Raw genomic sequence first — 144,179 nt, forward strand, 5'->3', positions numbered from 1 at the left:
CACATGAAAATCACGTAAATTTTTTTCATGTGAAATTGACATGAATTTTAAAAAAAGAGTTATTCAAATAACAACTTGATTTAAAAATTTAATTAAAATCATTAAATATATCATTTTTGTTGTTGTACATTTCACATGAAATTCATGTGAAAAAAAGGTTAAGCGGTATACAACCAGGTTCAATCCATCGTTTTCTACATTTGACAATGCCTGTACCAAGTCCGGAATATAACAGTAACTGTTGTTGTCCATTCGTTTGATTTGTTTTATCATTTGATTTTGCCATTTGATTATGGAATTTCCAATTTTAATTATCCTCAGAGTTCAGTATTTTTGTGATTTTTCATGTTTCTATAAAAAAGACTCTCATGTAGAAATAACCGACTCCGTATATACATGTATTGTATCAGGTCACCATGACACCGTGTAAGGAAATTATTCTTACCAACCAACTTAAAAAAAGCGGAAACACAGTTAATATTAGACTCTTATTTGGGGAAGGTAAAAACATGCCAAGTTGGTTAATATAAATTGTGTATATCTGTTTCTATGGGCTTTACAAGGTAACTGAATCAGCTTGATCAATGATTGTATGCGTATTATGTATTGTATGTGTTCTTACTTAGATTATGTAATGGAGCCTCGAGATATGAGAATGCGAATTAGGAATATGTCAAAGAGACAACAACCCGAAAAAAAAGCAGACCACAGCCGAAGGCTACCAATGGGTCTTCAAATATGCGAGAAAATGCCGCACCCGGAGGTGGTACTCAGCTGGACCCTAAAAAATTGTGTACTAGTTCAGTGAAAATGAACGTCAGACTAAACTTCAAAGCATATAAATGAACCAAAATTTTTATAAAAACATACAACACAAACAAAGACTAGATGCTTATAACTTGGGAAGGCGTAAAAATGCAGCGGTGTTTTATATCATGTTTTGTGATATACCAGCCTCCCCCTTACCTGTAGCAAATATTGACTAATGAAATGTATAGTAATACGTACAGTAAAACACAGTTTAAAAGTCAGAGTCTGATGGCAGTTTTAACGAAAGTTATAATTGGCCAACTTATTATTACTTAAACGTTCAAAACCACTTTAAATTCAATATTTTGTCCAAGACATATATTATACAATTATTTTTTTCAAATATGTCTATATCTAAATTTTGTTGATTTCATTTGTCTGTTTTATTTTCAAAACAACTACTTACCTTTACTACTGCGTGTGTGTTTCAACCATATGTTCAGAGCCAACTATGCATGGTCACAAACACTCACTTAAAACTAGCTGATCATTCAGTAGTGTAAATGTCAGGTAACAGATGTATCCCATTTAGTAGTTTAAAACATAATTATTCGTCACGTTTCCAATTTTCTCTCAATAATTATTAACCTTTGTAATGTTTGACCTTACGTTTATATTTAATAAAAGGTGACTGACATTTATATATACTTCCTTACAATTTTACGAAATAATACTGTTGTACATGTGTTAGTCGTCTACTACAGTTGCATAAAAATATCTGCAGTTTCATTACATATAACTTTGAGTCTGGCGTACTACATTATCATCCTGGTACCTTTGATAACTTTTTGAACGAATGAAGTCGATGTTACGACGCCAAGTTAAGCAAACAAAAGTTTTAATAATTGCTACGGTACATTATCCTTTAGGGTGAAAGCAAAGAAAGGATTGCTAGAAGTCTTAATTGTGTATTCATGGAAAATTTTTGTATACATGGGAACATGCCTTATTCGCAACTATTCGTGTGTGAATATTTCTGTTAAGTACAAGGACCTTAGTTATAACGCAATTCGGAGATAATATATCAGCTAAATAGCACCTTCACTTCAACTGTCCATTCACATAATATAACAAAATTAATAGCCAGTTGTCTAAATCGTCATAACCAGCAAAACGTGTGAGGGTCTAGATTTAAAACAAACTGTTATTTAAATCCATTATAAATGCTTGTCCCTGTTACAAGTCCAATAACTCTTGTGTTTTATTTTATGTTTTCAAAGTTTACGTTTAAGTTTAAGTTACGGCGAAATTAGTTTGTTGATAAATATTTGGTGTCATCTGTTTAATATTTTTACAAATTTTAGATACCATACTATGTAAAGTTTTTAATTTTGTACACACACCTGTTTATTGTTTCAAAGTGTATGCCCGACACGAGCTGTTTTTTTTATAGTTATGTATGTCGTTGGGTTGGTGTGTTATTGGCGAATATCCTCAAACCTTTTCTTCTTAAAACTACAGTCAGTTGATTTTTTTATATATTATTCGTCTTTTGTTTTATTTCGGAAACGAGGTAAATATGGAGCTATGTGACAACCAGTCATGTTACATAATAGTATATCTGTAACACGTGATTTCGTTATAACCACTAAGGTTATGATAAGATCTTTAAATAACAAGTTATCTGAAAGATTAAGCATTCATTATATTGCAGGTCTTTTGAAAGATGCCAGGATAAACTATGAAAGATAATAAAATGATAATTAACTAAACTTAGCATACACTGTTATCGACAACAAAAATTGCAAATCTGAGAACTTATATTCATGATGTTAATGTTGCATGGAACATTTGTAGACTGGCTGTCAACTTCACGCACAGATCTCGGTATGAACAATTTATTATTGATTAATTTGTTAAAAGGACGTCACGTCAATTTCAAAGTCAAAGGTCAAAAGTAAATTGTGATATCATACTATACCAACATAACTTAATGATACACTCAATTTTACAGTTTATGACAGTTTATCACCTACTGTTGTGTAGATCCATACACAAGTTTCCATTTTCTGTTTATTAAATAAATGAATCTTTGATAACTATAGAGTTCCAAAAATAAAATTTTGAATAATTACTTAATTATACAAAACTGGATTTTAACCGACTTCCAAACGGCACAAGCTTCTTATACGAGGAGTACATAAAATACATCAATGCGTAAATTCAAATTCGTAAAATTCGAATATACATCAAAATTTTCCTCATTTTTAAAGTTGGACTCGCATGCGACGTTTCAGTTAATTTTCTTTTTATCGGAACACGTCATGATCATCTGTTTGGTATGTTCAAATAGATATCGTTATGTTGAAAGCTGTGCGTAATGACGAAATATAGAAATACAAATTACTTTGTCTCTAAGAAAAGACTATTTTCTTTAATTTTACAGAATAGGTGCAATATAGGGACTCTGATATGTATCAATGATCACTCTATTAAACGTTTAGAGTTGGGATTATATTTCGAAGTTCGGTATTTTTATGATTTTACTTTTTTCTTATAAAGGACACCATGGGTTCAGTACAAAAAATAAAATATTAAGGTTATTTATATCAAAAATAGTTGACAGAACATGTAAACGCACCTTTGTTGCGATGTCATCGACAATACAAATCTACTTCACATACAGTGGAGATCACTTCCAACCTCTCATTAAATCTGTCAGGAGAACTGTTCTAGAACAGTACGTAGAACTGTCAGCCTGACACCTTTTAGTCAGTTCTAGGTTAGAACTGTTCTAGATAGAACTGATTTGGTCAGTTTTACCTAGAACTGATTTGGACAGTTCTACCTAGAACTGATCCTGACAGTTCTACCCTAGAACTGATCCTGACAGTTCTAGCTAGAACTGACCAGATATTTAGTCAGTTCTACTTCTAGAACAGTTCTACGGTTAGAATTGATTTCTAATTCTACGGCTAGAATTGATTTTTATAAATTCTACGGCCAGAATTGATTTATAAATTCTACGGCTAAAATTGATTTATAAATTCTACGGCTAAAATGGATTTATAAATTCTACGGCTAAAATTGATTTTTATAAATTTTACGGCCATAATTGATTTGTAAATTTTACGGCCAGAATTGATTTATAAATTCTACGGCTAAAATTGATTTATAAATTCTGCGGCTTAAATTGATTAATAAATTCTACGGCTAGAGTTGATTTATCAGTTTTTAGAACACTTTGCCTTAATATAAAGGGTTGGGTAAAAAAGCGATTTAAATTATATAGAGTTTGCTATTTTGCCGGATTTAATTTAGATTTATAATCGGCAAGACTTAGGCAGCAACCATTTGATTTTCTGGGGTGAGGGGGGCTATGTTTTTTTTTTGGAGAAAATGTTTGTTTCCAGTTTTTGGTGAAAAAAATAATTTGTTTTGGACCCTGAGAAAAAACAATTGTTTGCTTCATCCTCAGCTGCCACTATATGTAATGCTAAAATTGAAAGAAAAAAAATTGTTTTCGGTTTGTCGCTCAAAAAATAGATTGTTCTTCGCCGAAGTCGAAAAAAAAAGTTTGTACAGAAAAAAACCCATAGCCCCCCCCCCCCCTCCCCCAGAAAATCAAATGGTTGCTGCCTTAGAGAACATGTTTTACCTGTTAACCTCGCCATATTCTGCATGTATGTGCCTGTTCCAAGTCAGGAGCATGTAATTCAGTGATTTTCTTTTGTTGATGTGTTACATACATTTTTGTTTTTCTCTAAAATTCTTGTACATAAATTAGGCCGTTAGTATTAGGGTGGGGCATAATTATTTGAATTGTTTTACATTTGTTATTCCGGGAGTCAGGATGGCTCATTATCATATAACAAAATTATCGGACCTCAATAACCAATATAATATCTGTTTACGAGTAGTTTTCATACCTCGGACGACCTGTTTAACAAAAAAAAGGGACTGTAGTATATAAATAACTGCAATATTGGAAATCAATGACCACACATTTTTTTTTCGCATTAATTGAGGGTGTCAGCATTTCCTATTTTTATTCTAAATATCGCATCAGAAACAAATATGAGTTGTTTTCATACCTCAGACTGACTCATGTTACAAAATTATTTGTCTGTATCAATCAAAACTGACCATATTTGACAGCATCAACCAAAACTGACCATATTTGACCACATCAACTCTTATAGTCGCATAGTCAATATTTTTATGTAAGGATGGAGTGTATTATCATTATAATACAAATGATCTATATTATAGGGTTATTGCATGAATATTGGGGAATATTGTTCCGAGTAGAATTTTTTATTGCGCGTGCTCATATTTTTATATCAGGATGAATTGTTCAATATAAACATAATGAAGGAAAGCAACATTGGAAAACAAAATTATGCTCACATCAGTTTAAAGTGCCAGCATGTCCTCTTTTTAATCAAAATTTTGAATCGTAAACTAATTTCAGTAGTTTTGATATCTCAGACTGACTCATTGATATAACAAAATTATTTGTCCGCATCAACCAAACCATGAAAACTGACCATATTTGACCGCATCAACCAAAACTGACCATATGTGACAGCATCATCCAAAACTGACCATATTAACACTTTATAATGTAAATCTTAATATATATATAGCCGCATAGTAAATCACTTATACATGTAGTAACATATCACGATGGATTGTATAATTCAAATGACAGCAATATTGTAACACATTGGCTAAAAAAAAATTTCACATCAATTTAGAGTACCAGCAATTTTCTGCAAGTCCTCTTTTTATTCAAAATATTGAATTGTAAATAAATTTCAGTAGTTTCGATATACATGTATCAGACTGAGTCGTTTTAACAAAATTATTTGAATGTAAATCCAATGCAAACAAGGTAAATTACGATTCTAATATGACGTGCTTCTTTAGCTTTGTAAAGAAACCATACTTTATTATCCAATAAAATTAGTTTACACATGCGTATATTGACTACGTCAGAAAAATGAATTTTATCAAATTGGTATACGCATTTAATGTATTTCATTAACTTGGGACACTTTCAAACACTAACATATGATACACATTTTGTTACTAATACTTTTACATTGACAACAATGTGTTACAATTCGAAATTGACATATTTGACCTAGATACCGCAACGTTTATGTTGGCTGTTCTAACTTCAAACCCCCTCCCTCTGAAAAACACGTTTCATCTATCCTGTTAAAAGGCATGTATATAATAGTTTCATTGAAACATATGATCTGACGATAACATAGAAAATAAAGTATAGGTTAATTATAACTGTTGTACTGAAATGACAAAATTGTTTCATATTTATGATAAAATGTATTGACCCTAGCAGGGAATCGAACCCCATTCTCCTATCAAACAAAATAGGCGTAATTTCCAATATACCACCAAGGTTTCCAATCCATTTTACAAATGCAACAAGATTGTCACTCAGTATTAATTTTAATCATCATGTATTACAATGTATGTCTCTGGATGCACAAAGGCGTGCCCTTTCATCAACTTTACAGGGTGTAGCTACCGCAAGTATAGTCCAAATAATTATGACGTCTGGCAAGGCTATTTTTTTCTGGGACGCCGTTGTAGGAAGGCGTCCCAGAAAAAAAAATTAAAATAGCCTTGCCACTTGCCAGACGTCGTAATTAATTGGACTACCGCTGTCACGGAATAGAAGTTCCTTCATAATATAAGTTCCAAAAGGAAAATATATTCTGGAATACTATTTCCACAGGAATAAATATTACAGAATATGTTCCTAACGGAATAAATGATATAGAATATTTGTTCAAACAGGAATAGATATTATGACAATGTTTATAACAAAGTTTCCATTGGAACTTCTGTCAGGTGGAACAAATATACGTTGACACCGTAAGTATAAATGAATCTCTGTCAAAGGGCCCCTCCTGCCAAGTCTCGAATGTCAGCACAACTTTATCAAGAAATCCTCTATCAGATATGAACATATTTACCAAAGCTACACTAACCGGCGGAACATTTACAATTAATTTAGTAAATAAAGAACCTACCCAATTCTCCTTGTGCGTCCACCGTCATTGACAACTGACTTGAAAATGTGCGTGTCAAAAATTGACCTCAAAGAAAAAGACGTTGAATAACTTTTCTGTTATATTGTGACACAAATATTGTTTAACATGTTAAAGTTAATAAATTTGTGAATTTCTGTTTCAATTTTAAATTTTAGAAATACAACTTTGCGAAATTAAACTGGTTCAAACTAGTTGGATAAAAATCGACAGGGAGGGTGATGGAAGAGCCTACACAAATACTGTACACCTTACACAGCGAACATAGAAATTACCGTAATTGTCCTAATCAGAATCGAAATAATTGATGCCAGCTGTACTTTATTTTAGTTTTAACATGGGTAGGCATTATATTCGTGTTATTTTAGCCCTCGCTATCGCTCTGGCAAAAATAATCACGAATATAATACCTACCCATGTTAAAACTACAATAAAGTATAGCTGGCATCAATTATTTCTTAATTAAAATTCCATGAATTAAATGCAGAGATATATTTATGACATGTATGAAGAGACTGTTAAAAACGGGGAACAAAGAAACGTAAACAATGATGTTTCCTATGCAATCTTATAAAAATATTTCTCCGATGAGTTGGATAACCTCCTATTCACTTCGATATTTGTACATGTAACGTATGATCAGAAAGAAATATAGAAAATCTGTTATTATATAGCAAAGTAATTGGAAGTGATTTATTTCTTCTAAATTCTAAAGTGACGTCAGTTTATAACTGTTCTACAGTCCTGACTGATTTAGTCAGTTCTGCTGACAGTTCTACGGTAAGAACTGATTTGGACAGTTCTACCTAGAACTGATTTAGACAGTGCTACCCTAGAACTGATCCTGACAGTTCTACCTAGAACTGATTTAGTCAGATCTACCTAGAACTGATTCTGACAGTTCTACTTAGAACAGTTCTAGGTAGAACTGTTCTAGGACAGGTTAGAACAGTTCTATGACAGTTTTCCTTACAGTTCTAATATGAGAGGTTAGAAGTTATCTCCACTGTATATACGTGTATACCGTCTTTTGTGTAAACTCACATTCTATAATATGCAGTTCTTTTATTTCAGAACAAATCGCGTATAATGTATCCTCTGTTCACGACTAAAATGCAATGCAACTTTTTGTTTTTTGAGTTTCTAAAGAAACGACACTATTGTAGTAAACTGATAACAAATGAAATGTATTTGTTTAAATTTTGTTTAGCTTCTTTCAATTCATTCTCAAGACGTTCTTTTTCTCCTTCTAAATTCCTTCTTTCTAAATTCTTAACCTCAGTCTCCCATTCGTTTGTCAGTTTCAAATAGTAAAGTTCATTTGTTTCTATTATTTTGCTGTCTAATATTCCTTTCTTTTCTTTTCGTTTTGTTTTATTTATTTCTTCGTTTTGGTTTTCGTCTTCTTCTTCGGCAATTCGCATCAACCTTATTTGTAAATTACTTTCTGCTACCAACAGCATTTCGTTCGTAAAGAAATTTCCATCATTTTCCAATAGCAGTTCATTAATCAAAAGATTTAACTCAGCGCATTGTTTTTCTTTCAACGCATTGGCTGATTTGTTATCAAAGGCAATATAGCGATTATTTTATTTCTGTTGTAATGATTTGAGCTCAGGAGTTGAATCAACTATGAACTGATGAAGGGTGACATTATCTTCATCAGGTTCATCTTTTCTTGTAAAAAGAATAATCATATATCTAAATACGCCCTCTCTAAAATGATCGACAAAATATTGAACAGTATCTTGTTCTTCCTTTGTAAATCTTCCTATCCTAGTAACAAGTACAACAGCATGTGGCCCGGGTAAAATCGTTTCTGTACATTTTACTAATTCATTTGATATATTTCTATTAGTAAATCGAGTATCAAAGAGTCCTGGAGTATGTACTACTGTTATCATTCTTCCAAATCTTGTCGCTTGTGATACCTGGCATTTGTCAGTGACAGACTCACCAGAAACAGCAGAATGGAAGACATTTGTATTTAGAATATTATTTCCGGTTGCACTTTTACCGGACCCAGTTTTACCTATAAGCAAAATTCGTCTTTCAGCATTTTCTTCCATATTTGCAAGGGGAGAATTTTTCTCAGTCCACTTTAAATTAATCTGAAATTATGATATTATGTAACAAGCTTGAAAATTGTATTTACTGCATTAAATGTATATCCATGAATATAGTATATCACTGGAATTTTACTTGCCAATGACCACTAGTGGATCGGGACTGATTACCTTTTCGGGGCACTTGATTTCGTCTTGTTGGTGGATTTTTTTTGTGTTTCATCTATCAGTCAGTGTGCTGGGGGGACGTCTGTTTCTTGGTATAATTTGTACTGCTTTAATTTTTTCCCATATTCAACCTTTCAAACATCTGTCTTTTAAAGACGTTTCAATTTTCTAATGTGCCATATTCTGCCTTGGGTGTGTCATATGAAGAAAATAAAGGCATTAGAAGACATCATATCATTATCTTAAAGTTACGACCATCCGAAGATGGGAGACAACTCTAGGGATACATTTTTCTTTTCCGATTTTCGTGCATTAAAAATATGTTTCAGTAAAACCGCTTGTCTCAAACATACTAATTGTCAGTGCGTTGATATTGAAACAAAATTTGATACATAAAAACATTCCAATTTTCGTAAAATGATCATTCAATAATTCGAGCATGATGGTCGTAACTAAAAAAACAAAAATGTTCAGGATGGTCGTAACTTAAAATTGTGATGGTCGTAACTCTTTATTAAATAGGACCTAATAAGACAAGTCAATAGTTTTAAACGTGTCTTTTGTTATATGAATATATTATATGATATATTTGTGAAGTTGATTTCACTAAATGATAAAAACTAAAAGAGGTGAAGAGAGGGATACCTGTAAAGTGCGAAAGGAAAGAAAATTGGAACGAATCGAAAAAAAAAACCATTACAAAATGAAAAGACCAGTCACTGTTACTTAAAATATAATGTATGAAATCAACCAAGAGGCAACTAATTATAAGCTGTTAAGTTTAATAACAATATAAATTTCTCAAAAGTGGAGAATTCATATTGACACACAGCTCTGGTTATGATCATTCTTAGTTACGAATTAAGAAAAGGCGATTTTAACAAATTTGACATCACATGAAATAACAGTATCCTGATTTATTTTCTTTATATTTTGCATGTATTGAAAAGATGAAAAGATAAACTTTTTAAAAACTAGTATGTACCTACTAGGTGGAATTTAAAAGAAAATCTACAATTTAAAATTGATACTTTAAGTCGAAAGAGCCTAAGTAAGGAGTCAAAATAATGTTATGGGGATCGTTATCGAGACAAGACCATATCCGCGAATTTGCAGGTCCGTAATCGAATTAAACAACATACATCTTATTCTTAGCCTGGATTTTGAGAAGTCGTATTGTCATTTGGTATATAGTCAAGCTGATTATAAGGTGCAAATTCGAAGTTCAGGTATAATTATTACCCGTGGTTTTAGAAAATTCTGAATACGCCTATTGGTACCATGCTATCTGTTATACATCTTTGTGTTTCTTATGGAAAATGCCATGAACCCTGGACCACACGGTTTTTATTCCCAATTCATAAAGGGAATGATGCGTCCGATCTTAATAACTATCGAGGAATTACAATTATTGATTCATTGTGGAAGCCTTTTTAATAAGATACTTGATACACGTCTTTGTAAATCCTTAGATAAATATCATAATATTGATGAGAGCCAAATTTGGTTTACAAAAATAAAAAAATAAAAAAAAACAAAAAAAAACACGACCATCTGACCATATGTTCATTCTAGAAACTATTATAAATAAGTATTGTAATTAAAAAGAAGGTTGAATGTTTGCCTGCTTTGTTGATTTCCATAAGGCTTTTGGTACTGTCATTCTCCTAGGGATAAAACTTAAGCTATTGAATATAGTTAGAGAGTATGGTAAGAGATCTCTTTAGATCTAAAGTTGGAGTAAAACAGGGAGACAATTTGGGTCCAAATTTGTTTAAAATTTTTATAAATGAACTTCCTGATTGTGTTAAAAGTTCCCCTGATCCAGCTGTTGTTTATTCACGACCAGCCTATTCTTTACTATACATATGCTGATGATCTTGCCATTTTTTGAACTTCAGGCTTATCCAAAGATTCTTTCAGAAATGCTACTAAGCATTGAATTTTGTAAACATTTGGATTCTTATAAATTCTATATGTAACTTTTGGACTAGTTTAAATCTCGGTCTATTTCTTAAATGTATTCTTACATACTTTTGATTTTTTAACCCTGTATGCTAGCATTCCCAGGAAAATTTTAAAATTGTTTGTATGCACATTGAACGACAAATTTATGTGACGTAAAAAATTTTCTGACGTCAGAAACTCAAATCAATAAATGTGTTCGTAGATAGTAGATGTTTTTGTGTTCTGTTAAATTGTTCCTTTTAAAATTGTTAAACGATGATGACTGATGTACCCATATTTTGACTATTATATTTATTGTGTCTGTTTATTTAACGCATCAATGTAAAAATATCGGAAATTGATGAGACTGTCATTAAAGTGAGAGGGTTAGCGCTATAGAACCAGGTTTAATCCACCATTTTCTACATTTGAAAATGCCTGTACCAAGTCAGGAATATGACAGTTCTTGTCCATTCGTTTTTGATGCGTTTTGTTATTTGATTTTGCCATGTGATTAGGGACTTTCCCAATTGATCTTCCTCTAAGTTCAGTATTTTTGTGATTTTACTTTTTACTTGGTGTTACCAAAAGAGAAACACACTTTGCCAATCTTTCTTAACTCGGTAGATTCACTCTGTATTTTGTCATTGCAAAGTCTATGATCCGATACTGGCACAGGCTTGACAATTTGGGATCATCTTTCCACTACTAGAGGAGGCATATTTAGAGTCAAAATTGCTACACGAGTTAAAAAAAAATCCTTCACAGTATGGATCCTTAAACTTCTTTCTAAAGAATATGGGGGTCAGCAATTCACATTGTTTACTATATGCTGATGATAATGTTATTTTTTTTTTGAATTTCAGCAAAAGGACTTCAGCAAACAGTATTCATACATAGCTTGTAGCCAGGATAATATTTAAAAGATCAACTCAGCGTGCTGGTCTTTTAAATCTGAGTACATTCATACAATATAAACATATAACATACATATTATTTTCAACATACATATGTATGTGATAGTTGCCGCAGTACATTTAGTTCTACCTTGTAATATTATCTTAGCTACAAGGCTGGCTATAAACTACTGATATTTGATCTTACTCTTAAATTCAAAGCGTGTATCATTGTAAAATATATACCTGCATATATGTATGTAATATTTGCCGCAGTACATTTAGTTCTACCTTGTAATATTATCCTTGCTACAAGCCTGTCTACAAACTACTGATATTTGATCTTACTCTTAAATTCAACGCGTGTAGCATTGTAAAATATCTCAACCTTATTCATACTTTGTAGGTTAACACAATGTTCATTGCGACACCATATATGGATTAAGTTTTTATTCTAAACCAATACTTAGAACAATTATCAATGATATACCGCAAGATCGTCATGCAATCGATAAAAAATAAAGACAACACGATAAAAACACCAGGCATTTGTGGATTTTCATTAATCATGATTCACCAAAAGCCGAATATTTGAAAGCCAGGGGTTTATAAAAACTGCAATAGCTGATTAAAAATTAAAGAAGATTGTTCAAAATTGTACGTTCAATAATTTCATCTGCCGACATGATTGCAGGAAATAAAATGTCGTAAATATAAAAAAATCTGAAAGCAAATATTCAATAATTTTATGCCTTAACGTACAGTAAAAATATATTTATACTCAACCCTAACATACTATTTGGCTTAATGCGAGTTGATTAGTTTTCACTGTTTCTCCTAAATGATGGTCGTTTGGAACATATCAAAAATGTATGATTGATAATTCTTTAAATGAATTTCTGCATACCATTATCAGAGTAACAAATGAAATAATATTTTTTGTAGTAAACTTTATATAACAACTGAGTTTATTAACATGGTTATGCATGTGCACAGTACTTTTAAAATAGCTTGATAAAAGTTCGTCTAAATACATGAGTTACGGTCATCTTTCAAAGTTACGACCATCTTGTGTCGGTTACGACCATCATCCAAGATACTATAGTTGACATTACGACCATCATAAGTTAAAGTTACGACCATCATGCTCGAATTTTTGAATGACCATTTAACGAAACGTGGAAGGATTTTATGTATCAAATTTGGTTTCAATAAGAATGCACTCACGATATGTGTATATGAGACAAGCGGTTTGACTCAAATGAACCTTTTACTGCACGAAAATCGGAAAAGAAAAACTTATCCCTAGAGTTGTCTCCCATATTCAGATGGTCGTAACTTTTAGTTACGACCATCCGCTTACCACCAGTGAATGTAGTGATTGGTATGTCATCGTGACGTAATTCACTGCATATGTCACAGTATTGTTTTATTTGGCGTAAAATAAAAATTGCTAAATTTGTCTTTTCTATTCTCTAACTTTAGTTTGCATCTACCAAATATGAGGGAGGATAGGGGTGGTCTTATCCCTTCTTCCACCACTATTTTCCTTTCTCCCACCCACTATCTCATTTCACCCATCCCTCTTCTCCATTCTCATAACAGAAAACTGTATCTCCCTTTTAAATATAGATATGGAATATAAAGTAAAATAATCATTGATGAGAGATTTTAGCAAAAAAGTTACAGGTGAGCGATTCAGGCTCTTGAGAGCCTCTTGTTTATATACTGTATATAGTCAATTTGACAATTAATTTTCCAATTTTGGCTAGAGGGAAACAATTTTATCATGGACAGTAAAAACCGCTTTCAAAAAGATTATGCAATTCCCAACCCCCACCACTTTTCAATTTAAAAGAAAACACTCGAAAATTAATATCATATTCTTTTTACACTTCTTCTGTTTTAGATGAAGAATCCAAGGATGATTTATACAGAACAACAACAATAGATATAAATAATGTCAAGCAATGGAAAGCTCACCAACTGCGGACAAAAAAAAACAAGATGAAGCAAGACTGAAGCTCATGGAGTCACTGGAACCGCATCAACTATTACTAGTTATGGATTGGGCAATGAAGTTTTTGCCAATGCGTTACAGGGAAAAACAGTCTGATTTCTTCGGCCAGAAAGGTCTGAATTGGTCAGTGTAGCTATTTTCAAACCAGAAAATAATACATTGCATGTAATTAACATGATTAATGATTATTATAATGCAATATTTTGTTTTTTCAGACCAAAACAATATTTGAACTTGATCTTTTTAAAACTTGTCATGGTTAAACTTTATTCCAGAAGCATTTTTTTTTATAATTCAATATCTTTACTTCTTTAAGCATGACAAATATACATGCATGCAACTGAAAAACATTTAAGGACCATATTAATCTCTTCAAAAAATTATCATATAAAAAAAAATGATCTCTAAATTTTCATGTAAACTATATACCAAACACGGTATCAATTAGTTATAATACTGTTTGTCCTTTGCATCTATGCAATGTACTTACCACTATTGTTATCAATTTTGCAAGTTAAACTGAACTTGATCATTTGTATGATTTAAAAAGAATATGATATGACTGTTCCATGAATTCATAAAATAGATACAAAATGTAATAACACTAGACAAATAATCATATTTAGATATTAAAAATTTTCTTTTCTTTAAAGAAGAAATTAAACAATTTATGCAACAATTTGAAGTTTTATCTTATGATACATTATACAGATCATGCTTTTATAGATATTTATATTAATTTCAGCACAGGGCATATGCTCATCTTTTTGACGGGGTACGTCAAGATCTGTTTGCTGTGGCATCCATCATAGAAAATACATTGATGACCATTAAGAAGCAAATGCCGGATATAGAGGAGGTTTTTATGCGTAGCGATAATGCAAGTTGCTACCATTGTGGGTGTTTGTGGCTCAGTTTATATTGAATAAGTCAAAGAACAGGTAAATAGTGAAGTTTTTATATGTCCAAATAAAACAATAGATTTGTTGTTCTTCTGTGCAACCCAATCTGAAAAACCTGTAAAAGTTTGGAAATTTTGAGGAAAACACATGAACACTGGTTAAATAAACTAGTGCCAGAGATGCTGTCTGACGAGACACACTTAACTACCTCTTATTTTTTTATTTAAAAAAAACTAAGATTAGAAAACAGATCTGAAGTTTCTTCTTTAGGCATGGTATTGGTGAGGTTTTTAAATAATCATGTTAAATAAAGAATTAAATATTTTAGTACCTATAAAAACAAGTAACATAAAATATGAATTAAGGCATGCTTGCACTTATCAAAATGTCAAACTGCAAATCTTGCAAAGGTAAATATAAATAATAAGATGTGGTATGAGTGCCAATGACACAACTCTCCATCAAAGTCATAATGTGTTTTATTAAGTTTAATAATATTAGAGGTTAAAGGCTATCTGATATTGATTAATAAAATAAAAACAACAATAATGTTTATCAGATTTTTAATTTCAATCCTGAACAATTGACATTTTTTCTTTAGTATTTGTGATTTTATTCCAGGTTTGAAGATACTGAGGTACGACTATAGTGAGGCACAGTCTGGGAAAAGCTTCTTTGATGCGAAAATAGCCCATATGCGTTCCAAAATGAAAATGTTTGTCTTTTCAGGCAATAATATTTCATCAGCAGAAGAAATGCAGGCTGCAAAAGCCAATTATGAGTGGAGCTGGTGTCACTGGGTGTCAATGCGCAGTTGCTGATGTGGATACTTCCAAACAAGAGATGACAAGCCATAGATTTAAGGGTGTGAACAGTTTTTCAAACTTAGAGTTTCAAGATGGGGATATTCTTGTTTGAAATTCTTACAATATTGGAATTGGCAAAAAATTCGAAGGTCATCCGTGCTACGGCAAGAGCAAGTTGAAACAGAATTAAATGTTATAAAAAAATTTAGTGAACCAAGAGCCACTTATGGGGCAATAAAATCAAAAGACAATTCAACAACAGCCAATCATCAAGAGTCTGATATTTTTTAATGTCCTGAACCTGGCTTTGTGCCACTTTTTTATCATGTCATGACAATGAAACCCATTAAAGTAGTAGAAAACACCTCATAAATGGACTTTCCAAATATGACAAAGTAAGGAAGCGTTGGGTAGAAACTTGTAATGTCAACTTTCATAATACTATCAATTTTAGTAATACGTCAGACAGAGACACAGTAGGAACCTCATCAGAAGACATGGGATGGACCTTAAGAAAAGAACGAAAATTTGTAAGATTTTCTACTGAAGTTTAAGATTTTCTTTAGCAAGAATGTGAAGCAGGGCAATTAGTGGAAAGAAATCTAACCAAGTTACAACATTTATTTTGCTTTTGTAGAAATTAATTTTTTCATCCTTGGCGACAACAGATCGTACAATCGTACAATGTCTAAAAAATATCGAGTAGTCACATCAGCTACGGTGGGGCGAAAAATACCAGACAGAGTGTCAATCCATAGATCGAAAAAAAACTGACAACGCCTGGATAAAAAAATAAGACAAACAGACAAATGATAGAACACAACACTCAATATTGTGACTAAAGACTAAGAAACACGAACACTACCAAAAACTGGGGTATCAGGTGCTCCGGAAGGGTAAGCAGATCCTGCCCCACATGTGGCACCCGTCGTGTTGCTCATGTTATTACAAACCCTTAAATAGTATAATTCGGTAATTGTTCAATATTATTTTTGAATAAAAGGAGGACATGCTGACCTTCCTAATTGTTATGTACAGCTGGTTGCAGTGTTTTTGGTTTATTAATTAATAGATAAACTGAAAAATTAAATGCACCTTAATTTGTCCCTTACTTTCGGATATGAAAACTACAGATCTTGGTGATGCTCTAATAATAAATGATGTCACTTAAAGTTGATATGGACACAATTTGTTAGTCAGTGTGTGTGTTAAGCAATCCATCCTTGGTTAACACATATACTGATTAATGATACCCGCCTATAAGACATTGATAAACAAGTAGAAATATGGTCAATTTTGATTGATACAGTCAAATATTTTTGTTTTGCTAGACAGATTTGACCCTTTGATATTTTGAATAAAAAGAAAACATCTTGCAATAAGAATAAACATATTCCTACGACCAATTTTGCTTTTGTAATTGACTGTGATCTAAAAACTAGTCGAACCAGTTCTTAAACCTGTTGCAGCTAAATTTTGACCAAATCACTGATAGGCAAGTTGAATTACTGTCAAATGACTGTACATGATAGCTTTGCCCCAATCTGTGCTGTCAACATATTTTTAAAAGTTTAAATATAATTGTGAAAACACGTAAAACTATATGATAAAAGAACTTACATTGATTTAATGTTCCTCTTCACTTATGCAAGGATTCCTCTTAGTAAAACGATCTACTACTTGTCCTTTTATACAATGACATCAACATAGAAAAAATACTGCTGACTTCTTATTCGTCTTTATGTTTTTAATAATTATAGACAATACATCTGTGTAATCTGCTGGACTTGTTAATATCTTTAACTGAGAAATAAAATAAGATTAATGGTTCCTGATTAAGGTGACACAGTTGAATATTGTATATCAAAACGAAGTTGATGTAGAGTTAGATAAAAGTATGAATCACTTGAAGTTTAGTTGGTTGACCGTTATGGAATAACCGTTTCACAAATGATATCGGATATGTTCCTTACGTCGTAACTACAATCCCCTTCCCTTTCATGAATGTGACCTACCGAATTAGACTATTTACCGGATTTGTAATCACATAAGCAACACGACGGGTGCCACATGTGGAGCAGGATCTGCTTACTCTTCCGGAGCACCTGAGATCACCCCTAGTTTTTGGTGGGGTTCGTGTTGTTTATTCTTTAGTTTTATATGTTGTGTCATGTGTGCTATTGTTTTTCTGTTTGTCTTTTTCATTTTTAGCCATGGCGTTGTCAGTTTGTTTTAGATTTATGAGTTTAACTGTCCCTTTGGTATCTTTCGTCCCTCTTTTAGTTTATCAAACACAATATCTTTACTACAAGGATCGACATTATAGAACTGTTTAACTCCTTAGCGTACATAATATCTAAATGTGCTTATAACATATTATACTGTTGTTTTCGTTTGTCTATGTGTTGCACATGTATATTTCATTCGATTTTAATACATAAATGTTGCCGTTAGTTTTCTCGTTTCAATTGTTTTACATTGTAATTTCGGGGTCTTTTATAGCTGACTATGTGGTATGGGCATTGTTCATAGTTGAAAGCCGCATAGTGAACTATAGTTGTTAATAAGTGTGTCATCTTGGTTTCTTATGGAGAGTTGCCTCATTTGTAGTCATGCCACATCTTTTTTATATTAGTCATTTGCTAATATTCAAGTCATATATGTTAAATATAATAACACGCCTCATGTCGAAGCATGCACCCAAACTATCCACTTAAAAACATAATGCAAATTGACATGTTTTTTTATTTTATTAAAATCAATTTGAATGATATTTGTGACGTCATATAAATAACACAAGTACATATATTTTCAACATGATGAAATATTTCCTTTTTAGAAATAGTATACGTGATGAATAATGACGATGATGGTAAAAATAAGTCTTCATTTGAAAAAAAAAAGTATTGTAGTTCAAAAAAGGTCTTTTACAATTCATAACAAAGTTGAAAAGTGGTCACGAATACTTGTGTTTAAAGGGGCTCGCGGGGTTTAATCATGTTTTTCCCGTAACATAGGATTTCTCTATATTTTCTATAAATGAGCTTTATCTTATACTTAATAGAAAAATAAAATAAGAAAATGAGGTCACCGTTCATTTACGCTCACAATCTGCCTTCGAAAGAAGCATACATTTTTTAAATGTACTTTTTTTCTGTTGAACTAATAGGAAAAATAAAGGTAATATCGAAATTAAAAAAAAAGTGAATCACAGAAATCGCTCAAATTTTACAATAGTTTAGTTTAAGTACAGCTTATTTGAAAATGAAAACAAAAAATATAGGTCTCTGATGAGTTAAAAAAGATATTCCAATTCTAAGGCAAAAAATGGCATTTATGCACCAAAGAGAGATAATTTGGAGCTTTTTCAATAATATATACATGTTAAAAGTCATCTACGGACAAAACGAATTGATACTTTTTAATGATGTTTTTACCACATGATAAAGTAAAAACTAATAAAGTTATATATGAAATGTGTGATGAACAAAAAAATGTGTATTTTTTCTGAAATTTGTATACCCTCGAGCCTCCTTAAGTGTCGAAATCATCATGAGATATGAATAAGTCATTAGTCATACGAACCGTTAAAGAGAAAGAGTTTTTAATTAAAAAAAATTGTTGGGACTATAAAAAAAAACAGTTCAAATTTGACAGATTTTGAAAATGTTAGAAATCTTACATCTTTTCAATCTTGCTTGGTTCGGGTCTCTCATGATATATTGTTCCATGCTATAATGCGTCTTTATCAAAATCCCTTAATAACGAGTAATACAGGTATATTCGTTATTTAACAAAAGAAGTTGAGCAACACAAAAAGAAGAAAAATGGTTATTTAAGAAATAGACGTCCAACAGCTAAAACTGAATAAGAACACGTTAAGATAAAACTGAACTGACGAAATAATTCTAACAAATTCACAATGTAGCAAACGAATGTGCATACAAAAGGGTAAACAGAAAATGATCTCAGTCATATATTCATTGAAAGACTTATATACTACGATTCCCACATAAGTTATTAAATTGTAAGGTTGCAAGAATGTGATCTCATGTATCTGTATTTTTTTCTAATAATTATGCGTTTAAAAAAACCATATAATTATCACTCAAATGTTCTGAATGGCATCTGTCATGTTATTATACCTTGTTAGTAAGAGTAGCTTTTAATTGCTGATAAAAAAAAAATATTTGTTCAATAAATGTTTTATCTTTTAGTTTTTTGATACCAGGTGTCGTATTGAAATCATACAATATGAAACTTTTGTTTGCAAATATTTAAGGAAGTTCGCTACTCAGTTTCAAAATAAATAGCTTTTCATAACACTACTATATATTGATCGGGGATTAATTGAGGAAACAAAAAAGCAAAAAAATATATAGAGGTCAATGTGCTTGTTTTCGAGATATTAAAATGTTGGCGGGAAAATGTTCTCTCTTGATTTTTCTTAGCTTTATCATTGACAAGTTTAAGTTCTCATAAACTATTAAAAAATAAATTCAATTTGATAAGACTTTTACAAATGGCTTATAATTATAAATGCAAAAGATTTATAAAAAGAAAATTGGAGGTCAATGGGCAAACATTTTTAGGGATTCAAATGGATAAAACAAGAGGTTTCCGAAAATCTGACAACAATTCCAAAACATGACAAGCGAACATCCTTAATGTATAAAAACTCTCTCTTTTTTTACTAGGGAAAAATGCGAAATAAATCAGTTTATAAATGTACACACTAAATTGAAAATAAACAGACTTATACGAAAAGGACTTGTTCCCCCTACAGCACCGTTCGAAACATCTGTAGCAGATTATTTCTAATGTGAAGTTTATTAGGATAATTTGACATTTTGGTTTGCGCCTGAAGTATATATTAAGAAAAAAGATATATATTGTAACAATGATTTTTAAATAGTACATCTTAGTTTGTTATTATTTGTGCATGCTTATATATAAAAGGAATATATACGTCTGAGTCAGTGACAACCCTACAACAGATGTATCCATCGGATCGCCATCAATGATGGTGATACATGGCTGTGTACATAATGTATATACAACTCGTCTAAACATCAACCCAACAATGTTAGATCTGTAAATTTGCTTTCGCAAATTTTTGGTTCTTCCCTCGCCGGGATTCGAACCCATGCTACTGTGATAAAAGGGATATGTGATATGATTGCCAATGAGACAATTCTTCAACAAAATGACACTGAAATTGTTCATTTATATATATAAAAAAGGCGGTTGATACCAATGACCCAAAAGTGTTAAGAATGGTCGCATCCCTTGTTTTTGAAAATTTGGTAAGATGTTCAGTAACCTTGTTTTATCCATGCATAATCATTATAAATTTTGCCCGCTAACCCCGACTTTTCTTTTCATAGTTTTAAAACAAATAATTCAGGATCATTGTGGTTTACATAGGTTTGAATAAAAACAGTTGCACATGTTGAAGGTTTTGATAAATAAAGAGAAATACTAATTTTCAACAAAATTTACAATGGCTTTCAACCTCGGAACCTTCATTTGTGCTGCTGCGTTAGAGCCGTTATTAATTAATAAGGTATTAATTTTGTCTAAAGCTGGTTAAATTCAAACAGAGTAGCCAATATAGTTTGTTAAATAAAAAAAATGACAAAAACATAGCATTCTACTCTTCATAAGATAACTGAAAGTTTACATTTTAACAATTTTGTAAAACTGCTATATTTTGAGGCTAAAAAGGGGTTTTACCGGACATACTCCTTTACCAGAAGTAATTCATTTGATTTTCATTACCAAAATATCACAGAAAAATCAATATGTCGATACTTGGCATGAAAAAGATAATAATAATAATCTATTTTATTATTGTGTCACATATTGGATGACACACATATTATACAACAAATTAAAACATACACAAAACTATTAATACACAGCCATATCATTTGGCTTATGAGACACATTGTACAAAATATGTATACATGTTCTTAAAAAGCCATCGATACTTTGAAATACTATATTTTTTTAAACAAATAACTATGATTTAAGAGTATTTTCAACATGATGAATAAAACTTATTAAGTAAAAAATGTTCAAAAATGTTTTGTAAAAAATATTTACTTTACATGTTTATAGAACTTCACACATATATTAGATATCTACATTAAGATATTGCGGGAAAATAAATCAACTGATATGCATAATGTAAATACACAGAATGAATTAAAATAATTATTCACTGTTCAAAATGTAAGTAAACAATTTATGTCGCATGAAAGATGGTTGAAAATTATGTAAATAATTTACGTCGCATAAAAAAATTATGAATACTTTTACATAAAAAAGACTGAATCTCGGAGCATTTCATGATTTGTATAAATTTTAAATCGTCAATCAAATTGTCGAAACTATTAATATGTTGGGGACATTCTGAGTGAAGGTCAAATCTTAAGTCATTATCTAGACAACAGTTCAATAAAAAAAAATGTTTGTGGCATAGTACAAGGTCCCCTTTTTCTCAGACCGTTTATGACGTCTCTGCGCTAAATATATTGAATATTAAATCTGTACTGATTGATATTTTCTCTTAGATGCATTCTTTTTTATCATAAGTTGTTAGTAGCTTTGAACTAGCTGTCAGTAATTGGGAGTACATTTTAAGATCTATTTTTTGTGTCTTTTTGGTGTTTTTTGTTGTACAAGTACCCTTCCATGTCAACTTCGTGTTTGTGTCTGGTATTTTTCTATTTGTATCCACCTGATGAGTTCAGCATTATTAAACTGATTTTCATAGTTCGTTCTTATATTACACTGTTACAACACTGTCCCTGGTAAGGGGGAGGATTGGGATCCTGCTAACATGATAAATCTCACCAATGTCTGTCAAAAATCAGGATCCTGTAATGCCTGTGTGGTTGTTTTTTGTTGAGCTTCATATTGGTTTTTGTTCGATTTATTTTATATTAATTAGACTGTCAAATACCCGTTTGAATTGTGTTATATTTGTCATTCAAGAGTTTATGTATAGCTAACAAAGCGGTATGAACTCGCTCGTTGTTGAAGGCCGTACTGTGACATATAGTTCTATGACATTTAGTCTATTATGGAGATTTGTCTCATCACCAATCATATCACATTTAAATCTATTACTTAAAATTAGTTCCTATCACATTCTAGACTTTAAAACATTGAGAATGTTGTTATTGAAAATATGAACATAATATTTGGAAGTAGAAACAACGTGTATTTATCTTTCAATTATTTTGATATTAATTTTATGAATGTGTAAAAAGTAAAATCACTAAAATACTCAGGGAAAAATCAAATCGTGAAGTCCCTAATCACATGACAAACATCAAATGACAAAACACAAAAAAGACGAATGGACAACAACTGTCATATTTTGACTAGGTACAGGCATTTTCAAATGTAGAAAATGGTGGATTTAGTCTGGTTTTATAGTGATAAACCTCTCACTTTGTACGATAGTGTCGTCATATTCCGTTACATTTACAATGATATGTGAACTAAACAGATTTAATGAATAAAATACTCAAAATATGGGTACAACAGTCATCTTCGTGTTACAATTTTAAAGAAAAATTTATACGTCACATATTTTTGTCGTTCAATGTTTATACAAACAACTCTAAAATTTCACATGGGCAATGTTAGCATACAGGGTTAAACAATCAAAAGTATGTAAATTAGTTTCAGAAATAACCCGATATTTAAAATAGTCCAAAAGGTTAATGTTCTATGAATTCATGATATTTATTCATATGAGTACCGATACAACGAGATCTACGATATTTGTTCATGTTTGCAACAATTTATCAAAGACACAAACAAAAACAATATCAATTTTGAACAATATATACCTATCTTTAGAATATGTAATTGCAAGCTATAGATATACCCGTGACAAGTAAACAAATGAATTTAAAGACCAACTATCGAATATCGATTTACAACATTTACATTTAATTCTCAAAATTAAAAACATCAGAGAATCATGAATATCGAAACGTATAATTTCAAACTTCTATTGAAAAAGATATAAAAGAATATGTATATAAACATAAATGACCATAACAGTTCTGTTTTTGAACAATTTTCATTACAAAACAAAATTGTGTTATACATTTCCTTTGAAGTTTTTTTTTTTTTTTTTTGTAGAAAAATAAACAGTTATTATTAGCAATTATCAATATCATTTTGTTACGAATATTTCATTACAAGGGCAACATCATTGGCTTTTTTTTTCTTTTTCTTTTAGTCGGATTTTTAACAAACTGTTTTTAATATCAATCCATTAATATTATAAGTATCGATAAAAGAGTATTTGCGGTATATGTTCACAAAAACAGAAAAATATAGAGACTAAGCAACACGCACCCCCCCCCCCCCCAAAAAAACCAACTGTAATATTAAACCTACCTGTTTTCTCCACTTGTAACTTTGATTAACGATTAAAAAAAAATTATAGTTAATTGTAGTATAAAAACTAGGTCAGATTTAGTTTTTCCTGATAAACAGGTGTCATTAAATTGCCATGATAAATTTTTAACTTGATTGTAAAATTGTAAGGAATGTACCACCAAAAACAAAGAGAAATATACTGATGCATTTACAAGAAATACATGGTAGGAAAGTACCGAAGAAAACTTTCAGTTTTACAAATCCGAAGAGGGGGATTTTTTAAAGATTTTACATAAAGAGACAGTTGCAGAATCTAAGAAACTCACTGGTCTGGTACAGTAGGTAAATATCATTCATGAATTATTAAAGTTGATGTAGTTGTCAACGAAACCCCTCTGCAACGCGTTAGCGTAAAGTTGGTAAGTTCTAAACTTATTTCTGAATCAGGAAGCTATTTTCATCAATAAACAAAATTTTGATTTTCATTATTTTATTCTTCCAAACAGGTTAATTAACCTTACGTCTACATATTTATCACACCTAAAAAGGAATGTATTTGGAAGTATCAAAATAAATCATACCTGAAACAAGGAACTGTTAAGTAATTAGTAACTTTGAAGCATTCTTTTTAAGGCGTCATAAATAGCAAAACTATTGATGTGTCTCTAATCTCAATGCATACTTGTCAATTAAAACGGAATTATACCGTGCAAACCTCGACAAACCGGATCTTTTGATATAATTTTATTTTAGTATAATTCCGTTTCTGACCTAAATATAAAGTGCGTGTAACTCTGCAATCTATGTAATATTGCTATACAGAAAAAAAAAAAAAAAACACACAAGTTGGTTGTCATGGTTGTTATGATATTTAAAATGAATGCATACAAATGGGAGTCTGAAACAAAAAAAATAACCTTTGTTAACGTATTATCATCTTGAAGTTTGTAAATACGAGGGAACAGTCGTTGGTAACCTTGCCGTTAGTACGCACATAATTGATAAGTATATAACTTAGTGTGTATACTATTTGATATCTACCATGTAAATAGTATTGGCCTTTTATATTTGTTATGCTTAATGAATTGCCCTCTTTTCAAATTTCTACGAGTTCGGTATATTTGCAAATAATTTGTTTTGGACATGGCTAAATGTTAGTGATTACAAATAAATGTAGACATGTTTCTAATATGCCACAAATGTTCTGTTTTTTTTGGGTTTTTTTTTGTTTTGTTTTGTGTTTTATAATACAAGTTAGTCGTCATCAATTTTCTTTAGTTTTTTGTGTCTAGCTAATATACAGTTTGCATATAATTTTGAAACTTTATACTTTCAACTTATGACAGTCATTATTGTTCTTGAGTCTTTTCACATATTAACCTATTCAAGAAGGTGATGACATGTTCATGTAGATTTAAAGTAAAATTTAACAGTACATGAACTTCAAATTTAGGTTATTCAAAAGATCAATATTTCAAACATCAAATAGCATTGTAAAGCTCTACAGATTTTCCTAAAAGTTTATCCTTCAAAAGATGGTAAAAAACATAGGCCAATTGGACTTCAAATAAAAACAAACATCAATCAAAAGTATAGCTTTCTGATTGATGAACAAGTTCCAAGCCATTCGTTCAAAACTAACATTAGCTTCTAAAATAACTATTCTTTTTTAAGTCTTCTATTGCATGTATTAAAAAATTATTCTTTGAAATGTTCATTCTCGAAATGAAGATATCTTCTTACTAAAAAGGTGCAATTAAATCGAAATCTTCTCATCAAATATTCATCATTGTTTCGCAGATATATTCTTTTCATATGTTTCATTTAAATCTTTATGTCCATCATCTGTACACATGGTAGTGTGCTTTGAAGATGTCGTAGTCGTTCACATGCGTGCTGTCCTCTTCATTTCATTAAAAGAAACCAACCCATAATTTTAGCCTAAGTATTATCTTTTTATCTATTTGATGAATTCAATGGATCATCAATTAAGACAAAGCATTCTAACATTTCTTGACTGTCTTTATGACACAACGACTTTGATTAAACAAAACTAATGAGACTATTATCAATTCAAACCATTGAAGCAGGACATTTTAATAGTACACGTTAACTCACGTTATCATTAAGGATATGTTATTTTGTAAATAATTCAAACTTAAATGATTTTCATAGTTAATGAAAACGTTTTATTATTAAAAGGTTGTTTTTTTTCTTTAAAAGGGGACGTTTTTTAGTACTTATTATAGAAAATGTCACTTCATGCTTTTTTACGGGACAGGAGGGGGTTAAATATGAAGTGTTAACAAGAATGCTTATAACATAAAATTTACATTTCTTAAAGTAAGGTGTGCGTTTATAAAGTTTATAAATAAAATCACTTTGTTTGTGGCCAGGAGAGACGCTAAATATTTTCAATATACAAGTAAACGTACGCATACCTCTCTATTTTTAAATGGATTATCTTCTGATACACCATTTCATTCGTTTGATAGTTTGGTAGTAATGTGTAACTGTTTCTTCAGACGGCTAAGTAGATCATGCTCCATAAAGCGCACCCGTCGTGTTGCTTATGTTTAGAAGGCAGTACCGTATATAACACAATTACAAACAAAATAAACAAAAATATATAACAATCTGCGATACAAAAACTAACCAAATATGATATTTTTAAAAAGGTTGCTGCAGAAAAAGAACCAAATGTATTTTTCGCAAGAGCAGTTTCGACAATTTCACATTGTCACATATATCTGATTTGAATTAATAAAAATTAAAATATGACTTTGTTTTCAGTTGTTCCATTGGTCACTTTGTCAAACAAAACAAATACTACTTTGACAAGTTCTTAAAGACCTAATTTAAATCGTAAATAGAGCAATACCGCAAAATTGTCAAGTATATGCTTGACATCTCATATTAGTTCATGAGTTCAAAATTTTTTCTAAGGAATTAAAAATATAATGGGCGTCCAAGTGTGCAGTTTATTCCGAGTATTTTCCATTCCTTTTTTCTGTCAGTGCTTTAATTTTGATATTGTGTTGACAAAATATTGCTCTTCTAATTGACTAATATACCTTATGTATATATTTATGAATTAGCAGATATTATGTTTTAAACAAAAGCAAGGTATTTCTATGAATGTTCTAACAGCTTTTACTAATAATCCATCAAAATGCCACGGTTAATATCGGATTGGTATTATAAAATTATACAACGTCTATTATATGAGAACCGTAATGATTAACATTAATTTGAACAGATTAATTTAAGATAATGATATAACGTGTATTAACAGTATTTCCATAAGCGTAAATATGTCTTTTGATGATAAATTATATTGTTTTACAATTTGATTATACACACTATTCAATGAGGTTTGTAGGTTTACAGTGAAATAAAATTTGCATAAAGACATTGCAACAAAGACCTTTAAATAATCGAAAAGGTTTCCTAAAGCGTATGTCAAGAAATTGATATTTGCAATCTACAAAGGTATAAGGTAAATGAATAAGGTAAAAGATTGATTAATTTGTTATTGCAAAATGAAAAACAAATAAATACTTGTTCGATGGAATTCGCGTAGTGCTTCTGTTTTTAGAAAATAAAAACTGATAAATGTCTTTATGCAATAGAACTATAGTTTTAGTCATCTATTGCATTAATGATTTTAGGAACTACGGATGCTGCATCTTATAAAGAATAAAAACTACATTGCAGTTACCAGGCATAAGAACAATGAATAATACATAAACTTAATGAATGCTTGAATCAATCATAATCGATCTATAATTACGAGCAAGATACGTGATAATCTTGTTAGCGAATTCAAATCTTTTCTCGTATATTTTTATCTCTAATTTATTCAATGCAATACCTTATTTTCTATAGTACTATATGTATTTATTGCAAATTGTTTGAAAATTTTACGATTAAAACAATACATTTGAATAGCGGATTTATAATTTCTGGCCCATGAACATCTTCCAGCAATTCGTTTATAATACATCCTCGATTTAACGAAATGGCCAAGAATGCGAAAACGTTTGTGATCAACCATGCAGAAGAAAATGTGTAAAGCAAACAGTGACTTTTTCACATAACAAGGATTTTAATTTACTTTACACAATACAGATATAAAATCATATGTGTTACATTGGAATAACAGTGACTTTATTTCGGAAATTTTTACAGCAACGTGTTAAATCGACTTAATTGGTACACATTTACATTAAAGGGAAACTCCACAACACCGACGATAAACTTTTGTGTGGGATGCTTGAAAATTGTTTAGCATATGTTAATTAACTTGACATCTCATAGTGATGCATGGTTAACATCAACTTTTGAAACCTTGTCATTGACCGTAATTACAGAATACACCGAAGCAAACGGATATGTTTAGTAGTGTCAAATAAATCTATTGAAACGTCCCAGCATCATGCTCTGCCGTTTGATTCTTACAGACAAACAATTAATACGAATATATGTCTTATTCAATAGAAACCATAAAATATAAATCATGACAGTCTCTAGAGTTTATACCTTCCTTTGTTTAACCATCCATTTAGCGTTCGAAAGTGTGAATATGTTCGTACGTCAGGTAACACATTTAAAATTTAGCTCAGCGTGTCGTTTTTGTACAATACAGGGCTAGAATTTATATATCATGTATATGGCGTGTACATGTTATTGTCGTGTAGTTGTTTAACGAATCCATTTTTTGCTTTTTCCCGTATTTATTCGGATGTGTCTACATTTTGTGTTGCAAATGTCTGGTTATGTAATGTATTTCAGTTGTTTCCTGTAATTAATATTTCAGTTCTATCATGTACAGCTTTTGTTTAGTAATTTTATAAATTTACTGTTTGCAAAAGTATAAATTATTCTAAATAATAAGGATGTTCTGGTAACTTACAGAAAACCCTGGCCGTTTTTGGCACAACTTTTTTTTATCTTTAGGTCCTCGATGCTGTTCGACTTTGTGCTTGTTTCGGCTTTCAAACTTTTGTATCTTGGCATCACTAGTAGATCTTGTGTGGATAAAATGCACTTCTGGCGTATTAAAATTTTCAACTTGTTGCCTTTTGTTGGCTGTTGTTCGTGTGTTTCCTTGTCAATTGTATTCTCCAATTTATTTATATTGTAGTCCTGTGGTGTTGCGTTGTCATTTTAATGTTATGTTTCACATGGCTATTAAAGGGGAGGTTTGGCATGCCACAAAACCAGGTCCAACCCGCCATTTTTTCCTTAAAAAATGTCCTGTACCAAGTCAGAAATATGGCCATTGTTATATTATAGTTCGTTTCGGTGTGTGTTACATTTTAACGTTGCGTCGTTTGTTTTCTCTTATTTTTTAGTGTAAATTCACATTGCGATAAGACGTGTCACGGTACTTGTCTATCCCAAATTCATGTATTTGGTTTTGGTGTTATATTTGTTATTCTCGTGGGATTTTGTCTGATGCTTGGTCCGTTTCTGTATGCGTTACATTGTAGTGTTGTGTCGTTGTTCTCCTCTGATATTTAATGTGTTTCCCTCAGTTTTAGTTTGTTACCCCGATTTAGTTTTTTGTCCATGGATTTATGAGTTTGAACAGCGGTATACTACTGTTGCCTTTATTTATAGTTAACAAAAGTAGAAGTTGATACTTTTTTTTTTTTTATCATAGACACATTCACATACAATCTTAACAGAACATGGTCACAATGTGGTTTAATCCAATATTTCCACTATTAGAAAGTGCCTGTACCAAGTCCGGAATTTTACAGTTGTCTCCCATTTATGGGTTTAAACTTTTAATTTTGCGATTGGAAGATGGACCTCCCGATATTAAATGTCCAAGGAATTCGTCTTTTTTAGCTATATAAGTGATTATTTTCTGTTTGGCGGATGTAATTGATAAAGTCCTTTTGGCGTGGATCGGTATCTAAGCATCCACCAAATCAGTTGTTATTCTGTGGCACTTTTTTTATTTGTGCTTATGTGCAAATACATGGGTTTTCTAGTTACACAATCAGGTGCATTCCATAACTTTCAACATAAGAATATTACTTTCCAAAGTCAGAAATATGACGATGTTGCCATTCTTGTGATGAGTTTGAGCTTTAAATTATTAAATTTGACTTCCCGATTTAAATTTATCTTGGCGTTTGTTATTTTTCTATTTCTATAATATATACCATGATAATAGTAAAATGATATAAAAGTGACATTACAGCTTTTTATCTCTAAAAAGATTTTTTTTTAACATAATAGCATCACTGCAAGATTTCTGCCACTGTTCAAGTCATCAGTGCAACCGTATGACATACAGTAACTTAGTTCCTTATAAATGCAAATATACCTATATACTATATATAATATTTGGAAACGATTACATAGTGATGGCTATAATTATGCTGGTTACTATTCTCAATGAGGCGTCTTGTTGTGGATGTGGATACTGGAGGACAATGGGGTATAGCAAATCATTAATATCGTATTGCTAATATCAGTTTAGTTGTGTTTTTTCTTTCGTCCTTTTACGCACTGTTTGTCGAGTTTCAACAACATTAAGTTACTGCGCCACATTTCTGATTTGCCTCTCAAAAAATCTATTCATACAAATATTGATAGTGCATAAAAATAAGAAATGGTGGCATGAGTGCCATCGACACAAATCTTCATGGTTTCGTTTTTGACAAACTGTGTCCTTTATCAGAAAGTAAAACCACAAAACTACAAAACTTCCAAGAAAATTCAAATCGGACAGTAAATAATTAAATATCAGAATCAAAAGCTCAAACACATGGACCGAATGGTTAACTGTCATATTCCTTTCTCAGTACTTAGACAATATACGTATAGTGTCTTGAAATATGAAATGTATTTGTATAAGCCTTAGAAAGAAACGGGAGAATATAGTTATCAAAGGTACCATGATTATAATTTAGTACGCCAGACGCGCGGTTTTACCGAGCAATTCCGCCTGTTTTGTGCCGAATACAAATAAATTTGATATTTATAGACACTAAACGTATATAATCTTTCTACAGAAATCAATAGAAAAAATTAAAATGAAAAAAAATATGAAACAAGTATTGTTTAAAAAATAAAGCATTTTGAATTTCCCTCTTGGGGTACCATTTTGGGGTATTTCTTTATTAGCGTAGTCCAGGCGGTAAAACGTTCACATTTTAAGGTATTAGAAAGGGGAAAATACAATTTAATAAACATGGTATATAACTTACCAATTTGAAAACATACCTACTTTAAATCTATAAAAAATGACTATTGTTACTACACACTATCATGGTTGTGACGTGACGTTGTTGGTGAAATACAGTAGTTCCGGTAAGAAGAAGGGACTAATAGAGTAGTTGAGGTCATTGACGTATAAAGCGAACGTTTATACGTATAGCTTTATCTGTATAGTAAAATAGCTGATTGCAGTATAAAGGCATTTTCTTGTGTAGAAGATGGTGGATTAAACCTTAACGTATGGCCAGCTAAATCCTTACGTATGGCTAGCTTAAGGCATCTCGTACGGTTGTTTATATTTAGCAGACCTTTTCTGTTATGAATTTTGCGAATTCTTAAGTTGATGGAATGACCTTTAGTTGCTCAAATCTTTAAAATTCACATGCCTTTAAAATGTAAGTCATTTGCTACTCAGGAGAAACAGAAACATGTATACTGTGTATTACTTAAACACACATGACCTATTGCATTTGTATGGCATTTGTTCAATCGAAAGTATGTTTCACAGAAATCTGTTCAATTAGTTTAATTAGACTTTATGGACGTTTTTTCATATCAAATAGAGTAAACTATAAATTGAAAAAGTGTAAGCCAAATTTATCAAATCCAATCTCTGAACATGGTGTAATTTATTAGCAAATTAAAAAAAAAAACAAATGATTCTAATTTCGAATACAAAATTATTTCCAATTTACTTATTTTGTAAGTGGTATAACTTGAATTGTTATTCGAAGTTGGTAACATAACTTCATGGAGACAAACTTTAATCTTGATGCTTATGTATCAAATAAAATCAAACAGATGAGCATCGTAATCACAATTCGCAACTAACAACTGTTTTTTTGATTTACTATAACACAATGAAGTTGGATTGTCAAGACCATCGCTCGCCCCTAATACTATCTTATGTTGTTTTCCGTCAGGAGAGATACTAAGAACGTTCTGAGAGTTCATCCCCGCCACGTACACATTACCATCTTTATCGACAGCAATACCACGGGGATTTTTGAGAACGTCTCTATTTGTGAATGTCCATTTAAGTTTTCCTCGGAGGCTAAAACATTCAACGGCATTGGTTGTCGGATTTGAGTGAAATATTTTGTCATCAAATGTCGCCGTGTAACAGTCGTTCTGCATTTCAGCTCGGACTATGGTAGTTGTAGTGCTATCTGTTGGATCTATCATTAGTATGCCTTTGTTCTTACTGGAACAGACTAATTTATTTTTTTTAAGTGATATGCCAAAATTAGACGATTCTAGTAAAATTGTTTTCCTTATTTGTTCCTTCTCGAAATCTAGAATAGTAACGCACTTTTTTCTTGATGTACCAGATGAAACAGCTAATGTGTTGTCTGCCCTTATATAGACTATATCGTAAACGTTAGACGGCATTTTTATCTCATTTACTTTTGATCCGTCGATATTGAACACTTTAACCGTCGTGTCACAAAAGTAAGTAAACGCCAATTTACCATTCGGTAGTATGCAACACCCACAGATATTTGTTCCTTGCATATCTATCTGTCTTCTTTTCTGCAGCTTTATGTTATCAAGGGAGCTTGTTGTTACGTCTGGAACCAGTATCTGAGCTTGTTTTGTCTCATTTCTACTAAGCACAATATCGCATGGTTCAGTTTCATAATATATTTCCCCAAAGCTTTTGATATCGAAAGTGATATTCTGAATAGCAGTGTTGATTTTATAGTTTAAAGCACGATAATTTAAAGTCTCGCCTTGAATTAGTGAATGTAGACTATTGTCTTTGTTCATTACGTCTTTTTCTATTTGCTTGATTGAAAGAAAAAGCTGAAAGTCAGTTGCATATCGTTTGATGTTTGCAATGCTTTTCTGGTATTTGACTATTTCGTTTTCTTGCAGTTCCAATGATGACAAAAACTGACGAATTTTCATGTTTTCTTTTTTTTCAAAAGCGTCATAGTTTTTTATAAAATCGTCTTGTAGCTTGTCTAGATGTTTTATAATCATTGTTCGTGTCTCTTTAATTTCTTTTTTAAATTTCTTTCTTTTTTCGTTCAAATTCAACAGATTGTCTTCTTGTTGTTGACGGATTTTCTGTAAATTGTTTGTTACTTCATTCAATGTTTCCTCAATCTCGTAGTAGCCCTTAGAAGTTTTGACATTTTGAATAACATCATCAAAATTGTCGATATTATGGCATTCTCTGTGGTTTTCAACTATACATTTACTGCAGCAGGGACATTCATGCTTTCTGCAATAAAGTATAAATTTGTCTTTGTGTGTGCTACAAAATCGAGAGAACCTAAGTACTTCAATAGGTATGTTATTGTATTCAGTAACTGATATTGTTTTATGGTTTCTGGTTCCTTTGGATAAACGGTGGTGTTCGTGACATTCTTCACATAGTCCTTCATCACATTCTGTACACCAGACTATTAATGGTTTGTCGATGTTTCGTCGTTCACATACACCACAACATGCAGAAGATGATGCCATATTAAACAGCACTACGCACTACAATATAATAAATATATGATAAATAATCAATGGTTAAGAGTTTACCGGTGTCCTTTCATATCAAACAAAATTATCGATAATTCATCTGATGATATAAAGTCAAGTGGTACGTATGTAATCAAATATTATTTCTTTTATAATCCGTGTCGATCTACACCTTTTTGGATCATTCATTAAACAAACTAATCCACATGTGGTTGCTCATGATGTCAGTAGACGATTGGCCAAGTGAATAGTACATAACCTATATCAACACTCAGGCTAAACTGAAATGTGTTAACTGTTGTGAGAGAAATTGAAAACGTTATAAACATTTTTTTCTACACGTTAATTTTTGACCTTCATAAATTAATGTTCAATATGATAACAATTTTTAATAAATTACTTTAATTCATATCATTTTATTGTCAAGTTTGTCTGTTATTACTATGTGTTACCACTTGATATACAAACGTATTGATCCAAGTTTTACGCATCAAATCAAAATTGTAAGACGTAGAATTTTGGAGCATGGAACGCACTCGAACAGGATTTTGTTTATATAAACATGAACATTTTAAGGATGTTTGTTATCCTGGTATCTGTGATGAGTTAATTTAACGACCTCGTACAATATACAATGCGAGTAAAATGAACGATCATTTGAATAAACCTATTCTTAAAGGTTACCATTTTAACATGATGTATTTATCCAGAATTTTCATAATGAAATTTTAAGACAAACCTCTATGAGTATTAATCATTTACAGGGCTAATATATAAGTTAATCATCGTTCAACCAAGGGAATAGTATTGGTCTGTTTGAATAAGTATATTCAAATCATGGTTGCATTCTATTTATTTTTGTTTTAGATTTCACGATCATCAGTCATATCTTGTGCTGGACTCTGAACTGTTTAGTTAAACAGGCAGTAAAACCCTGTCATGAATATGAGTGTTAGATTATTGATGTTTAAAAACATGAAGAAGGAAAACGAAAATCTAGATACATGTTTGATTCTAGCTAAAGAAAAAAAATCATTTGAATATATTATTTGAACTTATTTGAATAGCTTTATGGTATTTTGAAACTTAGGTGTGATACATATAATTACTATGAACTTAAATTTGAAACACTGGTAAAGAAATTACACATATGTATAACACATAACTCGAGTTCAAAAGAAAAATAAAGTGTATTTCTAACGGTAAACAAACTAAAAATGTTTCGTACTTTATTTTGCATAAATTATTTTAGGACCATGTATTTATATTTATTTATAAACAGAAGATGTGGTATGATTTTCAATGATACAACAAAATGACAACTATATTTAAAAAAAAAGGTCACAGTTAGGCTTTCAACAATGAACAAAGTTCACACCGCATTTTTAGCTATAAACGGCCCCGAAATGACAAATATGTAACTATAAAAACGAGACAGCTAACGACCTATTTTATGAGAGAGAAAAATGAACGAAAAAGCTAGTTAAATTCTCCCTCGCCCTGCTCGTCCGAATTTAAAGTATTTCTACTCTAAATTCAATTAGGCTTTAAACAAAACAAACACATAAATAGAGTTAGTTGCTCGCAGTAACATTATTATCTTCTCTTGCGATACAAATTTTATTTCACTCTATAATACAAGTTTCTTCGATACAAACAACATAATATAAATACATGTAATAAACATAGCAGCCATTAATGTGACTAACTTCGTACTATACGACCTAACTGCGAGCACCTTCGATACTAATACATTTAAATGCCAAACTTTATATAGTACCCCACCCGTAGAAACCGCCAAAACTTTTCTCGTGCTTTGTACACGTAACATCAGACTTTATAAATAGTACATACTCCTGCAGAACTAGTTCTAAAACTAGTTACACTAATTCCCATCTATATATAATAACTACAAATACCTAAAGGGAAAACCCCAATTTCAAACGAAATGAAATATATTACTCTATGTACACAATAAGTATATTTACTGTATAATTTCTCTAATTCTGTATGTATATCTCCTTCCAGAATGAATACACAATGAGAAGTTGCTGTCATGGAGATATTGTCAATATAAATACATTTAAATATAATGATAATCGGTATGAATCTCTTCGGCTATTTAAAACACTGTAGCAGTTTAAATACGAGGTATTCATTTGAATTGATAATGAGACCCATGTGCCCGTATCGTGGCATTTAACAAATAAATAATTAAGATCATATTCGGTACTTTAAATTAACAACTAACCAATTTGTCAATCTAAACAGTCAAACTAGTACCCTTACTATACACAGTTATAACAAAGTTATAAGAATTTAAATACTTATTAAGATATTTTAGCACAATGTGTCATGTAAAATGGTATCAGGATTAGCATCTTTAAATCCAAAACGTATAGGAGTTTCCCTACACTATTCCAGTACGGTTATCGACTGAACATGCAGAAGGCTTGAAGGAAAGTTACACAAATGTATTTAATTCGTGATCTCATATTTTGTATCTGATATCTCAAATTACTTATCCGTTATCAAGGTTTTCTCCAAATCTTTACATCTAATTTCTATTCGGCGGTCTTTGTGTTCCAATCCGTTATTTCTGATAGCAATATTTCGGGATTTTCGATTTGTCTGCCGACCAAGGCCAGAGGCTCCTTATTTTAGTAAACGCAAAAAATGCGGCGGGGTCAATCATGTTTTGTGAGTTCTCAACACTACCCTATACATTTAGCCATGAATAAACAAACACATTTAATGTTTTCTTTGTTTTTCTTTAAATCCGAGATACTGAACTGGTGAAAAAAGCCGCCTGTTTCGAGACTTAAGTATTAAGCTTAAGTCCTTTTTAAAAACAATCATTTCATAAGATTTGGGAAACACCTCTCACTTGAATGAAGTAACATAAATTTCGATTAAATTTACAACGATATATTGATATGCCTGAGTCTATAGAAGTACATGTATGCAATAGAATCAAACCTGTAATAATATTTCTCTAATTCTTCGTCAATTTATCCCTTTCTGCACCCATTGTATAAAAAATTTAATCAACGTGTGGTTCGTTTGATCTCAGTACTTCATTGGTTAAAATCCGATTATGACGTCGAATTTTTTTGCTTTCCTCTGAATTCCCTATTGTGACGGCATGAATAAAGGCGACCATGCCTGATGACGTTACATAGAAAGAACACATCTTATTGCGGATCATTCGAAAAGAAGGAATAAGTTTGCCTGCGTAATGTTAGAAAATCATAAGAGAAAAAAAATTCCACCACCAAATATCGTATAATACGATATTAATCCACTCTCGACAGTTAAATTTTAAGTATTTAAAAAGCTCAGGCAAGCCTCGCTTTTTAAATTTGAAAATTTAACTGTCTCGAGTGGATAAATATCGTATTACACTTGATGCAGTGGTAGAATCTATATAAACATCACCATTAAGGACGCTCATAACGCCATGTGCATCAAAATAAATACAAGATCAAATACATCGTGTATTTAGAAGAAATCGTATCTAGAATGTTATCATTAGAATATGACACTGTCTCGTCTTCACTCCAAAGATAGATGGTTACAGAGCTATCTTATACTGCTTACATGAACGGCAGTTTAATGTCCAAATCAGATTAATAGTTGTCAAAACAATGATGCGAATGCTTCAAAAGATCAGTCTAAACAAACTGGAATTATTACCCGATATGTGAATGATTTCCTAGTATCTTATGTGTTGTAGCCCGAAAAATCAAAACCGTAATTAAGAGAAAGCTTTCCATTACTCATTTACAAATAAAATAGAGTGTAAAGCTATTTCATACAAGCTATCGCTGGTTCTTACATGTACATTGTTCATTGTATGTGAATAGATGCACAGAAAATACGGTATGTTATCAAACATTTTCTTGATAGACGGTCTTTTCATACAATAAAATGCCCACAACCTCCATTTCATAGCCTTTTTGCGTCAGACATAAACCTTAAAATACCATAGCACGCTTATTTAAAATTGTACATGAATCGACACATTTGTATATAAATCATTGTTGTTGTCAAAATCTTCAAGCTTGTATCGATACACGGTAGGTTAAAATTCAGAATGAATGTTCACCGTTTTACCTGACTGCTCATTGATTCTTTATGAATTATCTTCCTTTGTACTAAATTGTGACTATCCGGTGACAACAGCAAAAGAAGATGAGTGAGTGTTTATATTTTATATTCAAATTGGGAGTCAATGAAAAAGGAAGATATGAGCTACGTATTTATTGCATTCATAAATGGTATCGTTGTAGCACTGGTTGCGGCATACGTGTACGACATTGAAAGAAGAATGGGGAAATTTCCACAAAGCCTGACAAAACAGGCAACGAGATGTGGAATGTGCAAGTACAAACAGTAATGCGTTCATGTGTTTAATTTATTATTTATACTTACTTAATCGTTATGTGTTTGAATTTGGTATACAAAGACACATATCTGTTAGCTTTTTTGTAATTTGTTTTGTTTGGTTAATGTATCCAACAGGTCTTCGTATTAATTATCTTGCATCTCACTGACTCGAATAGTTAGCAACAGAGGTCGGTCATTTAAAGACGTATCAACCATATCATATACGTTGACGTATCCGCATCTGTAAATATACCAAAAATCAGTATGTGATCCCGAGCTTTAATTGTATGTACTTGAAATCATGCGAATGGGCAACTGAATAATTTCTAATACAGAAATTTACAAAACAATTAGGAAATATCGAGTTTTTGTGGAAAATGTAACCTGACTTTTAAAGATGTTCCGGATAGTTGGAACAGTTTACAGGCATGATAGGAGTGAATGATACGGTAAAACCATTTGTTTGTGTATGAACTTGTGCTCACGTAGAACCAAATTGTTATTTGACAAATAGAGTGATACTCAGTACTTTTCTATTACCTTTCTTGATAAAATCGCAAATGAACAATATTCAAAGTTCGTTACATGTATATAAGTAGTAAATTGATTTCAATTTTTTTGGATGTTTATTCATGTAAGATCTTGAAATATCTTTTTAACTAGATATAGGACATGTGGTGTGAGTGCCAATGAGACAACTCTCCATCAAAAAAACAATTTAAAAAAGGAAACCATTATAGGTCAATGTACGGCCTTCAACACGGAGCCTTGGCTCACACCGAACTAGATTATTAAAGGATTGTGTACGATACTCGTGCACCTGCACTACATTGGCTCCTTTTTAAGGGAATGTAAAAGTAGTTGATAGAACCCTTTATTGTTACCATACACCACTACCAAAGTGTATGTTTGATTGCTTCGAAGAGATTCCAATTAGTTTTTTTATTTAAATGAAGAATAGTCTTATTTATAAGCTCGGGATCACATATTATTTTTTATATATCTGCAGATGCGGATACGTCAACATATACGCGTACGATATGGTTGATACGTTTGTAAATGACCAACCTCTAACAGTAACCAGGGTATTATTTGATACGCCAGATGCACGTTTCGTTTACCTTAGACTCGATCCTAAGTGACGCTCGGATGAAAAAGGTTAGAAAGTCAAGCAAGTATAATAGCGGAGCGGCATAGGGGACACTTTTAGAAGTTTGAATTCCTTAGATACTTCATGGGAATTTAATACCACGTTGGAACGATGAAATCGTGTACTTTCTGAAAATGTTTGTCGCAACGCAGCATTTCTTTCTAAATTTAACAATGAATCAATCATCTAAAAATATTTTTTCCACAAAGAAGATTGGTTCCGACGAACGAAAAGGAGGTATAGTCTTGATTGTCAGATCTCAAAACAATGTCACATATTACTCAAATCTAAAAATTGCACTCTTACATTGCTGCTATTTTCATTAAAAAGGGTTTATCATCACTATTCATACATGCATCAAATGTAGACCATAAACTGACAATAACATTATATATTGATAGATGAGCGATGTGCATCTTCTACAGAAGGTATTTTCTGGAATTATCAGTTTGTTTACAAACAACATATGCATGAAGTTTTCAAAAATTCAGACATGGTCAGTTAACACTGATCATACGATGCATTTGATTCTACTTTTGTAACGTTTAACAACTTATAACAAATGACACACAACATTTTTTGTGGTAAGAATGAAATGCACTCTTAATATGTCAATCTGATAAATCATCTGAGTCAGTGCAAAAGAGTCCCTTCTGCTAGCAAACACATGCTCCTGGGATGCGTATTCTCTTTAAACGAACAATTAAGATAGTGAAGGATATCTGATGCTATGTGTTCCTTCAAGACAACTGGCTCCAGCTTGTCATTTTGCAAAGTTTTCCAATCAAAGGCACACTGTGAGCTATTAATTTTGTTAGCCAAATTTGGAGACACCAAAACTCTGCTTTGTCACAAAGCTCATAGTATGTTGTTAAAATACTGATTCACATGGGGGAAGCTTTATAAGACTTATATTTATAGTAAACTTATGTCTCAGCAAATTCAAATAGAGCGATTTCTTAAATTTATATTTCGAATTGTATAAATTGTATAGATAAAAATTAAAAAACATAACAGCAACTGTCAATATCATCCTGTTTTAAGGCTACAGATAAATGAAGCGGCTGGGTTTCGTACTACATGTACTAAGGATGTTGAATGTTGACATTTTACCAATGTAAACAAGACTTGAGGTGGAATCATGCTCAGTTAAGGCATAAACGAACGGCAGAATACCGGTGAAAACTGGATCTAGAGACAAAATAATGGCGTAAACTGGCATCTTACGGAGTCAGTTTTTACGAGATAGTGAAATTGCCTATTTACTTGAATACAACACAAATGAAACACACCTGAAAATCAAGCGAAATTTGCAATGATAGTCACTTTAACGGTTAATTTCATCATCAACGAATAATTAGCAATACTCAACATAACATGTATTAAACAAATGACAAGCCTTCGGAAATTCTAAAATGAACAAGAAATCAGTATGACAAATACTACAAATGACTTTCTTTTATTCGCGCATAACTAGAAACCACAACAATATCGGTTTACGTGTGACAAATATCCGGACCTTAAACCGTAATAAAAAGCAGATATGCAGCCAAATATTTATCTTCTTACGAAACACAACTATACTTCAAATGCAAATAATGCTAGTTCAGTTATGAGATATGTTTACCGCATTAGCAGTGGGGTATTCTTTGCAAGTTATGTATTGTCAGTTACGGCTGTCTTAACGTCATTTGCACCATATTTGATATTTACGACAACACTTTTTCTAAAGTTGAATAATGGATAGACTATTTAAGACATTCAAATTACAGGAATTATTCAGGTAATTTTAACTTGTTAGCAAAACGATTTTTTTCAACATTCGTCGCTTCACTATAAAGTTGAAGATCATTACAAACAGTTATAACGATATAACGATATATACTCTTTTTCGTTCTTGTATTTCATATAAATGCGTAGTGATTCTTTCGAAGAAACTTGATTTACATTTCATGATCTAGTGACGTTCATATATATTATTGTAGATTGAATTATGTCACTTAATAAAGACCTGATTATTACTAAACTGCAAATACCATGCTATCAAGAGCAATACCATTATTGGAGGGGGAGTGTTGCAGAAAAATAAAAACACAGCACATGCAGGAGCCGACTGGTTGAAAATTGATCAAAAGCATGATTTATTGGATGTGTTCATACCTGACTCTTCATTAATTATAACAATTTTAAGTTTTAATAAATGTCAGGTCTAGATCTATCTCTGCCCTGAAATTTTCAGAAAATCAGGCAACCCGTTTTTGGATAACTGCCTCTAAATTGGAAAGTTTAAAGACATTTCTCAGTATAAATATTATAACAGATACAAATAACTGTAAACAACCAACATGGTCAGCAAAGAAAATATTAAAAAGAATCAATATTACCAATATCGACAATTGCCCATTAAGGATTTATTGTTTGTTATAGTATTTCTTTTTTTATGTTTTGTTATCTTATCTTAACTTTACTGGGCCAAATAGCATCAAACTTAGCCATATTTTCTCAAAAGTGTATATTGATTGAAAAATGTATTCGATTACCAAAATAGCCGCCCTGTCAAAACATAGAACATCGGGGTATACTAATGGAGTCAAGGGGGAAATTGTAAAAACAAGTTTTCCAATATTCACAACTTGAAAACTTATTCTAATAATGATAAATAATTAGAAGTCTTCAGTAACTATTTTAAGACAACAAGGGGATGACCTGTTTTTGATTTAACTATTTGGCCAAATTAAACCAAACTTAGTCGCAATCATTGTTATGGACTATAATACCATTTAATATCTTGTTAACTTTATTTTAAATGATTTCAGAATCAACAGTAGATACAGGTGAGCGACACAGGCTTTTTATTCAGAGTACTAGTTTTGTTTTCATCTTCAGTGGTAAACAGTTGCATGTTCCTTTAATTTAGAATGCTTTGTTCAGACTTAAATGATTGGTAAACACAACACTTTCTATTTATGTTTTTTTAGGATTTACATCTAGAACAAAAACTACGATTTGGGAAGATATGAACTTTCAACTAAATTATCTTAATCCTACAGATATTCTGTTCAATGTAAAATACCCCTTTCATACATTGTTCCGCTGGTATATATAAACTATATTTGTTTGTGTCAAATATGTATAGACATTAGACAAAATCAACGTTGAGCTCCTTACTATTTGAAGATTGACACTGCCAATTTGTACATGAACTGATGCACACTTATGTTTAATTAATTGTTTACCTTAATTCCATGAAAAACTAGTGATCTTAACAGGACTCATTCTTTAATTTTAATTAATATGTTAAATTGCCATAAGTAAAATCCAATTGTTCAGATGATAACTATTGAAGGGTCTTTCCACTTTAATTGTCTAAATGTTTGAAACGAAGCTACTTCTGGTTTACATGAACATACAGTTATGGTTTGTGTATAATTATAGGTTTCAACATATTTAACATATCTATAAAGTCACAACACCCTTCATACGTTTAAAAGCCAGTATCAGGTTTGACATTGGTATAAAAATGTATATATGATCTTTCACTAAATAATTCAAAATTTGGTGAATATGTTGAACGCATTTATCCCATCAAACTATAGATAAAGGATACTACAGATACAGTGAAGTCGGCCTCATATCTTGACCCACATCTAGAAATTGACAATGATGGTCGGTTGAAAACAAAACTTTACGACAAAAGAGATGATTTCAGCTTTCCAATTATGAACTTACTATTTCTCAGTAGCAACGTTCCAGCAGGACCTGCATACGGGGTATATATCTCCCAATTGATACGACATTCCCGTGCTTGCATTTCTTATCATTATTTTCTTGATAGAGGGTAGCTGATCACAAGGAAGCTATTAAACCAAGAGTTCCAAATGGTGAAGCTGAAATCATCCCTTCGTAAATTTTATGGACGCCATCACGAGTTGGTTGACCGTTATGGAATAACCGTTTCAGAAATGATATCGGATATGTTCCTTACGTCGTAACTACAATCCCCTTCCCTTTCATGAATGTGACATACCGAATTAGACTATTTACCGGGTTTATTATCATATAAGCCACTCGACGGGTGCCACCTGTGGGGCAGGATCTGCTCACCCTTCTGGAGCACCTGAGATCACCCCTAGTTTTTGGTGGGGTACGTGTTGTTTATTCTTTAGTTTTCTATGTTGTGTTATAATGTGTACTATTGTTTGTCTGTTTGTCTTTTTCATTTTTAGCCAGGGCTTTGTCAGTTTATTTTCGATTTATGAGTTTGACTGTCCCTTTGGTATCTTTCGTCCCTCTTTTATATGAAAGAAGGAATTTTATCAAAACATATCGGCATTTCGGCTTCATTCTTCCGAATTGAGAACACGACAGATACAAATATCAAAATAGTCTCTTTGTTAATTACATTAACCAGATATGTTGCTGTATTGTACATATGGATGTTAACCAGTGTAAATATATTTGTGTAAGGCTTTTGCATATATATATATTGGTACTGGAGGTGTTAAGTTTACAAAGTCAAGTTGATTGTTTTTTTCATATTTTTGAATAACTGAGAACTAAATCAACCAAGAATGAAGGAATTCATTTGAAAACGCAACGCCCATTTCTACGCATGTTTTAATCTTGTTTCTTGATCGATAATCAGTCATACAGTTAACTGTGTTTTAATTAACACAATTAAGAACACAACACGCGGGGTGTTATCTACTTTTACACAGGTTTCGAAGCGAAGAAAACGCGACCAAGATAAAAAGTAAAATCACAAAAATACTGAACTTAGTGGAAAATCAACTCGGAAAGTCCATAATGACATGGCAAAATTAAAATACAAAACGATAAGTAAACATATCAATTGTTTTGTTTCAGAATTCGTTGAAATACTTGAAATAAACACAATATACAGATTGCACCATGAAACGATAATGTCGTATTTATATGTTTGATATTGGGGCAGGTAAAAATTAACAAACTTTAAATTTAAGATTTAACATTTGCGACTTCAAATTTCTATTACAGTATGCTCACGAGTGTTTTTGTGGAAACAACCTGAACTCTGACCAGAAGGACACACAGAACTGTAATAAGAGCAGACACAAATGACTAAACTTTTACTGCGTTGATTTCGTAACGTACATGTAAGTAATGATAATCATACATATCTCGATATAAAATCATTAACGTCATCTGTTCGGTAACGTAAATGTTAAAAGATGTCTAATGAAAAACAAACATACAGTATATAGGTACCCGACATTTATTTCAGGGACGTTAAATTCGGAAAAAAAATACTTTTCTATTATCAATAAGATCGTGTATAACAATATAGCTCGTAGAATGCGTGTTCGTGTACAAAAGGAAAAAAAACAAACGATGTCGTTGAATTAGAACAAATTTAATCGGCTTACAAAACGAAAATGAACTCTCTTTCATTCAAAAACCTATGGTTTGTATTTATAACTATATAGACTAGCACACGTACCCCATTTATTAAAACGAATACTTACTACTTATGATTTAAAATGCAAGGAAAAACGAACCATCAGTTTTTGTTATATGCATTTGTATCAGCAATAAAATTGTCTACATCTTAATTTATAGATTATTTAATGATTTCACAAATATTTAAAAGCCTTAAACCTTCATGTTTGGGGCTGCTTTTAAAAGCAATAGATAAAGGACAACTTTGAAGAAACAGAAATGGGTAAACTATCCGTTTCTGTTTGAAAGTAGTTACTTTTGAGAACAGTTTTGAAGATAGACAATTTGTAGTTTTACATGAAATAACAAACAATGATATCTGAAAAAAAGGTGCATTTCAAAATTGATTTCGCGTCAAAATCTATAAGCAAAAATAACGGCGAACCATTTCTGTCTATACCCTTTAAAAGAGAACAGCAACGGAAATGAATGATACACAAAGCTAAAGTTATATGGTCAATCAATATGATCGTTCTTGCTCTTATCAGCACATGCATATGACAGACAGACTGTTTTAATAATTATGGTAATGCTTGCTGCCAATTTTATTTTGTTTTGCTAAAAAAGACCTAAAAAATGTCAAATATGGACCTCAAATTTGAACAAGACTTTGCAAATTGGTAATTTGACTATCTAATAATGACCGTATATTACACTGAATGTTTAAATACATTTTCCAATTCATTATGGTTAGAAGAACTAAAGAAGATTCAACAAGTGTTTGCTTTAATCGATAAAACATGTTAAAAACAACTGTGTTCACAAAATTTGCTTTTAACTGTATATATTTTAAGTTATCTTTGTTTGATATGTACTATGATCACTTTCAAGTTTTCTTTCCGAAAATTTTGACAATGCATCATAGTTATTTAGGTTTGTGTTGTTTTTGTCGCACTGGTGACATTAACAAACCTATCATTTTTGAATCCGTTTAGCTTGTCTTAGAAGAATGAATTGTGTGTACGTTTGAAAGGTCTTATATTTTTTATATTCATGATATCCCATTTATGTACATACATTTATTATTTTACTACTTAACTCGGCGCAAACTGAATTTAGTGTCTGTTGGTTTCCGACGTCTAGTTCATCTATAGTGATACCTAAATATACCTGGCATCGTATATTCTGCAAGGACATTTAAAAAAATGTATAATACAATACGAATATCCTTTAAATGTAAATCTGTGAATTATTAAAGGATAATATAAAAATGTCATATATGGAAGTAGTAGTCCTTGTAAAAAGTGTGAATGTCTAAAATATAGTTTATTTGACTGAAAAAAAATTGCAAGATTCATAAACAGTAACTTTTTGATAAGATAAGGAAAAGAAATTCGGGGCACAATGAAACTGACTCCGCGCTTTTAGGTGTGAGTTTTGAGTCAATTAGTTTTCTATTTGGTAGGTGTTATAAAAAGGTCTTGGCAAAAACTTTAAAAATACAGAATTACACTCTGTAAGATGTTGGTGTAATATTTTATCTCAAATATACACAACTAGAAAAAAAGTGTGAATTATGTGTACCCTTTTTTTGCAGCTGTATCCCAACTCGTGCCACGATAACCTATTATGTCGGTTTAAGTCGGTCACCCGTGATCTCTAGCTATCAACCGAGCATACTAGCAACATATGACTGGGTTTCTGTAAATGTGAAAATGTTATATATTTTAAAGTTAAGTTTAAGACCGTCGTAAAATATATCACTGACATTGGATCTTCGCTGATCATTAATAAATGTGCTGTTTGGTAAACTGCAAGAGCCCCAACAATTACATAGGGCTACAATACTTTTTAATGACAGTAAAAGCGAAATTAGGATTGCGACGCACCATAACTTTCGTGAAATATGAAAGGCGAAAAAGTAATAACAAAAATAGCGAGCTCGTAGGTAAATTAAAAAAGGCAATAAAACATGACCAAATCATACAATTGACAAAATTGTAAAGGCATTATCATCGGCGGAGGAAAATGCTCTGGTAAAACTGGCTTATTCATAGCCTACACCAGGGCTGTGGTTTAAAAGTATATAAAAATGTAGGAATTAAACTGTTAGATTAATAAGATTAAGTTGAATCCTCAGATCTCTACAAAGGACAACCGATTGTCAAAACGACAACATTCCGATTCACCTTTAATTAATATATTCCAAAAGCTAGCCTAAATTCAGATTTAACAAATCATTGGACTATGTCGACCCGTCTAAAATACAAGAAAACGCCACAGTCTTATTGGCTAGTTTCCACTAGAGACAAACTGTCAAAAGCTCCAGCTGATAAGTTTTACCATAATCTGTATTGAGATGGATTATCGCCCCTGATACCAAGGTCTCTCGTGGTGAGAACTCTCATATAAATATTGAATTTTTATGCTAAAAAAAACAATAAAATGTCTAAAGACTGGGAAAATGAATGGGAAAGTGACATAGGCAGCAGACAATCAATGCAAACCAACCCATATTACGATGATAAACACTTAAAACCGAGTCGAAATGTATCTGACTCGACAGAAAACGTAAACAATATGGCGCCAACATATGCAAAAGTAACTGCTGGTAACCTTACAATCAATACAGATACAAACGGAACAAAAACAAATGATACAAACGGTGTCAAACCTATATTTATCAAAGAAACAGACGTTTTTGGAGCCTCAAACCCACCCAAAGAACTTTGGCTCACCCACTTAGAAATATTCAGAGGAATGTCAATGTCAATAAAAAGAGAACATATAAAAGGAATTCAGAGAATAGGAAGAATGTGGAGGTTATATTTAGACGCAGAAGAAGACAGGCTTAAACTCCTAAGTGAAGGAGTAGTCCTCAGAGGAAAGACCATCCCCCTCCTTCCACATAACCCAAACAACCCCAACTATAAAAGCAATTTAAAAAAAGTTAGAGTAAAGAATGTGCCATTATCTGCAGATGATGGACAGATACAAAGAGAATTAGAGAAGAGAAATATCAAAGTTATATCCATAAACAGAGACAGATTAAGAGTAGATAATCAAATGACAGATTGTGAAACAGGAGACAGAGTGGTTTTCTGTGAGAAATTTGAGGAACAACTGCCAAAAACTATGCAATTTGGAAAATATCTTGCTAGAGTCTCACACTTTGGTCAAATAGACATAAACACTCATTTCATCTGCAGTAAATGCCTCCAACATGGCCACTTTACAAGTGACTGTCCCAATGAATGGATGTGTAGAGGCTGCAACAAGTCAGGTCACAAATTAATAAACTGTCCAACATTTTTTGAAAATATGAGACAAAAAGAAACAAAAGACCAACAAGAGAAGGAAAATCAAATAACAGAACCTGACAACATAATGCAAGAAACAACACAAAAAGAACACATAGAAGATATCACACATCAACACAATCAAGAAGTGGACAAAACAGATGGATGTACAGATCTTTCAATTCAATTAAGTGCTAATTTGGAACAGAACATAACAGTTGCCACAGATGACAAACAAAATCCTACCCCAGAGAAGAAAAAAGAAAGAAAAAAGAAAAACATACCAGAAAAAAATGAAAGCCTTTCGCATAGTGCAGTCTCAAAAACCAACAATTCAGGTAAACAAACAAGTCAGAAACAATTGGACATAAACAGATTTACCACTCCAAATAGAAGACAAGAAAATCTAAAAGGAAGAACACCACCAACTCCACCAAGCCAAGACAAAGAAAACAAGGCTGCAAAGACTTAATCGAAAACTTTAATTATATCTTTTATCTTAATACAAAAAAAAATTAAAAAAAATGATGTCATTGTATATAATGTATATAATCTTTTCCATACTTAGTTTTCCTTTATTACAAAAGAGTGATAACACAAATGAAATCTATATGTCATACATTCAGTATCAACATAAAATCAAATGCTATCTGAAGTATTCAACAGTGATGATGATACTAGTACATTTGTATTTTATCAACAAACTTACTTGTAAGAAATGTATAAAATCAAATACATTTTCAAAAATGGGCTTTCCCATTTCTATTTTTAGTAACAATTCAAACTTTATTAACAACAGATATAATGCAACAAGATCGCATCAAAAAATATTAAAAGAAAAGATAACAACAGTAATACTTACATTTTCTGTTCTGACAAGTACCGACTGTCAAATCTTATCTAATAAACCTAAAAATAAATCAATAAAATTAAATAAAGTAATACATATTTACATAAATAAAATTTCATATTATTCGTACATGATGATACTGTTTGTAAATAGATGTTTTCAGATACACAAACACAAGTTACGTAATACAGCAAGGAAATCATGTAGTAAACGAATGACTTTGTGTTATAGAACTTGTTATATTACAATAACGCAATGTAAAGACTTACAGCTATATATACATTGGTTAATATGTAATTTGTTGTATACTATTTGTTACGAGAACACAACAGAGATACCAAAAGACTGTCTAACAACGTATAGGTATTCTCTGTTTTTATCATACATGTGTTACAGTTTGTATGTTACAATCATTGTACGCGCATGGTTTGCATGCTTGCGCTACTGTCATGTACTCGTATTTCTTTATTGTATACATTGTATAATATGTAAACACCTTATAACATGCATAAGATCAGAAAACATCTTAAAGCTTATATTTAAAGTTAGAACAAACATGCCAAACGATCACATACGGCTAGCGGAAACTTTAACTAAACTAAGCACTTTTGGGGAAAAGGCTAATATAATAAAAAATAAAAAATTGAAAGTCCCAGAAAAATATATTTATATAAACAACAACTGTTTATGTGTGAAGACAAAACAATGCCTATTTTTATCTTCACTTTTTAAAATTAAAAGTGCACTTAAAAAAGAAAGAATGCACAAACCACCTATGATTAGAATCAAAATAATAAACAACTTTGAAATTTTAATGAATGGTACTAAAAGTAACCCAACAGTTTTAAACAACTTTACCACCAGGCTGTCACGTGTTACACCTTTAGAAATTATCAACAAAGAAAGTAGTTACGAGTCAGTCAAGCGTACTTTAAATAAAATAAATAACAAATTTAAAATCAATCAATATGATAAAAGACATCCATATATGTACGCTAAATGTTAAAGGACTCAGAGATAAAGAGAAAAGGACAAGATTTTATCAATGGATAAAAAATCAAAAAAGTCTTATAACTTTTATACAAGAGAGTCACATTGATGAAAATCTTGAAAAAAAATTATATACTGAAACTAGCAACGTTATCTATTTTAGTCATGGTACAACCCAAAGTAGAGGGGTAGCCATTATAATTGATAATAAGTTAGAATGTAAAGTAATTAATGAAAACAAAGACAAAGACGGTAGAATACTAATGTTAAATATAGAAATAGAAAACATAATTTATTCGCTCATTAACATATATGCACCAAACATAGAAACGGAAAGAAACAAGTTCTTTAAAAATCTGTCTGATTTCATAAGTAATTATGCAATTGGAACAGTAATACTAGGCGGCGACATGAACGATGCATTGTCAAACTTAGATAGAAAACTTACTAATGGAAAACGAAAAAATATAAAACCAGTAAACAGTTTAAAATCTTTAATTAAAACACACAATCTAATCGATATATGGAGATATTTAAATCCGAAAAAAGTACAGTTTACCTGGAAAAGACAAAACTTCAGTCAAGCAAGTCGAATTGATTACTTTTTAATTAATAAAGATTTTGTGCTCAATACAAAATCAAGCGATATAAGACCCGCATTAATAAAAAGCACAGACCACCAAGGCGTATCTCTTAAATTACAAAGCGTAACGGCCGAAAGTAAAGGTCCAGGATACTGGAAATTAAATAATTCTATTTTAGAAGAAAATGAATATTGTAAAGAAATAGAAACAATAATTGCAAAATATAAAACTATCATGCAAGACACAACTACGGATGTGCATCTTCTTTGGGACGCGATTAAACTTGATATTAAATTATTTACAATAAATTATTGCAAAAGTAGAGCTTACAATAAAAATAACGAAATAAAGCAAATGGAAAAGAAATTAACACTCTTAACTGAAAAATACCAAAAAAATGAAAATAATGATATTTTGCAAAAAATAAATCAAATTGAAAATCAGCTAGAAACACATTATGAATATAAAGCTAAGGGCGCCCAATTAAGGTCTAAACAAGATTGGGTAGAAAAAGGCGAAAAAAATACAGCTTACTTTTTAGGCCTAGAAAAAAATAAACAAACAAAAAAAACAATAATAAAACTAAAAGACGACCAAGGAAATATTGTTACAGATCAAAGTGAAATACTTCAAATTGAAAAGAAATTTTACGAAAAACTATATTCAAAAGAAAACGAAAACATAGCCCAATCATGGGAATATATCAACAGTACTGAAGTAAAAAATAAATTATCAAAAAATGAAAGTCAGACGTGCGATGGATATGTTACAATAGATGAACTAACACTAGCAGTAAACAATTTAAAACCCAATAAAAGCCCAGGTAAAGATGGTATCTCAACAAATTTCTATAAAAAGTTTTGGCAATCATTAGGTCCAATCCTTGTTAACATCTTTAATACAAGTTACGACAGGCAAAAGCTACCATTTTCTCAAAGACAAAGTATTCTTAATCTTATATACAAAAAGAATGATCCACTAGATCTTTCAAATTATAGGCCAATCTCCTTATTAAACTCGGACTATAAAATACTATCTTACACATTAGCTCAAAGAATAAAAAATGTACTAAATTTAATAATAAATGCAGACCAAACAGGATATATAAAAAAACGATATATTGGCTTCAATCTCAGACAAATACAAGACATCATAGATTACGCCGACAAATTTAATGTTGAAGGTGCAATTTTGTTTCTAGACTTTTCAAAAGCATTTGATACTTTAAAATGGACCTTTATGTACCAAACTCTCGAACATTTCGGCTTTAATAGTTCATTTATTAACTGGATCAAGACGTTATATTCTGATATAAATAGCTCAGTGTTCAATAATGGATGGATTTCTGCACCAATTAGTCTAAAAAGGGGGGTGCGTCAAGGATGCCCCTGCTCTTCCATGATCTTCGTGATCGCAGTTGAAATTATGGCATGTAAATTAAGGAATGATTATAACATTAAAGGTTTTGAAATCAAACTTGACCATTCAAAACATAATTTAAAAATTTCCCAGTTAGCAGATGATACCACTCTTTTTCTTAAATCAAAAAATGAAATTATAGCAGCATTAAACGTTATTGAAATATTTGGCACATTTTCTGGTCTTAAATTAAATAAAAACAAAACGGAAGGAATTTGGATAGGAAAACTAAAAAATTGTAAAGATAAGGTAGATAATATAAAATTCACAGATAAACCCGTTAAAGTGTTGGGATTGTATTTCGGCAAAAATAAAGCAGAATGCGCAAAACTAAATTGGGAAAATAAGTTTGAAAAAGCAAAAAAACTCATGAAATCTTGGGAAAAAAGACATCTTACGATCATCGGTAAAATTCTTATTATCAAATCACTTATCATCCCACAATTTACATACTTAGCAAGTATGACAGTCATAAATAAAATGTATAGCGACAATCTAGAAAAAGAAATTTTTAATTTCATCTGGAACGGCAAACAAGATAAATTAAAAAGGTCAACTCTCATAGCAGATTACAATACGGGAGGACTTAATATGATAGATATCGACAGCTACTTCAACACACTTAAAATTAAATGGGTATCAAGACTAATGGAGTCAAAACATGAAAATTGGTCAATTATTCCGAGATTCTTTTTTGATAAATACGGGAAAAACTTCCTTATCTTCAAAATGAATTTAGAACTTAAAAATTTAAAACCACTTAAAATAACAACTGAACTACCAGAATTTTATCTGGATATTCTAAAATGTTGGATACGGAAAGGTGGAGGTCAAACTAAATCACCCACTAACTTTAGAGAAATACGCAAAGAAATTATATGGGGTAATAAAAACATAAAAATAAAAAATAAACCATTATTGATGCTCAATTGGATCGGAAGCAATATAATCTATATAAATGAAATTATTGACGAAAACGGTCAAATCAACGAAAAGACAATACTGCGTAAGTTAGAAATAAAACACAACTGGATAGCCGAACTATCAATATTAAAAAAAGCTATTCCAAAATGTTGGATAGATATCCTGAAAACAAATAAATCTGTTAAAACCCGCGTTAATATCAACGAAAAAATAATCAGAATGAGTGAAACAGAAATAAATTTAGCAGATCTAGATAACAAAACCGTATATCAATATTTTTTAAAAAACAAAATAACTCCAAACATTGGATTAATAAAATGGCAAAAATTATTAGGCGTAAAACCATTACAAATTAAACACTCCTTATCATTTACAAACAAAGAAATATATACAAACAAACTTAAAGTATATAAATGGAAATTATTTAGCTATATATTGCCGAACACAGAAAATCTTTTTAAATGGAAAATATATAATACGTCAGAGTGTACTTTATGCAAATGCACAGACAATTATCAACATTTTTTTATCGACTGTAAATTTTTAAAAGATTTGTGGAATAAAATAACAGAAAAAATGAATATCATAAACTTCTGTAAGAAAATAAACTTAATAGATATAGTCTTTGGATATAAAATAGGAGACCGACATTATAATGACATAAATCTTATTATAACGTTGATAGGTTTCTCAATTTACAAATCATTTTACACGTCGGAGCAAAGAACAAAATCCGCCGACATATACTATATCTTTAAAAAAGAATTTGAATTATATTTTGAAGTTAACAGATGTGTAAAAAAAAGTAAAAGTAATTTAATTCGCAAGTTTCAAAAAATTCTTTAAACTGTTAGATTATAAAATATAAAAATCGACACCTCAGCGGCCGTAAAGAAAAACCCTTAAATTACACCTATTCTAAAACTTAAATCAAAACACAATAAGGTACAGATTATGTACAAAGATAATAAATTCATATTTCTATAATAATAAACATAAAATATCTCACCTTTTGACAATAATCCAAAAGCGAAAAGATTAACACGTGAAGTATATTATCCCTCAATCACATCAAGTTACGATTATCTGATCACATTAAGACATCTGCACGATTTTTCTAAACGAGCAATATGTGTCAGGTAGATTGTATTTAATAATAAGGATGTTAAAGTAAGGGTCAAATACGGTACAAAATTACGTAATTATAAATGTGAATGATTTGCAATTATATATGCTTATATTGTATTTTTTTTTCTATTTGTAATTGACTAACAATCAGTCAGATTATATTATTAATCAAAAAATGTATGTTTCAAACACAAATTAAACTAACAAATACTAACAAAATTTATTATATACTACTAACGGTTAACGAGGCCGGGATAAGGTACCGGTATTTGATGTATCAACTAACAAATGTGAAAAACTATCAATAAAACATGAGAACTTTAAAAAAAAAAAAAAAAAAAAAAAAGTTTTACCATAATTACTCGCGTGAAACAAAAAAAAGAATAAAAATCACGAGTGATTTGACCGTTATAACCGAATCTGTACTAACCAAATGTGTTCAAATTTGTCAGATTTTTTATGTAGCGTTTTTCTTTAGATTTTTTATTGTCGTCTATGTGTTTAGTTTGTTATGGCGTTGTCAGTTTAAATTCTTCTGATGAGATTAGAATATCATTATTTTCATATGTCTCGAAGATCATTGATACATCCCATCACGTCAATAGCTTTACTCACCTGTGGATATATTCGATCACGTCAATAGCCTTACTCACCAGCTGTGGATATATCCGATCACGTCAAAAGCTTTACTCACCTGTGGATGTATCCGATCACGTCAATAGCCTTACTCACCTGTGGATATATCCGATCACGTCAATAGCTTTACTCACCTGTGAATATATCCCATCACGTCAATAGCTTTACTCACCTGTGGATATTTCCCATCACCTCAATAGCCTAACTCACCTGTGGATATATCCGATCACGTAAATAGCCTTTCTCACCTGTAGATATATCCCATCACGTCAATAGCCTTACTCACCTGTGGATATATCCCATCACGTCAAAAGCTTTACTCACCTGTGGATATATCCGATCAGGCCAATAGCCTTATTCACCTGTGGCTTTAGACTCTTGCTTTTTGTTGAATATGTCGATCTGCTTTATTTGGTATGCTTTTTCAAGGTCAACAATCCAATAAGGTGATTGATCGAGTTTTGTGTTCATATATGTATTCAAATCTCCATCCACAGCCTCTGAAGTAATTAACCCTTGTTCGTTTGAACTCTGTTGGCATGACTTTCCGAACGCAACTTCTCTTAAACGGATTTCTTTGAAATTTGAAAATAAAATAAAAAGAATAAAATAAGATAACAATATTTATCAAAATCTAAAGAAGTAACAAAATGTAAACAACTGCAGAAAGATACACCAGTTAGATAAAGCCTGTAAATACAGATACTTCTGGGTGAGGCCACATACAATAAAAAAAAGTATCATGAAAAAAGAAATAATTTAATTTTCTGTAAAGTTTAGTTTGAAGGCAACAATATGTAATTGAATTTCCTTACCATACTTTTATAATTGTTTTTACAGTAGGCAAATGAATAATAATTTGACAAACATTTTACTACCAGTAAATTTTAATCGAATATATAAGTTTCCTGGAAATGAGGTGCCACCAACAGGAAGTTTATTTAAAGCGGCCTTTTAAAACTGTTTATTATTATAGTTTTAACTATAAAATATAAATGAGGTGTATTGTTCTTTTTTTCAGGAGGAGAGGAAGAAGAGAGGACGGAATTGTATGGGAGGGAGTTAATCTTCAATAATTGAAATCGTACTTTAAAGCAAGACTTAAAATTCTTTTTTGAAATTTCCTGCTATTCAATGTATATTTGAAATATAACAGAAATGAAATATTCTAAGAAAATTGTTATAGAGCTATACATGTTTTGCAAAAATATGTGACAGTTGCCAAAATATTGTGATTAAGGTGGTATCCAACACTTTCACTAAAATTAATTTGGCTCGTTTAATTTTCATAAAATTTTGTCAAAATTAATCTAACAAAAATATGAAAATTTCAAAAATTTTGAACCAACCGTTTTATCAGAAACAATACACTGGTTATATAGCAGTTTGACAAACACCAATTTTGATCATTGAGAAGCTTAACATTCTTTTTAAAACACAACGTAATTTAAACGTTTAGCTAACTTTAAAGAGTTATCTCCCTGTAGTGTTAGGTACCACATTAATTAGTCTGAATAGTTAAAATTTTGAGGAAATCAAAGGAGTAAAAAAATCAAAAGTGACCTTATTAAGTAAAAAAAGACGTTCATTAGTTGTATCTTTCAGACGTCTTTTGTATAAAATTCAACTGTATGAAGGCAGATGAGATAAATAATTGATTATGTATTGGTCAACACTTTATTATATCATGATGTTGGTGGATTTGAACAACGGCCGAGTCTTTCGAAGAAGTGTTGTTCGAATCGCTCTAGATGTCATCTAAAGTTATCCTAGATTTTTCTTCAACTGTTGAACTAGTTATGACAAAACTTGACAGTCATGTTTGAAATAACCAGTTTTACAAAGGAAAAAGATCACCTTCAGATTATTCAACAAAAAAGTCTTCTGTCTGAGATGCTGCACATGCACATTTGAACTTGTATGTACTCTCATTTGTTAAAATATCAGGCTATTAAAGTGAAACATCTCAGCGGACTGAGTCTCAAAAACACAGCAATTTTGAGCGAAAATGTCCTTGAATAAGGACTCTAACCAAGAATAAAGGTAGACAGAGCAAATCGAACTAAGTTTTAAGGAGCTTTTTTCAGACTGTTTCACCTTATTTCTTATATTTTGCCCTAATTAAAACTTTTTCCTTAGTTATACTCTCATTAATATACAGTAATATGTAAATGAAATTATTTTTGAAGCATTGATAACAAATTATCACTAAAAGGTAGGCATGTAATGTCTTTCTCTGGAGTGTGGCATAAAATAAGCTGTATGTAAGGACCTATTTAAACCTTAATGGAGTCAGTAAATTTTCATAGGTTTAGTTCATTCAGGTTGAATGGTTCAATTAATCATTTATTATAATCACTTGTATAAATCTAAACACTAAGGAAAATTTTATTGTTTTGATTTTTAATACGATCTTTCAAATTCACGAAAAATCTCATTAAGCTGGCTTGGCAGAAAAAATCCAGTCCAAGTCGACTAAATTATTCATTTGAAGTCGAGCTTTGAAATTATTGGTTTAATTTTTAGTCTGTTGTTAATACACACAAGAGGGTCTGGATGACGATTACAAAATAGAGAATAATAACTAGCAAAAAAATAATGATAAGAGAAAAATGAGCGAATCAAAATGAAAAAATAATGATGGGGTGCCAAAAAGTAAAGAATGAATGTGGAAAATAAAAGAATGAGGTTAAATATTACTGGATACAGTAATTTAATGATTTACATAATCAAGAAATCATAAACTAACATATACATTTAATAAGAAAATAATTTTCTGTAAAATTTAACAGAAGAAAGGTAATTTTTAAAGTTAAGAAATATACCCCCCCCCCCTCCAAAAAAAAATCTAAAGAATTCATACATACATGAGGGACACTTTATCCACATTTGTTATTTTATATACTTACGTTCGCTGTTTTCAATCATCTGTACATATAAAGGGATGCAAGGGTAAGTCGGTGAATGCGGAATACCTTTGTATTCCGTAGTCACCGACTTACACTTTATTAGCTTACATCCATGATCTTTACATGGTCCAGCTAGTTCATAAAATCATCAGAACAAATACATATACAAATACACTTCCATTGTTGGTGTGTACAGAAGAAATTGATGTGCTAAAAATTCAGGAAAATTGGGAAACAAATTAAAATAGATAACATGATAAATGTAGGGCAAAGTCAACAGTCTGAGAATAGAAAATACTGGATAAAATAATAAAATAAAAGAGTAAAATTGCCTAAACTATTTTTAAATACAGAAATGAATGACCTAGACCCAGACCCTTTAACATTTATTTCTACTTCCTTTTCAAGAGACTTTCGATAGTATAGTGCTAATGATTACGACTGCTCATACAATGTCATATTTTTCTGAATGACGGCAACTATTATGAAATCTTCCAATTCTTCACATAGAGCATAACTTGTTTTAAAATTAAAGATATGCAAAAAGCAGAGAACATTGACATTTAACCTATAATTTAGGAGAAATTAAAAATGTCGATTATGTGATCATATGTTTAGGTGTTAAAAAATGACATGTGCTGAGCACCCAATAAGTGCAGGACCTATCGTTCTTTGTTTCGATTGTTTAATTTATTTTGAATAAAAGAGGAGCGAAAGATAACAGGGGGACGAACAAATATGACAACGCCATTTTTAAAAAAGAAAAAGACAAACAGTAGTACACAAGACGCACCATAAAAACCTTAAGATTATAAACTTAAGAACCCCACCAAAAACTGGTGCTCCGGAAGGGTAAATATGAATACATCAAATATCAATGTGATACCTTTGATGGAATATTTGAAAGCTCTGACGAAAGGAGTAAAATACTGTTATTTTGCTGTAACCAAAGTTTTTTCAAAAACGATCTATTAGTTGATATAAAAAATAAGATGCGGTATGATTGATAATGAGACAAACAAGACCCACAAAATAAAAACTATAGATCACCGTACGGCCTTCGACAATGAATAAAGTCCATACCGCATAGTCAGCTTTAAAAGGCCCCGAAATAACAATGTAAAACAATTCAAACAATAAAACTAACGGCCTTATTTTTGTAAAAATTGAAGAAACTTCATTCAGACATTTAACTCGTTTCGAAATGGGTAAAGTGTATATTTTTGTTTTATCGCTTTAACGTTGAACATATTTTTATTAATCTATGTATTTAATGTTATACATTTCCTAATATCTCGAGGAAATAGTTTTTTTTAAATTCGGTTTTTGCAAACTTTTAAATTTTTTGAGTTATTATCGTTAAATTAAAATTCCTTTAATATGTTTAACGCAGCAAATTTATAAAGTGTTATTCTTTTCTTTTCTTGTCACAATACACATTATGTGCTAATTTGAACTCGTCTAAAAATAGAGGTTAGTTGGATGAAAATATAAAAATATACTTAGATGATGACGCAAAAAAGATTCAAAAACAATAAAAAAAAAACGTAAGCCTAAAAATTGCAACGGAAGCACATCGAACTATCTCATTCCTTCTTTTAGGACAAAACAGTTTAAGGTATTGCAGTATTATTACCTATATTATAATATACATACCCCAGGGAATGTTGAGGCGGCTACAAAGCTATTTTCTGTGCTGTCAATGTGTTCACCATAATAATTTTAACATTCGACGTTACCAAAAAGTGACACCAATATTAGATTGTCTATAAGAAATATAAAATGACCATGAACACGGTGTATGAGTACCATTTATTGAAAAAACAAGAGTCTGGTAACAAAAATGTATTGACAAATTCCATGGTCTGTAAGTAAGATTTACATTTTGTAAATACCAAATATATGGTTTAAACTGACCAACTACAGAATTGTGTAGAAAATTGTGTTTTTAAATCTTTTACAGTTTTTTTGGGGAAAACAAAACAATATATTGTGTTTCTGAATTTTCAGTTACCACAAGTGCTCCCCCCCCCCACCTTCAAACCCTTTAATAAAAAAAATAATACACCAGCACATAAAGTCAAACTTGAGCTAAAAATACACAACATCCATTAGTAAATATAAACAAATAAATAATAATAATTTAACATGTAAAATAGTTGCTATCATGTCTTCGGTCATTCAGGGCAATTGTTCATGTTGTAAGATGATAGAAATAGATGAACATTTTTGTAAAGCTTTTCTGAGTATAAGTTGTCAAAGATAAATACAAACTTTGAAATCGGCATATCGGTATTTTGGAAATTAAGCAAGTCTCTGACAAATTTCAGCGACTGTATAGATATCCATCACGCTCATCTTAATCTTTATTAGAGCTTTACCGTCCTCTAGTGCCTTTTTCAAGACATCTTTCTTTCTATCAAGGGGGAGACTTTGCGAAGGGGACATTTCCAAATACACTCTCATTCTTGTCGAAAAAGTCACTTGGTGCATGCAAGAGCTTATTGATATAGATAACGATAACACTTTCTCAGCTTTGTCTAGAAATTCATAGATTTTCTCATTATTTCTAGTCGGGCCATACTTGACTTATATCGATAGACTCATATCCTCTCGAAAAAGAAAAAACCTCTTCATTTTGTAGTTCAGCATTTGCAAATTCAAAGGATAACATTGGACTCATAAGTATGGATTGGAATTGTTCGTTGTTGCTCAATAAGCTATATTTGGGATTTGCGTCCGACGATGAAATGAATATATGGCCAATATATGCATATGAACGAGCTCTATATATAGTAAAGCATCCGCTGTCTTTTGGTAAATTCACAATTACTGACCAGAGTAGTTGAACAGCTTTTTCAAACATGGATAATTTGTTGTAGGCGGCATCCTTAATGCCAGGCAGTCTGCTGCAAGCCATTACATAATAAAATTCCCAAATGTGATATTGTTCTTTGGGATACGAAGTATTAGCAAGAAACTGCATCCCCTTTGCGAACATTTCAACACTGGAATTCTTTTTTCTACGACGCTGTTTCTTGTTCTGCAGCTAAGACCTTGAAACAATAGTTGTCGTGCACCCATTGCGTTATTGGAGCCCTGGCAAAGCAACTCTTTGGTTCGTCCTACGGCAGCACTCTTTTCAACTTTGATAAGTTCTAAACATTCTGATAACTTTTGCTGTGCTTCAAGTCGGTATTCTGTATATTCTTCAAACAACTAAGCATACCCTTGTTCAAGTGTACACACTGCCTTTTCTTTGATGTCATTTGAATGACCTGCCTTTCAATATTTCATCTATCTTCTCTTCGGTTGTTATAGCCTTGTCTACTAAATTGCTATTTTTGTACAAAACAGCAAAGTCAGCTAATGTATTTAAGTGATTTGGGTTACGTCTCATTATCAGTTCAAGCTTTTCAATATTGTAAGGTAATTATCTTCGTTTACGTAATGGATTATCCAATACAATTTTAATCAAATCAATAACAACATGCACTATTGGGTGATCTTTCTCCTTCGCATTGTGTAAAACTATCTTACGATACACGCCTGGTTCGATGTACACATTAGTTTTAATTTCATTTGGAATAAACCGGGACATATTGCGTCGAATTTCAATTTATTTAAATACATGTCGTCGTCCTAATGAGAAACAGAATGAGTTTACATTTTTTGATTCTGTAATGAAAGAAGTGAAATGAAAATATATTGTAAAAACAAAAATAATGTACATGTATGAACATATGCGTCCCAACAGATTTGCATTAATAGATAACTGTTGACTCATTAGAAACTCAACTAGAAATATATAGAATTGATTAACTGAATACTTTTTCAGTTTGAAAGTTGAAGACAAACGCTTCAAATAAAAAAAAATTGACAAGTACTAGTGAAATGCTGGATTGAATATGCACCATCGATTAAATACTAGTATGGCTAAACATATACCAGTAATTGAATGATTTTTGTTTTCACATTTGTTTAACTTGATTGATGATTTTAAAATTTGCGATATTATTTGCGAATGTACATGTAAATCTTGATAAACTGGAGAAAAAAGTACACATAATTCGTTGCACATTAAGGACCATTAATAATAGCAAGTTGGTAATTGTCAACTGATTTATACAATAATATTCTTTTATTGACTAGTTATTATATTTCTATTATAAACCAGACAAAAACTACATAATAACTCCCTGTTGATTTATGTCATTTTTTTTCAATTATTGAAAAATACATATTGACATTCGATAATTAGTGTTACTTCGTAAATTCTGTCAAGCACGTATATATATTTTAAATGGGTATACAATGAACTTCAAATCAAGTTGGCATATACCCATATAGAGGACATTTAAATTAAAACGTACGTCTGTTCGTATATATTTTCAATAAACTGATGACCTTTAACATATATTATAAATGTTATACAAAAAACACTACGTTACTCCTTAAAATATTAACAAAACAATGTAATATATACTTGAATAAGTTTGAATTTACGACTTGATTCATTTTGTTCAAAGTTTTGGAAATAGATTTGAACTAGCACATATTCGTACATTGCGTACGGTCCCGAAATTTTAAGACAGGAAAAACAAAGTCAACTTTAATGAGGTTGTGTACACCGTTTGTAAAGGGAAGCTAGTATATTAAAGAGGTAGTACGATTCATATGGTACAAAAATGACACTACCTTGGGGGAAAACGACTTAAGTACAAACAATAAATTATAACAGACAGCATTGCTACAGGGACACAGAAACAACAACCCTACAATTAACACAGCGATAATATCAGCTTCATTGGAATGCTTAGATGATCATATACTGCATTGCTCTTGTAAATCCTAACTTTGCGATAAGAATTATTTGGTTGGTAACATTTTTAGAAAACTAAATAATTTTGTTATGAAAACTTGTCATCTCTGATTTGAAATAGACATTTTAACACTTTGAACCGAAGAGGGACTAAGACGGTTAAAATGCTGACAGGGGTAACTAAAACTTCAATACTTGGGATTCTCCGTTGAACGGCTCCCTTATGAGCAGTAACCCTATGACAATAAAGCTCAATATGAAATACAAGTTGCCGAATATCGTATCAACTGGGAGATAAAATATATCCCTTATGCATGTTCTGTTGAATTGTTGCTAAATTGAAATTTATGGAAGAATGAATCTTCGTACTTTATTTTGCTTTTTTAACTCACTGATGAGACTTTTGTAGACGAAACGCGTGTCTGCCGTAATTACACTATTTAATCCTGGTATTTATGATTAGTTTATCTATTTTATTGTAAAGTTTCATTCTTATCTATTGTCCTCTTCTAGGTGTAAACCATCAGGGAAGACATACTTAAATGAATCTTGTACGACATTTGAATTTTGAAGATAGGCGGACATTATATTTACTAGAATTTGATTTTTCGGTTAGAGCTAGCTAGGTTAACATCTACATAGCGGAACGTAAAGTTAACAACCGGGCTAGTGTTATTTATTCTTTCTTTATTATATATGAGCTCTTTTATGAACTCCGCCTCATATGAACAATTGAACAAGGTGAACAGAAAACACAATTATAGTATACAAATATATACATGTATATACATTTTTATTAAAAACTAGAATGAGATGAGTTACGATTTGAAATCAGAAAACAACCATAAGATTCGGAAAAAGAAGACGGGGCATGTTTTCAAATAAGACAACAATCATGCCGGGTCAAACGATATGGAGGTAAACAAATAACGGTCACTGTACGTACTGACTCCAAAAATGAGCAAATTATTGTGTCAAACTGCAGTAGGAAACATGCTGTGATTTCAGAATTAGATTATCTGTTAAAATAAAGAATGTTTTTAAAGAAAATCCACAACTCAGTGTTTTTCTTAATATTTACCTCTTGTACAGTTAAGATGATGAAATGCTTCTTGCATATTAATTTCAGTTATTAATTGTGCATGTTGTATTACGTATCGTTTTCAACAGTTAACAGGTTTGCTGTTTTTACCACGTTAACATTTAACATTAATTGGTATTACCTTATCTATTACCTTTAACATATTATAGTTATCTTACTATGATTGAACCCATATGTGACATGACAAACTCAATCAACATGATTTCGCCAGAGAAATTATTGTAGATAGCATCATGTACTTTTATTATATTCCATTGATGAAAACGTCCACCTTTTTTATTCAATCAACGATTAGATTGAACTCCCGCCTCTGTGCTCTACAAAGGCAACGCTGTAAAGCTTACGCACAGAAGAAATACAAGAGCAGGCTCACAATAGGTTTCAACAACCTAGTATGGGTTAATGTAAGATATACCTATATGATTTTTAGTTTCTTCATCAACATATTCCTAATGTGTGATTCATACATCAAATCTAGTTTTCTTTATCAGGAGCTAAGATAACTTAAGAGAGCTAAAATGATCAAAATCAGTTTGACAACATTTCCCGGCGAAAAAATGCTCAAAAAAAATAAATTGCTACTTCTTGCACCAGCATTGCAACGCGTTACATCAAATTAAGAAATTATTGTGTGCCTTTATTATTGCGATTTTTCAAGAATGGACGTTTAATGCAAGTTTAAAAATGCATACCGATCTATGTTTCAGATATCAGAATTTTAATTTTTGCGATACCCATTCAGTCGCATTATTTGCAGTGATAAAAAACCACGCCATTATATCTGAATTTACAGGACTTTTCAATTGAATGGTTCTTACGCTTTTTCTTAAAATAGTGTAAACGTTAATAATGTTAAATGTCTTTACTTTTTTCTCGACTTCATTTCCAATTGTTTACCTGGTGTTATATACCTATATAGAGTTATTTTCTTTCAGAACGACAGGTCATTCTTTTTCAGAATCAACCCGGACGATACCATGTTTCAATGATATATGCTCCAAGGCATAAAATAATGACCTGTGTGAGGTCATTATTTTCCTTGATAAACATGCAATCTATGATTTACTTCAAAACTTTATTCGTCTAATTAGTTTTTTGTTGCCGATTTGGAAATGTATTTTTTAAAGTTCAATCGATGATAGGTGTAAAAGATACCGTCATTGTTGTCCCGCATTTTAATTTTAGAAACAAATAACGTGAAGTTTTGTTAATTTATCGCTACAATAAACATATAAAGAAACATTATCATATATGTCAGATGAATTTTAGTGTAGACTTTCATAAAATAAATCCAGATTTAACATATTCGTGTGTAAGATTTTGAAAATCTTATTGAATCAAGCTGAAAAGGTTGATTGATTTTTGGTTGCTTGCTTAACGTCCAGTGGCAAATATTTTATGCATGTTCAGAACGATACACACTGAATAGGAAATCATACTGTGACCTACATGTATTTATATTCGTCTTCGTGTCAATGTTAACTTTTTAAAATTTATGTATACTTTTTACTCTATCAAATGCTCAACTAATAAGATAATCTTATATTCTATTGAATAACATTAACGTAACTCACGAAAGGGTCGGGTGCGGAGGGTATATGATTATATCCGGATTATCTTTTAATAAAATGTATTGCTATTCAAAAGACAATCTTTCTGAATTTTCCATTCGATTCAAGTAAAATTGTTAAAAAAATAACCACTTTTCCGCGATTGAAATAGCATAACAAATAGAAAAAAAACATACCCCCTCCCCCTTTTCCATAAGCTAAGTGGTACAATAAATTACTTGTATTTGTTATACACCGTTATCGGATGGTAACAATACATTTGTGTCTTACTTCATGCAGTTATAGTAATATTTTTATTGTGTATGGATAATAATTTTTAAAAGGTTTATATCTAAATTATTTAATGAGTTTTATTTCACATTCTAAATGAGCCGCAGGGCGTATTAAAACCTGAACGCATTAGAAAGGAGTATCCCACTTTAGTGTTGTCGGTAAAATAGGATACTAAATTTTACAAATCTTTATAAAATTAATATTTTGTTGACGGTATATAAGTCAGATAATGCATATTTTAAGGTTTTTTTTGTCGTAGAACACACCTCGGGGTGTGTTCTACGACAAGAAAAACCTTAAAATATGCATTATCTATTATTTAACCGTCCGCGCGCGTCTCTATCTAATTGGCCAATTAGATATTGTCATTGCACAAGATCATGTTTTTCTCTGACTGTTAATGCCTTTTTCGAATTCAATGGATGTTGGTTGTGAATTGATCGGTAATAGTCTTAGAAGCATATCTTTATAAATTGTTAGTGGCTTTGAACTAGCTGTAATAACTACGAGTACTTTCAGATCAGTGTTTTTTTTTTTTTGGGGGGGGGGGGGATATAGAAGTACCCGGCCACGTCTAATCAGTGTTTTTGTTGTATGCATTTTTATCTATCCATCTGATAAGTTCAGCCTTTTTCAACTGATTTGTATAGTTCGTTTTTATGTTATACTTTTACACCGATGTCCCAGGTAAGGAAAGGTTTGAAATCAAGCTAATATGTTAAACTCCGCGACATTCTTTATGCATGTGCTTGTCCTAAGTCAACAGACTTTGTCGTGTGTTACAAAACTGTTTTTCGTTCATTTGATGTAAATAAATTAGGCTGTTAGTTTTGTCCTTTCAATTATTTTACATTTGTCATTTCGGGACCTTTTATAGCTGGGCTCATTGTTGAAGGTCGTACGGTAACCTATAGTTGTTAATATCTGTTTCATTTGGTCTCTTGTGGAGAGTTTTCTCATTGGCAATCATTCCACATCTTCTTTTTAATGTTCTATCGTTTTATTTAGGACCACATATATATAAATGCAATATTTCTTTAAGCAAAAAAAAAAACAAAAAACGGTTGTTATTATCTAAATATCTTTTACCTCAATCTCGTCTTCAAAATGATTACTTTGAATACATACAAAGTACCAATTAATGACTGTCAATCATGGTACGACAAATGTCTATAATCTACCTTTTGGACATAAGCATAAGTAAGCAATGTAAAACATAGATGCAAATGATTCATTTGAAGCTAAGAAGATTTCCTGTAAGTTTTTTTGTATCATCTTATGCGTTGCAAGTATGAAGCCATTCCTTAGTAAACAGTCATAATGAAAGCAATTAATATTAATTTTTAGATCCCGTCAGGTAAATTGAATACACTCTCTCATTGCCTACACATGCAGATCACATTAAGAAATTTTAAAAAAACAAGAGTACGCATATGAATAATACCCATTAAATAACGAATGGTTTCTCCTCATGACAAAAACAAATCATTAACATTTGCACAGCAAACAAAAAGGTAAAAAAACACACTATTATTGCTCTTCTTCAAATCAAAATCACAGTTACGGCTTCAGAATTCATAATATTAAAAATGGAGCGAACATGTGATTTTGTTTTCAATCAATCAGTTTTCAAGTAAAGCCAACTTCAGATGTTGAGTTTCAAAAGGAATCCTCATTTCATCAGTGAAATCAAAGTACGATAAATGTGCATCATCTATCTCCGATGGCACATCACACTTTTCAAGTAAAATTATAAATAAAAAGTCCGATCTGTTCTGTAGCGTTTTCAGAATTATCTGTTTCAACAGACACCATTCTCTTGTCAGAAAGTCTTTGGAAAGAACTAGTATGCTTTTCCGACTTTTCTTTATACCGTTCATAGTCGTCTCCAATAACGTTGAACAGGAGTCATAATCAATGCCTGGAAAACCTAAAACGAATTACAAATATTTTAACAATAAGCTCACTTAATACATATATTCGTTTGTTTCTTTTCTTAACTATTTTAATCAATAAAGATATATTTGGATATATCTATTGACTAAAAATATTCTAGTCATGTATTTTTTCATTCACTATCACACTATTATGGTTTTCCTTACGGCTTATAATTCAGTGATATTCTGGCTAAGCACATTAAAAAAACTGGTTTTTTTTTTGGCAAAGTAGATGAACATGGTTAGAAATTCAAAGAATCACAAAAAACACATATAAGGCACATTGCTGAGAGACGACAATTGTGGTTTTAAACATATATTATATGTACTAATCAAACACTTTTTCGGGTGTCAATTTGCAAACAGGGATGATGTATGGCTACATACATACGGCATTTAATGTATACATATATCACGACTGCAACCGCAGGCAAAATGGACACTTTGTGTGTAATATTTTTGTTTGCTAGAAATGTATCCATGTTTCTAGACCAAAAATAAGATCTTTGTGAGGGTTAAAATAGAAACTTCTTTAAACCTATATATTGTAATTTGAATGGGTATTAAAGATACGCTCGATAATATAATATTGTATATCTACCTGTAAAGATCATGTCGCTATCGACCATTGGTGTGCTCAACTGATGTTGTAGAAAGCATTGAACCCAACCAGTATTGACTCCACTCGTGATAATACAGAAATCATAACTCCAGTTGTGCTGAACATCCACAGGTTCCGTCTTCATTTGAACACGTTGATACACAATTTCCGGTTTTACGTCATATTCTACGACTTGAGTGGTAGTTATTGTGTACTGACTACCCCCTACCTGGTCAGCTTTTAAGACGTTTTTCCTGATTAAACAACCTTTCAAAGTCTCTGCAATTTCAACTTGCTCTGCCGTGAGTGGAAAGGTTTGTAAGAAAATGAAAAAATTTAAAAGACTTCTTAGATAGTCCTCCACATGAACTTTTGGTACTAACGTACGAAGGAATTGTACGTCCTTCCGTTTTCTAGCTATATATGTTAACACCTGAATGAGCTCGACATACATATTTGATCCCTCTCCCAAACTCAAAATTGAAAACAATAATGGTTTGATATTTCCATTTCCTAACTTAAAATCTGATATCATGAATGCTCTCTTATGCCATTCTGATGCGGTCCTAAATTCGCCTAAACCAAAATAAATTGCCCCAAATGTGTATGCTGTGAAATAATTTTGACCCTTTGCTTTAAAGCACTGGTTAAGGTAATCAAGGGCTACATGTAAGTACTCAATGTTTGTAACCGCTTTTGGTCCATTCCGGTAAAAATTTGGAAACTTAGCTAGTCTTTGACAAATTTCAGCGAGTTTACATACGTCCCTTGCGTTCAAATTTAGCCCTACTGACGTTTTCCCGTCCGCTAACGCTTTCTTTAATAAATCTTCTCTCCTTTCAAGAGGAATACCTTCCAAAGAGGACATTTCCAGATAGACCTTCATTCTGGTCGAAAAGTCAAACCGGCGCAGGTAAGGGTTGTGTAATATGGAAGACGATAATTGCCTTTCAGACTTTTCAAGATATTCGATGTTTTTAGCCGGACCGAACTTGTACAATAACCAAAGACTCATTCCCTCACGACTAAGAACAACCTCATCATTAGAAAGTTCATTATATGCACATTGGAAAGAAGACAGCGGAGTACCAAGAAGGGCTTGAAACTGTTTGTCATTTTCATATGAGCTGTAACTTGGATAGGCATCGGAGGGTTTATGTGTGGAAATAAGAATATGGCCAATATACGCATATGAACGAGCTCTATAAATAGAGAAGCATTCGTTGTCTTTTGATAAGTTCTCAATTACTGACCAGAATAGATTTACAGCTTTCTCACTTATGGATGTTTTGTTGCTTGTGGCCACTTCAATGTCAGACATTCTACTGTAAGCCATTCCATAGTAAAATTTCCAAATGTAATATTTTTCTTTCGAATACGAAGTATTTGAGAGATATTGCAACCCTTTTTCGAGCAATTCCACACTAGAATTTTTATCATAGAAACTGTCATTTGTTTTACAGTTTAGTGCTTGAAACATCCGTCGTCGTGCATCGAGTATGCAATTTGAAGCCTCTCTCAGAACACCTTTCTTCTTTCCTACAGCAGTATTTTGTTCAACCTTGATTAGTTGTAAAGACTCTAATAACATTTGCTGTGCTTCAATTCCGCTTCCGGTGTAATCTTCAAATAAAGCAGCATAACCTTTTTCAAGGACACTTATTGCCTTTTCAATGATGTCATTTGGATCGCTGCTATTCAAGATTTCATTTATTCTCTCTTCTAAGATGGCAGCCTTTTCGGGTAAATTGCTGTTTCTTTTCAATACTGCAAGGTCAGCTAATGTATTTAAATGATTTGGGTTATGCTTTATCTTACGTTCAAGCTTTTCAATATTGGTTGCCTTGTTTCTACGTTTTTGTGATGGACTATCCACTACAATCACCATTAGCTCAACAACATCCTGAACTATAAGATGTTCTTTGTCTTTTGCATTGTTTAACGCTTTTTTCCGATTATCGATCCACGCTTGGTTTGATGTATGCATCATGTTTAATTTCATACTGAATAAGCCGGGGCATATTTCATTCAATTCTGGTTTCTTAGTCTCCATTCTGTTTCCGTTTCATCTAAAAGAAACAGAAGCATGTATAGATATTGCGTCTGCAATACAAAACATATTCATGTATTTTGAACATATGTATTAAATTAAAAAAAGAGTGAAAATAACCCTTAAATATGAACCAGTCCATGCGAAAAGGTACAAAAACGAAAATTTTACAAAATTCTTAAAAGTGTCCATAATTATTGGTAGCAGACTCTGTGGGCTATACGCCCCCCCCCCCCCCCCTCCCCACTTCCCTTTTTTAGTTTTATTACGATTTTTAATGCTTTTTTCATATATTTCATTCATTTTCAAAGGACATTTTAAATGTCTTGATTTGCCAATTAATCATGTTAACACCGGTAGCAGTGGGGATACGGTTATCGCTTCCGATGATATAAATTCAAACAAACAGGGCACGGTTTGAATCCCGTGCACGGACGGTTGATCTATATAATATAAAATAACTTAACTTAACTTAAATTTAAATTTCTAGAACACAAGATGACATATTTTTTTTGTATTTTCCTTCATGTTTAAATGTTGTCTGCCTTTCTTTAAAACTTTTGAACTGATGAAAATTATTGACTTTTTGCCTCTATAGTGACTTAAATTTTAAGTTTCTGGTCAATATAGCATTAGTCCGTGGAACAAATAATTTTACACTTGCTCAAATACCCAAAAATCAGATATCTCTGCGGATTTTTTTTCTGTTTTAACTAACAAATTCGTGAAATAATTGACAATTATATGAATGTTTACATTAATGTATATTTTTTTTCAAAAATATCATAACACACTTTAATAACGTGTCCGGTAAAGTTTATCAAAAATACTTTTTGTACCCTATCACATGGACTTGCTCATATGAATCTTATTCAAGAGGGTAAAATACATACGAAAAACACACGTAAAGAATGGCAATTGAGCATGTCAAGTCTTTCATTCGATGTCGTTGAATTATTTTAACTTCTCCGATGTACAAAGAACAAACAGCAAATGATAATCGATATTGAAAAAGGCAACATTAGTATACTGCTGTTCAAAAGTCATAAATCGATTGAGAGAAAACGAGTTACAAGCTAAAACCGAAGAAAACACATCAACTTTAAGAGAAAAACAACTGATTAACGGAACACAAAATTGCAACAGAAAAACAAACAACAATGAATCTTACATAGACACGAACTATAAAATAACAACTGCCATATTCCTGACTTGGTAAAGAACATTTTGACACAAAATGGAGGGTTCAACCTGGTTTTGTGGCTAGCCAAACCTCTGCACTTTATGGCAATGTTTAAACTCATAAAACAAACTTTTATATATAACCAAAGAAAGAAAGGGGGATTGCACAACTTATCACTGTGCATGATTATATGATGTGCCGTTGATCACATTTTTAGTTTATTTCTTTAGCTATTTTAAAAACATTCAACATTAACAATACGTAAAATAAATGATTTAAATAACTTACGCAATGTTTAAATCCTCAAACCAATATGAAGTGCTAGTCATACTTTATTCTTTATGTTCCCAATTATCAGACTAATGTATATCTAACCTCATATGTGACTCCACGTACTTTATATAATTTCCAAAAGGTAGTAGTAATTAAATTGACAATAGGAAGGCTGTGTTTTCAGTCCTTATCTATTTATGACTAGATTTTGTGTATTTAAATTAAGGAAAATGCGAATTACTTTTTTGTGATTTATAATACGACTTTGAATTATTCATGGCAACAAGGTTTGTCAATCGAACAATGAACTTAAAAATAACAAAAAAAGCACCAAAGAAACAACTGCTTGTAAATTTATCCTAATCGATGGTATAATAAGCCCAATAGAAAGAACACATGTGTTGATATGAATTATCATTGACATGGTCGTAATTAAAATTTGAATAGTTTGACATACACAAAACTTTCTTGCAAACGCAAAGATTACTAACGATGTATTTGGTTACATTTTCTTTCAGTATGTGCCACGCATCTTCAAATTAAACAAGCCTTAAAGCCAAGTTTGATCTTTTATGTTCTACATATCGAAAGACTTGTAATAAGGCAGGACTATGGTAGTTGTGTGACATATGTAAAAGAGAGGCACAAGATACAGAAGTGATATTAAAACTAAATACGAGAAACATGTCTGTAATTGTGTTTAATATAACACATTGTGTCAAGCCATTGCAACAGCTGTTGTAACTAAATATTAAGATTGAAAAATACAGCACACATTGCAAAGAGATAAACAGTGAAGCTATCGTTGCAATGCAAATGGCTTCAAGGGCAATCACAACAAACGTGTTTGTCAAAATGTTTGATGGTTATTGATACAAAGTACAGATAAAGACCACCAAAGCATGATATTTTAGTACAAACCGAACGCATTATTTCAAAATACAAAATAATAGACAAATGTGTTCATCCCGTCGTAAATTTTACGGACGCCATCACGAGTTGGTTGACCGTTATGGTATAACCGTATCACAAATGATATCGGATATGTTCCTTACGTCGTAACTACAATCCCCTTCCCTTTCCTGAATGTGACCTACCGAATTAGACTATTTACCGGATTTGTTATCACATAAGCAACACGACCGGTGCCGCATGTGGACCAGGATCTGCTTACCCTTCCGGAGCACCTGAGATCACCCCTAGTTTTTGGTGGGGTTCGTGTTGTTTATTCTTTAGTTTTCTATGTTGTGTCATGTGTACTATTATTTTTCTGTTTGTCTTTTTCATTTTTAGCCATGGCGTTTTCAGTTTGTTTTAGATTTATGAGTTTGACTGTCCCTTTGGTATCTTTCATCCCTCTTTTTCTAAATAACAATAAGTATATACGAATATTAGTATTATTTACAAACTTGTTAGGGTTTTGTTATGGTAAAAGACCATTACAAATAATCAACTGATTTGTTATAAAAATAAATGTCCAATATGATTTTTTCTCAAACTTCTATTCTATCATGAACCGTTGCTCATTTTTTTATTTAAATATCTTATATCTTTAGCTTTTACACATTCAACCTTAACAAAACGTAAAATAATTGATAAACAGAACTTATGTAACGTTTAATTTCACACATCAATATACAACACTCTACAAAGTTTGTCTTGTATGTTAACTTACCAATTAGCTGGCCAAAGTATATCTACACCTCTTATCTTATCAATAATTTATATACGTAATAGAGAGAAGTACTTTATCAACAGTAGAAAGACGGTGTTTTAGTCCTTATCTATTTATGACTTAACTTAGTATTTTCGGAAATTTATTTTTATTTTCATTTTATAAAATAACGTTGATTGATTTAAGGAAATAGTGTTTCTCAATATCTTCGTGTTTACATGTATTTTAAAATGACACCACTAACACGCAGATTAAGTCAAAAGGATGTCACTGCTTGTAGGGTTTTCCTACACGATGGTATCATCAGTACAGTAGTCAGAACGTATATTGACATGAAAAGTTAAGCCTTTTTCAACTGAGTTTTACAGTTCGTTCTTGTGTTGTAGTGTTACACCACTGTTCCAGGTAAGGGGAGGGTTGAAATCCCGCTTACATGTTTAACCCCATCACATTGTGTATGTATGTGCATATCCCAAGTCAGGAGCCTGTAATTCAGTGGTTGTCGTTTGCTTATGTGTTAACGTTACGTATTTGTTTTTCGTTTAATTTTTGTACATAAATTAGGCCGTATTTTTCTCGTTTGAATTGTTTTTCATTGTCATTCCGTGGGGTTTAATGGCTGACTATGCGGAATATGATTTGCTCATTGTTGTAAGCCGTACGGTGACCTATAGTTGTTAATTGCTTTGTTATTTTGGTCTCTTATGGTGAGTTGTCTTATTGACAATCACACCACATCTTCTTTTATATATATATCATGTATATATATGACATAGTAAAACTAAAATTGAAAATTGGTCGACACACACAAAACTTTCTTTGCCAGGAATAGATACCCTTTAAATGATTGTGCAAAAACTTCCGACATTTTCTGTCCACAATGCAGTAAAAATAAAATTGAGAAAGGAAATGGTGAATGTGTAAAAGCGACAACAACCCGACCACAGAGCAGACGACAGTCGAAGGCCACCAATGGGTCTTCAATGTAGCGAGAATTCCCGCACCCGTAGGTGTCCTTCAGCTGACCCCTAAAAAATGTTATACTAGTACAGTGATAATGGACGTCATACTAAACTCCGAATTATACACAAGAAACTAAAATTAAAATCATGCAAGACTAACAAAGGCCAGAGGCTCCTGACTTGGGACAGGCGCAAAATTGCGGCGGGGTTAAACATGTTTATGAGATCTCAACCCTCCCCCTATACCTCTAGCCAATGTAGAAAAGTAAACGCATAACAATACGCACATTTAAATTCAGTTCAAGAGAAGTCCGAGTCCGATGTCAAAAGATGTAACATAAGAAAATAAATAAAATGACAATAATACATAAATAACAACAGACTACTGGCAGTTAAGTGACATGCCAGCTACAGACCTCAATTAAACTGATTGAAAGAGTATGTCTTCATCATATGAATATCAGGCACAATCCCTCCCGTTAAGGGTTTGGTATCATGCTATCATAAAATTAATGAGAAGAACAACCTATGCATTACTAGTAAATTATTAAACCAGGGATATCGTAACCATAAATTACTTAAAACCTTTACTAAATTTTACCATAGATATAAAGATTTGGTTTTGAAGTTTAGTTGTATCTGTAGAAAACTTATTTCAAACGGGATAGCACATCCTCATTTTTACGGAAATGTTGTAAACCGTGCCCGGAAATTTAGAAATGATCCATGTTAACTTGTCGCTCCTTTAAATAAACTTATTCTAAAAGGTTACCTATTCAACACTGTAATAAGATCATTGAATATTATTTTTATTGGTATAAATACTGATTTTGTTATCAATAAATTAAAAGCTAACTAAATATTACTAGTATGTTATATACATATTCATGGATCTACAATCTGTCGATACCTGTAACTTGGCATTGCACAAGGTCATGTTTTTCTCTGGCTGTTTATGACGTCTTTTCACTAAACCCATTGGATGTTGGATGAGTACGGATTGATAGTTTAGTCTTAGATGCATGATTTTTTTATTAGTTGTTAGTGGCTTTGAACTAGCTGTCAGATAACTGTGAGTACTCTCAGATCTGTTCATGGTGTCTTTTTGTGTCGGGATGTATAAGTACCTGGCCACGTCCACTTGTATTCTTGTCCATCTGATGAGTTAAGCCTTTTTTCAACTGATTTTTATAGTTCATTCTTATGTTGTACTGTTATACCACTGTCCCAGGTTAGGGTGGTTGGGATCCCGCTTACATGTTTAACCCCGCCACATTATTTATGTATGTGCCAGTCCCAGGTCAGGAGCCTGTAATTCAGTGGTTGTCGTTTGTTTATATGTTACATATTTGTTTTTCGTTCTTTTTTTTACATAAATGAGGTCGTTAGTTTTCTCGTTTGAATTGTTTTACATTGTCTTATCGGGGCCTTTTATAGCTGACAATGCGGTATGGACTTTGCTTATCGTTGAAGGCCGTACGGTGACCTATAGTTGTTAATGTCTGTGTCATTTTGGTCTTTTGTGGATAGTTGTCTCATTGGCAATCATACCACATCTTCTTTTTATATAACCCGTGTCATGCCAACAACTGTTTTTTTTTTTTTAAATAAATGTGTTTAGTTCCGATGCAAAGACCCTATAAGTGAATCAATATTAAAGTCAAAATATGCAACAGTATCGTAACTATATCCCTTTTTAATAAGTCTGTTTAAAGGTTTTGTAAGCTTTTGAGGTGAATACTGACATTTTTGTGCTTTGTAAAGAATATTACCATAAAAAATTTGATGTGAAATACCTGAACGTATAAGATGGCCGCATGTTGAGTTATATTTACGAATTATTTCCTTATACCGGTGATAAAATTTAGTAAATGTTTTGACCAGTTTGTGATATCGAAAATGCATCTTTAAGCTGTATACGACTGTTGTGCATGTGAGCTTTCAAACCATATTTAATATTTAATTCTCTATATAAAGTAATTAGATATAGGTAGATGTGGTGTGAATGTCAATGAGACAACTCTCAATCCAAATAACAATTTATAAAAGTAAACCATTATATGTCAATGTATGGGCTTCAACACGGAGTCATTGATCACACTGAACAACAAGCTATAAAGGGCCCCAAAATTACTAGTTTAAAACTATTCAAACGGGAAAACAAACGGTCTAGTCTATATAAAAAACGAGAAACGAGAAACACGTATAAATTACATAAACAAACGACAACTATTGTACATCAGAATCCTGACTTAGGACAAGTGCAAACATAATGCCCATATCAAGTCAGGAATATGAGAGTTGTTTTCTTTTTTGGCTTACAATTTGAAAAGTACAATTAACAATGATGACACAGTAAATAAACGGAATTAAGGTAGAAAGGGTGTCTTCCTCCATCTTAAATTTGAAAATACCAGAAAACAAGGCCTAGATCTTTAATAGAATGTGAAAATTTTGAGAGTAGTAGTAAATTCCTGTGTAAGAACTTTCATTCCAATTTAGAAAATGACATGATTTATCATATTCATGGTTGTATATTATAAAAAACAGAAACTTTTTTTTTATTAAATTTTTTCCAACTTCACCACATAAGGTGAGGCAACTCAAATGCAAGGGCAGATAATTCAGATAAAGGTACTTTTACAATAGAATGTGTTAGGAATTTACCTATTTTATTATGTAGCAAGAAAACGAGTCCGGTGACCCATTTTTTTCCCTTTTCTACACTGAAAGTATACTGTAAAAGCTATCTTCTCATATGTTATCTCAAAATTCTATGTCGTAGTTTACGCTTTTATGCAGAAAATTAGGTTTTCCATGCATAATCTATACAAAATCTGTCAATTTTGAACACCATGTAGCTTGAAAACAATCCCCGTGACCCATTTTTTAATTATTATTTTCTAAAAAGCATGATATAAACTACATTTTTGCAAATTTTAAAAAATTCTATGGATTATAACTTAGACACCCCATCTACCTTAAATACCATAAGTTGAGTGTATTTGCAACTTATAAGCTAACCTTTGTTTTAAATTTGACAGAAACAAACAGTTCGCCTTGTCTGTACGTATGCTTTTGCCGTTTACGATTTTTGCATTTAATGAAAGAAACTAATGCCTCAACAGAATTATAAAACTTTTATTTCAACAAATACAGTGAAAGTGTATTTTCAATATTGATTGTCAACTTATAGCTAGCAACAGTTGTTGTTTTATTTTATTTTATACGGGGTTAACCTTAGTTTACAAAGTGATGGCCAAGAAAGTATGAAAAAAAAAGAACAAAATTAAGGAACATTAAAGGCAATGAGAAGCGAACATTCCTTTATAAAATGAATCACTGAAGCACATCAAACAAATAGAAATCAAATGCTATAATCCTTACTTGATACTGGCATTACCTTATGTAAAATACAGTGAAAAATGTCAACTGATTATATTCAATAAATGAATTTCTAATATGGTGTTTTTCTATGATAAACTGTTGATCACATTTTAATTTACCTTTTATTTTCAGCTTTTACACATTCGCATTAACCACATTAACATAAATGATAAACGGAACTTACGTAACGGTTATTTCCACAAATACATATGAAGAACTTTACAAAGGTAGTCTTATTTGTTATCACACCAAAGTATATACACCTCTTATCTGACTCACCCTAATTAATATACGTACAAGTGGGAAATACATAATCGACTGTAGAAAACCGGTGTTTTTAGTCCTTATCTATTTATGACTACACTTTGTATTTTCGGAAAATCTTAATTACTTTTCCTTAAATTTATCAAACGACGTTGATTGATTTCTGGAAATAGGGTCGTTAATATATTTCGGTTGAAATGTATTCTACAAATAAAACTATTACCACGCAGATTACATCATAAGGATACCACTGTTGTTTGAGTAGTCGTACCCAATGGTATTATCAGTCCAGTAGTTAGAACGTGTGTTGACATGATTGATCATTGACTTTGACTTTTGGACATCCAAACTACTGTCTTTCCAAGTAACAGATTACTTCCAAAGTATTTGACAAAATCGATGGGCATTTTTAGTCCTCGCTGCATCATTAAAATGTGTACGACTGTGATACATGTGAGCTATCGAACTAGGTTACAACTTACATAAACCTGACTTGATACGGACATTTCCTTATGTAGAAAATTAAATATTAAACATTTTTTTTATAGCTGACATGTATCAGCTTCGTAATTTATTTTTGTTCAACATCATTGAACATTAACAAGTTTGCATTTGCGAAATATAAGTAATTCTTTTTTTCATGGCACTTGCCTTTTTTTGTGCATGCAGACGAAAAGTATGAGGGCGTGTGATAAAGATGGTATATTAACTCAAATATATATTATATGTATTTTATAATTCTGATGCTTATCATTTAAATCGAGTTTAATTTAATTGTCATTAAAACGGTATTGGAAATACATTGTATATTCATTTCGAAACGGAAAGTAGAAATGACCATGATGAATTAAAACAAAACATAAAGAAAACAATAACCAACATGACCAATGTAACATAACACATAACATAACCAAATTAAACAACATAGACAGCACGTTTTTTTAATTCATAGACAAGAATTGAATCTGTCTTTACGCTTTGGATATGCTTTGTATGTTCTCCATCTTTCATTTGATAATCATATGATTATCCAAAACATATGAAAACGTAAAAACAACTTTAAAAGATTAAAAAATGGAACCATTGTGATCATGTTGATGCACGAAAAAATCATTTGTTTTAACGGTCTCAAAGTAAAACAGGATTATTTCAAATTACTATAGCATTAATGTAACTACGTTTGATCCACCATATCAACTGATGTCCTCTTGTTGATGCTTGTGAACGAACGTATTTAAAAATCTAAAGCTGATTAAAAGAATTTAAAGTTGATACAACCCAAAAGGACAAGATGTTTAGCCAACGTCGGTCAAAAAATTAATAAGTTGGCTCAGTATCTTGACATAAATGACAAGTCATATATCCTTTGACACTGGAGGAGAAAGGTATTGACTTGGGTAAAACATCGAAGTGATTGAAACAAGAAAGGACAAACATGATAGTCAAATTCGGGCAAATAATCACAACATTGGCTCATCTTGTTGTAAATGTATTCCTCGCACTTACAAAACAAAGACACGGGCTTGTTACAGAACACAGACGGTAGCAGTTTAGAAAAATGTTGTAGAAAACACATTTTATATTATGTAAAGTTCAATGTATTGAATTTGATTTCCATAAAACAACAACCTACTTTCATTTCTGTACGTGGTTATCATAAACTAGAGTTCGACTTAATTATATGTGTCAAGTGTTGCATAATGATAACATATTGATTGATGACGTTTATCTTATGAAAATAAAACTAGTACAAATGCATTGTCAAAGTTTGACATTTTCTGAATACAGTACTGATAATGAAACGCCTGAAATAAACAAATAGGTTATATCATGACTTTTCAAATAGAATACAAACCAAGGTTAACCCGATCATTCAAAAGAGATTGCGAAAGAACATTGGACATTCGCCAAATTCGTTGCATACATGTCATCGATTTTTTTCAGATATTCAAGTGATAATAGTTATCAAAAGTACCAGGATTATAATTTTATACGCCAGACGTGCGTTTCGTCTACATAAGACTCATCAGTGACGCTCAGATCAAAATAGTTAAATTACTTTATTTTTTAATCAATAGGTTACAATATTTGTTTTGAAGCAGGAAATAATACAGATTATGTTTTATAAGATGTATAAGAGCTTTTGACTGTGCGTATACTAATATCAGTATTTGTAGCTAGGAAATGAAAATTCAAACTCATAAGTCGAACCTAACTGACAACGCCTTTGCTAAAATATAAAAGAGACAAACAAACAAACAAACAACACCACATAAAAAACAAAAAATGAAACTAACGACTGAGCAATACAAACCATGGATTAAAAATATGTAATCTATGTTAACGCGCTACTATAATGTCCTTGTATTACATTGACTCATACAGTGATTTTCTAGATGCGACTTTAGAAAACCAAACGTCCCTAATGCACCAACATAATTGTATATAAAAGAAAAAACGGAGAAAAATATTGTAATAAACCAGTCCTAGTTCTTAACATAGTTGTATTAGATAAATACTAGTACAACATCAGGAAAAGAGTTCACATTGCGGTTTTTAGTCTTCTAATAGTCGTTTTAATCAATTATAAACGATACAATTAAATCATAATAATATATAAAAGACCATCTCTTATCGTCTATTGTTGCTATCCTTTTGTATGTTTATATTCATCTGCTACAAATGAAAATCACTACATCAAGCAAATATTGTGCTATAAATCCAAGTCCAACCCAAACTTCGTCGGAAAGTTCAATTCAAATTATAACATTATAATTAATCTAGCTTTTAGCTTCCTCTAAATTTCATAATGAAAATTCAATCTGACTATAAATGAAATGTACGGAAACAAATGTTATATAAAATATACTACAAAGAAGATATTCCGATACAATATATTGATTGTAGTATGATTGATTGGATGTGATTAATAATATGATTGAAAGATAATTGTATACATACTAAAATGTGTTGTATGTTCAACCTCTCATATGTAAATTCATGTCACTAGAATAGTTATAGACGTTATAAAATCCAAACAATTGTTTGTATAGCGTAGGATTTCATGAATGCAAACATTGAACATAATTGAAACTGTTTGTCATATTATCATTTATTAAACTGACAGCAACGCCAGTTTCAAGTTATGAATTTCCGTAGGGATGTTCTTCTCGTCGGTGAAATCAAAGTACAATAAATGTTCAGAATCTATTTCTGGCGGTACATCACAATTATCCAGTAAAATAACCAATAGAATGCCATGTCTTTTCTGTAACGTTTCTGTAATTATTGACTTCAGCACGCACCATTCTCTGGTCAACAAATCATTTGAAAGAACGAGTATGACATTTCGACTTTTATTGATACCGTTAATGGTCGTCTCCAATAACGTTGAACAGGAGTCATATGTGATAACTTCAGGACAAGCTTAAACGAGTAAAAATTATAAAATGTATCAAACATTATTAAGATAGTAAGATTTAATGGTTGGGCCTTCGTTTTTTTATATTTTGTCATTTTTTATTGACTACCTCCTCATTAATTTACTCGGATATCGGTACATTAGTTGAACTGCTTAACAAGATATAGTCTGACCAATGGTTTGACTCTATAAGAGAGGTATGAACATCGTCTCCCTGTTATTGTATGTCAATTCTAAGAATGTGTTTTCAAAAAACTGACAAAGTAAATCTGACGTCCCTATTCATAATTAGTTTTAGGTTGATCATACATATAAATCACAATGAACCATTTTAGAAAATCAAAAACAAATTACTTTATTTTAATTATAAAAGATTATATCCTTATAATTTTAAATTTCAAATGGTAATGTCTATAACCATATTACTTTAATATAGCTTAAACATACCTGTAAATGTCATATCATTATAAAGCATCTGAGTGCTCAACTGCTTCTTAAGAAAACATTCAATCCAACCAGAATTTTCATGACTCATGATGGCAAAATAGTCATATTCAAAGTTCAGATGATCACTCGCTGGCTCAATTACTGGGTGAGGGAAGCTTGAGGTTCTCCAATCATATTCTATGTTTCCTGTAGACGATGTGTATTGGTATTTTCTAAACTGACGGACTGAAATAAGGATTCTTTTTAATAAAACGTTCTTCAAATACTCGGCTATTTCAACCTGCTTTGTTGTTAGTGGAAATGTTTTTAAAAAGTCAAGAAATCTCAAAAGCTTTCCAAGATATTCATTCCAAAGATTGTTTGGTACTAAAGTATTAACAAATTCTAAATCAATCAGTTTGCTTGCAATACACGTTAATGCATTAATAAACTCTATATAAACAGATGCTGTCTCTTCTAATCTCAGAATACAAAGGCACAATTTTCTAACATTACCAATTGCACGTTTGTAATCTGAGAGTAGGAATGCTCTTTTATGCCATTCTAAAGCGGTTCGAAATTCGCCCATGTCATAGTGAATAGTTCCAATTGCGAATGCTTGGAAATACGTTTGACCCTTTGCGCAGATATATTGATTCAGATAATCTAGAGCAATATAAAGGTATTCTTTGTTTGTTACAGCTTTTGGTCCGTATAAGAAAAATTTCGGATATTTCGCAAGTCGTTGACAAATTTCAGCAACTTTACATACGTCATTTCCTTTCAAATTAACAAGTATTGCTGCTTTTCCGTCTTCCAATGCCTTCTGTAAAAAATTATATCTACTGACATTAGAAATATTTTTCAAGATTGACATTTCAAAGTAGACGTTCATTCGTACGGAAAAGTTGAGACGGTCCATACGAGGGTTCAGTGATAGTGATAAGGATAGTGCTGTGTCCGCCTCAGTAAGATATCTAAGTTTTTGATTTTCCGGTGTTTCAGGCCTAAACTTACACCTGAAGAGCAAGCTTTTTCCTTTACGATTAAGAACAATCTCATCGTGTGCATGTTCAGCATTTGCATAATCAAAAGCAGATAGCGGATCCTTCATTAGAACTTGGAATATTTCATCATTTGATAATGGACTATGCTTTAAATCTCCCTGGTGGACTTCCTTGCGGGTCACGAGTCTGTGACCAATGCAAGCATATGCACGTGCCCTATAGACGGCATAGCTTTTATTATCTTTAAGTAGATTTCCAAGAACCGACAGATACAATTCACATGCTTTAATATCGTTTGTACTTGAAATGAGCGTCACACTATTGCAAGCTCGTGCAAAATAATATTTCCATATGTAAACATGTTCTTTGAGATATGCAGTATTTTCAATCCCTTTTTTGAACAGCATCATGCTTGATGTCTTTCCATAACAAACATTGTCTTTAGTTTTACAGTTGAGTGAACGATACAGCATTTGTTGGGCAATGATTGTGTGTTTCGAGGCCTGGCAAAGAAGATCGTGTTTCTTCCCAACAGATATATTCTTTTCTAACTGCATACGTTGCAAGGAATCAGCCAATTTGTGCTGAGCTTCAAATTCGTTTTGGGATAATTCGTCACATAATACAGCATAACCTTGTTCAAGAACGCACACTGCTTTTTCTTTAATATCATTAGGATCATTGCTTATCAATATTTCATTAGTTGTCTCATATATCGCAACAGCTTTGTCGTCTGCATTTATAGTTCTGTATAAGACTGCAAGGTCAGCTAATGTATTCAAGTGCTTTGGGTTCGCTTTGATATTTTGTTCAAGCTTTTCAATATTGTGAGCTATGCGCCGGCGGTTTTGTAATGGATTATCCAGTAATGTTAACATTAAATCAATAACAGCATGGACTATTTGATGTTCTTCCTGTTTTGCAGCAAGTAAAGATATTTTTGTATGTTCAATTTGCACATGGTCAAGGTACATCAAGTTTAATTTCATCGAGAAAAGACCAGGGTTTATATCTTTTAATTCGGGCTCTATTCCATGTTTCTCTATTTCGTGTGTCGAATTTCTTTTAGGGATAGACATTTTTAATAAAACTTTAATTTCTGTAAAAAAAAGAATTTGTTATTTTAAAAATCAAAAGAGACAAAAGTAGCTTTATGTTTATAAAATCTATAAATAAGACCCAGTTAAAAACCATGGAATAACTTAAAATCTATTACATCTTTTATAAGAGCAAGTGCAAGATAATAGAGTTATTGACCAGCAGTGGCATCGACAATGTATTTGTAAATAAACTCACCAAGGATATCAGGATGCGCGCTTAGTCTATAAAAGAGTCATCAATGGCGTTCCAATCCAAAAAAGTTAAAAGACTAAACAAAGTACTGTTATTTCAGAAATTATTGCGAGGTTTCTATTGTTGCGAAAAATGCGACAGCGTTGTAAATGCGTTGTAAATGCAATAATTTAAACTCGCATTTTGAAATATTTTATATGAATTAAACAGGATTTTTCTCAAAATCGTAAAAATTTAAATCGCATTTCAGTCTAAAATGACAAAATCGCAATAATAAATGCATGCAATAATTTCTGAATTTACAGTACTACGAAGTAAACAGGATTATAATTTAGTACGCCATAGGCGCGTTTCGTTTACATAAGACTCATCAGTGACGCTCATATCAAAACATTTATAAAGCTAAAACAAAGTACAAAGTTGAAGAATATTGAGGATTCAAAAGTCAAAAAAGTTGTGCCAAATACGGCTAAGGTAATCTATGCCTGGAATACTTCAGTGACGATCAAATCAAAATGGTAAGCTGATTCTTGTTTAAGTTTAATTAACTTAGATGTATATAGTTATGTTGTTCATTATACTTTAACAAGACTTATAACTGTGTTATCATCGACTTACCAGTGCTCACACCATGATGAATTAGTTATTTCAATTGATATTTCAGCAGCGCTTTGATGAGAAAACTAGTAACAGATAGAGTACCAATCAGTCCCCCGATATATATTTAACACTGGATGTTCGCCTTTTATACTGATATAAGACAACTATTTTTGAGGATCAAAGTTTGAATTTCAGTTTTATATTTCCAAAAATATGATATCTGTTCTTGATTATTTATTTGTATTTTTAGAAAATGTTATGCACTTGATAGTATATGTATCCTTCAAGTCACCTGATGCCGATAAAAAGATATAAACATGTGTACTTTATTTTTATTTATAAACACTAGATAACAAGGTATGTTTGTTTTCATTACACGCATTTATACTATTTTGCTATACCTGAATATGAATTTTGAATACAGAAATATGATAATCCATGGCCTTTTCTAATCCCGCAAACAAATCATTGCTAAAGTGGGACGTTCGTTTCGTTGATTGGATGTATACAGACGCAGCCACGTGAAGTAGGAATTATGGTGTTAACTCAATGCTTTATAATGGAAGAACAATGAAGAAAGCTAGTCGTCTTGTAGATTTGAACATCATTGAAACATCTAACTAAGGACTTGTGAAAAATACACATAAAAACAGAATATTGCTAGTACACTAATATTTTTCAAACAACACATATTATAAAATTGAGAATGGAAATTGGGAATATTTAAATAATAGAGACAAAAACCCGAGCAAAGAGCAGACGACAGTCGAATGCGCCACCAATGGGTCTTCAACGCAGCGAGATAAACCCTTACAAGGAGCTGGTCCTCAGCTGGTCCTTAAATACAATTGTGTACTAGTTCATTGAAAATGGACATCACATTAAACTCCAAAAAGTAAATATGAACTCAAGTTAAAAAAAGACCTGAAAGAGTAACAAAAGCCAGAGTCCTCTGACTTGGGACAGACGCAAACATGCGGCGGGGTGAAAGTACATTTTGAAACATTGTTTGTTTTTTAATACTAACTAGTAGGGATGTCAACGAGTACTCGAGTATTCGAGTATCGTTCGATAGAACCGAGTATCGATTACCAAAATGAGACTCGACTAATCGGTTTTCCTGTTGGAATGTCGTTGCTTTCCGAAATTTATAAACAAAAACATTTGTTTATTGAGAGCGCCCGGGAAATTGTTATACCTTCACCAAAATTATTAAAAATTAAAGTTTAACTGTCATTTAAAATTCCTCCACACAGATGTACATATAGGATATATGAATAAGATCATGTTTACAAGGCTTACGTTGTTAGCTAATTGTATTCACTTTGCCATCTCTGTACCGTTCGAACATATATTTTCCTCAGCAGAACTGTTAGTTACCTGACAAATGGAGAAATCGCTTGACCAGTGACAATATAACATTTTTGAATAAGAATAAATTCGTTGCACGACCCTCAGACAATTATTAATTGTATCAGTTAGTTTTAATCATCACCCCTTTGTAGATGATTAAATGTGTTTTTCTACGGTTCCCAAATACTGTTGTTTGAGTAATAATTTTTCCTTAGATATGTTAAAATTGATTACTTGATTAGATTATTTAGCAGTTTACATAATTAGTCCATGTAGCAAATGAGTTATTATTTATGATATACAATTCCTTGGACTATTATCTAGCCCTAGGTAATAATGTTGAGGGTTTTCGATCATAAGACAACAACCCACAATACATGTACAAAACTGGTTATAATTTTGTGTTTCTTTTTTGTAAATGTTTTACCGAGCGAGTACTCGAGTATCGGTCGGAAAATCCAACGAGTAATCGATTAGTAAATCTTCACCGAGTTGACATCCCTACTTACAAGATATTTGATATATCGAACGATTGAAATCTTTAAAAAATTAAAAAAAATTAAAAAAAAAGATAACTCTTTAGAATGTGCAAAGAAAAGATCTGTTATTGACTTTATGAGTGCACCGAGATAAACAGTCAAGAAAAATTTACTGACCTCCATTAAATAGTATCACTCAAGATTGGATTATACTTTTAAGGTAAACTTAGAAATAGGCTTATTCCAGTGATAGTTTTACACTTTTGACCCTCATATTTTGTGTTTTGACCAACGCACTCATTCATGCACCTAACGAATAACGGGATACACGTACATCCTGTACTACAAAGAAGTATCCGTGTATTTCAAAAAGGTAACTTTTTGTCATTGCTGTCAAATATGATCCTTTAAGCTTATTTTTGTGGATCATAAACAGTAAAAAAGAAACCCCTGGTCCTTTTTTTTTTAAAAACTTCTGTATCAGATATTTCATTTGCTTTAATCTATTTTGCGGCAAGTTATTGTTAGTACATAATTTTAAAGCAAAACTATGCAAAACAATGGTAGGATTTTCTTAAAACAAAGATTGACTTTCACAATTGAATTTGAGATGATAAAGCAAAGTTTGATTTGCATAGATTATCTTTCATCTTGTAACAGTATTAAAACATTTGACTTTTCTACTCTTTACATAAGTATTCCACATTCCTAACTAAAAGACAAATTGAAAGAGCTGGTATTACTTTGCTTCATAAAAAAGAATGGCCAACGTAGAAACAAGTATCTTGTCTTAGGGAGGGATAAATCCTACTTTGTAAAGAATCACTCTGATTCAAACAAAAAATTCTCTGAAACTGATATTATCAAGATGCTTGATTTCTTGATTGACAACATATTTGTTACGTTCGGAGGACGTGTTTTTCAACAGACTGTCGGCATTCCAATGGGAACAAACTGTGCCCCTCTACTTGCCGACTTATTTCTTTATTATTATGAGGCTGACTTCATGCAGGAACTTCTTAGGAAGAAAGATAATAAGTTAGCAATATCCTTTAACTCTACTTTCCGCTATATAGATGATGTTCTTTCACTAAACAATTCAAAATTTGGTGACTATGTGGAACGCATCTATCCCATCGAACTAGAGATAAAGGATACTACAGATACAGTTAAGTCGGCTTCATATCTTGACTTACATCTAGAAATTGACAATGAGGGTCGGTTGAAAACAAAACTTTACGACAAAGAGATGATTTCAGCTTTCCAATTGTGAACTTTCCATTTCTAAGTAGCAACATTCCAGCAGCACCTGCATACGGGGTATTTATTTCCCAATTGATACGATATTCCCGTGCTTGCATTTCCTATCATGATTTTCTTGATAGAGGATTGCTGCTCACAAGGAAGCTATTAGAGTTCCAAATGGTGAAGTTGAAAGCATCCCTTCGTAAATTTTACGGACGCCATCACGAGTTGGTTGACCGTTATGGAATAACCGTTTCAAAAATGATATCGGATATGTTCCTTACGACGTAACTACAATTCTCTTCCCTTTCATGAATGTGACCTACCGAATTAGACTATTTACCGGATTAAAATTTTGTAATCACATAAGCAACACGACGGGTGCCACATGTGGAGCAGGATCTGCTAACCTTCCGGAGCACCTGAGATCACCCCTAGTTTTTAGTGGGGTTCGTGTTGTTTATTCTTTAGTTTTCTATGTTATGTCATGTTTGCTATTGTTTTTCTGTTTGTCTTTTTCATTTTTAGCCATGGCGTTGTCAGTTTGTTTTAGATTTATGAGTTTGACTGTCCCTTTGGTATCTTTCGTCCCTCTTTTATCAGTAAATAATTATCAGATTATTGTAATTATTTACACAATTATCACAGCTTGTATTTATACTTTTTTTTAAATGTTATGTTACAGAAACTGTCGCATATATGAACATTTTAACGAAAAAAATTCGATTTACTGGAATAATAATTCACCTGTGTAGGATAAAATGTACCTTATTCAAGTGCTCGTATTGTTGTCCTTGTTTCAGACTTTGATTAAATATAGAACATGCAAATCCAAATAAAAGAATAATTTAAGTCCGTTGTGTTGTTTCTTATATCAACTGTTTAAAAGATTTACAGACTTTGCGCATATTTATTTTCCTACCCTATATAGGCTAGATGTAGTACTGGAAATTGAAAATTAGTATTAAGTACTATGAACCGAGTCTAAAAAAAGAGGAACATTCCAATAATCCTATGATTTACCTATAGTTATACATTTATTTTGAGTAGAATCAGACTATAAAAATATTATGTGATGGCTTAACGACAAACACACGGAAATTCTATATGTATATGTTTATCTAAAAAAAAATATTTTGAGCTTATTATTATCATGAACATATCACAACCTCAAATAATTTTATTTTCACAGCTCATTACAACCGTTTTTTCTAAATCATCTAATAAATTTATTAAAGCAAGTCGTAACCACAAAAATATCATCGTCACAAAATAAATTTATATTGTTTTATAAATTACAGCATTTTCTAAACTACAAAGTAAATTTATTTTGAGCAGGTAATTTTAACGAAGGTATGTGCATTATTTTAATTTTAGTTTCTTGTGTACAATTTGGAAATTAGTGTGGCGTTCATTATCACTGAACTAGTATATATTTGTTTAGGGGCCAGTTGAAGGACGCCTCCGGGTGCGGGAATTTCTCGCTACATTGAAGACCTCTTGGTGACCTTCTGCTGATGTGTTTTTCTATGGTCGGGTTGTTGTCTCTTTGGCACATTCCCCATTTCCATTCTCAATTTTATCTCAAAATAAATGTATTTTATGTAGATTACCAAAAGTATGCATCACTATTAGGCGAGTGACTTTAACCATAAAATTAAATTTTTAATGCACCTACCTAACACACGGCTAAATTATATATCATTTGAAAGCTACCCATCTGTACTATCTGTTTTGCCCGGTCGTAAAAAAATCGTACGGTGCAATTTCCGTCAAATCAAGATCAAAGGCCAAGGACGAATAAGTGCATATTTTCTAAGATTTCAGCCTGATTGCATAATATGACTTTTATATACTAAATTCACATATGCAAACAAAAGCATAAAGATTAACAGTCATTATTCAAATGCATTTTTTAATATTTAAAGCGTGTTTTTGACAGAGAGCACATGTTTCCTGAAATTCGAGTAAAAGTTAACAAAATGTGTGAAAACCCAAATTTGTCTTTCTGGTGCAAATGCTAATCAATTAAAACTAAGTAAAACCCTGTAATGAATATCAAAGAAGCTTTTGACATCATAAAATTCCCTAAAATTATGCTTACTTCTAATCAAACAGCAAATCATAACAACGCATTAAGTTGCCCAAAATACCGCCATCTGCGAAAAAACAGCTTTTAAGCATTTCTTCCTATTTAAACATTGTATGTGGTCCATATAAGATTTAATAAACAAATTCTTAAGAATCTGAAAAATTAAGTGTAAAAACAATATGTGCGCGAATCATCTTATTGCTTGAAATAAAGGGGGTGAAACTAAGAGATTGCAATCTGCATTGTAACTACCAGACTGAAATAAACATATTTCGACTTTTCTAATTGTTTGTTGCGAAGCTTCATTATAAATATTGATGTAGTGAAAAGACATTTTATTTATTTAATGTGAATTGAAACTTTAGACCAAAATAAATAGAAAATAAATTGATGAAAATTGAAATTTCAAAGAACTTGCAAAGATTGCAATGTAACATTATCCTTTCGGGTGAAAGCATAGACAGGATTGCTAGTAGTCTAGATGGTGTATGCATGGAGAAATTGTGTAAACCTGGGAGCATATTCCCAAGTATTCATGTATGTTTATGTTAAGTACAAGGACCTGAGTTAAAACGCAATTAGGAGATAATTACATCAACTAAATAGCACTTTTTCTCCCACTGTTAATTCACATAACATAACAAAATTCATAGCCAGTTGTCGAATCCGTCATAACAAACAAATACTGTGAGGGTCTTGAATTAAAACAAAACACTATTGAATTTATCATTATATGCTTGTCCCTATAAAAATTCCGATAACTCATTGCTGGTTTTATTTTATGTCTTGAAGTTTATGCTTCAGTTAAAAATACGCCGAAATTAGTTTGATGGTAAATATTTGGTATCATTTGTTTAATATATTTACAAATTTTAGATACCATACTATATAAAGTTTATTATTTTGTATGCAAACCTGTTTATTGCTGAAAAATGGATGCCCGACACCAGCTGTTTTTTTTTTTTATTTTTTTAATTTATGTCGTTGGGTTGCATTGTTATTTGCGAATAAAACCTTTTCTTGTAAAAACTACAGTCAGTTTTTTTTTTTTTTTTTTTTTTTATACATTATTCATTTTTTTGTTTTTTTATACATTATACATTGTTTTAATTTAAGTCGGAATCGAGGTAAATAGGTAGCTATATGACAACCAGTCATGTTACATACTTGTATATCTGTAACATATGATTTTTGTAATAACCACGAAGGTTATGATAACATCTTAAAATAACAAGTTATCTGAAAGACTTAATTATTCATTATATGTAGGTATATTGAAATCGACAACCAAAATTGCAAATTCTGAGAAATCTGCTTTATTTGCATGTTTCATGGAACATGTGTAGACTTAGCTTCACGCACATATCTCGGCATGAACAATCAATCATTGATAAAGTTGTATAACAGGACGTCATGTCGATTTCCTTACACATATTGCACCTATTGTTCGGTTTATCACCTACTTTTAGTAGGATCCAGAAACAATGTTCATTTTCTGGTTATTAATAGATCTATCCTTAATAATTATAGTTTGACTTAAATTTTTAATCCAACCTGAACTATAGACAACCTTATTAAACTGACTTCCGAACGACACAATGTTCTGTACTGAGAATTACCTAAAATAAATCTTTGCGTAAGTCGAATTTGTAACAATTGCATAACTTATGGTTTGTTTATTTTCCCGTATATTAAAAATAAATCTTATTTGGCAAGGCATACTTTTCTTTAAGAAATAGATGCCTTGAACATTTTTTTACTCCTAATTTCTAAAAAATAAAATATGAGATCGGTGCCATATCGGTACTCTGCTGTGTATAAATTATCATTTTATTTAACTTTCAGAGTGAGGATTTTTCTTTATGAAGGTACAGTACAAAAACAAATGTTATGTAAAGATTGATTATATTAATACCAGCAAGTACAAATGTGGAACATGTTAACACGCCGTTGTTGTGTTGTCATAAAAATGTAAAAACACTTCACAAATGTGTACCGTATTGGCAAGATTTTGTGTTAACTCACATTCTATAACATGCAGTCGTTTTCTTTCAAACACAGTTTCTCGTATAAAGTATAATCTGTACACGAACAAATTTATTTGTTCAATTTTTGTTTAGCTTCTTTCAGTTCATTCTCAAGACGTTCCTTTTCTCTTTCTAAATTCCTTGTATTAAAATTCTGGTCCTCAGTCTCCCATTCGTTTGTCAGCTTAAGACAGTAAAGCTCGTCTGTTTCTATAATTTTACTGTCTAATTCCTTTCTTATCTTCCTCCTTTCTTTGCGTTTTATTTTATTTATTTCCTCGTTTTGCTTTTCCTCTTCTACTTCAGCTGTTTGCATTAACCTTATTTGTAAACTACTTTCTGCTTCCATCAGCATTTCGTTGGTAAAGAAATGTCCATCATTTTCCAGTAGCATGTCATTAATCAAGAGAATTAACTCTGTACATTGTTTTTCTTTCGATGCATTGTCTGATTTGTTATCAAAGGATATGTAGCGGTTATTACATTTATGCAGTAACGATTTCAGCTCAGGAGTTGAATCAACTATAAACTGGTCGAGGGAGATATTATCTTTAACAAGATCATCTTTTCTTGTAAAAAGAATAATCATATATCTAAATACGCCCTCTCCAAAATGATCGACAAAATATTGAACAGTATCTTGTTCTTCCTTAGTGAATCTTCCTATCCTAGTAACAAGTACAACAGCATGTGGCCCGGGTAAAATCATTTCTGTACATTTTACTAATTCATTTGAGATATTTCCATTAGTTAATCGAGTATCAAAGAGTCCTGGGGTATCTACTACTGTTATCATTCTTCCAAATCTTGTTGCTTGTGATACCTGGCATTTCTCAGTGACAGACTCACCAGAAACAGCAGAATGGAAGACATTTGTATTTAGAATATTATTACCAGTTGCACTTTTACCAGACCCAGTTTTACCTATGAGCAAGATTCGTCTTTCAGCATCTTCTTCCATATTTGCAAAGGGAGAATTTTTCTCGGCCCACTTGCAATCTGAAAAAGTAATCTGAATTCATGTAACAGCGTTTAAAATAACAAAAATGTCTTAACTACGTTGAATGTATATCCATGAACGTAATAAATAAGTGGAATTTTACTTGCCAATGACCACTAGATCGTGAACTGATTACCTTTTCGGTGAATCTGAGTTTGCCTTGGTGATCTATCTGCTTTATGTTGTTTTGGAGAGATTGTTATGTTTAGTTGTTATCTTTCGAGCATAGTGGGGTTTGCTTCTTTTGTATCTTCTTTCTCCTTTTCAATCTTTTTCAACATTTGTCGTTCAAAGACGTATCACAAATTATACATATTTTGTGCTTCTTCGATAATGCGTTGTATTCTACATCCGATGTGTCATATGAAGATGGGCATAAACAGACAACAGCCAAGTCATATTCAGAATGTAATGTTATGATTTTAACAACAAAATTTTGAATTATTTACAATTACTGTTTACTCTGCTTAATATAAAATAAATGTGTATCGGTTTATGTATTGTCTATAACCATAAGATAACCGGGTCAAAGTTACGTCTTGAAGTTTATATGTATACTTCTCGAATAATAATGCAGCATTTCGAAGTAAGTGTAAGGACTGGTCGGGTGTAGTAACATGTCTCAATGAAGCCGATAATTTTTGAACTAACTCAAGGATAATCAAGTAAAGCAGGGTGCATAATCTATCACATCAACAAGTTCTCGTTTATTTAATAATGTTTGCCACTGTACTTACAATACCAATCCCACCAATCCATAATATTTTTAGAGATACAATTTCAAATACGCAGCCTTATTTATATTTTTGACACATACACTTAAAACAAAGGGGTGTTGTTCATGTATGGACAATGACATTAGCATTAGAAACTCCAATTCTGATGCCTTAGAAGGCAACTTTTTCGGTTGGATAAATTTTTCGTTTGCTTTCACCGTCTGTTAATTGACAAAGGTCTTATTTATCATTTATCATTAAAAAAACTGTATTTATTACAAAATGATCATATTTGGCTATGTATTAGGGTAACATATGTGAATGCCCATAATTTCTGAACTTGTTTATGTCTGCTGATAAGATAAAAGACAATTAACGTTCGATAGGGCAATTTTTCTTATATTATGACTAAATCACGGATTGTAGAATCACGACGAGTGTCACTAGCCGAGCAGGGACTGCTAACCTATTCTGTCTATCTGAGAGCGATCTTTTGTTAAGGCCCGTTTTCTCAGTCTTGCTTTCATTTTTTTGTGTTATCCAGGAGCATATCTTATGACCGCTTTGTTTTTGCATGGTGATCTTTGTATATTCTCCTTCTTTTTAAATCCTTTTTTCACAAATCTTATATAAATAAGAATAATAGTAATTAATGATGATCAAAGATTAATCAGAAATCTTGGGTCTTTTCAATACAAGATTTTATTTTGTTTTTATCATAAAGGGTTTCACGGACACCTGTGTCTCGTCTGAAATTGCCGATGCTACAGTCAAAATCTATTTCTATTTTTGTGTAGAACCAAAATAATATTTTAATCGATATGTTTTTGCAGATTCTATGTCTTGTTGTTGAAGAAGCTTCAAGTTTTTAAAACTTTCTTGGAGTTTTGAAAAATTGACAGATGTTTGAAAATTTATCCACAGACTTGTGTTAAAATTAGTTGCAAAGAACAACAAAGCCCACTTTTCAGTAAAATATGACAATGAAAAATATATGTTCAAAATTTGGATTCATGCAGAAATTACCTCTTTATCATTAAAAGGCTTTTGCTATTTTTCATAGAATTCCATGACATTTTTAAAAATTTATTGATGTCTGAAGTGTATCTTTATGTTAAACACCTACACAACCTTAAGTCCGTTTATCAGTAAAATATGGTAAACATCGGAAAAACTATATTTTCAAGCCTGAATATAGCTGTTGACATCGCTTACACCGACGTCACCAACAAAATAATGTATGATCGCGTTGTCTCGTTATCGCGACAAAATGTCTCAAGTCTGACAAAAAAGAACCAAAAGGTATTAATTCCACACAATAACGGAACAAAACTCTAACCTACTTTGAAAATCAATGAAGCGTTGGTTCTATGATAGTTTGTTCCAGTGGCGAAATATTTCATTTATTATAAAAAAAAACGAATCAGAATTGACCTTAATTGACTTTCTACTGGTATCATTAACATCAAAATGACAATATACTATAAAAGTTTGTGTTAAATTCATCACATACAGTAGAGCTTGTTCGCGTTACCGTCCTGGTAAACTGTGAATAAAATGACACTCTCAACAATCAATTGTCATCCGTCATTAGTTTTAAAAGAAACGCCGCAGACATCGAAATCTAAACCGACCTCATTTAGGGAAGTGATCATGCTGGCAAACAGCTATTTATCTGCATGATTTATACATTAAAATAAAGGTCCACTTGTATTTGTAGTATTTGTATTTTTATCCATCTAATGAGTTAAGCCACTTTCAACTGATTTTTATAGTTCACTCTTATGTTGTACTGTTACACCACTGTCCCAGGTTAGGGGGAGGGTTTGGATCCCGCTTACATGACGTTAAAATACTAAATCCCTGTGATGTGTTTTAGTCGATTTTAGTCTCTGATGCATGATTTTTTATTATTAATTGGTTTTGGCTTTTAACTAGCTGTCAGTAACTGCGAGTACTCTTAAATCTTATTTTCTTGTTAATTCGACCTGTTGATAATGTTTATAATGCTTTTTTGTTATTTTTTATTTATATGGATCTTGTCTGTACACCAGCTTTGATTATTTGTAATATCTTCAATTTTTCACTTATTCTTACAACATTTGTATAAACTTCAAGATTATAAAAAAAACGGTTTTTTCTAAAGTGAACATTGATTGGTTAAATATTTCTCAGTCATGACCTGTGTTTGAATTTGTTTGTTGGCTTTTTGGTCATGAATGTTTGTCTCTAATATTTAATTAACTGTGCATTTGTATTCAGATATCGCAGATCAAATTTATTCGTTCATTGTTTAATCATAGGTTTTTTAATTGAGTTAAGTCTGCCAATTGATATTTTATTGTATGTTTTTCTTTGTTGTGATGTTATGCTATTGTTTCAGGAAAAAGGGAGAAGGTTTGGATCCATTAAAACGTTTAATCCCGCTGCAAATGTTTGCACCTGTCCTAAGTCAGGAATCTGATGTACAGTAGTTGTCGTTTGTTTATGTAATATATACGTGTTTCTCGTTTCTCGTTTTGTTTATATAGATTAGACCGTTGGTTTTCCCGTTTGAATGGTTTTACACTAGTAATTTTGGGGCCCTTTATAGCTTGTTGTTCGGTGTGAGCCAAGGCTCCGTGTTGAAGGCCGTACTTTAACCTATAATGGTTTACTTTTTAAATTGTTATTTGTATGGAAAGTTGTCTCATTGGCACTCACACCACATCTTCCTATATCTATTAACCCCGCCACATTCTGTATGTATGTGCCTGTCCCAAATCAGGAGCCTCTAATTCAGTGGTTGTCGTTTGTTTATGTGTTACATATTTGTTTTTTGTTCATTTTTTGTACATAAATTCGGCCGTTAGTTTTCTCGTTTGAATTGTTTTACATTGTCATTTTGGGGCCTTTTATAGCTGACTGTGTGGTATGGGCTTTGCTCATTGTTGAAGGCCGTACGGTGACCTATAGTTGATAATTTCTGTGTCATTTGGTCTCTTGTGGAGAGTTGTCTCATTGGCAATCATACCACATCTTCTTTTTTATATTACCTGTTTTTGCTGACTTGTAACGCCGTGTTAACTGCGACAATGTAGTGATTGGTATATCATCATGGCACAACTCACTGCACATGTCACAGTACTTGTCGGCGACATAATTTGTATGTCGACATTCATCACATTTCCAAACTTAAAGAAAAGAAAAAAATGTTAAATTTAAATGTTGATTCTTATATTTACATCTAATATTGTAAGACAGCAAGATTTGACCTGTTTAATTGCTTGCTTAATGAAATTAAACATTTATTTGTGCTTTTGTGAATAGACTGTGTTTTACAAATAGAAGCGCTTTGCTTTGCATTGACTTCTTCCTTTTCTCAAAACAAGAGTTATCTCATTGGCACTCATACCACATCTTCGTATTGATATTGAACATATTATATTTTTATCATTGTGTCACATCGAAGTGCGCACCATTGGACAGGTTTTCATTATGTTTTATAACATTAACCTATCATAAATGCAAACTGAATACTTGTTTGAACTCCATCTCACCATGTATGGTCATTACCATTTGCATTTACGGTCACAATATGACCATACTTCAAAATATGAAAAGACATACGATTTTTGTGAAGTTTTTCACAACTATTTATTTGGTTTTCCGCAGTAAAATAACAAAAAAAATAATCAATAGGTGTTTTGTAATAACATGATTATACAAAATTCAAATTTGTTATTCTGCTGTGCCTATCATTTTGCAATCCTAAATACTATTATACACAAACGCTGCATCCAAACAAGTAGGGGGAGGGTTGATATCTCACAAATCATGTTTAACCCAACCGAATGTTTGCGACTGTCCCAAGTGATCAGGAAGCTCTGGTCTTTGTAAGTCTAGTATGTTTTTTTTTTTCAGTTCATTTATATGTTTTGGAGTTTATAATGTCCATTTTCGCTGAACTATAGTATACATTATTATTAAATGGACAGCTGAAGCCGCTCCAGGTTTTGTATTTGCTTGCTCTGTCGAATACCCATCGGTGGCCGTGGACTGTTGTCTGTTCTTTGGTCGGGTTGTTGTCTCTTTGATGCATTCCCCGTTTCCATTCTTAATTTTATATTATAACAAGTAAAAATATTCTAACCTTGTCATGCTTAGCTACTTTTAATACGTGAAATTTGCTTTTTTTTATTTCCGAGGCACATATTAGATACATTAAGGCCATGTAAGGATGACTTATGCTATGCTCGGCATGAATAAAACTTTTTCTTATTCGTAAAAAGTACTCACCGAGAATTTCATCATCATAAGAAGGTTCAGCATCCATATTATCATCATGATTATTTGACATTCTGATTCCATAACAGGCCTGACAGTATCTGCTATCACACTGGTTCAAAAATGTACATGATTCGCACGTCCATCCTGTATAAATAGCAAAACGATTTCGTCTTATTTTTTTTATTTTTAAGCCATGGGTTATCTTCACTATGGTCATTTAAGTTGAAAACATTCTTAATACATATAAGAAGATGTGGTATGAGTACCAATTAGACAAATCTCCATCCAAGTCACAGTGTGTTAAAAGTTCACACACTTTTCCCATATAAATTAAGACAGTAATATTTTCTAACACATATCTATATTTAGAAATATGAAATTGATCTAACAAAAAGTTACTTGAAAATCAAAGGGGTATTCCTATCAATCATTTTTATATATGTTACCATAGATACCATATATCCAACATGTCAAAGTAAGATTGCGATCACGTATATAGCATTTGATTTAGAATCTTGAAATCTCAATGGGAAAATGTTTAACGAAATCATAGTGAATTGTTTGTGTTTGTGAATCTCATACTGGCCATCAATGGGCCTTAATCTGGGACAATAAAATTATTATTTCATTTCTGTTATTCTCTAACAATATATTTTTATATATATATACCTGTCTCTTCGATATGCTGTTCTCCAGTTTCGTCACGGCTACATATGTCGAACCCAAAAGCACCTTGGTCTTCCATTTAAGAAGTCGCTGACCACATCAATGCAAATCGATAATTTAACATCACATTATTGTGGGTTTTTATTTTCAACTTCCTAAATCAATACTGAATCCAGGAAGAAAACGTATTCTAAAAATAAAATTTTCAAACATTCCAAAGGTCTAATTTTAGTTCAAACCATAATTCTTTTGGGATACTTTAAGGATCTTTAAATAGCACAATAATATAAATATTATTAAAACAGTATTATCAGATTTGATCATGTTGATATAAATGAATGTTAATTATACTATAGCTAGAAGATATTAACGTCGCATGCATAATTCTATTGAAGACATACAGTGACTTAAATTTGCAAAAAAGAAAATTTCCTTGTATCAATCTAAAAATAGATATATGACACATTGGTTTTCCATTTACTATCAATAAATCATACTTCGTATATTGTATATATACATGCACACACACATTAAAATGATCATTTGATAAATACACCAACATGGAAAGGTAAGGATTTATTTTGCTTTCTTTGATTATTTGATTGTTTCGGCAATAATAATCCAAATAAGAATTTATTTATCTCTTTTTGCTGATTAATAATAAATGATCTACAAACTATCGTTTATTTGTTAAAAAATAAAAAAGTCAAAAACTAATGACATCGAATAGTGTCTTTATCACAGTGGCATTCAGATGATTACAGCACGTCAAAGTCTGGTTGTGTTTATGCATATATTATTATATAACTGTTTAAAATGCATTTAAGAGAAACCAAAAGACAAGTTCGTAAATGGTTGTTAATATCAATGTAACTCGATGGCGTGTATATAAGGTAGGAGCCTCCTTATCGATGGAGACCTAAGATCTTTCCTAACACATATCTGAGAGCATGATTTGGAATGGAATTAAGTCTGTTTGAGCATGCACATCGATTAAAATTATCTTACATAGAATGCCTGTTGTCAAAGACTACGATATATGCCCAAGAGTTAAGACAGAAGGTGAGAAAAAACAATCAATGACAATGTCTTGTGCAAGTCAAACTACTGAATGTATTTTACCTTATTATCTTGTAGTGAATGGGAATGCAGTGTTTGTACTTTAGTAAATAATGCATCTAATCGTTCATGTGAGGTTTGTTTGAACACAAAACCATCATCTGCAGACACTTGGTCACCATATCTACAGAATACTGCTTCCAGTGGTATGTTATGCCATATTTGTTAACAATTATATTCTCTTGTGTGATTAATGTTCGATGTGAGCCAAGGCTGCGTGTTAAAGGCCGAACTTTGACCTATCATGGTTTACTTTTACAAATTGTGACTTGGATGGGGCGTTGTGTCATTGGCACTGATACCATATCTTCTTATAGTTAGACACTTACTGGCAACATAATTGTATATTGTTGGTTTGCTTTCTTTATTACTTTATATAGTCGACTATCGTTATCTGAAAAGTTGATCGGTCTCACTTATAGTAGTAGTACTTTTTAGTAATATTTTAAGATGTTTTCATCACATTATATTTAAATATTTATCCATCTAAACATTTTGAAAACATTCTAGAGCCATTATCATGTCCTTAAAGGGAGTCAAATAATAATCAAATAGATATAGGAAGATGTGGTATGAGTGCCAATGAGACAACTCTCAATCCAAGTAACAATTTATACGAGTAAACCATTATAGGTCAAGGTTATGTCAAAGTATGTTAATAACAGCACATGGTAAATATTATCTATATACGTGCACATGGAAGAAGCTAATCGTTTAGTCCTCCATTGATACCAACAGTCCTGCTGTTAATCTCTGACCACAAGATAAAGTATGCGGTCTTATTTAAACATTATTGCATTGCAATCTACAGTAGTTTATATAAGTATGGAGGTACATACATGTCACTATGTTAGATATTGATATTGGTTATATACAGCTGGGCACTCTTTTAATATTCTCTTATCGTAGACTGTTTGGATTGGGAAGGAGCTTTGTCAATATCTTATTATTACACTACAGATCACATATGTCAGGTCAAAAAAATTGTGTAATTAAAGGGAGTAATTTCGACAAACCCGTGTCCCAGTTTTTGGTCAATTTGAATTTTTCTTCTAATTCATAATTTATAGGTCTCCAAAGATGGGAGGTGAAATGAGGTAGGACACCCAGCAGTTTAATCAATATGTGAATCTCTCATCTAGCAATAGTATTAAAACATTTGACTTTTTTACACATTATGTAATAGCTGACTTTTGGGCTTTATATACGACTAAAGTCACTTTGATAGGGTTCTGGATAATAATTAATAAGTAACGTAAAACACCCTGTATTAACATTGATAAAGTTATACTAATTTTACAGATAAAACAATAACTTAGTAATACACATATTAAGTATAATATTCTGTCATTGCATATAATGGTATTATACAAAACATTGCACTTCAAAAATACAGTTAAGTTATGAACATAATGAGATCAAATATTATGTTCAATCATCAGATCATAGTATTAATGTCTTTACATATAATACATGTATTCAGTGGTTCAGATTAACAACATTGATAAATTAAACAACTATTAAAAGCATTCAAAATCAAGGGAAATAACTCTTTATCAAAACTATGTGCTTAACATACTCCATAGATAATTCAACCTTTTTAAACAAAATAAATTATAATTCTAATAACACATTACTAATCCTTACCAAATTGTGGAGCAAGGTAGTTACTGCCGTGGCACAAACCAATTCAAACATACATACTGGTATATCACACAGTGATATCTATATAGCAGCTTACAAATTATGTAAACCAAAATTACATTGTTAAATAACGGATTTTCATGAAACCGTATTTAAACATAGACCTAATTATAAAACATACAATATAAATAATGTCCTTGTGTATAAAATAAAACATAACTCGGACAAAACTTTAAATATGTGCAGAAACGTACAGCTTTAATTTTGTTTATGTTTTCTATTTATAATCAATCAACAATGTTATTGTGTACGGACTAATTCACACAAGTAATACACGGTGGTATTTAAGGTTCATGTGGACCCTATGGCTAAATTGGCTGTATTTTCACCTCAACATTTACTCTGAGTATAGACAAACCTGTGCATCTGGAGAAGTTTTAAGGCATAGCATGCCCTAGATAAATAGAATTCAAATGCATCGTATGATTTAGAAAATTCATAACTTAACTGTATTTTGCCTTGCACTTTTTTTCGTCCTGCAGATGATAAAATTAACAATCAGTTGAGTTTCCCTTGATATGGTCAACTCAGGTACACAGTTAAATCACCAACTATTGTCAGGTATCTATTGTCCATCTATTGTCCATGTCAATCAATACCGCTCACTTAAATTATTACCTGTGGGGAAGTTCTAAAACCTGTTTCCCAACTTAGTTTATTTGGGCACCTTTTGGAGGAATGAAAAAAGTGCACTGCAAAATCCTGGTAAGTTTTTATTTTTCTAAAACATAAAACATTTGAAATTTATTTATCTAGGGCATGCTATGCCTGAAATTTTTTACAGATGGGCAGGTTTGTCTGTACTCAGAGTAAATTTTGAGGTGAAAATACGGCCATTTTAGCCAAAGGGTCCACATGAACCTTGAATCTACTCATAAAAAAGTCTTATCGAATACACCTCAAAGTATCGATCGGAATGTGTGTGCTTTCTAAAGTGATTTACATATAGCTCTAACGAATGACTAGCAGTACTTTATATAATAAAATAAGTGTATAATATATGCATTTTATGTAGCGATAATACTTTTCGGAATCATAGAGAAAAATAACCTTTCATACCAAAAATCATTCAATCTATGAAAATATATTAGAAATATTAATAAAGAAGTAGATAAAGAAAACTCACGTCAAAATCAAGTCTGTAAATACATTCAATCATAACTACTCTCTATAAATTCTCAAACACTTCAATAGCTACTGGACATATACATCCGTCCATTTTGACTCCTTTAGTCCTTCTAACTCATAACAAAGAACCTCGAAACTAAGCAGAAAAACTTTAAACTAACCAATCAAATCCAAGTAATAATGAATAATGTATGGAAACGTTTCAGTGTAATAAAAGTTTATATTAGACAATATGTTTTGAAGTTTTTATTTAATATTAACATAATTTACATCTTTATTTTACAATTAAAATATAAACAAAATAAAGAAGCTACCATAATTACACACGTATTCCCAATTCCAAACTAAAAGATTTTAATTGAAAAAGTTGATCCTGCTTTGGTTCATAAAAAGATAGTTGCCAAGGTAGATACACATATCTTGTCTTATGGAGGGATAAATCCTACTTTGTTAAACATTACTCTGATTCAAACAAAATCTCTGAAACTGGCGTTATCAAGATGCTTGATTTCTTGCCTGACAAAATATTTGTTACGTTTGTAGGACGTGTTTTGCAACACACAATCGGCATTACCATGGGAAAAAAGTGTGCCCCTCTTCTAGTTGACTTGTTCCTTCATTCATTTGAGGCTGACTTCGTACAGGAACTTCTTGTAAAAAAGACAATACGTCAGCAGTATACGTATTCTTTAACTTTTTTCTTTCCGCTATATAGATGATGTTCTCTCACTAACTAATACAAATTTTGGTGACTATGTTGAACTAATCTATCCCATCGAAATTAAGATAAAGGAAATAACAGATACAGTTAAGTCTGCCTCATATCTTGACTTACATCTCAAAATTGACAATGAGGGTCGATTTGAAACAAAACTTTACGACGAAAGACAGCTTCCCAATTGTGAATGTTCCATTTCTATGTAGCAACATTCTAGAAGCGCCTGCATACGTAATATATATATCCCAGTTGATACGATATTCCTGGGCTTGTATTTCCTATCATGGTTTCCTTGGTAGAGGATTGATGTCACAAGGAAGCTTTTAAAAGCAAGAACCCCAATTGGTGAAGTTGAAATCATCCATTTGTAAGTTTTACGGACGCCACCACGAGTTTGGTTGATCGTTATGGAATCCGTTTTACAGATGATAGCGTATATGTTCCTAATGTCGTAACTACAATTTCTGACCTACCGAATTAAACTTATTTCCGGGTTAATACTTATATTAACATGAGCAACACGACGGGTGCCACCTTTTAAGCAGGATCTGCTCACCTTCCAGGGCAACTGAGATCATCCCCAGTTTTTGTAGGGGCTCGTGTTGCTCATTCTTTAGTTTTCTATGTTATGTTTTGTGTACTATTGTTTGTCTGCTAGTCTTTTTTCTTTTTTAGACATAGCGTTGTCGGTTAATTTTCGAGTTATAAGTTTGAATGTTCCTTTGTTATTTGTCGCCTCTGTTCACTCACTGGTGGCATATATAAACAAAATATGAGACACGATTTTGTAGCGTGTGTAAGATCCGTAAGAGGAAAGAAAACAAATGTTTAATACCATTTAACATGAATATGGTATTCTTATTCAAGTTGGAATATCATTTTTTTTACAGTTAATGAGTTATTGATCATACCAAAACGTTTACCTATCTATAGATTTTAAAAGGGTAATATTTCAGCTTTTCAATGAGTAAAAGATTTTTAGAATCCATTGAGTAATTTTGGAGTATTTTATCTTTTAAAACTGTTTGTTTCAGTCAGAAAAGCCAGACTGTAGCATGTGTAGTGCTACTTTAAATGAGATAACAGAAATTTGAACATATCTAGAGAAAGTACGGTGTGAAATGAAAATCAAAGTAACTGTATCTTTAAATGAATTTTAGAATGGAGCTGTCTTGTATGTACGTACAATAACAAAGGACAAGATCAGCTATGCGGGATATGTAGCAGTTCACGTGACGCTAGTGCTACAGGACCAGTAAATATCCCTGATTATTTGAACAGAGGTAATTCGCAATGTTAATACCCTAACCCCTAGGGTCTTTTATTGGACATAATACACAATCATACAAACGTTGGTTTTCAATATTTGCCGAAGAACTGTGTAAATATGGTTGGTTATGAAACTACATATTGTATAACATAAGCTGTTAAAGCAATTATAACCCGTGTTTAAAACATTTAACGTTGGTCGTAAACATCAAAGGTTTCAGACTTCTAATTTAATGTTGTGTTTTTGTTTTTTTTTTATCTTCTTGAAACATGTCTATAGATCCATAACCAAACTCATATTAGTAAAACAAAATGGCAAAAAAGATATCATGTTTATAATCTTGAACTGAAGCCTGCTGCAAACATTCAATAAACAGTTGTTATCTCAGTTCTTAATCAAATGAAAGAAACCATATAATATGTAACACACTTATCATTTAAGCCTGCGAATCGTAAAGGTATGCCATTAATATATTGATATTTTGCTATCAAAATGAACGCGGCAACAAATTGTGCATGTATGTGCATCGCAGGTTTGTCGAATTGGTTCATTGAAATAGATCACAATGTTTAAAGATCAACGTATATAAGACTACCCTTTATTTTAGATGCAACAAAGAGACCAAAGTTAAGTGGTGTGGTAGACACAACTGAATTGCGAATTGTAATAATTGGCAAAACGGGGACAGGTAAAAGCGCCACCGGAAATACAATCTTAGGCAGACGTGAATTTGAATCTAAAGTATGCGGAGCCTCTATTACAAACAAATGCAAGCTTGGAATGAACACCAGATTCGACCGCAAAATAGTGGTTGTGGATACTCCAGGACTATATGATACAGGGATGACAAATGAGCAAGTTACAAAGGAAATAGTAAAATGTATTGGGATGACTGCGCCGGGACCACATGCTATTCTACTAACGGTCAACGTTGGTCGATTTACAAAGGAAGAACAAGATACGGTTAAACATTTTGTTGATCATTTTGGAATTGGTATGTACAATTACCTCATGGTTGTTTTTACAAGAGCAGACGATCTTAAAGATGATAATTTAGACATAAGGGAATATGTTAAACATTGTCCCCAGTCACTTCAGGCAATCCTCAAACTTTGTGACCACCGCTATATCCCTTTTAACAATAAACTTTCTGGTTACAGTCAAGAGCAGCAAGTTAAAAATTTGATAGGCTGCGTGGACGAGGTTGTAGGCAAACATGGTGGTTTTTGCTACACAAATGAAATGTATGAGGAAGCAGAAAAAACACTGCGAAGACGTGAAGATGAAGTAAAGAGAAAATTGAAGGAAGAGGAACGACGAAAGGTGGAAACTCTTCATCGCCATCTTCAAATGGAATTTGATGAAAAGTTTGCATTGGCGAATGAGGAAAAAGAAAAGCTTGCCGATGAGATCAAGAAGATCGAAACTGACAAACAGATAGCAGAATCTCGGGAAGCAGAGACAAGAGACCAGATAAATGCGTTGAAAAATGAGTTGAAAGATTGTAAGCAACAAGAAGAAACCCGAAATAAAGAACAAGAAGAAAGGCTAGAAAGAAAGCTACATGAAATGGAAAGGAAACAAGCAGAGCAACTACAAATGCAAACCAATAAAGCAAACGAAGACCGAATAACGCAACTACAGAAACAAATGGAGGACAACGAGCGCAGACGAGAACAACAGATAGAGGATTTGAGAAGGGAAAACGAACGAAAAGTGCGGGATGTGGAAGAAAGCTATAGGAGACAACAGGAAGCAGCCGCTTTACGTGATAACTCTAGAAAAGGGATCGAAAAGGAAGAAGATGCATTTTCCCAAATATGGACTGGAGTAAAAGGAGCTGCAAAAGCAGTTGTTGAAACTGTAAAGAAATGTTCTATTATGTAGAAGAAAATAACTGTTTTAATATTTTTAAACATTTCTGTGGCTTAAATTTTTATAAACGTTTAAGTGCAAACTGTCCAGAAAATGATAGTGGATGTAATCTTATATCTAGTATTATGCATTTGAAATGAAACACGATAGCTTACGTATTTATAAGATATGTTGCTTTAAAAAAATCCATCGAAATATTTAATCGCTCTGAAAAATGAAATTTTCTTATGAGTCAATCGACTTAAAGTGCATGAAAGGATTATAACCACACAGTAGGAGTATTTTGCGCAACTGAAAGGCATTGAATATTATCGTAGTTTAAATATTTTACATTCTAAATGTGTTTTGATTTTTGTTGTTTAAAGTAATACATAATGGATGTGAAGTTAACAGCCGGTTCGTTATTCGATATTCGATATTCAATATCCAACCGGCTGCAACCGAAGTGCACCCAAATTCCTTTTAGTCTCGTTTGTATCTACCTATTCACTAACTGTCTGCCTAATATTAGAAAGATTGGGAGATCAGGGGGCTCTCACTATTCCCCTATGCCCATTGTCCTACAATTTTGATCATTTTTAGATGAAAAGTGACAATATAAGCACTCCATAGATATCGAATCTGACATTATTCTGGGAAATCCTTCTAATACAACCTTTATATATACAGAGTCTATGATTTCATTAAATTTTATGGACATTGAAAGACCAGGGGTGTCTCACCTTCATTTAAGTGGTCTCAGGTAGGTTTTCACTATATATTTCTTTTTGGGCTTTCCATAAATATTTCTATTTATATATTCCTAAATGTTTTCTAAAGTTATCGGTTTTTTCTTTTTCTTTTAAGAAATATCATGTATATAGGTACATCTTTAAAGTTTTTTATTGACAACAAACTATATTACATAAAGGCAAATGTAAGTTAGAAAAGGGTTTATATTCGAGAACAACGAGAATTTACGACAGCTTGAAGAGGTCATGAAACAATTTTCTACGTATCTTATCAGTCTTCTTAACTATGAAAATCATGCTTTTAATGTTATTAAGTATTTTTTTATGATTTCAACTTAATTTTGAATATCCAACCGACTGATAGCAGCCGGTTGGATATTGAATACCGAATATCAAATAACGAACCGGCTGCTAACTTCACATACCTTAATACATATTGGGATACATCGATTTACATATCGATCCGGATATACTGATAGTATCTTTTGTTAGCATCTAACCTTGTTTTTGTTAGCAAGTCTATATCATGACGGATGTACTCAGTTGCTATAGAACTTCAAGTTCAATATTGTATTGTCAATCAAATACGCCCATTACAGGCAGAATAATCAAGTTTAATTTAAGTACAAATTATTAATAAATACAATGACTTTGTTATAACTATGTGAATAAAATGAAGAAAGAAAAAATCACTATAATTTTATATCATTAATAATATATTAAGTATTCAGGCGAAAGATACCAAAGGAATAATCAAACGCATAAAAAGAAAACGAAAAAACCACCAAAAGACAAACAAAAGTATACAAAACACAACATATAAAGTCTGAGCAACACAAACCCCATCAAATATCAAAAGTAATATCATGTGCTCCGGAAGGGCAAGGAGATCCTGCACCACAGGTGGCTCCCATCGTGTTGCTCGTGTAAGTGCAAAACCAGTGATAAGTCTAAATTGGTACATCACAGTCGGGGAACAGAGGACCAGATTGTGGTTATGACTATAGCCATTTGTGAACAGGTATTACATAATGTCAAACCAACTGATGATGGCGTCCATAAAATTTTCGAAGGGATGATTTCAACTTCACCACTTGGAACTCCTGGTTTAAAAGCTTAAAACTGCAAGCTCATGAATATGTTTAATATCGAATATTTTGGAAGATGTATTTTATTAATAACCATTGAAATAATTTTTAGAAAAAAATACTTATTAATTGTTATCATGATGGCAGTTGATATATCCAAGTCATACTTTTAGAAACTTGTGTTTTTTAACTAAGTGCTCAAAATCACACCTTCCTTTTGTGAAAACTGAAAACAATCACTGGAATTAGATTGTATGAATATTTTTTGTTACACAAAGGCATCGACCCAGTGGTAGTAATAGCATAAACGGTACCAATTTGTTTGCACCAGATGCGCATATCGACAATCAATGTCTCTTGAGTATACGTAATGTTCGAGGCCAAAATATTTGAAAATCCAAGATCATTAAAAAAAATGAAAAGCTATAAACCCAGAAATCACCAAAAAGGTGTAGCCAAGGCCGGGCAATGAATCAGAATTTTGCATGAGGGATATATATTCCTTAATTTGAAATAGTTTCCAAAGTAATATTACAGCAAATTGTAATTATAGCACAAAATCCATATTTTCATGCCACTATCGAAGTACTGGCTACTGGACTGGTGTACCTATACAAACAGATAAATAAACTATTAGTCTATTTAAATGAAATATAGAACATGAAAGATGTGAGGTTAATGCACATGAGACAACTAATTATATAAGCTGCAAATTGAAATTTATTTTGTTTGTAAATGAGTTGGCGAAATATTTGACCCACTGGTAACCCTGGTATTCATTGTCTTTTATACAGCCTGTATGCATTGTCTGTGGTTCTTTTATACAGTCTGTATGCATTGTCTGTGGGATAAGATACAGTCTGTATACATTGTCTGTCGTCAGTTTTCGTTGTCTGTAAGAAATGTCTGGTTCTTAGATACAGTCTGTATACACGGTATGTGGTTCTTAGATAGTCTGTATGCATGGTCCGTGGTTCTTAGATACAGCAGTCTGTATGCATTGTCGGTGGTTCTCAGATGCAGTCTGAAAGTAATGTCTGGTTCTTTAATATATACAGTATGTATACATTATATGTGGTTCTTAGATACAGTGTTTAAGTAATGTCTAGTTCTTAGATACATTTTTCATGCATTGTCAGTGGTTCTTACATACAGTCTGTTAGTATTGTCTGTGGGTCTTAGATACAGACTGTATACATTGTCAGTGGTTCTAAGATACAGTCAGTATATATTGTATGTGGTTCTTAGATACAGTCCGTATACATTGTCTGTAGTTCATGGATACAGTCTGCAAATATTGTCTGTAGTTCTTAGATACAGTCTGTAAAATTATATGTGGTTCTTAGATATAGTCCGTATACATTGTTTGGTTCTTAGATACAATCTGTATACATGGTTTGTGGATACAGTTTGTAAATTATGAACGTGGTTCTTAAATACAGTTCGTAAGTACTGTCTGTGGTTCTGAGAAACAATCTATATACATTGTCTGTGGTTCTTTAAGTTATATACAGTTTGTTAGGATTGTCAAAGGACTAATAAGTTGATATAGACTATTTACAAATAACTCCATTTTTTTTAAATCATTGAAAACAGAGGTAAAAAGATTGTCACATAGCTATTACTTATCAAAAAATCATTGAAACAGTGGTATACAGGTTGACACATATTTAATCCTTCTAATTAAATGTTAAAACGGAAATACGGTGCTAAAATAAACATCCTTGAAACAGTTGACACAAGGTCATCATTCCTGCAAGCGGACACAACGCTTTTTTGTTATGAATATTGTTGAAACAGAGGGATATAGGCGGATATCATATAGTGGTTTTTTTTTTCTTTTCACTTAAACAGGATATATATGTTTACATATGGATTATTCTTATAAAAGTCATTGAAGCAGGAGGATACAGTTTGACACCGACTATCTCCTATAAAAATCATGGAAAGGAATTTACAGAGCACTATTTTTTACTAAATCATTGCAACCGGGTATACAGGTTGACATAAGGCTATTTCATACAAAAGCATTGAACGGGAGAATAAAGGTAAAAACATGCACAGTCATGGTTGTTTCTAAAAAAAAAATCATTGAATCAACCGGGTATACAGGTTGACATAAGGCTATTTCATACAAAAGCATTGAAACGGGAGAATAAAGGTAAAAACATGCACAGTCATGGTTGTTTCTTATAAAAAAAAATCATTGAATCAACCGGATACAGGTTAACACATGGCTATTTGTATTTTATAAGCTTTTCACACAATGCTATAATGTACAAGTGTTGTTGTAACATTATGTTTTCACCATGGATAAGCAAGATACAGTTTAATTTTAATTGTACAGCCACAAAAAGAAAATTCCAATTCTCATCCTACCTCTTGAAACCACTTTTTGATATCATTTTGTTTTATATGTGTTTATTATCTTTCCTTTGCTAGAAGTTTTAAAAATTATAGCAAAAAAAATCCAAAAATATGCTTCCAATCACAAATAAGATTCAAATAAACAGCTTATTAATAGAACATGATGCACACTTATCGTGCTAATTGTGTATATTGAAAGGAGTAGGGGGCATTAAGGCCTGGTTTTGGCCCAAGAAAATAAAATGTTTGATAACTTTTTCAAATTGGCACATAATCTTTAGAAATGCATAGGGTCAAGAAATATAAATGAAACACATTAAGATTCTTATGTGATGACGTCACAATTACGTCATAATATGTACTGTTTTCACAAAAACGATGAAAATTCAGAATTTATGCAGTTTTGTATCTTTATTTCTGTTGTGGAAACATCGTGCGCAGCCAAGAAACAACAAAATAATTTAACTGAAGCTTTATTATTACTATTGACAAAATCTCACCAAATATAAAGTTGTTTCTTGGGTGCGCACATACTTTTCCAATCGAAAATATACTTAAAAATTTGAAAAACAAGGAAAATTACAAAATTTTACAAAATATGCAAATTAAGGCATGATTTGTTGCCATGGTAACTTGTTCAATGTCCAAAGTTATTTTGTTTTTCTGAATACCTTCTACCCGAGATACTTTTTAGTAATTTAAAAATATGTATGATAACTTTTAAATTTGCAGTAATTTTGGGACCAAATAAGATCCTTATTGCCCCTTCTCCTTGTTGTAAGAATAAAAAAGAATATTGAGAAGGCATTTTATCAGAAGCAATTAAAATGGATCTGTAGAAAAAAAAAGCGTGTAAATATTGCGTCAAACAGATATGTTCAAATATGAATATAATCACAGACTTAAGTAAACCATAGTACATCTGTCATGAAAGGGCCTATAAAAATGGGAGACATCAGAAATGATCATCAAGGAATTATTGCTTCGTATCTTTAACTGACCTAATATTTGTTAAATTTTGTCACCAACTGGTGACCTCTGAAAATGCTGGTAGTCGTATGTTTCTTTTCTTCTCAAATTTTTTGTATCAATCAGTTCATTTTATGATTTTTTTTCTTTTATATATGCTAATATATTGGGTGACACATGCTTACTTTTCAATGTTATTTGTGGCTTGTGTTTGTTGCTGTTTATCATATTTGTTTGTTTGTTGTTTTTGTATATAAATCAAACTTTTGGGTTCCTCGTCTGATTTTTAATACGACCGCAAAAATTGAAAAAAATTTGGTCGTATATTGGTATTACGTTGGCGTCAGCGTCATCGTCCTCGTCGTCCGAATTCTTTTGGTTTTCGCACTATAACTTTAGTTTAAGTAAATAGAAATGTATGAAATTTAAATACAAGATTAATGACCATAAAAAAAGGTTGGGATTGATTTTGGGAGTTGAGATCCTTACAGTTTAGGAATTAGGGGCCAAAAAGGGGCCCAAATAAGCATTTTTCTTGGTTTTCGCACCATAACTTTAGTATAAGTAAAAAGAAATCTATGAAATTTAAACACAAGGTTTATGACCATAAAAGGAAGTTTGAGATTGATTTTGGGAGTTTTGGTCCCAACAGTTAAGTAATAAGGGGCCCAAAGGTCCAGTTTAATTTTATCACAAATTAAATAATTGGGGTTCTTTGATATGCCGAATCTAACTGTGTATGTAGATTCTTAATTTTTGGTCCGGTTTTCAAATTGGTCTACATTAAGGTCCAAAGGGTCCAACATTAAGCTTATTTTGATTTTAACAAAAATTGAATCCTTGGGGTTCTTTGATATGCTGAATCTAAAAATGTACTTAAATTTTTTATTATTGGCCCAGTTTGCAAGTTGGTCCAAATCGGGGTCCAAAATTAAGCTTTGTTTGATTTCATCAAAAATTGAATAATTGGGGTTCTTTGATATGCCAAATCTAACTGTGTATGTAGATTCTTAATTTTTGGTCCGGTTTTCAAATTGGTCTACATTAAAGTCCAAAGGGTCCAAAATTAAACTAAGTTTGATTTCAACAAAAATTGAATTCTTGGGCTTCTTTGATATGCTGAATCTAAACATGTTCTTAGATTTTTGATTATGGGCCCAGTTTTCAAGTTGGTCCAAATCAGGATCCAAAATTATTATATTAAGTATTGTGCAATAGCAAAAAAATTTCAATTGCACAGTATTCAGCAATAGCAAGAAATCTTCAATTGCACAGTATTGTGCAATAGCAAGACATTTTCAATTGCACAGTGTTGCGCAATAGCAAAAAATCTTCAATTGCACAGTATTGTGCAATAGCAAGTATTTTCAATTCCACAGTATTGCGCAATAGCAAGAAATCTTCAATTGCACAGTATTGTGCAATAGCAAGTATTTTCAATTGCACAGTATTGCGCAATAGCAAGAAATATCTAATTGCACAATATTGCGCAATAGCAAGAAATTTTCAATTGGAGTTATCTTTCTTTGTCCAGAATAGTAGTTGAATCAACTTAAATCATTGTTTTACACAATATACAAGGTATATTCACTTTTACTACCAACTGATAAATTAAAACAATCTTTACCATTCAGTGATAACAAGCACTTTTTTTACATTTTAATATTTTATGATGTATTTAATTGAGTAGTTATTGTTGCAAACTCCATTAGAAATTTGACTTGAGATCAGTTTTGGAATAAGGGAAAGGGGCATGTGAAAAAAAATGGGGGGGAGTTCAATTTTTATCATTTCAGATTTCATAAATAAAAAGAAAATGTCTTCAAACATTTTTTTGAGAGGATTAATATTCAACAGCATAGTGAATTGCTCAAAGGCAAAACAAATTAAGTTCATTAGACCACATTCATTCTGTGTCAGAAACCTATGCTGTGTCAACTATTTAATCACAATCCAAATTTAGAGCTGAATCCAGCTTGAATGTTGTGTACACACTTTCCCCAACCGTCCAGGGTTCAACCTCTGCGGTCGTACAAAGCTGCGCCCTGTGGAGCATCTGGTTTTTACATCGTGTTAAATGAATGGCGGGGATTTTTATAGGTTGCTATGCGGTATGGGTTTTGCTTATTGTTGAAGGATGTGCGGTACCCTATAGTTATTAACAATAACACCATTTGGTCTACGGATGATGATTGTCTCATTGAAATTCCTACCACATCTCCTTATTCCAGATATTTTACACTATACAAGAGTACAATATCATCAACAAAAAATTAATAGTTGTCCAACTCTTGTTAACAAAAGGGCAGCTATGATCAACATAATCAATGGTGATATAAAGAAGATTGCACACGCCGAAATATCAAGTCTTCTTTACCGATGATCGACTTTATGTTGAAGTCTGTAATATGAACGTTTTACTACAAGTATCACATACACTTTACTTTATTAACAATCCATGAAAATAAATTCACGGTCAGATGAACCAGACAGATGATGTACGCTTTACAATCATTCCATTCCCCAAACATAGAGGTTTAAAGTATCCGATAAATAGACCAAACCATACAAACTAAACATTGTTTAATAAACCATGAGTCAAGGTCAGATGAAACCTGCCAGTCCGACATGTCCACCTTACTATCATTTATTTATATACACCACAAATAGTGATCCTATTGCTCATAGCATCTGAGAAATAGACCAACCACAAAAACTAAACATTGTTCAATAAACAGTGACACGTAGGTCAAGGTCTGATGAAACCTGCCAGTCGGACATATACACCTTACAATCATTCCATACACCAAGTAAAGTTGATCTACTGCTTATTCATGTAGAATCCGAGAAACGAACTTGACCACGTAACTTTAACCTTAATCACTGACGACGAAACGAGGTCAAGTTCAGGTGAACCCTACCTGCCAGAAATGAAGACCTTGCCAGGAACCCATACACCAAATATAGTTATCCTATTACTCATTATAAGAGAGTATTTCTATTTTCAAAAAACAGGGTTTTTTTCAAGCAATAACGTGCACTGAACCATGAAAATGAGGTCAAGTGCAATGAACATACAATGTATGACCAACGGAAACTTCGTTACATATCAGCTATCTGCATAAAAGATAAGAAGCATCCAGGTCTTTTAGTTTTTAAAATATAAAGCTTTATAAAAACAGTTTACGCCGTGCCTATTTCTTGCATACTGCGACTTTTGTCGGAGGCGAGACAATGAAATGATGCTTTGAATTATTGTTTAATATGCTTGACCACTTATAAAATGCCAGTTTGACTATAAACAGTTATTTATACTATTATCAATATACATTAAGACTTTAAGTCCAGCAATAATTCATTTGACATTAAACAATAGTGACGGACCATGAGAGACCCTCATTGGTAGTCAAGGTTTTTTAACACCCCTAGAGGTAGTTAACGATTGCAATGTTATCATTAACTTCGAATGTGATGCACTATAAATTTCACTGAAACTAGGAATTCTCATTATTCAAATTGCTATTTTAAATGAATAGTTATCCACGGTATTCATGAATTCAGATATGATGCACTATTGATATTCACTGAAACTATGAATTCTCATTGTTCCAAATTGCTGTTTCAAATGAATAAATGTCAAAGATATACAACGTCACCCAGTAATGTGATCCTTCTTACAAATTATAAGTTTGCTATTTGTTCAAAGCACAATTTCCTTCTTGTCCAATTCTATCGGAACATCACATCATGGAATAATGCTTTAAGAGCAATTCGATATTTCCAAAAACAACAAACAACTAACACCAAATCAAAAATTCATCCACTGTTTAACAATTTGCACTATCAGAGTGACTCACTGACATCTAAATTTCCTATGCATCAAAGTGCATATGAAGTTGGCTTCATATTCTGGCTGGGAATCATGCTCAAACCAATGAGAATTTTATTAAAGAAATATACATTGAGAATAAAGTACCGTAATATTGTAACTAATCCAATACATGTACTATATACCTAGAAGAAAGTCACAATTACAATAATAACATTAACGGTACCAAATTTTCTGCACCAGATGCGCATTTCGACAATACATGTCTCTTCAGTGGTGCTCGTGGCCAAAATATTTGAAATCCAAAGTTTATATAAAAGATGAAGAGCTATAATCCAAAAGTTCCAAAAGGTATATCAAAAATTACAAGAACTGTAAATTACCTAAAAGAAGACTAGCAATCCTAACTTGCTTGATAACAATTAGGACTTATATATTGAATTTATAAGTCCCACATTAAGGATGTTCGCTACTCTGTTTAAAAATAACAAGCTTTTTAAAAGACTGTTATAAATTGATAGTATACAAATAAACTAACTAAAAAAGCAGAAACAATGGAGGGTCCGTGTGCTTGTTTTCGAGATATAAGCCGTTGAGATAAGATTTTGAAATATGTCTTTTTAAACTATATATAAGAAAAATATGAAAAGAAAAGTAGGGGTTAGCGGGCATTTTTTTTTTATTGTTAATACATGGATAAAACCAGAGAATTCCGAAAATCTGGCAAAAATTCAAAAAATAGAGGAGCAAACATCCTTAAAAGAATAATACAACTTTTGTTTTGTTTTGTTTTTTTGTTTGTTTCTTATGTTGTACTGTTATACCACTGTCCCAGGTTAGGGGGAGGTTTGGGATCCCGCTAACATGTTTTACCCCGCCACATTATTTAAGTATGTGCCTATCCCAAGTCAGGAGCCTGTAATTCAGTGGTTGTCGTTTGTTTATGCGTTACATATTTGTTTTTCGTTCATTTTTTTATATAAATAAGGCCGTTAGTTTTCTCGTTTGAATTGTTTTACATTGTCTTATCGGGGCCTTTTATAGCTGACTATGCGGTATGGGCTTTGCTCATTGTTGAAGGCCGTACGGTGACCTATAGTTGTTAATGTCTGTGTCGTTTTGTATCTTGTGGACAGTTGTCTCATTGGCAATCATACCACATCTTCTTCTTTATAATTTCTCTCTAAACATGCTAAAACACAACAAGTGATTTCTTTTGATCATGTTAATAGGAAATGAATTACTACAAAGATAAGTACCTATTTTGAATATATCCCCATTTTGAAGGGGACACTTAACATTTGTGAACATCATTATAAAATCATCTGTAATACCCATGACCATGACAGTTTAAAATCCATCCCTCAATAGTCCAGCGGATTCGTGAAAACATTGTGGGTTTTGCTTTGAAATATTTGCATTTCAATTAACATATCTGGTACTTTAGCCAATATATTATGCGCTCACGCAACTGTTCATATTATTGCTATACTTAGTATATATTTTATTATATAATAAGATATATTCTTAACACTAACAAGTGTGGACACAGATGAGTGTGGATAGTATGTTTGGATGTTTGACAGTGATTTATGATAAATGTATTTCTATGATTTTCCTACATGTGTTATTAACTGTGTTGCACGATGACAACCAACCTGAGCATTAGGAGTGTTGTTTATTTTATATTTAGTTTAGTTTTTATGTTCATGACGGGCATGGAAGAGACACTAATTGCATTAGTTACCAAATGATTACGATAGAATATGTTCCACATCTTTGATTTTGGATACATTTTATAGCTAGGAGAGCAACACATAATAGGTTCAATTTTTCGTGATTTTTTTAAATTGGGAGAGGATATCTGAGAACATGATATAAGGAGCCTGTAATGCAGTGGTTGTCGTTTGTTTATGTGTTACATATTCGTTTTTTCTTTATTTTTTGTACATAAATAAGCCTGTTATTTTTCTCCTTTGAATTGTTTCACATTGTCATTTCGAGACCTTTTATAGCTGACTATGCTGCATTAGCTTTGCTCATTGTTGAAGGTTGTGCGGTGACCTGTAATTGTTAATTTCTATGTTATTTTGGTCTGTTGTGGAGTCTCATTGGCAATCATATCACATCTTTTTTTATATGTATTTGCTAACTATTTGTATGGTTCTATTTATATATCTTTGTGGTGGCTTGTCAGTATCATTAGTAAAACACTTTAAAATGTTGAATTGATCCTCAGATTAGAAGACATTTATTGGTTTTTAGTAATGACAATGCCTAACATGATGCTTGGGCCTGATGAGCTAGAAAGTAAGCTTCTGTGCTGTTTTCTATCAATTCTTTGATAATATCTCCTTCAAAGCTGGTGAAAGCAAAACAAATTTGGTCAATGGACAAATAATGTTTGGTTCAAACAAAAAATAAAATGCTTTTATCTCCCTGTTACTTACATTGTACATAGAAATGATAATACTTTGAGACATCCTCATAGCCAGAAATTAGTAGTGGTTTTGCTAATTAATATTCATAATATGTAAATGAGAATTGTACCACGTGATAGTAGTTTGAACTGGACTGGCTTGATAGGCTTGATATCATTAAAATCTTTACAACACGGATATTATAAGTTGCCCGTCACAGAGTCCTTATTTACAATCAATTTGATATTTCCGTAAAGTTGTCAGGCGGTCAAAATCAAAACAATGAACGCGAATTTAGTGAATTTTTCGTGCTTTCGTGAGTTTATTCTTCTTGAAATAGTGACATTTTAATTTTACGTGGGAACCTAGAGTTCAACGACTACACATACAAGGTTTGGACTTGCTTATTCTTTGGAAATTCAAGTTTCAAATTTCACCCCGGCAACCTGTTTTTGTAATGACCTTGTAAGCCAATTTTCAACACGAAGTTTGCAAATTTGACGTTTCAGCCATTTTAGCCTGTATTTTACACTGCAATGTTAAAAGCCTCTCGCTTCAATTTTTAAAATAGCTCAGGAACCTGTATTTTTGCAACAACAGTCATTATGTTTCGTTTAAATGGTGTATATTGTTGTGTATATTCATTTTCTGCCCCGGCAACCTGTCTATCACTTAAATCAAAATTAAAACAGACCTTTTTTCAAAATTCCCTATCGTTTTAATGTAATTTCCGTGACCCGTATCCGATTTCTTTAGTATAATATTCAAATAAGCAAAGTGGCGTGGATTTCTGGATATGTTGTACATGAGAGTTGTCTGTAAAATCTTTATTTCACAAAGAATGAATTGCATAACAATGAACCGAGCTCAAAGCAAAGCACTTTAATAATACACTTAGACAGAGAGCTCAATCCAGTGATATACTTTGTACTACAGGTCCTTCATGAACATCCATCAACCAGAACCATATCTCAATAACATGCCATACTACATGGTTGGATCAGAAGTCCTGAAAAAGACATGATTTTTTTTTTATCGTATTTAAAGTATATATGCATAGGTTAAAACTTTCACAAATTGTGGTATAATCATTCAGTGTCTGGCAACTATCAATCGCTTCATGCACAAACTGATATAGGTTGAGCATGAGTGCCCCTCTGTTGGAAATAAAAACATACCATCACCTAATTTTAGTCAACTGATGAAGAAACATTCAAAACTATAAAATGTTTTCTAAGACTTGTCAGTGTCTATATATAGCTATTCACCATCGCCACTGAATCAGTGATATATGTACACATAAATACATGTAAGACTAAAATTAAAGTACATATATAAGACTGAAACTGACATTCGGTCTTTACCTTCATTCCCCAAGTCGTGTTCAAATCTGATTCATGATAAAATAAAAATTACAACTAATGAAATCAAAGGTGAATTAAGAGCCCCCCCCCCCTTGTCTGGAAAAATATGGTTGATTATTTAGAGAACCACTGGAGCATGACCGGAGTGGGCCCCCACTTATGAAAATTTCTGGATTCGCCACTGGAAATATCCCTCTAATAGACTAGCGTTTAAATCCCAGTTTTCTAATATGGTAGCTACATGTAGGTGGAACCTAAAACAAAAAAATTTGATTTTTGTTTTTAAATATTTCAAATGCATGTACATGTGATAATATAAATTCTCCAAATTTCACTGTATTTTCTCTTTTGATGTTTTTCAACTACAGCCAGTTTGGTGTGGGTTGATGTTTGATTGTTGTACATGTTATATATCGACATGAGATTTGTTTATATACATAATACTTATTTCCCTAAATTCAAATAAAATAGATGTGAGAAATTAAAGGAAACCATATGCAAATATTAAAAAAATTATTTGCATTTGTTCTGTTGATTGATAGTGGTACACATATGAAGAAATGGTAAAATCGCTTATATATAGTTCTGATCAAAATTTTCATGATAAACATGCATGGTAAATAAGTAGTTTGAAGTTAGCAGCATATTCAACTTTGAAAATCTTTTTCAGGTCTACAATCCATATAAAAATCTGTATATATGTGGTGTAATTTCCAATGAGACAGCTTTCCAGAGGTCAAAATAACAAAGTAATTATAGGCAACCATACAGCCTTAAAAAGTGAGAAAAAAACAGTCTAGACATGTTAAGTAAGCAACAATTAAATTAAGAAAAGTAATGGCCTGATTTGCAACTTATAAACAACAGGTTTGGAACCCTCCCCCCAAAAAAATCAAAGAGCAGATTGCTCTGAGGGATACGATTGCTGTTGTTTCATTGACACATGTATACATGTAGCTGGATAATATTATTTTCAAAACTAATTCAACTACACATGTAAAATAGTTACAAAATAGCCAATCCCGGATAAAAGTGTATGAACAATGCAATTAGGCCTAGTATTGTGTTTTATTTTTGTACTATCAATTCCAAGTTTAGTTTCCACAGCAGTCACTGAGATTCAGAGTGAGAGAAGGTATTTCACTTCGTATCTTATCACCTATTTTCCTACGTTAATTCTAGGAGGAACCCCATTCCTAACTCTTTAAATATTTAATTTCCTTTCGGTCAGTGATCATGACTCCTTTCCATACACATTTATCGGTTTAAATTGCGATCGTTTTTAATATAATACACTTTATTGACAGAACGAGCTAATACTCGACGTATTGTTTTGATTCAGAATTCACGGAACTTACTTCCGGAAGGGAGACAACTCGAAACAATAATATGTAAGACTCAATTTCGCCTGAAGGGGTGTTCTACGATGTGGACTATATTTATTTTAATTTAAATGATGCATATGATTTAAAATTATGCAACAATAATAACCTTCAATAGCAGACAAACATAGAAAAGATCCCATGAGTTAACCAGATGCTCCGCAGGGCGCAGCTATATACGACCGCAGAGGTTGAACCCTGAACAGTTGGGGCAAGTATGGACACAACATTTAAGCTGGATTCAGCTCTAAATTTGGATTGTGATTATATAGTTGACACAGCATAGGTTTCTGACACAGAATGAATGTGGTCTAATGAACTTAAAATATTTTTTTTGCCTTTGAGCAATTCACTATGCTGTTGAATATTAATCCTCTCAAAAAAATGTTTGAAGAAATTTTCTTTTTATTTATGAAATCTGAAATGAGAAAAATTTACCCCCCCCCCCTCCCATTTTTTTTTCACATCCCCCTTTCCCTTTTTCCAAAACTGATCTCAATTCAAATTCCTAATGGAGTTTGCAACAATAACTACTCATTTAAATACATCATAAAATATTAAAATGTAAAATAAAGTGCTTGTTATCACTGAATGGTAAAGATTTTTTTATTTATCAGTTGGTAGTAAAAGTGAATATACATTGTATATTGTATAAAACAATGATTTAAGTTGATTCAACTACTATTCTGGACAAAGGAAGATAACTCCAATTGAAAATTTCTTGCTATTGCACAATATTGTGCAATTGAAGATTTCTTGCTATTGCGCAATACTGTGCAATTGAAAATTGCTTGCTATTGCACAATACTGAGTGCAATTGAACATTTCTTGCTATTGCTGAATACTGTGCAATTGAAAATTTCTTGCTATTGCACAATACTTAATATAATAATTTTGGATCCTGATTTTAACCAACTTGAAAACTGGGCCCATAATCAAAAATCTAAGTATATGTTTAGATTCAGCATATCAAAAAAGCCCAAGAATTCAATTTTGGACCCTTTGGACTTTAATGTAGACCAATTTGAAAACGGGACCAAAAATTAAGAATCTACATACACAGTTAGATTCGGCATATCAAAGAACCCCAATTATTCAATTTTTGATGAAATCAAACAAAGTTTTATTTTGGACCAACTTGAAAACTGGGCCAATAATCAAAAATCTAAGTACATTTTTAGATTCAGCATATCAAAGAACCCCAAGGATTCAATTTTTGTTAAAATCAAACTAAGTTTAATTTTGGACCCTTTGGACCTTAATGTAGACCAATTTGAAAAAGGGACCGAAAATTAAGAATCTACATACACAGTTAGATTCGGCATATCAAAGAACCCCAATTATTCAATTTTTGATGAAATCAAACAAAGTTCAATTTTGGACCCTTTGGGCCCCTTATTATTCCTAAACTGTTTGGACCAAACCTCCCAAGATCAAACCCAACCTTCCTTTTATGGTCATAAACCTTGTGTTTAAAATTCATAGATTTCTATTTACTTATACTAAAGTTATGGTGCGAAACCAAGAATAATGCTTATTTGGGCCCCTTTTCAGCCCCTAATTCCTAAACTGTTGGGACCAAAACTCCCAAAATCAATCCCAACCTACCTTTTGTGTTCATAAACCTTGTGTTTAAATTTCATTGATTTCTATTTACTTATACTAAAGTTATTGTACGAAAACCAAGAATAATGCTTATTTGGGCCCTTTTTTGGCCCCTAATTCCTAAACTGTTAGTACCAAAACTCCCAAAATCAATCCCAACCTTCCTTTTGTGGTCATAAACCTTGTGTCAAAATTTCATAGATTTCAATTTACTTAAACTAAAGTTATAGTGCGAAAACCAAGAAAATGCTTATTTGGGCCCTTTTTGGCCCCTAATTCCTAAAATGTTGGGACCAAAACCAATCCCAACCTTCCTTTTGTGGTCATAAACCTTGTGTTAAAATTTCATAGATTTCTATTCACTTTTACTAAAGTTAGAGTGCGAAAACTAAAAGTATTCGGACTACGACGACGACGCAGACGCCAACGTGATAGCAATATACGACGAAAAATTAAAATTTTTGCGGTCGTATAAAAATTAATTAATTGAGTGGGGAATCCAGAGCAACCATTCAATCTAAAACCACTTGAAGTCAAGAAAACTATACGCATGCGCATAATTTCAAAAAAAACTCTGGCAGCCTGGAGCAAGAACGTATATCAAATGTTTATTAAACGACCTAGATAGTTGAAGTTCTCTATTTCTTTTTGGAAGTACAATCTCAAATATCAGTTTCACAACGGTAAAATATAAGAAAAACTCCACTTCAGTTCTTATATGACAGAAATAGATTTATTGGAATTCAGAGAACTCTAGCATTTTATCAAAACTGGGAATTCCCTCTAACGTGTTTCTAAATTTATAAAAACACTAAATATAAATACTGCTTAATTCTGATTTTTTCCGTGTTGTTAAAAACATGCATATAAGTCAATGGAATTATCAAACATGAAGATTATGAAAAGAACATTATAGGAAAGTTGTTAAAGTTCAATCCCTTTGTTTGTTTTTACCTTTTAAAGCAAGACAATCATAAGAATCTGAGATGTTCCTTAATGTTTAGAATAAAACAATTGACGTGAGGGCAATGCTCTGAGCCACCGGTATAAGTCTATACAGATTCCTTGAAAGCAATCGTATCCCAAAAATTCTTCCAATGAAGATAAAGGAAGATGAAGGCAAGCCTGGAGGGAATTCATTACATTTGGAACAATTTTTCTGAAGGATGGATACCTATAAAAATTAAAATATGTAATAAGATTGCCAATAAGACAACTACCCACAAATGTTCAAATGACAAAGCAATTATAGGCAATTGCAACCATACAGCCTTCAAAAATGAGGGAAACTGTCCCAACATGAAAAGTATGCATTAATACAATTGAGAAGAGTAATGGCCTGATTCACAATTCCACTTATAAACAGGTCGGGAACATCTACCTTTCAAATAAACCAGATGCTCCACAGGGCGCAGCTTGATACTACAGCAGAGGCCGAACCCTGAACAGTTGGGGCAAGTATGGACACAACATTAAAGCCTGATACAGCTCTGAATTTGGATTGTGATCAAATAGTTAAAACAGAATAGGTTTCTGACACAGAATGAATGTAGTCTAAGAACTTAAAACATTTAATATTAGATTGGACTTTTACCTATTGTGGTCCTTTATCCAAAAATCTTAATACATGGTTTGAGGCACTTGTCGCAGAAAAAAATCCTATATATAGACTTAGGGGTCGACCATTTGATATTCTGGGGGAGGGGGCAGGAGGATTTGTTTTTGATCGGTTATTTATTTTTGTAATCTAAGAGGACAAATTATTCATTTTCTGCACTAGTGAAGCAAGATTTTTCATTTTCATTAAAGCAAGGGACTGATTATTCATTTTCACAACTGTATTTATGATATTCGAAAAACATACAATTTTTAAATGATTTGTTTATTATAAACAGCAAATTTGTGTTTCCTTTAAATTTTTTTTTTTTGCATACCGAATACTATAAATTTTTATTTTGACATTTTTTTTTTTGCATGCTGAATGCTATAAAGGAGTAGGTCCGGTAAGGACCGATTTTGGCCTCAAATTTCAGTTTCATCTGACGAAAGATTTTGACCACTTTTTAAACACTCAAGTGTCTATTTCATATGATGCAATTAATTTATGTGAAAGATTTTAACTTATATAGTCATTAAAAACGATCCGATTCTGGCTCAAATATGAGAAATCTACCAAATATGCGAAAAAATGTCACTTTTCAGATGGTTTTTGTCAAAAACGAAAGTAGCCGCATCCGTGTTCATCCTCAATCTTTATATATGTTATGTATTATCATTAAATACAACTTCCATTTCAATATTTTGGATGAACACGAATGCAGCCACTTTCGTTTTACACGGAAACCGTCTAAAATTTAACTGAAATGCTGGAATTGTGAAGATTTCAGTAATTTAGCATGAATTAATGGTGCTAGTTCTCAATATATGTGCATTGTATTGGCAAAAAGAGCCCATATTTATGTAGCAGAACCTTTCTACAATCCAATAAATGACTAAAAGTTTACATTTTAACAATTTTGTAAAACTGCTATATTTTGGGGCCAAAAAGGGGCCTTACTGGGCCTACTCCTTTTTATTTTGACATTTTTTTTTGCATGCTGAATTTATGTGCACGCAACTGCGTGTTGGCGTATAGGGAGCTACGCGCCTGAATACAATTTAATTAAATATATTAAATAACTGGGAATCCTCCCCCTTTATAAGTAGAGACAATCCATAACCTCAGAAACATTAATCTTAAATTTATATAAATGAAAAGTAAGCTTCCATAAATAAAATTCAACAATGTTTCTTAAATTGGTAAAAGTGGTATAGTCATACCCCAACATGTTGACCAAAGATAGACAAACAATTCACTTGCATTCAAATTAGTTAATGTCAATCCAATTCAAATTAGGTGTGAACTCAGTATGATTGTCAGGTAGTTTCAAACTGAAAGATACTTTTAAGGGAAGGGAAAGAAACAGATAAAACCTTGTGTGTTACAAACACTGTTCATTCAAGTCAGAATCCTGGGGCCATGTCAACGAAGCTGTCCTAGGACTAAGACATGTCTTAGGATGGTCTTAGGACACTTCTTAGTCCTAAGTCAGGTTAACGAAAGTCTCCTAAAATAAGATATGTCCTAACTTTGGTCCTAAAGTTAGGATATACAAATAGGTGTCTTAGGATAGTCCTAAAGGTTACAATGTCATAAAACGTAATTAAAACAACAAATATAGCACAAACTCATTACTAATAAACAGCTGCGCCATGAGCGCATGATACGCCCGACGTCTTGTGTGGAAGTTTTATGCAATAATCATAATTTTTTTTACAAATATCACTAAAATGAAATTTTGAATCAAACCAAAAAGAATACAGATCTTTAGATTAATATAACAAAGAAGTGTGTACAGTTTCAAGCAATAATCATAAATTGTTTTTGAGATAAGGCGCGACATGTAAAAACCCCCTCCCCCTTTTTTACAAAATACTCAATAACTCAAAAATGAAATTTTGAATCATCACCAAAAAGTATACAGATCTTAAGATTAATATAACAAAGAAGTGTGTAAAGTTTTAAGCAATAATCATAAATCGTTTTTGAGATACAGTGCGACATGTAAAAAACCCTCCCCCTTTTTTACAAAATACTCAATAACTCAAAAATAAAATTTTGAATCATCACCAAAAAGTATACAGATATTAAGATTAATATAACTAAGAAGTGTGTAAAGTTTTAAGCAATAATCATAAATCGTTTTCGAGATACGGTGCGACATGTGAAAAAAAAACACACTCCTGTTTTAGTTACAAAGTGCCGTAACTCAAAAAGTTTAAATCTTATTTTCACCAAAAAGTATACAGATCATTTGACCATCATAAAAAACAACTATATTAAGTTTCATGAAATTTAGATAAGTTGTTCTCAAGTTACGGTGCGACATGTTTACGACGGACAGACAGACGGACGGACAGACAGACGGGCGGACGGACGGACACCGGACATTTGTATACCATAATACGTCCCGTCAAAATTTTGACGGGCGTATAAAAAAAATACAATATTAAACTATTACACTGTTATTAGAATTGAATTAATAAATTAAAATATTTTCAATATTTGTTAAAGATTCAATTGTATTACATTAAATTATTCGTGCTGTTTATCTTGAAGCCTAAAAAATACTTTCATTATAAGCAACATCTTTTGCGACTAACCAAAACGGTGCAATATTAATTTAAATATGGTAAAAAGTTGACTTCTTTTTTTTCTTAAGTAATCCTGATTCGATACATGCAATGAAATCGAGTGGACCTAAGTACAAAGCTAGTTAATGTACTAAAATTCCAGTACGAATATCGCATTTAACAAAGTTTTGTGACTATTTACTTTTGTTTTCGTATTAAATTCATTTATTTCTTTTATCATATTTAATAACGTATTTATTAGTATTACGTTAAAACTTTAACTTTTATTTTGCGTCAATTGTTTCCATATAAGAGTAGATACTAAAATACCATTAAATCTATGACATAGAAATCTCTACATATTTTTTCAATTAAATAAATGTGTAAGAATGGTCCTAGAACTATCGTAGTTAGGACTGTCCTAAGACAGCTTTGTTTTACATCCTAAGACATGTCTCTGACACGTCCTAAGACCATCCTAAATAATATCCTAAGGCCAAATAAAAAAGTATGTGTGGTTCAAGTTACATCTGAAAAAAAGTTAGGGTAGGTAGGTAGGGATTTTTTTTTATTTTATGTTTTTTATTTACATTGAGACTATGGAAGCAACATTCTGACTTTAACAGTGCTTAATGCAAAATGACAATAAAATCTTTAGGGTAGGTTATTTTTAAGCCGAAAAAGTAGGGACGGTAGGGTTACTGGAACCACACATATATTTTTTATTTGGCCTAAGACATATCTTAGGACATATCCTAGGATAATTTCATTGACGCGGCCCCTGGATCTCACTAGTACTTTCATAATGTCAAATAAAAACATGACTATGATAGTTCCATACAATGCTACATGTTTTTAATACGTATTAAATGACATTTATTTTAGTGATTGGTAATTAGGAAAAATCTGAAAATTCAGGTGTAAATTGGAAACATATTCAAAGAATAAAGTTTTATAACTTCCTAATGTCATTTCCAAAATTTATCAAAACCTAAATCTGGCTTACTGTGGATTCCTATATTTTTAATGGATGTCAATTCTCCTGGATTGTTGAAAACTTGCATATTCATCGATATTTGATTTTGTGGTTTGAACAATCCAGACAGACATATAGCAATAAGGTGTTTAGGAAAACATGACCTAAAACCTCCTTCATATAAGACAAAAATACATGGGAACTCATACTGAATGATCAAATGTGTTCAATATGAAAATTGCAGTTAAGATGGTAAAATCACAAATCAGCTGTTACTGTAAATGGACTAAAAGTCTGACTTTTGAGCAAATTTAAAGGGAAATGACAGGGAAGGGGCCAAATAGTGTTCAAGGGGAGCAAATGCCCTTCAATTTGGTATGCAGGTTTCAAAAATAGAGGGAGAATAAGAGGGAAAGTTGAGTAATCTTTTTAGACTTCAGTTAAATAATGACTTCTGAAGTTATGTAGACTTACCTTCTAATTCTAAAAAAAACCACACACACTACTCAGAACCAGAGACATATAATACGTACTATATGTCTCTGTCAGAACTATGTCTAATTCACTTCGACTACTGATATGCAAACCTAAAAACAAACAGAAAAATATATCATAAAATAGTGATTGAAAGATTCATAACACTTTGAAAGGATAATTCACACGTGTTACACGGGGAGCATGTTTGTTTACAAATAATAATGTCACGTGATCGCGCAGACCTCACATGTTGCATCGCCCTTACAATCCACTAATACATAACCCATTATCATGCAAACATGCAACGTGAATGTGATTGGTTATCAAATAATACAGAAATAATGCATGTACAGTTTATGAAGAAATTAGTTCATCAAATAGATGCGATTTTCACTTTTGACACGAACAGGTCGGGTTCACAGGGACTCGGTTAGCAGATTAAAATTTTGTTAATCAATGTTTTTTATATTTTTTTTAGTATTTCCTGTCTATTTGTATTACTTTATTAACGTATTTGACGATGTCATCGATATTTCTTTGTTTTCTAGCAATGTGCACTTTACTATCCATATCCGTATACTGCAAAAACCGCCTTTATATATCAGTCCGCAATCACCAATGATTCAGAAATAGCCCAAATCTGTCACAACGATTCGAAATTTCATCAATTCATCAATGTGTTATTTTTTTTCTAGACATGTATCAATTATCATTTGTGATAAATTGTTATTTGCTTTGCAAAATCGGAACAGTGCAAATGGGCAAACATATTTCTAACTGAACAAAGATTAGTTTTGTTTTAGGCCTTCATATGGAAATAGCATAGAAATGGCATCGTTGAGAACTTTATGTAATTAGATAGAAAACAGTGGTTGAACAAGTCTTCAATCAAGGAAACATAATACTTGATGAATATCAGATTTTTAGAGGCTCTCATGCATCATGAACAAGAATATTTCCATGCGATTAAAGTAGGCTTACTCCTCATTTCTTATGCAAATATTCTGAATAATTTTTACTGCGGAACAAGACCATGGTGAGAACCATGTAACATATGAGGAATGGAATTATAAGAGGGAAATTGACAGTCAACTTAACCACCACTGGTCTGTAACATTAAAGATTGAACTATAAATTTTAATACAGATCATTAAGAGAATGTTCCTTCTTGGTGTATACAGATTCCATTATACTGCTTATTTATTGGTTCTTTGAATTTTTCTATCCAAATTATGGCTTCAGTACCGTTCGCGATATTATGCCATTTAACTATACAGTTTAAGTGTTGCAAACGTAATTTGAAAATAGTAAATGTAGATCAAGCCAATGAGTAGAATTACACACTTGTAAAAGAATAAGTTGTGGCACTAGTGTGGATCTAGCCGTCGATAGCAGCCGGCGTTAATATTCATGAGGCCAGCCTTCAATAATATTCATGAGCCGGCAATAATATTCATGAGATGACTTGCGTTCGAAGAAGTGTTGTTAGAAACTATGAACGATAACTCTGATTAAATAACGTTCCTATTTATATGTGATATTACTTCAAACAGGCATGTCAATGAGTGTCTTCTTCGAGGTCCGCGTTTACTAAATTAACTTTTGGTCTTCTTCAAGGACTTCTAGGTCTGCGTCTTTAAATAACATTGTAAATGTAATAAAAACAATGCAAATGCTTCCATAAATATAAAACAAAGTAATGGTCTTTTAACATTCTGTGATAAGAGAAATAATGTAAACTGAAGCAATAACAAGTTGAAATAAATATAATTAAATATAGAAATTTAATGGGGCATTACAACAAACAAATAAAGTAAAGAACAGTTCTTATTAAAATTTTGTGATTATTGAATTAATGTAAGCTACAATAAATAAAAAAATGATTGAATACTAGTATAGAAATTTAGGAATTACAGAGAATTGATGGTCATATGGGCATTCCATAATTTGTTCGTTGTTCGTTGTCTACAAATATAGTCCAATCATGAAACTAAAACATACAATACAGACATTATTTTCTAGTGTATTTTCTATTTAAACAGATCAGAAAAAATAGAAACATAGTTAATTGCAGAAATAAAAACAACAGAAAAATAAAAACTGTCAAGTACTATTTCAATGACATATAATTCTTCAAAATTACGGAGACCAATCTCAGTCATTAATCTTAACATTAACAATTTATATCATTGCCTTTAAAATGGCCCATAGCACTTGTGCCCTAAACCCGTACGAGTTAGTCAGGAAAGGATAGGGGGGGGGGGTACCCTGGTATATCACAAATTCGAAAATGAACTATTGCCGGCTGGCCAAACGAAGAGATTCTCCACGTGGGCAATAATACCAGAGGAAGAGGTACTTATTGCCTTTAAAATGGCTCTTAGCACTTGTACCCTAGACCCGTACGAGTTTGTCAGTAGAGGGTTAAAAGGGGGGATATGGTATTCCGGTTTACAACGAATTCGAACTGAACTATTGCCGGCTGGCCAAACTAAGAGATTCTCCACATCGACCATCATACCAGAGGTAGAGGTTGGTATTGCCTATAAAATGGCTCATAGCACTAATGCCCTAGACCCGTACGAGTTAGTCAGGAAAGGATAAGGGGGGTACCCTGGTAAATCACAAATTCTAAAATGAACTATTGCCGGCTGGCCAAACGAAGAGATTCTCCACGTGGGCAATGATACCAGAGGAAGAGCTACTTATTGCCTTTAAAATGGCCCATAGCACTTGTACCCTAGACCCGTACGAGTTTGTCAGTAGAAGGTTAAAAGGGGGGATATGGTATTCCGGTTTACAACGAATTCGAACTGAACTATTGCCGTCTGGCCAAACTAAGAGATTCTCCACATCAACCATCATACCAGAGGTAGAGGTTGGTATTGCCTATCAAATGGCTCATAGCACGTATGCCCTAGATCCGTACGAGTTAGTCAGGAAAGGATAAGGAGGGTACCCTGGTATATCACAAATTCGAAAACGAAGAGATTCTCCACGTGGGCAATGATACCAGAGGAAGAGGTACTTATTGCCTTTAAAATGGCCCATAAAAATTATAACCTAGACCCGTACGGGTTTGTCAGTAGAGGGTTCAAAGGGGGGATATGGTATCCCGGATACAACGAATTCGAACTGAACTATTGCCGGCTGGCCAAACTAAGAGATTCTCCACGTGGGCCATTATACCAGTGGTAGAGGTAGGCATTTCTTCTAAAATGGCCCATAAAAATCATGCCCTAGACCTGTGCAAATTTGTAAGCAGACGGTTTAAAGGGGGATATAGTATCCCGGTGTACAACGAAGTCAAAATGAAATATTGCCAGCTGACCGACTAAGATAATCTAAACGTGGACCATATTAGCAGAGGTAGAGGTAGCCATTGCCTTTAAGATGGGCCAGAGGACTAACCCTGATTGCGTTGTCAAACATATCAGATGTATGGAATAATGTTGCCTCGAAAATTACCCATGGTTCTTATGTCCTAGACCCGTACCTGTTGAACAGCAAAGGGTAGTACTCTTGTATATCACAAAGACGAAACTAAGAGTTTCTTCGTGTGGGCTAACAAAAAGATTAAAGTAGGTGTTTTCTCTAAAAAGGCCCATGTATCGTATATCATAGATCCGTACGTATTGGTAGGAAAAGGGTAAGGGAAGTACTCTTGTATATCAAAATATTCAAACATACTTTTACTTGCTGGTCATTTTAAAGGTAATTAGTACCTTAACCTCTGTATCATGGTCCACGAGGAGAATCTTTTAGTTTGACAAGTCCTCAATAGTTCAATTCGACTTTGAGATATATAAAGGTGCCCATCTTTCTCTTTGCTGACTAGGTCGTACGGTCTAGGGTATAGTAGTATGGGTCATTTTAGAGGCAATTCCTATTTCTTCCTCTGATATAATGACCCACGTGGAGAATTTCTTAATTTGGCCATCCGGCAATAGTTTTTTTCGACTTCGTGATGAATCGGAGTACCACAACCCTTGTTATCCCCTCCTGACAAACTCGGGTCTAGGACATAAGTACTATGGGCCATTATACAACTACTACATATACCTCTTGTGTCATGACCCATGTGGAAAATGTTTTGGTTTGGCCAGCTGGCAATAGTTCATTTCGACTTTGTGATATATAAAGGTACCAACCTTATCCTTTCCTGGCTAAGTCGTACGAGTTTAGGGCATTAAAGATTTTTGTCATTTTTGAGGCAATGGATACCTCTCCCTCTGATATAATGACTCGTGTGAATATTTTTTTCTATTCAATTTTTATTCTATGTTACAATGAATATGGGCAGCGAGAACGTTGCGTTTGTGATTTTGCTCTTAACATACTTGGGCCGCACATGAATTACTTTAAAATAAATGAAAGTGATCACAACATTAATTATTAAAGTTCTAATAAAATAAATTACTAGTAAAATTTTAAAGTTTGTATGTAAAATATTTAACAGCCCACGGTTTAAATTCATTTTAATGTCCATATGCTAATCACACGTTATCATTTTACTTTTCACGATTTATATTTAACACATGTTAGTCTATGTTTTTATTTTCGTCTTTTCCTCACTCTGAGCTGCTATATTTTCAAGTTCCAAAGAATTCAAGTTTGATGATTGGTCTAGATATCAAACCAGTTTTTGTTCGAATTATGGCTGATCGTGTAAGTCCATCTTTGCCGTAAAAAAATTTGTCACTGATCGCCAAAGTCCAATTTACTCTAGATACATAGTCCTGAATCTGAACTACATATTTCCGACGTTAATGTTCTATGTGTTTCGATCTGTGTATCGGTAATATTTCCTAAGCGAATTTATGTATTCCTGCTTCCATCTTTTTATGTAGTTTTTAAGAATTAATGAAAGAAACTTCGATTGTCTAGCCAGTTACTGGTTCATGCGTAGTGTCTTTGGTTCCTGGTTGTAAACTACAGTCTTTAAGGCCGTTATACGGTAGCGTCTTGGTCCGTTTTCAATATAATAAATGTGACGGAGTAAGGGGTTCGTCGTCCGCGTTTGATCCGATGAAACGTATGTTAGTGGGCGATCACTGAGTAAACGTTCTACTTCAGTCATTATCGTGTTGAGTGTTTTATTGTCCATATGTGCTCGTTTAATGCAGTTTTTCGTTATTCCTCTCAATCTCTCCCACCATCCACCGAACAAAATTGTTCCATAAGGATTAAGCTTCTCGGTTACATGATGATTTTGATAAATGTTCAATTTCTTATGCTCTCGCATCATACAAATCATTTACAAATACTAAACGTGATGCATGGAAGAAGTCTAACAAAGCTCTTTGTTAATTAAAGCTCGATATAATATTGTCAACATAAAAGTATTTCTTTAACATTGCTGTCCAGTCTGTTGAATTGCAGTCAAATGTTTACGTATAACAGCATTTAGGATAAACGGAGAGAAAGTTGCTCCAAATTATACTGACTTGAATCTGTTTGCGGTTAGTTGACTATTTGGGTCATCCGGGTTACTACGCATAAGAGAATCTGGTAACATCACGATCCTCTTCATCCAGCCCATAATAAGTAAGGCTTTTTCTATACCTGTCGAGACGGCGTATTTGTGCATTCTAAATCGGAGAAAAATTCCGGTTAAATCATTAAAGTTTGGCCACAGATCCATCAAACAATCATTTAAGCTTAGATTAATAGGTGAAGGTTTGCAGCTACAGTCAAATACAGTTCTGATTGGCGTGGTTGACGACTTTTTACGGAAATGATGGTGCGGTATGGAATGAACAATTGTTTTGGCTGATCGTTCATCAACTCTCTCGATAAATCTACGTTTTTCTTGTTTATTAATAATTTTTCCGTTTTTCTGTAAAAGGTTAAGTTCACGATTAAGACGCTTAATGACATTTTTTGTTCTCCGTTATTCAATACTTCTGTTGTCTAGTAAAGTGTGGTGTTCCTCCTTACAAGGTAACTTATCAACATATCTTTATGTTTCCATATGGTAACCTCTACAATTTGATTTATATACATCTTGGAATTGTCTGTTTTCAGATTTGTTGTCACTATTATTTATACTAGCAGCTTCAACTTCCATAAATTTCTCCATTATTAAAGTTCTACTCTTCAACTTTGTGACCTACTAATATGTTCATCATTGACGTAAGTGTGTGATCTGGATTTGCAGGTGTTCAATTGATTGTGCCGGACAGAAGGTTACGGATTTCCGACTTGACGGTAGTAGGTCCTGTTCCTCATACTATTCTATCATCGACAATTGACCAGTAATAATCGAATTAGATATAATTCAATAGAGAATCTTCAACCATTGGGTCATGTGAGACCGGATGGTCAAATTTCAAGCCAAACAAATACTTTAAATTTGTTATATTACGTACATAAGTCTTCATTGGTACAGCTATTTCTGGTACAATCAAAACGTTGATAGGTAATTTGCCGTTGTCTGTGCCATCACTTGTGTCACAAAATCCTGACAAGTTTATGGTCTTCTGTCTGGTAATTGTCAAATCAAGCTCTGTAGCTTATTTTTCTGTGATGAGGGCATCTGTGCGCCCTTGTCAAATAATGTGTTTGTGTAAGTACATTGAATGCCCGAACTTACTTACGCTACGACAGTTTTTAGTCTGTGTCTGTGAGTGAAGAACTGTACCCGTTTTCTTCGCGTTGTGTTGTGTTTACTGAATTGTGTTACTAGTAATATATTCATTAGTGTTACTCTGTTTTTCATCTTTTTAACCTCGTCTTTGCATAAACTAGTATGCTGCTTTATTTTACATTTCCTGCAACTTTTGTGTGATTTGCAATCAGCTATATTGGGGGTCGAAGACAGTTAAAACATAAACGATGCTGTTTAACAACAGAAATATTTGTTGTTTGATCAATTATCTTAGTGCAATTAATGGGAACATGTTATTCGTTACAAAAGTACACATGATTTAGTGGTTTAAGTTTCCGTATGATCAGAGGAATTGCCTCTCTCCATAATGTTGAGTTCTTGAGATAGTATATGTAGTAGTTCATTTAATTGCCAACTATTTGATTCATGGTGTCTTGTAAGATTTATGCGTACGTCCCCGGTAACTTTTTCAATATGATAGGGACCAATAATGGGTCATATGTATTCTCTGTCTGACCAAGGGATTCTAAACCACGTACATATGTTTCAATTTTGTCGTAAAAAATAACGTAAGCTCTTGTATGAAGGTATGTAAAATTATGCATTCATGTACGTTTGCGTGATGTTGCGAACTTGTGGCATTTGTGTTTAGCGTTGATGTTTGTACTTAGATAAATTTTGCTATTGGCTGTATTTTTTTTCTAAATTAAATAAATAATCATCAGAGTTAACGATTTCTGTTTCGAAGGTTATTGTAATCAACAAGTTTTGTGCCGCTCTCCCCATTTTTCGTCGAATTTCTGGAATATTCCGGAGACGGCACTACTATGTCCTGCTAGTATCGATTTCAGCTGTAAATTCATCCTGGTCACTTGACACCAATATCGTTAAGAGGTTCACTTGACACCAATATCGTTAAGAGGTTACATCGGACAACTATATAGCTAACAATAACAAAAGTGAATAGAATGTATGTATATCTATTTTGACTCTAATGTCAACACGTGACACTTACGTTACATTACAATGATTAACAACAGCGAAAACTTGATCAATTACTCCTTAACATATTGTCTAAGTATCGGTACCCAATACGATTGTAATACGTAAGTAAGCATAGCATTGAGTCCGAATTAAGTGAACGCTCGTGTGCGTCTGTCACTATCAGTTTGGTAAGTAAATGATTCGCAGGTAATAAATACGGAAATTTGGTATTCTCTAAAATGATTCCGCTGTGAATCCTTCCATTGCATCTCAAAAAGCTACCGTCATCTATGAAGAGTCACAATTGTCTAGTGCTAGGATATTGCCTTGTGTTTTTATCTCAGATGTTTGGTATATCGGTATATTGGTAGTTAAATATGAACCGCTGAACGTAAGCAGTTACTCAAATCACTTTCCTGAAAATTTCAATATTTCCAATTGTCTATAACGTTACTGATATCATAGTGATCAGTATGAACTTCATTGTTTAGAAATTCCTCGTCTTCGTTTTTTTCTGTAATTGTCAATACCGTTAACTAATTCTGTCTTTTTTTAAAGGACACTATCGATGTATTGATCGACGTCAATTCCTCGTGTTAAGAGATTGGTTGGGTTGCATTCTTTTGGGCAATATCTCCATTAATGTTGATTTTGTAGATTTTGTTATTCCTCGCGCTCGATTCACACTAAATCGTTTAAACAGTTTCGATGATTTAACCAGTGCAATACTATACAGCTATCCGACCAGAAAGCCACGTTTTTACATTAGAAGGTCGATTTTACATGAAAAGCTAGTCTAGTTCCAATAACTGCGGCCATAAGTTCTAGTTGCGGTTATGTAAGGGTTTTCACTTGCGCTAATCTGCTTTTCGCAATCACTAACGTAATTTCGGTTCCGTTGTTCAGATAGTCAGTCGCAAAATATGTGTAGTTCAAGGTATACCGAAGATTAGATGAAACAAAGGAGAATACAAAATTCGATCAAGTAGAAGTCATTACAACACTAGGAAAACTTGTGCAAACACAAACATTGTTTTAGGACTTGAATGAACAAATTCTAAAGTTAACGGAACCGGCAGATGTGGTAAATTAGATTATTTCATTCAGATGAATTTTCGGTTAATATGATAACCTTGATTTGACACGTACGTAAGTTCATACAAATGTCCAAAATCCTGCAGTCCCGTCACATTGAATCAAATACTAAAGTACTAGAACGCACACTTTAAATCCAAAAACTATACCGTTTGTTTCAACGCAAAACATAGCAAACCTACACAACGCACTGTCGTTTGAAAACCAGTTTGCCCAAGCCATTCTCACAATCAACACGCAATAAAGTACATTTCCTGCAACTTTTAATCAGAGTAACGTACCAAAACTTACGCTTCCAACTTTCGAAGGCACGATTTCAGAATGGCAAACCTTCTGGGACTCATGTGAGTCGTCTGTACATCTTAACTAGTTACTTACAAATATACAAAAGTGTAACTACTTGAAAGCTCATGAAGTAGAACACGAAGCACTAGATTTAGAAATTCCTTCGCCTATAAATCAGTAAACAAGCTTACGAAGTTTTTTACGATCAAATTGGAGGTAGCGTCAAGGTCTAGAAACTTTGGGTAAGACACATGAAACATACGGCACACTACTTCTTCCCATTATTGTCAACAAATTACCAGTTGAAGTCAGAAAATATCTCGCGCGAGGACATAGAACAAAAACGTTGGTATAACGGACCTCCCTGAAAGCATATTAGACGATATCGTTATACCGGACACAGGACAAAAGAGTCGACATCCGAAATTGGTGAAATCTAAATCTTACAAGAATATTGAGACTAGACTTAGCGTTTACTGTCACAAAATACATCCACCAACTCATTGCAGTAAAACAGCCGACACATAATGCCGTATGAACAAATTTGTTATCTTTAACTACCTTGGTATACACAGACTAAACGAATGTAAATCTAAACGCACATTGTAATGAGAAACACCACACAAACTAATGTAATGCACGTTAAACCCACTATCTTCGAATTCGCCCAACGTTCAACTCGTGAATGACATTGATGATACGGAACATAATACTACTATTTTGTATTCTCAACGTACAGAATTGCAATCGAATGTACTTTTGAAAACTGCCGTGGCACAAGTAGGCTCAAATCAGTTCTTTATCGATACGGATATTCTTTTTGACGAAGGAGAGCAAACATCTTTTGAAACGCAAAACTTAACTAAATTTACAGATAGCGGGAACATAAATAATATATTAATCGGCATTTGGAGGTGCAGAGAAAAACGTGAGACACATAGAAAAGTCAACAATCTATCTGAAAACCGATGTAGGACACGTATTGTCAATCAAAGTACTGATAGTACAGATGATCTGCATGCCTATACAGAATCACATACGTAATATTGATACACAGAACGGTTATTTGCGTGGTTTAAAGATAGCGCACACGGTGACAAAGCACGATTCATTCGAGATATCGTTGCTGGTAGGCGCATATCACTACGGGGACATTGTTAACGATTATATAGTCCGTGTAAACGATCCGACCGCCGTGAAATCCAATATCGGATAAATGCTTTCGGTACTTACATACGGTAAGAAAACAAACACGTCGAAGACTAGTATGTGTAATGTTCTAGTATCACACAAAGTTACAGAATTCAATCTGGAGAGATTTTGGAATTTAGATTCAATAGTAATAAATAGTAGGGAGGTAGACGAAGACGACAATGCATATATTTAAGTCTATCAGGACAGATCAATTGAGTTCTGAGAAAACAAATATTCCGCTTTGTTACCTTGAAAACGTAATGAATTGCCTATAAATTAAGCAGTCACGAACAGAAGGACAGAAAACGTCCTTCAAAGACTTACTCAAAACTCTGATATGTTAAAGAAGTACGGGAACATTATACAAGAACAGGAACGAAGAGGATTCATAGAGAAGGTAGATGAAACAGATGAACTTAAGAAAAGTATCACTACATTCCTTATCATCCTGTACAGAAGGAATCAAGCACTATGCCTATCAAAATTGTTTACGACTGCATTTGTCGACATCGCATAATTCGCAAAGTTTCAATGACTGATTTGTATGTGGACAACATTCTGTTAAGTTTACAGAACGAGGGTGGGCTGACTATAAGAAAGGGAGATCAATGATGGAGGAAACTTGATTCTATCTACGGTCCTGGACGTCAAACCGTGTGGATATACGTAAGCTAGCTAAAACGGAAAAAGTACTACTATATGCGGACAAAACACAAAAGTACTTGGTATGTTATGGAATAGCTGATTCGATGATCTGATGTACCAGAAATTAATTTTAAAGGAGGGTATTGCTACTATCATTAAATTGTTCAGGAACCTTTCTTTGATGCTGCTAATGGATACAATACATAAGACATATGTCTTTAAAAGCATTACTTCCGGTTATAGTCAAACTGGCGGACATGAAACATCATTATTTTACTTTAATATTCAACTTAATTTCAAAATGTAAAGAAACTGTTTTTTTTTTTTTTTTGTGCTGGTCAGTTACCATTTGGTTTTGGCTTTAAGTTATCTTCTAAACCACCTATTGTATTCTATAGATAATGATTAAATACAAAGCTAACACTTCCGGTATATAAAACCAATTTGGAGTAAATTTCAAAGATGAGTCCTCAGTCCATATCTTCGAAATAGAGCTTTTATTTGGATAGATTGATGAAAATAAGATAAAATCACTGTAGTACTAAAACATCTTTAAAAGTACAGATCATTTATGGCCGCAAATATTCACAATCGGAAAGCTGATTTTCCTCATTTACTAAGACAGCGGCGGTATTGGTTTTTACATCAATAATGTACAAGCTCCTGATAAGGTGAAGAGGCCTCACAAAGAGTTGTCCAAAGGGGTTCCAAAGTTTCATATTTTCCCCGCCATTATAAGCGTCTGGAATAGTAAGCATAGAAACCAAATCTCAAGCTTGTTACTCATCCACACCCGCCATGGTATATTGCACGTTTTACATGATGAAAAACATTAGACCGAGTCGTTCAAATATCATCAATAAGTCTTTCCACTTTCAAAAACATGTTTTCTTGCTTCGTAAACCCCATCTGATAAATTTGTTCGATCTTACTACAAAACCACGTATCGTTTTATCAATGGCATTATCAAATCCATATCGGGTGATGTTGGCTGATCAATCATCATTCTAAATCATTAAGTCACATCTTCAAACGCCATCCATGTCAACAACGAAGTTCCCTTTCAAGTAAACGTGCACTTGAAAGGTCACGGATAGATTATATCTAAGGCTTTTTCCACTTCCAAATACAAGCCAAAGTTCATCTGCCCCCATGCTCTACATCGCACATATGGAGTGAGGACTCATCTTTGACATTTACGCCATATTGGTTTTTTTTTACCGGAAGTGTTAACTTTGTATTTAAATATTAACTACAGAATATGATAAGTGGTTTAGAGGATTTCATTAAAACCTAAAGTTGATGACCACCACAAAAAAACCACTTTCTTCACATTTTGAAAAAAAGATAAATATCAAAATAAAAAAATGACATATTTATGTCCTCCATTTTGAATATTACCGGAAGAAAGGATTTTTAAGACATATATCTTATACATTGTATCCCTTGGAAGCATCCAAGAAATGTTCCTGTACAATTTAATGATAGTAACAATACGTTAAAACACATTTCAATCCCCCTCCCTAAAAAATAAGCTTATTTTAGTCAATGTCCGCCATATTGGATTCTACCGAAAGTAGGGTTTTTAGAGACATTTTATCTATATAATATATCCAAAAGTATTACATAACAAAGGTTTGTACCAAATATTATTATAGCAGCATGCTGACAGATCCTTTTCACATACTGTGGATTCATTATTATTCGTGGGATACCAATTTCACGTGGATTTCGTTGGTACAGGCAAACCACGAAATTTGATGTTCAACGAATGACAAATTTTACAAAGGCTTGTACTAGTATGCAGACGAAATTAAATATCCACGAATATGTAAGTTTCCCTGAATCCACGAAAATTGGTACCCACGAAAATAAATGAATCCACAGTACTAGCCTTCTATATTGGGCCGATTAAAGTATGATGTCCGCCATTTTTTATTTAACCGGCAGTGAGACATTTTTTTCAAATGCCTTCTTATCTGAAATAAAAGAGTAATATTTCAGGAAGGTCTATGCCAATGTTCATGCTTATATCAGGATGTGCACAACTCGTCTGAAATATACTTGTGGCCGCCGGACTAAATGTGATATTCCAATACTAGACATTGTAACAAAAAGAGAGATTTTGAAAATTCTTCGAAAAAATACGATCCACTTAGAATACTTAGCCCGGTCACAATACGAACAAAGAAGCTCATACAGGATCTATGGAAAAGTGGATTGAATTGGGATAAACACGCTTCGGAAAACTCTAAGGATTACTGTAGCAAGCGACTTTGAGAAAGCGACACACAACGTATTTCCGAGATATTATTTCTCCGGTAATTCTATTTCGGAATAGTCTAGTAACAGCGCTTCTGTCTTCTGTTCTCCGATCTGACTGATTTCATTTTTTCGAGATCCGGGTCACGGTATCATAAATAAAGATGATAGTTAAGGCAATATGTACTACAACAACTGTTCAGCCAGTACATTAAATATACATATTCGTATTCCAAGGCGAAGTCACTGACAGTACGACGTCGACAATGGACAAGTACAATAAATCGGACGTTATGCTCCCGCGATAGGTTAACCAATAATGGCTAACGTGGAGAATGTCTTAGTATGGCCAGTCAACAATAGTTAATTTCCATTTTTAACCCTCTTCTGAAAAATCTTACGGGTCTAAGGCATCAGTGCTTTTATCCATTTTAAAGGTAATAACTACCTTTGTCCCTGTTATCGTGGCCCTAGTGGAGAATCTTTTAGTTTTGCTAGTAGGCAACAGTTCAATAAACCCTTTCCCTTTGCTGACTGACTCGTACGGGTCTAGGGCATAAGTGTTATGGGTCATTTTAGAGTCAATATCAACTTCTACCTCTGGTATAATTGTCGATGTGGAGATCTCTTAGCTTGGCCAGACGGCAATAGTTCAGTTCGAATTTGTTGTAAACCGGTATCCCATATCCCCACTTTTAACCCTCTACTTTCTTACTCATACGGGTCTAGGGTATAAGTGCTATGGGTCATTTTAAAGTCAATAAGTACCTCTTCCTCTGGTATCATTGCCTACGGGGACAATCTCTTCGTTTGGCCAGCCGGCAATAATTCATTTCGAATTTGTGATATACTTGGGTACCCCTCCTTATCCTTTCCTGACTAACTCGTACGGGTCTAGGGCATAAGTGCTATCGGCCATTTTAGAGGCAGAACCAACCTCTACCTCTGGTATAATGGTCGATGTTGAGAATCTTTTAGTTTGGCTAGCCGGCAATAGTTCAGTTCGAATTCGTTGTTGACCGGAATACCATATCCCCCCTTTTAACTTTCTACTAACAAACTCGTACGGGTCTAAGGTACAAGTGTTATGGGCCATTTTAAAGGCAATAAGTACCTCTTCCTCTGGTATCATTGCCCACGTGGAGAATCTCTTCGTTTGGCCAGCCGGCAATAGTTCATTTTCGAATTTGTGATATACCAGGGTACCCCCCTTATCCTTTCCTTACTAACTCGTACGGGTCTAGGGCATAAGTGCTATGAGCCATTTTATAGGCAATACCAACCTCTACCTCTGGTATGATGGTCGATGTGGAGAATCTCTTAGTTTGGCCAGCCGGCAATAGTTCAATTCGAATTCGTTGTAAACCGGAATACCATATCCCCTCTTTTAACCCTCTACTGACAAACTCGTACGGGTCTAGGGTACAAGTGCTCTGGGCCATTTTAAAGGCATTAAGTACCTCTTCCTCTGGTATCATTGCCCACGTGGAGAATCTCTTTGTTTGGCCAGCCGGCAATAGTTCAGTTCGAATTTGTTGTTAACCGGTATCCCATATCCCCACTTTTAACCCTCTACTTACTTACTCGTACGGGTCTAGGGTTCAAATGCTATAGATTATTTTAAAGTCAATAAATACCTCTTCCTCTGGTATCATTGCCTACGGGGACAATCTCTTCGTTTGGCCAGCCGGCAATAATTCATTTCGAAATTGTGATATACTTGGGTACCCCCACCTTTTCCTTTCAAGACTAACTCGTACGGGTCTAGAGCATTAGTGCTCTGGGCCATTTTATAGGCAATACAAACCTCTACCTCTGGTATGATGGTTGATCTGAAGAATCTCTTAGTTTGGCCAGCCAGCAATAGTTCAGTTCGAATTCGTTGTAAACCGGAATACCATATCCTCCCTTTTAACCCTCTACTGACAAACTCGTACGGGTCTAGGGTACAAGTGCTCAGAGCCATTTTAAAGGCAATAAGTACCTCTTCCTGTGGTATCATTGCCCACGTGGAGAATCTCTTCGTTTGGTCAGCCGGCAATAGTTCATTTTTGAATTTGTGATATACCAGGGTACCCCACTTATCCTTTCAAGACTAACTCGTACGGGTCTAGGGCATAAGTGCTATGGGCCATTTTATAGGCCATATCAACTTCTACCTCTGGTATGATGGTCGATGTGGAGAATCTCTTAGTTTGGCCAGCCGGCAATAGTTCAGTTCGAATTCGTTGTAAACCGGAATACCATATCCCCCCTTTTAACCTTCCACTGACAAACTCGTACGGGTCTAGGGTACAAGTGCTATGGGCCATTTTAAAGGCAATAAGTACGTCTTCGTCTGGTATCATTGCCCACGTGGAGAATCTCTTTGTTTGGCCAGCCGGCAATAGTTCATTTTCGAATTTGTGATATACCAGGGTACCCCCCTTATCCTTTCCTGACTAACTCGTACGGGTCTAGGGCATAAGTGCTATCGGTCATTTTATAGGCAATACCAACCTCTACCTCTGGTATGATGGTTGATGTGGAGAATCTCTTAGTTTGGCCAGCCGGCAATAGTTCAGTTCGAATTCGTTGTAAACCGGAATACCATATCCCCCATTTTAACCCTCTACTGACAAACTCGTACGGGTCTAGGGTATAAGTGCTATGAGCCATTTTAAAGGCAATAAGTACCTCTTCCTCTGGTATCATTGCCCACGTGGAGAATCTCTTCGTTTGGCCTGCCGGCAATAGTTCATTTTCGAATTTGTGATATACCAGGGTACCCCCGTTATCCTTTTCTGACTAACTCGTACGGGTCTAGGGCATAAGTGCTATGGGCCATTTTAGAGGCAATACCAACCTCTACCACTTGTATAATGAACGATGTGGAGAATCTCTCAGTTTGGCCAGCCGGCAATAGTTCAGTTCGAATTCGTTGTATCCGGGATACCATATCCTCCCTTTGAACCCTCTACTGACAAACTCGTACGGGTCTAGGGTATAAGTGCTATGGGCCATTTTAAAGGCAATAAGTACCTCTTCCTCTGGTATCATTGCCCACGTGGAGAATTTCTTCGTTTGGCCAGCCGGCAATAGTTCATTTTCTAATTTGTGATATACCAGGGCACCCCCCTTATCCTTTTCTGACTAACTCGTACGGGTCTAGGGCATAAGTGCTATGGGCCTTTTTAGAGGCAATACCAACCTCTACCTCTGGTATAATGGTCGATGTGGAGAATCTCTTAGTTTGGCCAGCCGGTAATAGTTCAGTTCGAATTCGTTGTATCCGGGATACCATATCCCCCCTTTGAACCCTTCACTGACAAACTCTTACGGGTCTAGGGTATAAGTGCTATGGGCCATTTTAAAGGCAATAAGAACCTCTTCCTCTGGTATCATTGCCCACGTGGAGAATCTCTTCGTTTGGCCAGCCGGCAATAGTTCATTTTCGAATTTGTGATATACCAGGGTACCCCCCTTATCCTTTTCTGACTAACTCGTACGGGTCTAGGGCATAAGTGCTATGGGCCATTTTAGAGGCAATACCAACCTCTACCTCTGGTATAATGGCCGATGTGGAGAATCTCTAAGTTTGGCCAGCCGGCAATAGTTCAGTTCGAATTTGTTGTATGCGGGATACCATATCCCCCCTTTGAACCCTCTACTGACAAACTCGTACGGGTCTAGGGTATAAGTGCTATGGGCCATTTTAAAGGCAATAATAACCTCTTCCTCTGGTATCATTGCCCACGTGGAGAATCTCTTCC

The 144,179-nt window shown here is 32.5% G+C and overlaps 6 protein-coding genes, 1 long non-coding RNA gene and 1 pseudogene across 7 annotated transcripts in view; 2 read left to right on the forward strand and 6 right to left on the reverse strand.

Moving 5' to 3' along the window:
- Positions 1-1,326, reverse strand: part of LOC139481617 (uncharacterized) — a 5,516-nt gene extending 4,190 nt beyond the window's left edge. The window contains exon 1 of the long non-coding RNA XR_011654648.1: positions 1,217-1,326. This is a non-coding gene — a long non-coding RNA (uncharacterized lncRNA). The remainder of the gene's footprint in view (positions 1-1,216) is intronic.
- A 7,096-nt stretch (positions 1,327-8,422) lies between these two features.
- LOC139483159 (GTPase IMAP family member 7-like) lies at positions 8,423-8,902 on the reverse strand. Its single transcript, XM_071267194.1, has one exon. The coding sequence runs from the start codon at positions 8,900-8,902 to the stop codon at positions 8,423-8,425; it is 480 nt and encodes a 159-aa protein (XP_071123295.1).
- Positions 8,903-13,824: 4,922 nt separating this feature from the next.
- Positions 13,825-15,774, forward strand: LOC139481618 (uncharacterized; annotated as a pseudogene).
- Positions 15,775-32,069: 16,295 nt separating this feature from the next.
- Positions 32,070-33,761, reverse strand: LOC139483160 (uncharacterized). The gene has a single exon (XM_071267195.1). The coding sequence runs from the start codon at positions 33,759-33,761 to the stop codon at positions 32,070-32,072; it is 1,692 nt and encodes a 563-aa protein (XP_071123296.1).
- A 32,672-nt stretch (positions 33,762-66,433) lies between these two features.
- Positions 66,434-77,525, reverse strand: LOC139481619 (uncharacterized). The gene is made up of 3 exons (XM_071265055.1): positions 77,484-77,525; positions 67,770-69,838; positions 66,434-67,161 (listed from the first exon to the last, which is right to left on the reverse strand). Exons 2-3 carry the CDS (start codon positions 69,820-69,822, stop codon positions 66,854-66,856), a joined length of 2,361 nt encoding a protein of 786 aa, XP_071121156.1. The 5' UTR covers positions 69,823-69,838; positions 77,484-77,525; the 3' UTR covers positions 66,434-66,853.
- Positions 77,526-79,746: 2,221 nt separating this feature from the next.
- On the reverse strand, positions 79,747-84,598 carry LOC139481620 (uncharacterized). Its single transcript, XM_071265056.1, has 3 exons — positions 84,329-84,598; positions 81,432-83,516; positions 79,747-80,989 (listed from the first exon to the last, which is right to left on the reverse strand). Exons 2-3 carry the CDS (start codon positions 83,494-83,496, stop codon positions 80,679-80,681), a joined length of 2,376 nt encoding a protein of 791 aa, XP_071121157.1. The 5' UTR covers positions 83,497-83,516; positions 84,329-84,598; the 3' UTR covers positions 79,747-80,678.
- Positions 84,599-91,293: 6,695 nt separating this feature from the next.
- LOC139481621 (GTPase IMAP family member 9-like) lies at positions 91,294-98,561 on the reverse strand. The gene is made up of 4 exons (XM_071265057.1): positions 98,161-98,561; positions 97,501-97,635; positions 96,258-96,395; positions 91,294-92,505 (listed from the first exon to the last, which is right to left on the reverse strand). Exons 1-4 carry the CDS (start codon positions 98,234-98,236, stop codon positions 91,577-91,579), a joined length of 1,278 nt encoding a protein of 425 aa, XP_071121158.1. The 5' UTR covers positions 98,237-98,561; the 3' UTR covers positions 91,294-91,576.
- A 77-nt stretch (positions 98,562-98,638) lies between these two features.
- Positions 98,639-107,340, forward strand: LOC139481606 (GTPase IMAP family member 4-like). The gene is made up of 4 exons (XM_071265042.1): positions 98,639-98,725; positions 99,295-99,422; positions 103,987-104,109; positions 104,704-107,340. Exons 1-4 carry the CDS (start codon positions 98,718-98,720, stop codon positions 105,981-105,983), a joined length of 1,539 nt encoding a protein of 512 aa, XP_071121143.1. The 5' UTR covers positions 98,639-98,717; the 3' UTR covers positions 105,984-107,340.
- Positions 107,341-144,179: the final 36,839 nt, after the last annotated feature.

Source organism: Mytilus edulis, chromosome 7 (assembly GCF_963676685.1).
Source record: "Mytilus edulis chromosome 7, xbMytEdul2.2, whole genome shotgun sequence".
Taxonomy (NCBI): Eukaryota; Metazoa; Mollusca; class Bivalvia; order Mytilida; family Mytilidae; genus Mytilus; species Mytilus edulis.

Bases quoted from the DNA above. Each gene is read 5' to 3' on its own strand.
- LOC139483159 (XM_071267194.1), bottom strand. From the start codon at position 8,902: ATGGAAGAAAATGCTGAAAGACGAATTTTGCTTATAGGTAAAACTGGG.
- LOC139483160 (XM_071267195.1), bottom strand. From the start codon at position 33,761: ATGGCATCATCTTCTGCATGTTGTGGTGTATGTGAACGACGAAACATC.
- LOC139481619 (XM_071265055.1), bottom strand. From the start codon at position 69,822: ATGGAGACTAAGAAACCAGAATTGAATGAAATATGCCCCGGCTTATTC. The intron at 67,162-67,769 runs GTAGATATACAA...AATTCGTTTTAG, and splicing joins TAGCGACATGATCTTTACAG to GTTTTCCAGGCATTGATTAT.
- LOC139481620 (XM_071265056.1), bottom strand. From the start codon at position 83,496: ATGTCTATCCCTAAAAGAAATTCGACACACGAAATAGAGAAACATGGA. The intron at 80,990-81,431 runs GTATGTTTAAGC...TACTCGTTTAAG, and splicing joins TAATGATATGACATTTACAG to CTTGTCCTGAAGTTATCACA.
- LOC139481621 (XM_071265057.1), bottom strand. From the start codon at position 98,236: ATGGAAGACCAAGGTGCTTTTGGGTTCGACATATGTAGCCGTGACGAA. The intron at 97,636-98,160 runs GTATATATATAT...CTATTTATACAG, and splicing joins ACAGCATATCGAAGAGACAG to GATGGACGTGCGAATCATGT. The intron at 92,506-96,257 runs GTAATATAAAAA...TTACTTTTTCAG, and splicing joins TTACAAGTCAGCAAAAACAG to ATTGCAAGTGGGCCGAGAAA.
- LOC139481606 (XM_071265042.1), top strand. The intron at 99,423-103,986 runs GTATGTTATGCC...AATGAATTTTAG, and splicing joins ACAGAATACTGCTTCCAGTG to AATGGAGCTGTCTTGTATGT. The intron at 104,110-104,703 runs GTAATTCGCAAT...CCTTTATTTTAG, and splicing joins CCCTGATTATTTGAACAGAG to ATGCAACAAAGAGACCAAAG.